A 108360-nucleotide genomic window follows, 5' to 3' on the forward strand; every position below is an offset into this window, starting at 1 on the left:
TACCTTTTTAAATATACAATGGCATTTACACATATAAAGTTTGCATGTGCAAATTTGTGTCCTTTTGGGGGGGACAGGGTGTAAGTCACTCTTCCAGCAAAGCTACCTTTTCTATTGAACCAGGCCTGGCATTGGGCTATCAAGTCCAGTTCTGGTATAGGGACTGGCTGAATCTCTAAGCAGAACAGGGAATGTCTGTCTGAAAGCTACTTCCTTATGAACTCTGCAATTTGCACATGAGCCTACAATTCTTGCATGTGACCCTGACATCCATTTTAGGGTCTTTTGACACTGAAAGCTGGGCATGTCCTAAAACTGGCACATTAAAGATTTATGGAGTAAAAATAATACATAAAAAATTACCAATTCATCAAACAAGTAAAAGGGAATGGGCATCTTTATTTAAAATATGTGAAACAGAAGTGAAGTGGCATGGGCTTTCATAGTTTTAAAGGAATTAACATTCAATATACCAACATAGAAACATGTAAACTTAGTAAGGGACTGAGAAGGGCAGAGCAAGAAAGAAACTAGGAATTGGGGCTGGGGGTTGTACCGAAAGGAAAGTAGATGCTGACTTGGGCCACTTTAGATAAAGAAGAGGAGGTTTATAGAGGAAGCAGGGAGTTTTGGTTGTGATTTTATAGGGTGTTGGGGAAGTTTTTAAAGCAAGAATCAAACAAAAGCAATCAGAAGACTCTGCTAAAGGAGGTCCTTTAAGTGGAAGTACCTGAGATTGCATTTGGGACCATCTGTATGCAGAGCAAGTCCTCTGCCAATGAACAATGGTCCCTTATCCAGTGTAGAAGTAAACGGACTATAAGACTGAGCAGGCCACCTCCTTCTGCCGGCCTCCAGTCTCTTACTTTGGAGTACTGGAATGTCTTAATCCAACCCCCATTAATGTGCTGGTGTGTTCACTTAACCCTTTGACACTCTCTCAGTGCAGGCCTTCAGGTTTCCAACAAAGCTCCTATTCTTCGAGGTGCTCGTAAAATACACACACACCCCAATGCCATTAAAACTCCGGTTGCTGAGATTCCAGGCTGTGCCCTAGCTAGAAATGGGGGAGAGGCTGGGAAGAAATCCCATGAACCTGACCTTGCGCTGACACAAGACACTTCTACAACCCTTATCCAAACGAAACGAACCACTGATTGGATCCTGTGGAACAGCCTCTGGAGGCAGATTAGATTTATTGCCCCTGTTTTTATGGTTACTCAAGGGGTGAAGGTCAGGTCCTCTTCTTTTGATTGCAAAGCAGGAAGTTTGGGCTGTGGTTTTGAAATGGAGGCAAGTCATTTGTTATGCGCCTGTTAAGAACTGGGAGCGGGGGGGGGGTCGCTGAGAAGGATGAGATGGGACAGTTGACGTCATTAAGAAACACAGCGAGAGAGAGTCTTGCTCTTTCTCACAGCCCGAATGAGAGCTAGCCTGTGCATATTTTATGCTTTTTATTTTTAAAAAAATCCTAATGAGTCAACACCTTGCACCAACTCATTCAGCTGGCATCTCTGGGCAGTTGCCAAGGCTCCAATGCCCATTGTGTGGGTTCATGGCCAGTCTCTGACCCACAAAGATGGAGAAGGAGGAACAGCAGCTGCTGCAGGGTCATCTCTGGGGTCATGGTGAGCACCGGATCTCCTCCAGTGGGTCCTTGGCACCACACCCCCTTCTCCCCATCCATCACATAAGACTTTACACGCCATGCATTTAAAGCACACACGCAAAAATCCTGGGAACTGTAGTTTGTTAAGGGTGTTGGGCATTGCAGCTCTGTGCAGAGTAAACTGTAGTTCCCAGGATTTGGGGGGATTGGGAAAATGTGTTTTAAATGCATGCACCTGTAGAGCAGGAATGAAGAAGCAGTAGCCCTCCATTGTTGTTGTTGTAGTTTAGTCGTTTAGTCGTGTCTGACTCTTCGTAACCCCATGGACCAGAGCACTCCTGTCTTCCACTGCCTCCCACAGTTTGGTCAAACTCATGCTCGTACCTTCGAGAACACTGTCCAACCATCTCATTCTCTGTCGTCCCCTTCTCCTTGTGCCCTCCATCTTCCCCAACATCAGGGTCTTTTCTAGGGAGTCTTCTCTTCTCATGAGGTGGCCAAAGTACTGGAGTCTCAGCTTCAGGATCTGTCCTTCCAGTGAGCACTCAGGGCTGATTTCCTTCAGAATGGATAGGTTTGATCTTCTTGCAGTCTATGGGACTCTCAAGAGTCTTCTCCAGCACCATAATTCAAAAGCATCAATTCTTTGGCGATCAGCCTTCTTTATGGTCCAGCTCTCACTTCCATACATCACTACTGGGAAAACCATAGCTTTTACTATACAGACCTTTGTTGGCAAGGTGATGTCTCTGCTTTTTAAGACGCTGTCTAGGTTTAAGATGCAGGCTTCTTTTAATTTTGTGACTGCTGTCACCATCTGCAGTGTGCTAACTGTTCACGGAAACTTCCAAAGGCCATCCCTACTCTCCCTTTCTTAGGGTCTTTCTTTTTAAACCTGGCAGCCCTTCAAACAGAGGACTCTTTCAAATAAAGGCCTAATTTATTTTTCCACTAGTGAGGGAGATGGGCAAAACCCCTAAGCAAAACATAAGACAGTGCAATATTTCTGCCCAGAAGACCCAGTTCAACAGGACTTACTCCCAGGTAAGTGTGTATAGGATTGTGGCCTGAAGCACTGCCTGCTTTCTGCTGAAGTCCTACTCAGCCAGCCTCTGAAGGTTCACCTGCCATCACCCATATCCTTTCAAATAACCATAGCGGCTAGAAACTTGCTCTTTACAGAAGTAAAAAGAGAGAGATGATCAGGGTGCTAAATTCCATTCGCTGTACCTAAATGTGACATATGTTTTCAGGGCAATAGTGGAATACATCAGAATCTCTTGACACTGAACCCAGGCAGATTAATTAATGTTTGGTCAGCTGGTCCTGTGCTTAGGCACGCATGCTGCATGTGGGTGAGTAGCTTCATCTGGTTCAGGGTTGCTAGTGCTGGCTGCCTGGAGTCATGAAGGAACAGTCGTTCCCAGCCCTGTGTTTTGGGTGAGCGTCAGAGTGGATGGTGTTCCCCCAACAAGAGGCTGCTGAGGAGGCAGCAGAAACAACCTCCAAGGAATGTGCCACAGCTGTTGCTGACACTGTGGCGGCGGCAGCAGCAACAGCGTGTGGGTAGGTCTTATAGGTCAGATCTGCTGCCCCTGTGGATCATGCTGCCTAAGGTGGTCACCTGACCTTGTCTCATGGGTGGGCTGGCCCTGCCCATGCCATACAGTTGTACCTCAGCTCCCAAATGTCTTGGGAGTCAAATGTTCCAGCTCCCAAACGAATGAAAACCAGAAGTGAGTATTCCGGTTTTTAAACGTTTTTTTTTTGAAGCTGAATGTCCAGTGCAGCTTCCGACATGTCTGCACAATCAGGAACCAATTGGAAGCCGCGCCTTGGTTTCTGAACTTTTCGGGAGTCGAACGGACATCCAGAATGGATTCCGTTCAACTTCCGAGGTTCTTCTTTAAAAGTTATCCAGCTGAACTTGATTTCTAGATATTTGGATAAGTTCTCCAATTGAACTTGGATTCTATTTATTTTTTTCCAGTTGAACTTGAATCCTGGTCCTCTGTCCTCACAAGACAGTGGGGAAAGCTCTAAAGGCTGCATCCTTAGCCCCATTTTCTGGCAACCCTTGAGGCAACATTTCCCATGGCCCAAAAGTTCAGAAGGGTAACATGAGCCTCAGCAGAGCACAATTCTTGGAGGTGGATGGGAAGGGTGCACAGATGATGACTCATGCGCTGTTTGAATGTTGAACAAAGCGAAGGGGCTGGAATGAGGAGTGGGTTAAAAGCGACAAAAGGGATTATCCCTCAGATGGAAATGCTGGACTGGCCTCCAGATAAAGAGTGAAAAGTAGCCCCGGCTGGGCCAAAAGGAACAGGGCAAAGCCATTGGCCTATGCTAATCAAGGAGCTGAGGCAAATCCTTCAAGACTGGGGTACATCGAGCAAGACGAGTTGACAGGCCAGGGGGCCATTGTGTGGGGTTGTGGGTGGCTCTTTTGCAACTGAAAGTGGCCTTGTTTTGCAGCCAAGGATGATAAGCGTCTCAGGACTTTTCTCTCTCTCTCTCTCTTTTTTAGGTAGGAAATCTGGGGGTCTCTTCATCCATTAGGAGTGAGCTGATTGATGGCAGCAGATGCCGATGCGCTGGCAAGCCAGAGAAGGGCTAATTTCTCAAAACAAAGGCAAGTGGAAGTCAGGGAGCTGCTTTGAGAAGGGCTTCTGGCATGGGAAAAGAATCAAAAGGGAACTCCCTCCACACCAGTTGAGCGGCTGGGCGGAACGAGGGGACAAAGGCAGTGATGGAAATGCCTTGTTGAATAGGCCAAGGCCAGCCAGGGGTCTCAGAAAATAAATGCAAAGGCCTAAAATGAGCCACAACCTCTTCCCCCGCTCCCCAAGGAAGGAAGGGAAGCAGCAAATGGCCCCAGTCAAGCAGAGCTGAACAGGTTGGGGGAAGCAGGCTAGGAAGCAAAAGCATGAAAACATACGGTAATTGGAGGCATGCATGAAAGTGATTGCTCAGGCACACAAATCATCTCGTTTCACCAATTATTTACAAGCTGGGAGTGGATCATGCTCTCACACACACTTTGGATATTTTACCAATTTCACTTGAGCGCTCTGTATGTTTTGGCGGGAGGGGTTTCTATGAGAGCTTATGCTACCGTCAATTAATTTCTTAGGCTTCAAGGTGTTGCAAGACTTTTGCTGCCAGAAACTAACATGGCTATATAAATTGGGCTCAGTTTTTTTAAAAAAACCAAAACGGAAAGGAGGTGTTGAGACTATCTGCATATTTGGCAAACTTAGGGATGCCATATGTCCAGAATTTCCCGGACATAGCCAGTATTCAGCCCTCATAAACAGTGTCTGGGCAGAAATCACGGAAATGTCTGGCAGCTCATGTCGATTTTGATAAATCTCACTAAAAATAGCTCAAAAATTCTTTTCTTTTTTAAGATTTCTCTAAAAAATAGAGATCACAATTTTTACAATTTTCTGGATTTTCACTTTTAGAAATATTGCAACTCTAGACAAACTGAGATCTGAAGGTACAGTGTTAATTCTGTCATGCAATAGCAAGCTATCACTCTGCTTTGAAACTCATTTTTAAAAGAAAAGCCTGGCTAGCTTATCAGAAACCTTTTAAATAAATAAAAGAAATGCCTGAAGTAACTGATATTATCGTTTGAAGTTTTGTTTCTTCTGTTATATTTATTCCAAGACCCATTTATCCTAAACAGAACCCAACAAGGAAGACATGTATGTAAAAAAAAAATATTTTAAAAATGTGATCCCATTAAGATACCAAGATGAAATTAAATTTTGTAACTTAACTTTGAAATTTAAAATAAGTCTATCATGTACTATATCATATTAAAACCCATGAAGTTCTGAAGAGATTTGTATCATTAGTTTTGAAATATCTCAATTCTGGGCTTAGTTTTTAAGGTTTTTATATAGTCTGGCAAGGCCAAAATTGTCAATTTTTTGAAATTTCAAACCCTTATAATTCAAAAATGAGATGAGATAAAAAAAATAGATTTAAACTGAGTTTTGATCATTCAGTAAGTGTACAAAATTTTTAGACAATTGCATGACATGAAGTAAAAAATCAATTAAAACTTGGATCACTTGGTATGAGATAACCCTTGAATTTTGCCCAGAAATGCAACAATGATCAGTGATGTTTTGACACAGGTGAAATAGGTTAAAACTCATACGTCCAAGTTAGTATTCTGACTGCTGTGTTCTAAACAAACTGAAGTTTCCAAATGGTTTTTAAGGCGAGCTCCATACTGCTATAGTCTAACCTAGATATTATGAGAGCATGAATGAACTTTGTATAATATGAATACAGAATATATTGACAGCCCAAATACACCACATTTACTCATTAGTCCCACTGATTTCTCCATAGCTCACAAGGGAGTATAGATAAGATTGCTGTTATGGCTTGTCATTAGAGCGACACTATATATTATGACTCAAGGGCTACCTATAAGGAAGAATCAGAGATGGGGTGGGGGTTTTATAAGGAAGATTTAGGTGCCAAAGGCTCTTGTCATAACTCTGGGCTCTGGCCATTCTTCAGTCATATTACCCACACCCAGCATGAGTAAGAAGATGAGAAGGGCATCACAGTGGAGAATTGGAATGGAGAAAAGATTAAGCTGTCCAACAAAAAAAAACCTCATAATTTTTAAAATTCTGAGCCAGCTGCAAGTTTTGAACAGCAGTAGAGGGGTAAATATCTCTTTAGCTTATGCTGCAAAGCATTTTCTTTCTGCAAAATCCCAATTTGAAATTAAGACAGCAATTACACTCAAAGTGTTTTATTTAAATATGACATTCACAATGCATGAGAAGTGCAAAATTCAGAAGCTACAGGCAGCTTTAATTCATACAAGCTTTTGTACAGTTCCAAAAGAGATCCAGAATAGATCCTTTGTGTGTGTGTTCTAAAAAATGGCTAGCAATTAAGCTAATATAGATAGATCAACTTAAATCAAAGAAATTACTTATTTATATAGTGCATAACTAAAATATTGAATGCAGTAGACTAACACAAATTATAAAGGATAATGCATGAAACCTAAGATTCTTAGTACAGAATTCTGTTTAGAATTATTAAAACCTAATTTTCTCTTAATTGAAGCTATGACATTCTGCAATAACTGAGGACTGTAGGTAGGGTAATTGCCGCTTAAATTGCTCTTAAATTTTAGCTCAATGTTCTATTTCCCTTATAAGGGGAATTTAAATTAGAATAGGTGTAGATATTGACAGACATGTACTATCATTATTATTAAATTTGCTTAACTATGGAATTCCTCACTTCCCAAAGTGAAGTGCAGGCAGCTTTGCAGTTGACAGGGAACTTACACAGCATAAGCCCCACCAAAATGAAGGAGCTGTTCTCTTAATTATTGATGCAGTAGAGCTAGCACAACGGAAATTTCCAATAGATTGGGCTCCTTGTAAGTAGACAGGCAACCAGGTTTCAGGTGGTAGTACTTATTTCCCAGGAACTCAAACCAAAACCATTTCATAAATATATATTCATCCAGTATAGTCGTACCTTGGAAGCTGAACGAAAGCCGTTCCAGAAGTCCGTTCGACTTCCAAAATGTTTGTAAAACCAGGGCACAATGGACGTTCAAGTTCCAAAGAACGTTTGCAAACTGAAACACTCACCTCTGGGCTTGCAGCATTTGGGAGCCAAACGTACGAGTGCCAAGGCGTTTGGCTTCCAAGTTATGACTGTATCTCTAACGTAAATAGCATATGACTGCTTATATTGCACAAAACCTCCCCCCTCCCCGCTCCCAAATTGCAAAACTTTATAACTTTTTGGTTATAATGACCACCGCTCCTCTCTCACTTTCGTATTGCCATCTGCAAATATTTGGGATTTTAACCATCCACCCTTAAAAAGTTTATATCTGACTCTTTTTTTCTCTTTTTTGCTGTATTTTCTGTAGAGAAATTATGTCAGCTGGGTTTTTTTAATGAACTGGTTCCATTCTGGCTCTTTTAGCTGGATGTTCCAATCCTATATTTAAAGCCAGTAAAAGGTTAAAAAAGAAAAAAAGAAAAGAAAAGGTAAAGGACCCCTGGATGGTTACGTCCAGCCAAAGGCGCTCATCTTGCTTCAGGCCAAGAGAGCTGGTGTTTGTCCACAGACAGCTTTCTGGGTCATGTGGCCAGCAGGACTAAACTGCTTCTGGCGCAACAGAAACACAGTAAGCAACGGGAGCTCACCCAGTTGCGGGGATTCGAACTGCAAACCTTCTGATCAGCAAGCCCCAGAGGCTCAGTGGTTTAGACCACAGTGCCACCTGCATCCCACTTTATGCCAGCCACTAGATAGACTTTAAGCCAGCCACTAGATGGAGCGCTAGCTTGTGAAATGCTCATAGTATCAGTTGCTATGATGCTTTAATTTTTAATTTTGTGGAAAGATGGTATTTCTGGTTGATGTGACTTGGGTTGCTAATCCCTATGAAACTGAACAACAATAACCACAACAGCAATTTGAACACAACAATAAACAGTTCCCTTTGAATAGGAATCTCCCCCACTATCAGGGGAGTTTGGAGCAGTTCCCAAAGAACTTAGGGGCCAGAGGAGATCCTGTTGTATTTACAAGATCTTCTACCTCCCCTGGGTTTACAATGAACATGAGAATAAGTTGGGTTGCAGAAGCGTCTGATAGGAAAACTCTGTTGAAATATTAGGTTACATAGCCTTAAGGATCACTCACTTTTTCACTTTCATTCTGTTTCGCTTGGTTTGCAGGCTGGATGGTTTTTTACTTTTTCTTTTTGCAGTTCACTACATTCCAAGAATTATCCACTGCTGCTGGATGGGCATCTGAGTCTGATTCTGCTGATTTCAGTGGAGGAGGTACTCCTAGGTTTTGGGAGCATTTGTTCTGATTGAGTTACATTTGATGTGGACAGTGATTTTCCATTAGGCTGAACAATTAGTGCAATTGTTGCCGCCTCTTCTCCTTTATCCCTCTGCTTCTCCTTCCTCTGAGTTATCTCTGTATTATATGTCAGCCTGTAAATATTATTATTATTATTATTATTATTATTATTATTATTATTATTTATACCCCACCCATCTGGCTGGGTTTCCCATCAGGCCAGGGATCTGTCTTTTGTACTCATAGAATTGTAGAGTTGGAAGGGACCATGAGGGTCATCTAGTCCAACCTCCTGCAATGCAGGAATCTTTTGTCCAGCATGGGGCTCAAACCCACAACCATGAGAGTAAGAGTCTCATGCTCTACCAACTATCATGGGCATACTCTGCAATGCAGTGGTGGGAAGCCTCAGGCCCAGGAGCTAAATGCTTCTCTGTCCCTCTGGACTCTTCCCAGGCTGCCTGAGATGCAGCAATAAATGATGTGTCCCAACCCCAAAGTGTTGGAAAGGATCTCAATTTAGTCCAACCCCACTATTGATGCAGGAAATCCACTGCTGCAGCATCCCTGCTAGGTGGCCTAAGGAAGGTAGGAGAATCCACTACCTTCCAAGGCAGCCTGCTCCACTCTCAAACAGGTCATGCCACCAGGAAGTTATTCTTCCTAGCGCTTAGTCAAAATCCCCTTGATTGTAATCGGAACCCATTGCTTCCTGGTCCTCCTGCCCTCTGGAGCAACAGAAAAGAATTCCACATGTGATATACATGTGACAGCCCTTCAGATAGTTCATATTGCCTCTTAATCATCTCCCCACCTAAACATACTGAACTCCTTTAACCTACAGAATGCCCTGCTTTTGCAAGTGAATGCAATACTAATTTGTTTTCATGGTTTGGTATTTAACGAAACTTAACATGATGTCAAACCTAGATGGAATTTGGAGAAATTATATACATATGGGAAGGGAGTTTCAAGTGATGGAAAGGAATTAACACATTATGGGATTAAAGTGGAGCAAACCCATGAGGAACTTGAAAAGTTAGGAAAAGGAGGTTAGAAAGTCAGTATTGGGATTTGTGGGCTGATGTTACAAGGCTTGATCAACAGGAGAGGCGAATGATAATGGGTGCCTCCAGACTGCCACTATTTTGCAGAAATGTTGGTTTGCGCGATGAAGGTATTTTAAAGTACTCTGTCACCCTAGTGCAACAAATCCATTTTTTAAAAAATCAGCATGCCTTTTTGCAACTAGGAGAGTGACAGGGATATGCATTGAAAAGTGTGGGATGAACAATTAATGGAAAGATGTGTAAACATTCCACAAGCAAATCAGGATGAATATGCATTTGTTATTTTATTCATTTATTAAACTTGTATCCTGCCCTTCATCCCAAAAGAGCCTGTTGCCCTATAGCTAGCCTTCAAAACTGATGTGCAACTAAATCAGCATGTAATGTTATAAGTTCTAGGGGTTAGAGTCTGTGGGTGCAAGTCACCCATAAATCCTAGAATTAGTATAAATTAGGTTTGATTAAACTGTGCCAAACAAAGAACCCCCCTGGATTTAGTTATGCTAACAAGCCAAGCCACCAGCAGAGCTAGATGGATGTGGGTCCCCCATATTTGTCCAATTCCTGTGGTATTACTGCTCATATATTGAATGTTAACAATGCATTCCACAGAAGAGGAGCTCTCTGTTCTGGCACAGCAATCCAAGCACCAGACGTTCAGTTCTCTGCTCATGGCTGTTATTACAGATCAGGTTCTGCTTTCAATCCATGTACCACTTCGGTTCTTTCTCAATGCAGCAGTAAATTGCAGCCTGTCAGGCAGAAATCCAGAGCTGCAAACTGGAAAGTTCACTTCAAATGCTGGGTGAAGGGTGCCCTCTCCTGGAGCACAGAAGGGATAGCATCTCTGTATACTTAGGCACACAGCCAATTAAAAGGTACTTTAAGATTTGCCTTTGCACTGTAATTTCTGTATATATTTGCATGTTACCAAAACTTCAATATAGATGCAAAAAATAAAAGTGACCACCCATTTTCATCTTCATTTTCAAGGCCATCTTTAATACCTTCTCTCTCTCTCTCTTTCATAAAGGTAAAGGGGCCCCTGACCATAATGTCCAGTTGTGGCCGACTCTGGGGTTGCGGCGCTCATCTCGCTTTATTGGCCGAGGGAGCCAGCGTACAGCTTCCGGGTCATGTGGCCAGCATGACTAAGCCACTTCTGGCAAACCAGAGCAGCGCACGGAAACGCCGTTTACCTTCCCGCAGGAGCAGTACCTATTTATCTCCTTGCACTTCATGCGTTTGAACTGCTATGTTGGCAGGAGCAGGGACCGAGCAACGAGAGCTCACCCCATTGCGGGGATTCAAGCCACCGACCTTCTGATCAGCAAGCCCTAGGCTCTGTGGTTTAACCCACAACGCCACCCGCATCCCTCTCTCTTTCATAGTATAACCAAAAATAGCCTCCAAAACAAAGCAGGTGTAGCCTGACCTCGCAGAACCACTGATTAAAACTGACAAACAGGCAGGAATGATGGTGATGCCAGGTTTTGTGTTAGGCAGAGGGGTGCTTGGAAAAGACACTTAGAATAGACCCACTGCTTTGGTGAGTCTGCCATTGCTGCCAGCTGCTCCTGCTCCTCTGCCCTCCTAGCTGCTGCCACCTGCTTGCTTGTCAGACAGATCCAATGAATAAGCAGGGGGTGGTGACCACACCTCTTCCTTCTCACCACTGTTGTTGTTTGCCTGTTGGAAAAGGAGGTGGGTGCAGAAGCAGGTTGCAATGGGGAAGAGAAGAAGTAGCTGTTCCAGGGTGCTCCTGCCAGAGGCCTTCATGCTGGGTCCCTGTGGGCTCTTGGCAAGCACTCAGCCATGTTGACTGCTAATGCTGGCCCTGGTTCTCAGATACACATAAACCATAGAGTCTGCACCTCCCAGTTGCCAGATAAAACAGGAAAGCAAGAGCCAGCCAGCCCTCACCAATGGAGAAAGAGGCTCTGACAGTCACTCTTCCTCCTTCTCACCACTTCTGTAGTTTGCTTGCTCCCTCGCTTTTGGCCAGAGCAAGAGGCAGGTGAACAAGCAGGCTAGGAACCTAGAAAACTGCCTTTTACTGAGTCAGGCCCACTGGTCTATCCAGCTCAGCGTTGTCTGCACTGACTGGCAGTGGCTCTCCAGGGTTTCAGACAGGGAGGAGATGTTGGGGATGAACAAGGGATATTCTGCATGCATGGGTGTAGCCAGAATTTATGTTGGGGAGGGAGGCTTCATGTTAGGGGGGCAGAATCTCAGTTAGTTAAGTATGTTTATTGATTTACCGGTACTTGATTTAGAGGGACAGTTGCCCCTCTGCCGCCCCCCATGGCTACGTCCATGTCTGCATGCAAGACACAGATGCTGTACCCCTGAGCCCCATTACGAAGAGGAAAAGCAGGGCCAGGGAGTTGGGGTCCTGGGCAAGCATCTGGCCAGCCCAGCCCTTGATGCAAGCCCTGAAAGTGAGCATAGAATCATAGAATTGTAGAGTTGGAAGGGACCCTGAGGGTCATCTAGTCTAACCCCCTGGAATGCAGGGATCATACATGACAGATGGCCAGCCATCCTCTGCTTAAAAACCTCCAGGGAAGGAGAGTCCCCAACCTCTCGAGGGAGTCCGTTCCACTGCCAAACAGCTCTTCCTGCCAGAAAGTTCTTCCTGATGTTTAGTCAGACTCTCTTTTCTTTTAACTTGAAGTCATTGGTTCAAGTCCTACCCACCAGAGCAGGAGTAAAGAAATTTGCTCCATCTCCATCTGACAACCCTTGAGATATTTAAGAAGAAGAAGAAGAAGAGTTTGGATTTGATATCCCGCCTTTCACTCCCCTTCAGGAGTCTCAAAGCGGCTAACAATCTCCTTTCCCTTCCTCTCCCACAACAAACACTCTGTGAGGTGAGTGGGGCTGAGAGACTTCAAAGAAGTGTTACTGGCCCAAGGTCACCCAGCAGCTGCATGTGGAGGAGCGGAGACACGAACCCGGTTCCCCAGATTATGTGACTACCGCTCTTAACCACTACACCACACTGGCTCCTGCTCCTCTGCCCTCCTAGCTGCTACTAGTCATATTTAAAGATGACTATCGTATCTTCTTTCTTTCCCAGGCTACACATACATAGCTCTTCAGTGCCGTAGCATGGGTTGCCAGCACCCGGGGTCACACAGAGAGGGATGGAAGGGAGGAAAATGGACGGATTACACATGCACATTCAATGGTTTATGGTGTCTGCCATCACCCAAACTGGAGCTGCAGAGATAAGAAAAGAAGAGTTGATCATGGTCTGGAGAGGTCACTTTCTGGTTCGCATGAAGAAGCTGTTTTCAATGGAGCCCATCAACAGAAGTGCACAGCTGCATTGAGGCAGCACCAGGTGTTGAAATTTTGAACCCCAAGCAATTTTGCACCTGGGGCAACTGCCCCTGTGCCTCCTCCCACACTATGCCACTGCAGCTCCTTCAACCATTCCTCATAAGGCTTGTTTTCCAGATCCTTTATCATCTTGTTTGCCCTCCTCTGCACACATTCCAGCTTGTCAATATCCTTTCTAAATTGTGGGGCCCAGAACTGGACACAGTGCTCCAGTTCAGTGGTGGAGCATCTACTTTGCATGCAAAACGTCTCAGATTCAATCCCCGATATCTCCTGGTGGGGCTCTGCAAACTGGTGTGATAACAATTACTGTTCAATTACTTCAGCCCTCTGAAGTCAGGTTGCTCGGCTGCTGTTGCAAAGCAGACTGACAGGCACAGCTTTATTTTCCGCTGCTAGGATTTCCAAGCAATGAGCAACTGATAACTCCAGGGCAGATCATCCCAAAAGGAAATACCAGTATGTGGAACAACAAATGTCCAAAGAACAATCATGACTACAAGTGAGACTCCATGTGAGGCGAACTGATAAAGGTTACGAGTGTTTAGCTTCCAAAAGCGACTCTGAAAAGCAGATCTGATAGAAAGGAAATGTGTACAGTAGTCAGTGACAGAGAAAGCTTCTATATACTGCATTGCACAGAATCGGAGGGTGCCAGATGAAATTTAAAAGCAATCACTTGAAAGCAAAACAGTAAAATGAAACAGAAGGCCCCTTTCAATCAAGATTTGGAGCAATAAAATAAAACAGAAAGCCCTTTTCAATTTGGTGAAATCTCACTTGTTGCAAGGTACTGATTGATGACAACAGCCTAGGAACTGACAAATAAGGCATGGATGATTCAAGGCTTGGTCCTAGGTTTCTTGGCTTAATGTTTATGCTTTAAACTGGAGCGGGGAACCGTTATCAAGCCAAGGGCCGCATGGTAGGCTACATTCCAGCCACACGAAAGTCAGGGGTTTACATATATGCCCATCTCTTCATTTTCCATCCAGGCAAGCCAGAGGCATTTTCACAAGTTCAGCCAGGCAAAAGCACTTGAGGAAAGCACAGAGCAGGGCTTTCTGGGGCGTGTTATTGGGAGAAGGTTTACTCTGGGAAGAGTCTCAAGGGCCAAACAGAGTCGGAGGGCAGTACTTAGTCCCTGAGCCTGACATTCCCCACCCCCGCCTTAAGTAAGCTCAGAGAGCAAGGAACGGGCGAATACCTCTGCCTGACACTCAGGAGAACTGGATCCAGTCAGGCTGCATCTCTGCAGGTGCAATTGCAAAGTGAGACTACAGAGTCCCATTCAATGTGAAACATAGGGTGGATGGGTGGGTGCCTGGTACAATCCAATACTGCTTTGAAGAGGCAGTGTAGTATTGTGGGCAGATCTGGACTCTAGAAACCTGGGTTCAAATCCTTGCCCAGTGGCTCTGGACCAGTCACTGCTACTTAACCGTCAGTGTCTGCCCAGCGCATGGGAAAGCTATAGATTAGTTTGTGCCAGGAGTGGGGATCGTCATACTCAGGGGCTGAATGTGGCCTTCCAGCCCTCTGTATCTGGCCCTCAAGGAAGTCGCCAGGCCTGACCTCTCACTGTCCCTGCTCCCAGCCCTCCTGGAATGCTGTGACTTGTCTTTGAACTGGAATAATCTCTTGTGCTTGCCTGGACGGAGAGAGATGTGCATCAGAACCTCTGACCTTTGTGTGGCTGTAATGTAGCCAAGAGTACAAAGATTAAAGTCGCTTCTGCTGCCCCACTTTTGCCTTTGGCCACACCCACCGCCAGATATGCAGCCCCTGAAGACTATCTTGGGCAGAAAGGTTTCCCACCTCTGTTTTACATGGACCATTGTGGTGATTTTGGGTATTGGTAATGGTAACCATCTAAATTAGTTACTTCTGCAACAGACAGAAAGCTGCGATTGAATATGTGCTCTAACCTTTAGTGCTAGCCTGGACTTTGACAATAATAGTGTCTAATCTCTCTCTGTTTTCTGCCCAGTTTCTTCCAGTTTGTTTGTGGTTGCTGGGAGTTGCTGCAATACGTTTTTCTCCTCTTTGGCACTGTGTCCTTCTACACATTTGCATGAGAGCAGATCAACTTTGGGAATGTCTTTCCCAGACTTGTATGTTGCTTTTAAATTGTACTGTTGTGCTTTTAGGATCATCTGCTGAAGTCTTGGTGGAGCCAGAGGTCAGAGGTTTATTTAGTATTCTTTCCAGGGTGTTGTGATTGGATTCTACAGTTACAAAGCACCTATAAATGTACAGATCCCACTTCTGACACCATGTGTTGTCTTCAGCTATTTAGGTAAAAATTCACTACCAGCTAAGTTAATGGCTAACAAACTTTATCTCTGTTGAGGGCAGGGGGTTGCATAGAGTAATAACAAATTCCTCCAGCCAGACCATGATCCACACTTACCTTTTGCCCTGTACTTTGTAGGTATAAAGTAAAGGTAAAGGGACCCCTGACCATTAGGTCCAGTCGCGGACAACTCTGAGGTTGCGGCACTCATCTTGCTTTATTGGCCAAGGGAGCTGGCGTACAGCTTCCAGGTCATGTGGCCAGCATGACTAAGCCACTTCTGGCGAACCAGAGCAGCGCACGGAAACGCAGTTTACCTTCCCGCCGGAGCAGTTCCTATTTATCTACTTGCACTTTGACGTGCTTTCAAACTGCTAGGTTGGCAGGAGCAGAGACTGAGCAACAGGAGCTCACCCCGTCGCGGGGATTTGAACCGCCAACCTTCTGATCAGCAAGTCCTAGGCACTGTGGTTTAACCCACAGCGCCACCCGCGTCCCAGTTTCTAGATATAGGTCTTTCTAGGTATAGGTCTGCACTTTTAAGTGCCCTATCCAAGCACTCCCCTCCCTGCTTTCCCCAGGAAAACCCTCTCTTTAATGTTGAATTGGAACACACAGTAATTCAGGTTTCAATGGATTGCCATTTGCTCCGATTCAGCAGTAAAGAATGGGTTTCCATGGGGCATATGCCAGGGCAAAAATAAAAGGCAGAAGCAGAGTATGATGTTTGATGTCTGTTTCAATCAAAGGCTGGGGCTATGGGAGAAACAAGACCATCTGGGAGTGCTAATGCTGCAAACCCCTCCACTGTAGAGTCAGGTTGTATATATGTGTGAATAAACTATAGATAATAAAGACACTACAGTCTCTGGTGCACCTCATTTACAAAAGGAAACACAAACCCTGTATAAGTGCCTGGAACCCCTGGAATTTGCACTACTCAGAGATTGGGGTGGCATGCAACAATATGTTTCCTTTCCCCCTGGAATAGTCCTCACAATACAACTGTAAAGGCAACAGGAAAACCGAGCCATCTAAAGCTAGCTCAGAACAACAGCACAGTAATTAAAATTAGTACACTCTGGAAACCTAGAAAGCTTGGCAAAAACCTGCTTGTCACTTAAAGCCAGGTCCAATATACCTCTCTAGGGAAGGATTTCTACAATGTTGGATTCACCACAGAAATCACTTTGTTAGATGAAGATCAGGTGTTGTTGTGATCTGGTGAACCTGAATCTCCATCTGATCTTTATCTAGGGGTCAGCTCCTACTTTGGAACTTGGGTTGCAGTCTTGAAGACCTTCTGGTCCCCTTGAAAGTCCAATGATTTCTAAACCATCAATTCATACAGAACCTATTTGAAAAGCAAGACACTAGATGTCAGCAATTCCATATCCTTGGCATGTATGTGCACACACACACACACACACACACACACTCAACCAGGAATCCACTGTGTCCTGTTCCCTCCAAGCAACAAATCCCTTCCCCCCATTTCTGAATGCAAAGAATCCGAGAAATAAAGCAGCCGTCTCTACAAAGCAATGTAAGAGCTGCAGCCCAGCATTACGCCTGTTTGTTTCCAGTTTCCACATGCCTAGTGTGTGACTGTCGATGTTACCATCTATGGTAAAAAAAAAGACGAGGGCAGGAAACGGTGGTGAAAACAGCCAACCTCACTGCGGTGTCCCCTCCTTCCCTTCTCAACATGTCCCAGAGCATCATGGCTTTTATGGGCAAGGCTCCCTTGCAAACAAACAGGCTTATTTTTATTTCATTTGTAAGCTGTTCTTGCCTCCTGAGGCTGGTAGTTTAGGACTGAAAGGAATAGCTGGGAATGCAGCCAATGTTCAGAATGAGGAAGGAATGCGGATGTCACGAATGGAATAAAATGCTCTAAATCGGGGTTTTCAGAACTTGTTTGGGAAACATGGTACAGGTGCCTTTCTTCTGCCTGATAGTCCATCTTCTTCTTCTGGAATCCATCACTCCGTCCTTTAGTGGACTCTGTAAGAATCTGAATCCAGATCTACTCAAAGCCTCTGGGTCAAATCCACTACCTGCACACTTTCCCCTTCTCTCTAGAATGCTAATCTAGGGTGAGGAAGGAAACAAAAGTTGTGAGATGAAGGTGAGTGGTGGGAGCTTCAGAGCTGACAAAAGGAAACACACCTTCACACAACACACAGTTAGATTCTGATATTTACTACGACAAGATGTGGAGATGACCACAACAGCTTTGAAAAGTGATTAGACAAATTCACAGAGGGGAAAAACCATCAATGGCTATTAGTCACGATGGCTCCATGATCTGAGCCAGCATATCTCTGAACTCCAGTTGCTGCGGAATAGCAGTGGGAGAAAGCATTTGCCCTCATGTCCTACTTTTGAGTTTTCTAGAAGAATCCACTTGACCACTGTGGTAGCGGGATGCTCAAGAAGATAGGGCTTTGGTTTGATCCAAGCTGCTATGTCTTTGTGAGTGTCTCCTCCAGGAACAGAACTTGCTGCAATGACTTCATGGGGTGAGAGTTGTAGCACAGGTTGTCCATGTTCACTTTGATGAGGAAAGCAGCCCTTCAAAGAATATTTTTGCTGACCACGAATTTATGGGATTGGTGGTGTCTATGTTTGTGTAGCCCCACCCACTTACTTTCAGACACGGAGGTGGTGGCACAACAAGGGCTAGCTGTGATTCTCTCTGTCCTGTTCCTGACCACCCACCTCCCACCATGAGACTTCTAGTGTCCCGTCAGGGCCACACTAAGCAATCAATAGCTAGAGCCCATCCCTGAAGCATTCAGCTTTATGGATGACATAGGCTAAGTGGGGTTGAAAGAAGAAAGGGAGGCATTTCCCAGAACAGAAGTACAGTGGTACCTCGGGTTAAGTACTTAATTCGTTCCGGAGGTCCGTTCTTAACCTGAAACTGTTCTTAACCTGAAGCACAACTTTAGCTAATGGGGCCTCCTGCTGCCACCACGCCGCCAGAGCATGATTTCTGTTCTTATTCTGAAGCAAAGTTCTTAAACTGAAGCACTATTTCTGGCTTAGTGGAGTCTGTAACCTGAAGCGTATGTAACCTGAAGCATATGTAACCCGAAGTACCACTGTAAACCTCAATCTCCTACCAGATTCTACAGTCTTACACAGATCTGATGTCAATGGGACCTGAGTGATTCTACTGAATAAACCTGTTTAGAGGATCAGGTTCTAAACCGATAAAGTGCGTTTTATATTGCTTATCCTCACAATAATCCTGAGAGGATTTTTTAAAAAATATAATGATAAAATAGATTCTGAAAGAGGATGTCTTACCAGAGTTCCCCAAGGAATTAAGTATTTTTGCTTTCAACTTTTGCTTCAAATGTTTCAGCATTTTTAAAGCATGATTTTTATTATCGTTTGCATCAGTTTTATTTCACACCCCAAGCCTGCAAAACACACACAGATGGCCAGCGCGTGCCTGGCTGGCAGAAATCCAACAGGTAAAGCTCTTTCCGTCTCTGAGTCAGGGAAGGCTGCGCCACCTAAATTTCTGCCTACCCTGCTATGCCTACTCCTCCCTTCACCCCTCCCTTGCTTACTGTCCATCATAATTTCAAAGCCCGCCCCTTCCCTCGCGGGAACCTCCCTCTCCAGAAAACCACGCCCCATGTCTTCTCCCGCTCCTTTTCGTTCACCGCGCCTTGTCCAATCGCCAGCCTCCCTCCAGTCCGACCCGAACTAGAGAGGCGTGGCTACTCTTCTCCCCGCCCCCTCCCGCTCCCGCCCCCTCCTTCACTCTGGCCGTCTCTCGCGCCTTCTTCTAGTTGCAGACAAGCGGTCGCGAGCGTATTTCCGGTGAGGCCGGAAGTGGTGCGGGTAGGGTTACTGGGCGTCTCCAGGCGGAAGTGGAGCAGCCGGGGAGAGGCGAGCTGGGCAGAGGTGAGTGGGTGGGAGAGCGAGAGACACACCCTGCGTGGCTGAGCGAGGTAAGGCAGCGGCGGCTGAGGCTCCCGAGGGTAGCCTGTACTTGACTGAGGTGTTTGGGGAGGAGGATAAGGAGGGGACGGGGGTTGAGTGGTCAGTATCATGCACGTCTGAAAGGGTTGGGGGGGGAGGCTGAAGCAACGAGTGTCTGAGGTGCTACTTCGGGGACAGGGAGGAGGGGCGGAGAGTGTTTGCATGGATGGAGTCAAGAATAATCCCAATTACTGCGCTAATTTTCTGGGTAAGGGACAAGGGACGCTTTTCTGCCGCATGCTTGACAGTCAGGTTTATCCTCGCGAGGAACGACCCTGGGATTCAGGTCGCTGTCATCTCTGGTATTTGCCTGTTGTAAAGGGAGTATTTTGAACATGTTAAGTTGCATTGCAGTCATGTGTGTGTTTACTCCGGAGAAACTTGCGTTAGGTGGAGAGGGCTTAACGCTCGGGAGCGCATGGGAATTACAGCCTTAGGAACTGCTGTGTCAAGTGGCCATGGTGACAAGGCGAGCTGTTAAGTTGTTCAGGACTATTATTTGGCTCTGTGTAGCTGGAGGTCTGGTCACCCTTGTAAGGTTTGGGGTTTTGTTTTTGTTTTTTAGTTATTTAAATGTTTCGCCAGGAGTTAAAGGGTCTGGATATTTGGATTTGAAAACCTCTGAAAGCTATGGAAACAGCAGTTATTTTCTAATATGCATTGTGCATTTTGATTTGTCTTTAGAACTTTAGCAAGCCACAGTCAGTTATGACAAATTGTGTAGCGAAGAGTTTCTGTGTGTGTGCGCGCTAGGTTGAGTAAGGATGCTCAATTTCAACACATCCTGTTTGATTTTGGCGGGCTGAACCCTTGGCAGTGAGGAGGGTGATGGCCTACCAGAGACCCTTCTCTGTAATGATCCCGAAACTGCAACTTCCTCTCTATAGAAGTGTGTCATACACTCCCTATTTACAGCTGTAGGCGGTTATTGAGGGTATATCTCTTTTCTGCCTTTGGCAGTTGAATTTTTATTGTTAGTGTTCCCCTATCTGTAGTCTGGCATGTCATATTCAACTGAATTGTTGCACTAGTGGAAAGTAGCACAGCGGCTTATTCTAGTGCAACAGGACTCCCCTGACTTCTACTTTTTAAAAAAAAAATAGAATAATAGAATTGTAGAGTTAGAAGAAGCCACAAGGGTCGTTTAGTCCAACCCCTTGTAGTGCAGGAATTTTCTGCCCAACATGGAACTCTAACCCACCTTTTCACCCTCTTCATATCTGCAGAGGAGAGTTGGGAGAACCTTAGAACAGCCTGTTGGGGTGGAAAAAGAGCACTATGTTGAATTCAACCCATTGTATCTGGTGTCTTGTGTTGTATAGTATCGTACTTAAGGGCAGGTTTGTTTTATTTGTTTTATTGTACTGTGTTATCTTTTTAGACGTAACCCACCCTTGGACCTTACAGTGAAGACTGTGCAATATTAATTATTAGTAGTAGGAAGTATGCTTTTGTGTGTGTGATTCTGAAAAGAGAGAAGTCTATATACTGTCTGAAAAGCACCTTCTAATGGAAAGAGTATAGCTGGAATTCAGGTTAGGAGCCCATATACTAGGTACGGTGGGAAGGTTTGTAACTGTATTGGGGGTTAAAAGGAGCCATAAAATGGTTTGCTGTGCCTGATCCTGAAAGAAGGAAGCAGATTTACAGCAGGAATTAATTTATACTACATAACCAACTGCCAACCAGTTGTGGATAGGCTACAGTAAACATAAATAATTCTTCTGGGTATCTTGTCTGTCATGTCGTGAATTGAAAAGGTGATGGATGAGAGAGCTAGCTGGGCATGAAAATAGCAGGAGGCGGTGGTTTGCAGATGAGTGGTGGAATACAAAAGTGTATTTTGGTTCCATGAAAGATTTGGGTTGGTTTTGGAGGCATAGTGCGAATTGGAGTAAGGTTTTACTGTATCTTGGTAGGAGGAGCTTGGGGATTGAATTGGGAGTCAGTATCTTGTCAGCATAAGCTGACTTTAAGCTGTCAGTTGCACCTTCACAATGTAGTTTCCATGGTATGCTGAAGGTGTGCCTATTTGCCCTGGTCTTTGATGCCTGAGGTAAAATAATTTTGAACCGGCCCTATTCTCCTCGTAGTCATGGGCTTTAACTTTTTAACACCTGTTTTTAAAATGTTATAACCTAATCTAAAAAAACAATGCAGGTATAAATGTGTCTGGCTGGCTGTAGGCTCTGGACAAACACAAAAACATATTTAACTTACGGAATTCATGATAGGGTGGTGGCCACTAGCTTAGATATTTGGGACTGGTTGGCTCAGAAGTTGTGCACTTGGATATCAGGAACTGGGAATAAAGAGGGGAGATATCTCCATGCATTGCTTTTCAACTTCCCAGAGGCATGTGGTTTGATGAAACAAAATGATGGATTAGCCGACCCTTGGTCTAATTCAGCAGGGCAGCTATGCTAAATGTAATTGCTATTGAATTGCCTCCCCCTCCCTTTGGGGCAGGGGCTACATGCCAGCAGATGCATATTTAGTGTCCTCAATCCAAGCTTCAGAATAGATCTGACATTGTAAAATAGAAGCCTTTGCCCTGTGGTCTAAGGAAGCTGCAGACTTCTGCCCATTTCTCTGCAGCACGCTGGCACTAGAGACACTTTGCTTCCCAACTGCTGCGTTTCCCAGTTAGTCAGGAACTCTTGGCCAAGGATCCTCCTCCACTGAGTCATCAGTTGCGTGAGATGCATGCTTCCAAGGGTAAGCACAAATGTGAGAGTGAGAGAGGAGGAAGCTAGTACTGTTTGTTTCTGGTTCTTAACTAGACATAACACAGCCAAGTGAAAACCAGTTGCATAGTTGTATGAGAAGAAATAATGATTCCCAGGTGCACTTATCTACCAAACTTAGTTTAATGTAAAGAGATTTACTTACAGATGTCCTCCATTAAGGCAGGACATAGACCCAGATTGCTTTATGACAACTTCCTGGATTAATATTTGGTAGCAGCCTGTAATTCGTTCAGTCAAAGGCTCTTGTAATGTGTTGGAATGGAAGGTTTTGCTGTTGGTGGATTTGGGCTCTCTCTTCAAAGGAGTTGTTTAGAGGAGTGTGAATTGAACTTTGGACTGGAAAAGCCTGGGTTTAGTTGTCCTGCTGCATAATGAGAGAGACTGAGGGTTTGCTTAATCCTCTTCTTCGGCTTAAGTACAAAAAATGGCGGCCACACCATGGGCCTTTCCTGTAGTGGCACCATCTCATTGGCGCTCCCTTCTCAGGCAGGGGCATCTGCACAACGCTTTCCTAAACTGTAAGAAACATCAGACTTTCTAGAGTAACAGAAATGTTTCATATCGAAACTTGCTTGCAAGATTCTCTTGACTGGTCTCGTAACCTGTATGTAAAAAATTGTGTTTAATCTTGCAGGCACAGCAAGGGCTTATAATTATATACACTGATTTTGCATGATAGAAATGTAAAAATAAGCATGAAGCTCACTGGATGATCCTGTGCTCGTTATTATGTCTCAGACTGGCGTACTTTGCAGGGTTGTTGGAATAAAATGAGAGAGACTTCTGTATGCTATGCTGACTTCTTTGGAGAAGGGATGCAGTACAAGTGCGGTAAAAAAAAAATACAAGTATTGGTGACTCATTTGTGCATCTCTGGTAAAATTCTGTGAGCTCAATTTGCTAGGAACTTTTCCTGCCAACGCCTCCTTGAAATTTGGCCATTTTCTTCCTGCTCCTTATACAGTCAAACCTTGGTTCCTGAAAGGCTCCGTTTTGGAACGTTTCAGCTCCCAGATGCCAAAAACCCAGAAATAAATGCTCCAGTTTTCAAATGTTTTTCGGAAGCCAAACATCCGATGCGGCTTTCGCTTGAGTGCAGGAAGCTGTTGCAGCCAGTCGGAAGCCACGCCTCGGTTGTCGAACGTTTCGGAAGCTAAACGGGCTTCCAGAACAGATTATGTTCGACAACTGAGGTTTGACTGTAGCTTTCTCCGTCAAAAGGGTACATCCCACCATCTTGCTCTTCAAATCTGTAAGACCCTTCTTTTTCCATGGACCCTTGACTCTCTCAAGGGTTTTTAAAGATTTTATCTACAAAGGATTAGGAATGAATGACTGTGTGAATATTGACTTTTACTTAACTGCTTGAGTGACAAATATCTACATTAATAACTATAGTATGTTGTATTTAGAAAGAAATGGCCAACACACTTATCCCCAACTGAAACTAAGGCTAAGTATTTGCAGCTGGAACAAAGTCTGTGCCTGCAAAACCATACATGCTCAGATCATCCCACATTACAGAAATCTCTCTTTCTCTCCCATTGCAAACTTTTTGACTGCAGACTACTGGGGACAGAGAAGTTTCTTACTTTGTAAATAAACATTGCTCTGTATAGCACCATATATACCCATGAAGGTAAATAAATGAGATTTGCTCATGCGATTGTCAGGTCAACAGGATTTGCTCCGGGGAATTTTAGATGCATTCTGATGTGAAATGTGTTCAGTGGGCATTTCAAGCTTCCTGCAAGTATCGGCTAGCATGACTCTGAATCCTGCTGCCAGCTCTAGTAAACATATGGCTTTGGCACAAATGGGAAAAGAGTACTCAAGTTAGGTGCATTAATGCAATTCAGGGGTGGTGCCCTCTTTCTGCATATTGGCTTCGTGTTACACTCCTTTTGTTTCTCCACTGTTGCTGCTCACTGCCTAGCACGGCTTTGGCAATGTGGTTTAGTTTCTCTTTCTGGAACAAAGCATGTCTGGTGGTTTTTGCTTATGCGGTTGATAACGGAAGCAAGGCAAGCTGTAGGGTTGGGCAAGGTGCGTGAGGCCCCATGTCAAGAATTTATACTTGGGAGAAGAGGAGTGTAGTTGTTGCATTTGTGTTTTGGAATGGTAATGAATTCTCATCTGATCTTAAGATGTGGAATACTAGTGAGCATCTTTTGCATGCATCAATTACACACTTGCGATATTAAGCAATGCAGCTTGGAAGATTTTAAAGTGTGACTTCTTAAAAACTATGCTGTGACAGAAAAACCGAATCCAGTTGGCTTTATTCTCCACTACCCCACCTCCCACTGCAAATACAGTACTAAAGTTCTTAAAGGCAACATTACTATACCAGTTTGAGCTACAGCACTTGATGCAACAAAAGCATTCAAAGGCCGAAGTCCTTCCAGGGGTCCTTTACCTTTTACATACATACACACATAATTTTATTTGTATGCCATCGTTCCATAGTTCAAACCATGCTCAGGGTGGCATACAAAATGGAAAAATGACTAATTACAACATAACAAAAGAATTCACAAACATTAAATAAAACAACGCGTGCAACCCCAGGCAACAAAACCCTCTAAACCATACCCCAGCCTCAGAACATATTTGTTTTTCAGGCACTTTTAATGAATCAAGGAGTACTTGAGGGGCATATTAGTATTTGAGTAACACTTGTGTAAGAGCTCCTTGGCAGTAGATGTAGGGGTTGAAATAATTACTCTGTTACAGTGAAGAGACATGTTACGGTAGAATAAAACCAGATATGAATGATATGTTGAACCACTTGATCCATATGCAGTCATGATGTTTAATGTGGCTTGTTTTCTGTTAGCAGTGGGTCTCAATATCTAAAGTTTCAGTAATTAAGGGCTAGCCACAAATTTGGGCATGAAACCATGCTTTGAAGTAAAAACAGTCCTTTGGCAGTTTAGAGGTTAACAACTATATTACATGCTTTGAAGTGTGTTTGCAAACCATAGTTTGCATTGGCTAATCATTGTTGCGTGTGTGCTGACAAAACCACAGCTTAGGTATTTTCCATGGCTTTCTGTTTGCAGGTCTCACTGGACTTCCTATAGATGCCCTTGGAAGACATGGTTTCTTTTTGTACCCTTGGAATTTTAACCATTGTTTGTTTCCTTAATGCTGACTTTCAGTATCCATGCTTTCCCTAAATTTCATGTAGAGATGCTTGGATATGTGCTTCTATGAATTCATCATCTTTCTACAAGAGCATGTAACACTAGCAGTTAAGCTGAGTCCAGGACCAATGCCTTTATAAACAATTCCAAGAATATAAATATTTCCAAGAGTTGTAGTTTGAGAACCGGCTTCAGATGCGTTTGGTCTGCATGTTGCAAAATCTCTTGGAAGACCACAAGGGAGAACTAGGGAAGTCTGACATTCTGGAGGTAGGCATTAGCTTCTTGATGATCAGGAACTTATTTTCTTAGTGGTCCACTTCAAGGAGGCCTCATGTTCCACCGCAGACAGACCTGCAACAGCTTGTCAAATTCCTCTGGGTTAGAAGCCACTCTGCTTCTAAGCTTTCAAGGAGCAAGTAATCCCTATATCTGAAATGCAATCAGAGAGAGGGTAATGGGGCTCTAATCCGATCAGACCCATATGGAATGCAGCAGAACTGCACCTCTGTCTGTTCCATTAACCATTAATCACTTACAAACAAATTCTTCTATTGAAATGTCTATAAAGTCTCAGCATATTCAGACAGCGCAGAGAAAAGATGTTCAGCTGCATTTTGATTTTCGTATTCTCTTCAAATGGATGCATACAAAGAAACAGAACCAATTATTACCCTAATCCCACTCCACCCCCTTCCTGCATTCTTTTATAGAATTATTCATGAAATGGAAAAACTAGGAATGAAGGAGATTTAGCCTGTGGTTGTTAGACTGGAAATTTCTAAGGGTCTGTGTCATAAATCTTAGTGTAATGGATGGGCCGGTTACAGCTAGGGTGGCCTCGTGTGACTTACATCTGTATTCTGTATTCTGCACAGCCTCGCAAACAGATTGACCACTGCATTAAAGTTTATGGGCGAGCAAAAAAGCTTTCACCTACTGAAGCTGACAAGGTACTGGCCTATGAAAATCTTACTAGACTGCCCGCCCACACATAACCTAATTTAGATGCTTGTGGCCTAAAAGAATCAATTTTAGGAACTTCTGTGGCCGACTTACCACAGGCAAACCAGATCAGGCTTTTTTGCAAGCCTGACCTTTTGTTTCGAGTAAGTTTATTTGGAGTTGCCCCATTTCATCCTTCCAGCACTTGCACAAGTAAGTAATTCTGGGATCAAATGATTGGCACAGGTTATGCAGTGAACTTAGGGGCTGAATAGGGGGTCAAATCTGGGTCTCCCCAGTTCAAGTCCAGCACTTAACATCAACCTGTTGATGTCTGGCTGTGGACAAGGTGACTGTTCATGTTGACCCATTTACAGCTGCTTTAGAATTGGCTGCTCTCAACTTTAACCATATAATTCAGCAGATGGAAGCACATATCCCGCCTTTCTGATGATGATGCTATAGAGTAGTGGTGGGGAGCCTGGTGTTGCTGGGCTGTAACTCCCATTTTCCGTGACTTCTTGATGCAGAGTTTGAGTTGGGCTTGCATGACAGCTTGCAATTCCGTCGCTGAAAGTAGTCTAGCATAAAGCAGAAGAAGCAGTGGAAGGTCCCACGTTTTGTTAGATGGGTTATCATCATAAAGTGGAGTAAAATGTTTGTGTGTGTGTGTGTCTCCAGAAGGAGTATGAATGGGTCTGAGATCCTATCACTGCTGGCATGGGCTTTTAAAGATCCACTCATGGTACCTCCGGATTGCTTTTGGGTAAACAGGCTAGAAGGCCTGTTTTCTAGTAAGTTGGTTCTTTGCCTCTTTGAGGCCATCCAAGCATAGGTAAGCTAGTATGAATATCTGGCCAGGCCCATATAAAAGCTACTGAGTTGTGAGCCGAGTTGTCAGAAAAGTCCTACAGCTTTTTCCATAAAAGAGAAGCTACTATGCATATAGGTTGCATCATTTCCAGATGTGGGCAGCTGTAAGCAACTACACACAAGTCAGAACTGCTTTGCAGTTGTTTCCCAACTTCAAAAAACATCTGACTCTCCTTCCAGCATCCGAGAAGTGTGTGTGGTGACAGTTCCAGGCTTAGCTCAGGCCATGGTTGTATCTGACCAAGTACTTGTCTCCACTGAGTGGTACTGGCTTACTGGCGTTTCAGACAGGAGTCTCCCTCACCAATTTCTGGAGGTGCTGGGAATTGGACCTACGACCTTCTGCAAGCAAAGCAGCTGCTCTACCATTGAGCCGTGGCACATCTCCCAGGAGTGCCCAGCTGCCAAAGTTCTGAACAAATCAGAGTAAAACTGTTCCTTCACCTTACCCCTCTTTAGCAAAGCACTTAATTAGGTTCCTTCTGCTGGGTAGAATGGACTGTGGTTGGTATCCTTGTTTTCTGTCCTAGTGTCCAGTAAGTTTGGATGGAAAATCTGGAAGGGTACTTGGGTCTGGATTCAACCCAGTACGCTAGTGGAAGTCAGTGCAAGGATTTCCACTAGTGCAGTAGGGTTTTCCCCCACCAGGTCTGTTTGAGGAGGGGCATTAGGAAAACCACCTAGAACAGCTCCTGGGGAGGAGAGGGGAGATCATTCTATCAGGCAAACAGAAATGTTTGTGTTAATGGAGCAACCTCCTTGGTGCTACTTCACATTCCACCTTTAATCTTCTGACTCCTCCCTCAACAACAGTGATCTGTTGAATTTGTTGATGTCAAAGAGGTATATCTCTGTTCATTCTTGCACTCTGAGAGGCAGCTTGCCCTCTGCTGTGTGAACAAGTGTCGGGATTGCATGCAAACGAGATCTAGTTGAAGGGGAGGGGGTGAGATGGAGCCATTGAGGAGCCGCTATTGCCCCTCTGTAAAGGGGAAGTCAAGAAGAGCAGTCTGTTCCAGGAAGGAAGCTGTCCTCTTCCTCTTTTTTGAGGCCAACGTGTATGGGGAGAAGGATAACATTGCATCGGACTTCATTTGTGTCTTTAGTGGGTCTTTTGATGATTCTTAAAAGTATCTGAGTCATGAGTGTGCGTAAAACAATTTTTCTTTTCTCTCTCTTTCAGCAGAACTTGCAAACAGAAATACAATATTGATATAAACCACGGTTAAGTTTCCAGGCTTTCTAGTCATAATTGACATGCTGTTTGTTTGCTGTGCTCTGTTGGCCTGCCTCTGTCGCTTCCCATGACAGTTATGGACTGCAGCACAGCACAAACTGCTCCACTGACAGCTGCTGTGAAATATGGGTCATCCCTAACCGCAGACACTCTTTCGTTAAGCTGCTGGCTTCTCCACGCTTTGCTTGGGTGTCTTGACTGGACCCTGAAAGGGCAGCTGCACAACCCCCATGAGTACTGCACAGACACACTGCAAAGTTGCTGTACAGCTAATTGCATCCGCCTGGAATTTAAGGTGCAAAGAAGCCTGGAGTATAGCTGAGCAAGTGTTTCCCCCTCCTTTATGTCCTGCGCCACAGCCAGTGATTGCAAAGTGAAATGTTGCCTGGCTTCGTTCTGAGCTCTTAAGGCATATAAGGGAATTCTGCTCTTGGCCTGGGGTGGTGATTCATGCTCCAAATGATGGCTGTGATTCATTGTGCAAATGACCTAAGCGATTAAAAAAAGTAGCTGCCAGTTCCTCCAGGCTTTCCCATCACACTAGGGAGGGAGGCAAGCTTGAAATGGTCTCCCATTTAGAAGGCTACAGACAGACTTTGTGCTTCTGTAACAGGAGGCAGCTAGCAAAACTCGCGTGCCAAAATCCATTCTCCTTCGGCATTTCTTGGAAAACAAGGTCCTGTGCAAAAGCATGAACAGGGATGCCATTGTTCATTATCTTGGGCAGCTGGCTTGTCTTGGCCCGTGTAGTAGGCCTCCTATGCTAATTTGTCCGCCATGGTTGGGACTGGGTGGCTTCGATGGTTTTGCGATTGCTTTAAAATAGTGTCTGCCTCAGGTAAGCTTTATGACTCTGTCCCTCTATTGATTGGAGAAGAGAGGAGCCACTGCAACCCTTGACAAGCCCTTAGGATTTGCCAGAAGTGTTAGGTTTCTCTATGATACTCATTTAGGCCTGCCCTCCCTCCTCTTGGCTCTAAACAGATCCTGTACTGTACATTTAGATGAGAAGAGCGAGGAAGCTTGGGTTGCTTACCTCTTATGTGGGTTTGAAAGCACTCTGTGACTGTCTAACTCACCCTTTGCCAACCAGGTGCTCTCCACACGTTTCAGACCACAACTCTCAGGCCTAATCAGCATGGGAATTGTAGTCAAACACATCTGGAGGGTACCAGTTTTGATAAAAGTGCATCATTACCTGGAAGCCAAGGAGAAGAGAGAATCTAATAGGGAAGACAAAAGCTATTTCACTTGATGCATAATAAACTTATGGGAACTGTTTCATAATGTGATGGACGTTTAGATGCCCCTTAGAAATGGATTGGGGAAGTTCATTGAGGACAGGTTTGCCTTTGGCTGTTAGCTTGGGTAGCTAAATGGGGACATCCAGAGGTAGGGTACCTCTGAATATCAGGTGCAAGGGCTGTTGCTTTTAGGCTCTGCAGGGGTCTTGAAAGGATCAGGCTGTCCGCATCCAGAAACAGGCTGCTGCATTACTTTTCTTCCATTTATATCCCATCCATCTTCTGTCATGGGACCCAGGGTGGCATTCATGTGGTTTCCAGATGGACACCCCATACAGGCACTGACAGACCAGGCCTACTTATCCTCAGCAATGTGGTGGCCTCATGTGCCTTCACATCATATCCTGAATCTAGACCATATCCTGCTCTAGATGAAACTTGGGGTGGTCTTATGTTCACTGTAGCCTTGAGTCTGTATTGCTATCACCAGCCCAGGCCCATGGCCTAGGCTCACCTTGAGCCCTTTTTCCATACTAGAGGGCACAAAAGCACAGCTTGGCTGTGATCTTTCAACCAAGATAGCCAGTGGCTGTTGGAGGTCAGAGAATTGTGTGTCTGCCTGTTGCACAGCTCCTGATAATGTAGGTGTTGTGACACACATGCAGTGTCCAGGGCTCATTAAAATACATCCATACCCCTGGAGTGTCAGTGCACACACAACTCAACTACAACTCAGAGCCTGTGAGATAGCTCAGTCAGTAGAGCATGAGACTCTTAATCTCAGTGGGTTTGAGCACCATGTTGGGCAAAACAATTCTTGCCTTGCAAGGGGTTGGACTAGACAACCCTCTTGGTCCTCTCCAACTTTAAAATTCTATGATTCTTTGATACTGAGTCATGCTTGCAGTTGACCTATTGAAATGAATGGACTCAAGTTAGTCATGATTTCCAGGAGACTATTCTGAGTATGACTTGGTCAGAGATAAATACTGTACTCATTTTGGGGCCACTAGTTACAGTGTAGCACCTGCAATTAAATAAGTGCACCAAAAAAGGTTAAATGAGAAGTTATCTTTGTTTACAGTTGTTGGGTGGTGGACCCAGAGCTTCTGGCCAGGACCTTGTTTGTTTTCAGCAGGGAGTTGTTCCCAAAAAAGGTACAGTAAGCAAGAGTAAGTAAATAGTCTTCAATTGCCATTTCTTCACTTCAGTCTGAGATTGGTACAAGATTGCCCTTTGATTAAATGTATATTAATATTGGCTCCGTCAAGCTTTCCTCTGAATGTATGGTCTAACTTTGCAGGTGCTGAGAGATGACAGAGCTGCACGGTCTTGTGGAGCGATTGGAGAGAGCTGTGGGCCGCTTGGAGATGATGTCCCATGGCCCTGGCACGCAGGGCGGCTGTGGAGATGGCCTTTCCAAAGGTGAGAGGCCCTGACTTGACCAGTGCATTCAGGATGAATTACTTTAACTTCTCCCACTTAGTAGGAAAGTCAGTGCATGCAGCTGACTTTGTGTAAACCAGATTGGGATATGCAAGGAAGAGGAAGTGAATTTCCCTAATTGTCAACCCTCAGCGGCTAAACATTGGCGTCACATTACTCTGGTGTCAGCAATGATACTGGCATTTTACTTAGAGTCCAGCTGCTTCCTTTTAAAAGTGAAAAATCTAATTAGAGCCAAGACTTGGGTGCTAACAGGCAAGGATTTTAATAAACCTAGAGTGCTCTGCCAAAGTTTTGTGCATTGCGGCCGGGAAAGGAGGGGCTGGAGTGGAGGACAGATGCTTACTGCACAACATGACTTGCAAATGTTTCAAACCAAATCCATCTGCTGTCTCTCGGTTCTCATGATTGACTTGCTTGCATTCCTCTACAGACATAGCTGAGTATGTACAGGCTTTTGACACACTCTTGGCGGGTCCAGTAGCGGAATACATGAAGATCAGCAGAGAAATTGGCGGTGATGTCCAAAAACACGTAAGGCTCAGGCTTCCTTCCTATTTGGGGAGAACATTTGCTTGCTGCACTCAAAATTTAGGTTTGGAAAGTAGCTGGCTAATGTTCCATCTGCGCCCCCCCCCCAGAGTTGGAAGTGGTGCAGTAAATGTTTCATCTGTGGTTTGCCCATCCATCCCCCCATAGTCTATGTGTACACATTTGCAGGGAGTTATTTTCGGCAGTGTCTCAAAACCATGCAAGTATTTTTTGCCAGAAACTGTAGTGCACAAGGAGAGTTACGTTCACACCACAGGCTACAATGGCTCTAACAAAAGTCTACAAATTGTCAGTCTATTTAAAAACACCAGCAATGCCCCAAATCACTCTTACTTCTCCGTAAACAACCAATACCAGCAGCTGTTAAAAGGGCAGTTCATCCAACAGGTGGCTACAGTCAGGGCTTTTTTTCACCTGGAACTCACTGGAACTCAGTTCTGGCACCTCTCAGGTGGGCACCATTGCCATTATAAGAGAAAAAGAGAGGTGTTCATGGTGAGTTCCGGCACCTCTCTTTCTAGAAAAGTTGCACTGGCTACAGTGTTGAACTAGGATCACAAAGACTTGGGTTGAAATATCCCCCTTGCCATGAAACACATGGGTTGACTTTGGGCAATCACATTCTCTCTGATGTGCTAAGGATGAACCGGGTTGTGATAGAGGGAGACATGTGCCCCACTCTACACACTTGGAAGAAGGTTAAAACAAAGTAATAAAACTGCCTGAATAAACGGGGGCTGATCAAATTGATTGGCGTTATGGAAGAGTGATTTTGAAGTATCAAGTATACAGTATAGGGAGGGAACTAGAAAATGCACACTCTTATCCATATTCCAGGCGTCCCAAACTCATACAGAAGAAAGTCGGTCTTACTGTGAAGCTGCTGCAGTTGATACTTCAGAGCTTTTGGCTCTTAATATGAAACTGACCATCACATGTGCAGCACAGTCCTCATTGGATACAGCTGGTGCTCTTTTTGTCAGTATATTACCACCCCATTAGCAATATATATGCAACTAATTCATGCGCACCTTTCCCCCCTTTTGCCTCTTGGTATCCTCTTCTCCTCCAAGGCTGACATGGTCCATGCAGGGTTGATGACAGAGAGGGCTCTCCTGGTGACAGCATCTCAGTGCCAGCAACCCACAGCGGTAAGTCTGGGGAAACCCCTTGTATTTCAGCGGTAAAGCTCAAGGGCAGGTGCAGCTGGAAACTAGATTCCTTATTCCAAAGGATATAAAAAGTGGTCTTCTGAGTGGGGATTCCCATCTGCTTTCAGCCTGGGATTGTTGAAAAGGGTTGTGGGCATGGTCAGCTGTGGGGGTGTGGTCAGTCACCACATTTTCGAAGGACCCCCACTTTGTGGTGCATGCTCTGTATTTTCTGTTTTTTCTCTCTCGCACACAGCTCCTTTCCAATAAAAAATTGCTCCATTGACTTGCATGGGAGGAAAAAGCTCACACACACACACAGTGGCTGGTGAGGTGGAAAGAGTCTGCTACTGCCAAAAACTCCTTTACTGTCAGGGAGTGGGCTACTCTCTCCCACTAGACACTTTTGGTAATAATAATAATAATAATAATAATAATAATAATAATAATAATAATAATAATTTATTCATACCCCGCCCATCTGGCTGGGCCTCCCCAGCCACTCTGGGCAGCTTCCATAAAAACCAAAAATACAGTAAAATATCACACGTTAAAAACTTCCCTGAACAGGGCTGCCTTAAGATGTCTTCTGAATGTCAGGTAGTTGTTTATCGCTTTGACATCTGCTGGAAGGGCATTCTACAGGGTGGGCGCCACTACCGAGAAGGCCCTCTGCCTGGTTCCCTGTAGCTTTGCTTCTCGCAATGAGGGAACCCCCAGAAGGCCCTCGGCGCTGGACCTCAGCGTCCGGGCAGAATGATGGGGGTGGAGACGCTCCTTCAGGTATACTGGACCGAGGCCATTTAGGGATTTAAAGGTCAGCACCAACACTTTGAATTGTGCTCGGAAACATACTGGGAGCCAATGTAGGTCTTTCAAGACCGGTGTTATATGGTCTCGGCAGCCGCTCCCAGTCACCAGTCTAGCTGCCACATTCTGGATTAGTTGTAGTTTCCGAGTCACCTTCAAAGGTAGCCCCACGTAGAGTGCATTGCAGTAGTCCAAGCGGGAGATAACCAGAGCATGCACCACTCTGGCGAGACAGTCCGCGGGGAGGTAGGGTCTCAGCCTACGTACCAGATGGAGCTGGTAAACAGCTGCCCTGGACACAGATTTGACCTGTGCCTCCATGGACAGCTGTGACTCCAAAATGACTCCCAGGCTGCGCACCTGGTCCTTCAGGGGCACAGTTACCCCATTCAGGACCAGGGAATCCTCCACACCTGCCCGCCTCCTGTCCCCCAGAAACAGTACTTCTGTCTTGTCAGGATTCAACCTCAATCTGTTAGCCGCCATCCATCCTCCAACCGCCTCCAGACACTCACACAGGACCTTCACCGCCCTCACTGGTTCTGATTTAAAAGAGAGGTAGAGCTGGGTATCATCCGCATACATAATAAAGCTTTCTACCCCATCCCCTTAATTTGCATAGGGCAAGGATGGCTGGCCTGTGTCCTTCCTGATATTGCTGGACTAGAACTCCCATTGTCCTTGACTACTGGCTCCCTTGTTTGCTTGGGCTGATGGGAGTTCGAATCTAACAAGATACGAAGGACCACAGATCAGACACCTCAAGGATAGGAAGAAAGTTGCAGGACCTCCAGATGGCAGGACATAGTGAGACCGTTTGCAGGCAGCATGGCATGGCTTCATGGGTGCTGGGGTATCGCAAGTGCCTGTTCCAAGACAAGGACTCATTTTCCGGGAAGCCAAAATCTATAAATTTAGAGTGAATCCTAAACAGGATTTAGCAAATGGTGGTACCAGGTGTGTACGTTGGTAGGATTATCCCATAACACCTTCCTGTCCAGGAGAAGGAATTAGGGTTTGGTAGGAAAGTAGTACCTTCCTTTCTTGCGTGACTACATGATGTACAGAACCTGGCCTATCTGCTACTTTGTTCCTCCTTCCCCAGAAGTGCCTACTATGGATCAGTCAACTAACTTATATATCACAGTGAAACAATTGCTACCTGGCACTTGCTTATTTTCCTCTTCCTTCCTTGCTCAATTTTCCTCTTGTGTCTTGCCGTTTTGAATTACAAAAAATGCTTGATTGCTTTGACAAAGGCAGTAGGTAAATGTATTTATTTCATTTATATTTTGCTTTTCCTCCAAGGAGCTCAAGGTGGTGTACATGCCTCCCCCCGCCCCCCAAGAAAACCACTTGTGAAATATGCTGGGTGACTTTAGGCCATTCATTCTCTTTGGTGTGAACCAGCCTTGCAGAGTTACTGTGAGGTTAAAATGGGGGGTGGGGACTCTATACACTATCTTGAGCACCTTTGACGAAGATTAGGATCATCTTTCTCCCAGCATCTTTAATACATGGATAATACTGTCACTGGCCTGGTTAGCACAACACTATAACTTAAGTCATGATTTAGCTATGACTTGTTTTTTACAATTAGGATTTGTTTCCCAGCTGCTCTTGCCTTGTGCCTTTATAGCTTTGTGAGTGTTTGGGGTGGAACCATGGTTAAGGAAGGGTGCTAGTTTCACACAGAATGCCAAGCCATAGCTAAAAAGCTAACCAAGGTTCATAGGTCAACAGGAAACCATGGTTCAGCTTATGGTTTGACAGTAAACAAACCATAGTTAAGTTGCTGGGCAGAGTTTGGATCATCAAACAAACCCTGACTTAGCTTTATGTGCAAATCTGTCCACTGACGGGGCAGGCAATCTAAATGACGGCAGAGACCAGCAGGCTTTAAGCAGTTCACACCTTGCTCGGCTTATCTTCTGTAATTTTGTTGTTGCAGAACAACTTCTCAACTGTGCTGAAGCCAATATCCGAGAAGATCCAGGTGGTCCAGAACTTCCGGGAGAAGAACCGTGGCAGCAAACTCTTCAATCACCTCTCAACTGTTAGTGAGAGCATCCCTGCATTAGGCTGGGTCGCCATGGTAAGGGCTCAGGAACTGGTGCTTTTCTGTCAAAACTTGTTCTTCAGTTCTGGTACTCAAAGGGCCAGCAGGCCTCCCTGAAGCTCCTTAAGCTGCTCTTATGTCTGTAGCTTTGTTTTTAAAATATAGCCCTTCTCAATTTCTGTACATGGACACATGCTAGGAGGAAAATATTGCACAGATAGCATGATTTCCCCCCTGATGGTACCATTCTCACATGGGCAGTTTTAGTTGGCAGTGTCAATCTGGTCGAAGAGTCATTCACTTTCCCCAGGGAAACCTGGGAGTTGTAGTTTTGTATGATTTGGCAGGGCTTTCTTAACAGAAGCTTCAACAATCCCTCCAGACTACACTTCCAAGGATTCTTGAGGTGCACTAGATACTGTTGGATTCCCAGCCAGTATAGCCAGAGATTGCGGACAAAGGTAGTTGTGGCCTCGAGGTGATGGAGTACAGGTTCCCCACCCTTGAATTAGGGGAAAGTCATTGCCATTAAAATGATATGGAACTAACAATAAGTTGGTTTTGTGCCCATAAGCTTCTGGTTTCTTTTTGTATTTCCTGAGAGATTACTTGGTCCTTGTCACCTAATTTTCTCTCATCCAGATGCAGTTTTAAGATTTCAAACTGCACTTCCGGCCTTGCCTCTGTTATCTGGGTTTGGGGATGGCGTCTCTGTCCACTACCTCCTGGCAAGCTTGACTTCTGGTCCTTAAACCATTTCACTCAGAGGGTCAGCTTCCAAATAACTCTGGTAGGTTTTGAAAGCTTCTGGGTGAAATGCGAGAACTTTTACTTTCTAATGACGCACTGTCTTCTCATAGGCTCCCAAACCAGGCCCTTACGTGAAGGAAATGACTGATGCCGCCATGTTTTATAGCAACCGGATCCTCAAGGAATACAAAGATGTGTAAGTGTTGCTTGCCTCTTGGGGGGATGGGGAGCCATGGGGTGCTGCCAGCAGCAGAGGATTTTGAGGGAAGGCAGCATTGGATCACCTTCCAATGTTTGCGTCACTTAGTTTCAAAAAATTACTCATCTCCCTCAGATTCCTAACAGCAGGAGGTGGCTAACCATTTTTGGAATGGGAGTGGCATGTTCTTAAACTCGACCACTCAAGGAGGGCTCCACTTTTAAAAGGGAATGCTAAGAAATGAAGACAGTTCATGGAAAATGAGAATGCAAGGGTGTGGAGTTACCGTGAATAGACTACTGAGGTGCAAAGTTTTTGGAATGCTGTTAATGAAAGCATACAGAAGAGCAGGGAGAGAGATGGTGCTGTGACTGCGTAGAAAATGAGGGAACCTGAGTAGTGGGGGGGGGGCAGTGCAGGGTTTCATTCCCAGAAAGCTCTGAATAGTGAGTTTGTGAAAAGTTCCATCTGCAAAGCAGGAGGGTAGGAAATCTATGGCTCCTGTTGCAAGTGGAGTTTCAAATATCCCCCCTTACCTAGACCAATTAGTTTGCCTGGCTCCTCTTTCTCCTAGAGATAAGAAGCATGTGGACTGGGTGAAAGCTTATCTGAGTATCTGGACAGAGCTGCAGGCGTACATTAAGGAGTATCACACCACTGGGCTGACCTGGAGCAAAACGGTGAGTACAGGCTGAACACTAATCTTCAAGGCACCACAGAACTCTTGCATTTATTATTCTTGACATTTCTCTGTTTTCTGTTCCTGTCCCATCCCCTTTTCCAGGGACCTGTTCTAACTGATTCAGGAAATGGATCCCGAGCAGCAGCTCCTTCTCCTGGTGGCCCCCCACCCCCGCCACCTGGCCCCCCACCCCCTCCAGCTCCCACCTCAACAAATTCTGGCTCAGATGACCCTGCAACCCGTTCCGCACTTTTTGCCCAGATCAACCAGGGAGAGGCTATCACTTCCGGTAGGTGAAATTAGTTAATGGAATGGCAAGGTGAGCAAATGGCTGTGCTCTAAGCAAACTCACTTGGGATAGAAATTGCAACCCTTCTACACAAAGCCTTTGTGATCTGCAGGGGTCCTTTCGCTCCAGTATCTGGGGACAAGGTCCAGCATAGTCCCATCTTTTGAACCATACAGATGCATTTGTACCCATGGTCTTGTTGCAGATGGCCCTAGAGGATTTCTTGGTCATCTTGGTTTTTACAAGCTGTTCTTAAAAGTGAATTTGCATAGCTTTTCACTGACGCAGCAGAAATGCATGGCTAATTCTGCTCGTGTGTTTTGATGTATTGAGTGTACAGAATGTTCTGTTGTGTCTAGATTCCAGTTTCCTGCATTCTGATTCATGACGCCCCCTTGAGGAATTCCCCCTCCCCACAAAAAAAAACCCCTTGGGTCATAATTCCCTAAACCAGTTTTGCTTGCTAAACAGGCCGCTCAACTTCAGTGTGCAAAACATGAATTTTGAGAATGTCCTTTCCTTGGAGAAAGCAACGTGACTGTTTTGGATAAGGAGTAGAGGTAGCAGAAGTGGGTCCATAAAATACCTTTGTGGTTAGTGAAGATGAGAGAAATCTGCACCCTGGGAATTGCAGTGGCCAAGAGGGAAACCCAGTGGAAAGGGAAACCCAGCCAGATGGGCAGGGTATAAATAAAAATATATATATTATTATTATTAGAGGACTCCAATGCTGGGCTTGGTGAGGGTTGATGATATGCAGAAGATTTACTTTTATGTATCCTATGGTTCAAGAAACCCAAATATAGTGAGGAAAGCTTTTGTACTGCCTTTCTGGGGAATTGATGGAGTTTAATTTTTGGCATCTCCAGCCCCTGCATGGTAACCTGTACAAATAGTTGAAGCTAATCTCTGATCTCCAGTATATTCTTCCTTAAGCCAACCAATTCCTCTTTTTTTCTTTTCATCAAGTGAAACCAATTACATTGCAGGTAGTTGTGGGGGAGGGCATGCATGGAGGACAGTGCTGTGTGTAAATTGCACATACTGCAATGCAGTAAGCCAATGCAGAGATCTCCCTCTGGCTCTGGAAGCCACTGATTTTGGCTTCTGGATGCAAATGGGGTGCCTGCTGAACCGTCAAGAACGTGAACCTGCTTTTAAAGCTATTTTATTGGATCATTTTAAGCGCAACACCATTCATATGACTGCCAGTGACAGAAGCAAAAATAAGGGGAGGGGAGAAAGGGACATCTCGCATCACATACCACTAGGAGCACTGAGTCTCTGTTTTCACGTACGCTGAGGAAAGACTGCTTTGTTAAGGATAAAATGTCAGGCATGCTCTGCACATATTGTAACCAGCTTTAAACCTTAAAAATGTGATGAGCTGTTTCACTCTTCCATAGCCCTTTTACTGGCTGTCTAGATCAGCAGCAGATGGGAGCGAGAGATTTCCTTCCTAGGGTGGGATGGTTTTTAACGTGGTTAAAACTTGTACCCACCCCTTCCTCTAAATCCAGTGTGTATCATCCTTTTTTATCTTTGGAAGAGCCCTGTGGGGTACGTTAGGCTGAGTGTTAGACAAGAGGAAAACACCTTGACCATGAGGGCATTTGAACCCAGGACTGCCTGGTCAAGAGTCCAGCCCTCCACTTGCTACCACTCCACACAGGCTGTGGTGCCTGTGCCTGCTGTTTAGTAACAAAAGTCTCTAAGAATTAAAGACTTGATGCTATAGCGGGGCAACAGATGGAGGCCAAGAAGCTTTCCATTCTTATAGATCCAGAGAACTGCTGAAAGCCCTTCAGCTAGCCAGAGAGAGAAGAATGGGCAGAACTAGACCATCTTGGCTATGGACCCTGGATTGTGGGGCTCTTTATTGAAAATGACATCCGTAGCGACACAGTTTTGGGGGGAAAGCAGCATATGACACATTACAATATGTTTGTAGTAGTGGATTTTTTCCTGAGGCTTATAGCAATTTTACTTTGAATTTGTTTTGTTTTAATTACATTACATTGGTGTTATAAACCCTGGTTTCTAGACTTCCATGCTGAAATTCATTTTGAGCTTTTTGAGTAAAAGCAGAACTGAAGCCAACCAATTGGTGTCAAGCTAGAAATGGGAACTAAATTTGTCTACAAGGCACAAATGGCTGGTGGTCTGATGCAGGCTGTGGTGGTTTCAGGGGGAAGTTCTTGGTTCGTAAGAAGCGGCTCTTTGGGCCTGGCTCTGACATTGCCCTTGTGGTAGAGAAGCGGCAGAGAAGCTCTGCTTGGGGGTAATGTCAGGTGTACTGAAGCTTTAGAAAGGGTGACTCAAGCATGGGAAAGGCTTGTGCCTGGGGCTGCTGATAAGTGGTGCGGGAAGGAGCTGCACTGTGGTGCTCCCACACTGCAAAGCTGCCACAAGAATGGAAGCGCCTGGGTGGGGAAGAGTAGCTGCTGGCCATGGCTGAGGGGCAGCTCTTAAAGCTGGTGGCATCTTCAAAGTGGACGTTAATGGCAGTTTCCCTCCTAGGCCTGAAGCACGTGTCGGACGAGATGAAGACCCACAAGAACCCAGCGCTGAAGAACCCAGGCGGTCCTATGCGGACGGGACCAAAGCCTTTCATGGCTCCGAAGCCAGCCTGTCCTGTCAGCGCCTCCCAAAAACTGCCTGCAAAGAAGGAGCCTCCTGTGCTGGAGCTGGAAGGCAAGAAATGGAGAGTGGTGAGTTCCGAGGGGCTGGGGCGTTGCAAGGGTCCCACGCAAAAGACTCCCCGCTGCCATGGATAACTTGCGATTTCATATGAGAAGGTGGAAAAATCTGAATTGTATTTTTCATTTCATTTTTCATTATGCATGCATTTTGAAGCAGGCAGCATCTTAGAAGAGGCACATCATCTGCAGTACTTATTAAAGTCTGCTGTCCAGTTAATTCAAGCAGCACCTTTAGTCTTTGTTTTAATAAATTAAAAGAAGGACGGAGGGAAGCTTTGTCCTCTGGCTGTTGGACTCCAGCTTGCAGCAGCCCTAGCTAGCATGGCCAGTGATGAGAATTGGAGTCTGGGCGGCCAGAGGTTCCCCATACCTCACCTGAATAAGAGAGTCTTGTAAGGAGACGCTGGCTCATTGCTGTCCATCAGGCACATCTGTAGGTCATAAGCGTATCCGAGGAGGGAAGGGGCTGGAATGAGCGGCATTTGTTTTCCCCCTTTCTCTTTAGGAGAACCAAGAAAATGCCTCCAACTTGGTGATCAGCGACACAGAGCTGAAGCAGGTGGCCTACGTCTACAAGTGCATGAACAGTACACTCCATATCAAGGGGAAGATCAACTCCATCACACTGGGTAGGTTCTTATCAGCTGGGGCTGGGGCAGGAGGCTTTAAAAAAAGAAGAAACGAACAACTCCTGCCCACCAATCAGCTCATGCCACTCCAAGGGAGGTGGGTGCGATTCTCTGATTCAATTCACTGTTGGCTTCATGCACCAGTTCCCTGCAGGATTTAACACCCCAGGCCTCCCAAGTACATCAGCTGAAAAGCGGGGAGTTAAATCCTGCTGTCAAATAGGGTTCACCACAAGTGTCTTCCTGATAATAAGTGGGGAACTGGTGTGTGCAGCCAAACCCCATGGGATTTCCCTCCCTAGTTTATCACTTTCCCAAAAATTACCCTTGCACTGCAAATGAAGAGTGCTGTTGTTGTGACTTACCTTGGAGCACCCAGTGGATGGGTAGCTAAATCAGGATTTGCTGAAGTATTCTTCAGCCACACTGGAAAAGGTCCTTAATGGTCCTTTCTGTTTTCTTTTCCTCTATTTTGTAGATAACTGCAAGAAGCTGGGTCTGGTGTTTGATGATGTGGTGGGCATTGTTGAGATCATCAACAGTCGGGATATCCAAGTTCAGGTAATTGCACTCCCTCGCCCCCACCCTGTTCTGTTTTCCCTTAACCTCGTAATGGTCCTCACTCTGCCTTGCCTCTTTTGAAGAGCCGGAACTCTTAAACAGATGAGCAAGAAGAAGTAGTCTTTGAGGGGGGATTCAGGGTCTTCAGATTCCCTAACAGAATTAGAAGCCCATCTTGCTCCTCAACCCTTACGCGCACACACATTGCTCCGAACCCAGAAGTGGCCCAATAACGTCACAGAAAGGGGTGGAACAGCGTGTTTGCCAGCTTTTTCAATTGCGATTTCACTTAACTGTGCAGTACCTTGGAACGTAAGTCCCATTTAAATGGGGGAGGGCGTTGCCTGTACAACAATTATCATTGCATTAAAAATGGCAAAGGACAGAATACTAACAGCTAGGATAAATGTTTTAAAATGGCAACCTATAGGATTAAACACAGCTTTAAAAAGTATGGACGAATAAAAAGGTATTCAACTGGTGCTGAAAATATAACAAAGTTAGCACTGGGCAGGCATCTCCATGGAGGGTGTTCCAAGGAAGGGCAATTGCATCCTGTGGAAACCCCAGTCTTGGGTTACTGGGTCCTGCCATCTTGGGAATGAGACAAAAAAGGGTACCTCCAAAGATGATGTTGCATCCAGGCCAGGTTCACGTTGAGAGCAAGTGGCACTTGAAGTACAAGCCACTCAGAGCTTGAAAAGAGAACATATTGAATTTTGTTTCCCTCGCTCATAAGATGCACCATTTATGATTTATTGATAATTGAATGTGTTATTGATGGATCCATTGTCTTCATTGATGTATTATTTATATATGATACTATAAAGAGTACATATAAAGAGTATTGATAATGATGTTTTCAGAACAAGGAGAAGTGAACTCCTGTGTTTCTTTCAGACTTGTAGGGTGGTAGTTGATCTAGCCATGTCTAACATCCTTGCCTTTCTTGCTAGGTGTTGGGTAAAGTGCCAACCATTTCCATCAACAAGACAGACGGTTGTCACGTCTACCTGAGCAAGAACTCATTAGAATGTGAGATTGTCAGTGCCAAGTCCTCAGAGATGAACGTCCTCGTTCCTACAGACAGTGGCGATTTTGTAAGTTTCTTTCTGGTTACTTGGCGTAGAAATCAGATGCTGGGAGAAAGCCACTTTGCTGTGGGTGGTGGTTGTTGCTGACATTGGGAAGAAGCCGTCTTGGGATAGCTCGTGGTCAAAAGTCACCAGGCTGAAGAGCTGTGTTGCCAAAATGATTTTAGCTGCCTTTCAGAAGCCCAGGCTTTAATAAGAGAGGCAGGCTTTCAGTGGTTGGGATCAGTGTACATCTGCACCACACTTTTAGGATTAAGGAGCATGAATCAAGAAGCAAAGCTCTAAGGAGCTTAATATTGGGGTGGAGAACTGGATCCATCTGACAGGCTGAATCCTGCATTCCCTCACCCTCAGCATGCTACTTTGACAGATGGAATGGGCCCTGCCCACCTGTCATAACCTGGTATCACTGTGTCAGATGAATAGTTTCTTCTCTGTAGCATGGCAAGCCCCACTACAAAGATTCCAAGCCCAGCCAAGCTACTGCTGATTAGTGCCAACTTCATGCTCCTCTTGGGTGGGTGGGTGGCTGGCTGCATTGCAGATCCCACCAGGCATCCTAGAGTATTCTTTAAGGGCCCCGGTTGTGCTTTGGCAGCTGCATCTACTTGACATCGCATTTGAAGTCAGGTATGTGGTAGGGGGACATGGCTTTGGAGGCCAAAATTGCACCTGTGCCAGATCTAATTAGCCCCTTAGGCTGGAGATTCCCAGACCTGGCTTAATTTGGTACTTGCTCTGTTTTTTAAGTTGATATATTGAATGGGATGTTAATAGCTTTGTTGCTGAATTAGGCGCCTCTGCAGTTTTCTCATGTCTCCACCCCTGGCATGCAGCTGATTTAGACAAGATATGTAAGTGGAAGGTCTGCATTCAAGACAGTTTTGTCCCTGAATGCCAGTTATTGAGGGGTAGGAGAGGGGAGCAGCCAGGCAGATTAGTACCTTGCTTGTGGGCTTCCAAGAAGCATCCTGCTGGCCGCTCTTGAAAAGCAGGACACTGAGCTAAATGGGCCTTTGGTCAGATCCAGCAAGGCTCTCCCTGTGATGGCAGTAAGCTTTTGTGTTAGAGGTGTGGCTGTACTAAAGGGCAGAGAGCACACAGGGGCTTTGAAAGCTGTACGTCTCTGCAAGTCACTTCCATGTAAATGTTACTGACTCCAATATTTTGTTTCCCCCTAGAATGAGTTCCCAATCCCAGAACAATTCAAGACACAGTGGAATGGGCAGAAGTTAGTCACCACTGTCACGGAGATAGCTGGATAAGTTGACCTGGCGCTCGACATTCACCCCACCACTGCTGTGGGACAAATCTGCTTTTTTTGGGATGATTTATAGATTTTCCTGTACCTTTTCCGCTCTCAATCTGCTTCTGTCTTCTCCCCGAGAGACTTGCCTACCTGCCTTCACTGAAAATACCTCAGGCTAGGATTTGGGGTAGGGTGGCAGAATCATTTGCTTCTATCAATTGATCAGCAGGAAAGTGTGGCGTTTCCCCTTGGTCAGGCAAACCCGCATCACCAATCAACTTCTGTCTGGCCTTTCTTTTTGTGCTCCCTGGAGCCAGTATCTCAAGGACTTGGTTCTAGAGGTTTTTCTCTTCCCCTTTCATTTTAAGCAAAGGAAGACGGTTCCTCTTGGAGTAAAGTGAGTTATCAGGGTATAGAGTCCCCAGTGATATGTGTGTGTGACAGTGTATCTGGAAGGTGTGGGTTGGGGGAAGTACAAGGGAGTTGACTTCATTCTGTTTAATCTAATTGGGGCTGTTCAAAGATTCCAGGAATGGCTTTGCTGGACCAAAAGCTGAAGGACTGGTGCATGTATAGCATTCCTCCCCCACCCCACCTCCCCATTTTCCCCCTTACGTGCTCAGTGTAAAATTCTGTGTTGTGCCATGATGTTGGGGGAGACCTCTCAGTTACAGGTGCCACAAGACTACCATGGGACAGGCTCCCCACTCGCCTCTTCCAGGAGTCTGTCCAGCAGCTAGAAAACTGCTGCTCACCCACTTCCATTCAAGCCCTCCTTTAAAGGGAAAATTGTGCCCAAAGGGTCCCTCTTCTGAGCAACTGAGCGTTGTCCAGGCTTTCCAGGACAGGTTTTTCCTTGGAGCCCATCTCTCTTTTCTAGGGAGTGATGAGTCTTCTTCATTCCAGGTCCAGTATTTAATTATTTGTAAGCACAAGTTCATTCCAATCCTCCATTCGAGCTTATTTACCCTGTAGAGTCTGGAAGACTTTCTCTGGCTGTCCTTCTCTCTGTCGCTCAGCTTCTTCTCCACCGGAAGGCCAGTGTGTGTGTGTTAGCATGGCACTGCAGTGCTTGCGCCGAGACCAAAGGCATGGTACTGTACTGACCCACCAAAGGGAGTTGCCTGCGCACCAGAATCATAAGTGTTTTTGGATAGCATATGCATATCTTATTTCCCTCTTGCCACATTAATGATTCCCTCCCCCCACTAAAATGAAACTTAACAAAAGATATGCAATTTCTTTTTATTTTGAAACTGTCCTGTGACTTGTATTTCTCTCCCGAGGCTTGTGGAAATAAAACCTTTCTTATGTACTTAAAATTATACTGAAGATAGAATAAAGTTAATGCCAAGTTGCTCCTTAACATGGTGATCCTTCCTAAGCTCCGCTTCGTCCAGAAAAGCTGCAAATCTCAGTTTACAGCTTCAGACTCAATGCTGCTCTCTTTCAGCAACATTTCCAGCTTAAGCTTGTCTGAAGAGTCCTTGGGAGTGTTTTCACACTAGTCTCTCAGAGCCCGCTGTGGCTTCACTCAGAATTTCATTGCGGCTAGCGGCAGTGGTGGGCAAATGCATTCATGGAAATGTTTCCTGGCTTTGTTAAAAGCTGTTACCACAGAGGCCACTGACATCTGTTGGGTTGGCAGGAAGGTCTTGAACTAGCCTGACAGCCTCCCTACATCAGCCCCTAGAAAGCCATCTCTCCACTCACCAAGGGATTGTAGTGAAATAATTCAGATGTTTCAAATGAAGGGATTCTGGAATTTAAAAGAATGGAGGAGGAGGCAACACATAAGGGGCAGGAGAGAGTACTGTCTGCATAACCCAACGTAGTATATGTTATGGGTGGGGAAACTGTTGGCTACCCAACTTCCTTCCATCATTCCTAGCAAGCAGAGCTAGCGATCAGGGATGGTGTAGCAGATGTAATCCAGCAACAAGTGAAGGGCTGCAAGTTTGCCAGACTCGCATGTAGACTGCAACTTGGAAGACGCAGCATTGCTTCATCATCCAGCCTCTGCCCAGGTGGGAGTTTGGGGGAGATGACACTTCTGCTTCTTCTAAGTGAGTATCTCTACTGAACTGCAGATCTTGTGTTTTGCACCTACTGCTAGATTACAATTCCCATAATTCCTCATTAGCCATAATGGTTGGGGGGGGGGGTGAAGGAAGTTTTGAAACCAACAACATGGGGAGCAGTAGCTCTTCTATTGCCTTCAAGAGGAATGTTGCTTCATGCTAGGAGTGAGGATGCAATCTTCCTCTACAAAGAAAGCAGTGCTGCTGCTCACTGAATCATCTTAGTTAAACCTTTTTATTGGAATGTGTTGATTTTTTGTTTGTGCTATTGCTTAAAATACAATACAAAGCCAAAGAGCTTGAATCACCATTTCTTAACATCCTGCCATTCACACTGCCCAACAGTATTGTTGCACATATAAGTCACCTGTTTCTCTTATGTACTACAGACCTACTGCCTGCTTTCAGACTTGCAGTCTGGTGAGAGAAACATAAACTAGTGCACCACCCCACCCCCATTTTATCTCTTGTTCTAACAAGAGGTATTAAATATCCCATCCCTGAGATCTGCAAAAGGTTAACTGCAATATCGCATCCTCAGTTTCACACAGTCTTGCACAACATGCTCCACAAGCAAATGTGTTCATTTTGATGGCTGCCTGTCCTAATAAAATCACTAGAGGAGGAAGAAGACAAAGTGATCCTCCCCTCCTGCTGTAGTCAAAACATTTGGGGGGCAGGAAAAGGTTGGCACAGATCCCAGAAAAGGAGGCTGATAAAGCATTGTAACCCACATCAATTTTGCCATCCCAAAACAAATACGAATGACTTTTCACATAGCTGAAAGGACTGTTATATTTCAGTGCCTCTGCAGGGCAAAGCTGATAGAGGTCAGGCTGTGTTGAACACAGGTGCAGAAGACCTACTGAGAGAGTTCAATTAATTGGTGTTAATCCTTATATCAAGCTAGCCCCTACCTAGCAGATTAGTGAGAAGTCTCTTCCTTCCAGCCAAGCGCTATAAAGGAACACACCAAACACTGTCATCTCCAGCAACACAGAAAGGCAGGTTCAGCCTGTGGGTCATCATCAGCTTCACTGCAAGAATGGCAAGATGTTCTTGTAGAACCATTCTTCAGAAAAGTGGAGGTGATCTCCTTCTGCACCCAGGAACACCAGCTTCCCTGCTTGGTCCATTTCCTTCAAACCCAATCGATCCTGAAAGAAGGAACATAGAGTAACAGCTAGAAATCACCATGCAAAACTTAGGCAGCAGGGCATGCAAAGAAGGTGGTTTGGAATCTACTAGTAGATTGCTGGCTGAAAGAGTGTTTGCTTCCAACTATATGTCTTTTGAGTTGTTAGCAAATCTTAGATTTCTAGTAAAAAAAGTAGGCTAAACAAGTCCACTCCTTCCCACTTTGAGGTTTTTTCTTACAATCAAGGGGTATATAAATTTTATTAAATAAAATAAATCAGTATTAAGATCCTGAAGCTGCAATCATAAGCACTGGAGTAAGCCCTATAAATGGAGCTTCTGAGAAAATACAGCAGCAAATGTTTTCACAGCTGCATATATAGAACAATCCTAAACTGGCTTACATCCAGTTTAACTATCAAGGCTTCCTCTGAGCAGATCCTGGACCAATCTAGTTTGAGGGCACCAAGGAAACTACTGGAAAAATGCTAAAACCTACCATTAGAACTAAGCTGCAGTCTAGGGGGAAATTCCACCAAGTTAACTGGCGTGAATTTACACCCCCTGCTTCATTAAGTTAAAGGCAAGCAGCAGTGACAAGAAAAGGGTATAAAGAACCAGGCTGTTAATTTTTATCCTCTAACTCCAAATCGTTCAGGGTAGTAGTATCTGTCCACTTGGCCAGGTGTTTTGTGGCTCACAGCCAGTGTATCAATTGCACTGATTCAAGAGTGTAGGGATGATGCTCTTCAAATATTTCTGCAATTTATACTATCTTAAGTTACACCCACTGATTTCAATGGGTCTACTATTCTGAGTACAACATTGTTGGACCTCACCCAATGTGTTGTCCCATTAACCAGCGCTGCCATTTTAATTAATTCACAAAGGCTTTCAGTCACTTAAAAGGTTGCAGTACTAATCCAACCAAATTCCTTTAACTGGCCCCTGAGAGGAGGCAGTAACTGTTCTTAAATACTGTATGCATTCCTAAAAGCTGTTGAAGTCTTTTTTTAAAAAAGACACACATTTGCCTGTTGTTTTTAGAAGCATGCACTCTGCTCTCTCGTAAAAGCTTGGAAGGTACTTCCAGTGGTCAACATATCTTCAGGTTCGGAAGATTATCTCTGTTCAGTTACACCAACTTAGACTCATTTATCATTTTCCTGTTAACTGTCTCAATTTCAAATTCTGCAAATCTGTGTTTGTAGAACAGTATTTATGCAGCTCTTTAAGCAGACAGCTTTAGAGTGGAATTTACTTGCATGCAACTATGCACACCTGCAGCACAGGAACCCAGAAGAGGGAAGCACCCTAGAGCGTCCTCTTGGCTCCCCATAGCCCAAAGAGGACGGTCTCCTTGTGAACCACAAGCACTCCCCACATAAATAAGAGTGCTCCCCACTTATACACAATTATGGGGTCCCCAGAACACAACCCCCCATGCAAGTGGGGAGTCACCTGTTCTCTCTTCTGCAAGTTATTATCTAGTTACAAAACAAAACTCTTTGTTGCAACAACTGATGGGATGTCACACAGCTGGTTTGGTGTCAAATTCTTGATAGGAATAATAGCAACATTCGGGATAGTTACCTCTGTGTACAGTGAGGTCTCTTGCAAGGGAATGGTCTCTTTGGCCTGACCGCTCCGGTAGTAACCAAACCACTGGGGAAAGAGGAGAGCAACAAAATGAGCCACACGCTGTTGCAATGGCCAGTTCATACCTATATGCACCAGGCCAGCAAAGGCCTGTCCCTTTTGGGCTGCTTGTTCCTCTGCCGCTGCCGCCACCACCAGGTTTGTGGTGTGGTGAACCAGCTTATACTTACTCGTCAATAAGTTTTCCCAGTTTTTTGTGCTGAAATTAGGTGCCTCAGCTTATATTCAGGTCGGCTTATATATACGGTATATCGGGTTTGCAAAATCAGCCCCCTTCCATTTCATCAGATTCTGCATGTGTTTTTCACACATATATATGCGTGCGCACACACACAGAGCTGCCCACCTCAGATGCAGGAGGGTCCACCATGGTATCATTGAGGAACTTCACCATCACAAATTTCTTCAAAGACATCAGGTTTTTCTTATAGGTACTGTTGTTGCTCTAGAAAGAAGATTGGGACACAGAGGGAGGGAAAAGTCAGAGAGAAAAGAAGATTTAAGAGAATCCCAAGCTACCTTGGAATCTGCTTTGCTGATGGCACTGCAGAAAATTCCATGCAAATCCTGACCCAAGTGCGCCCCAACAGTTTAGTCATGCTGGCTACATGACCCGGAAAGCTGTCTGTGGACAAACATCGCTCCCTCGGCCTGAAAGCGAGATGAGCGCCGCACCGCACAATTAGAAACTTCTCCAATAGAAGCCATAGCAGTGAAACGGAAAAATACTCATGAAAGCTGGCCAACATATACTGTAAAACACTTCTAAAAAATGAAGATAACCAAATAAAATTTAAAAACTTTGAGGAAATAAGAGGACACATCTCAGACTGGTTCCAATACCATCAGTTATTTGAAAAATTTAAATCTGACAAACAAAAGGGGTTCCCAACAGAAATTTCCCGATTCGAATCTGATCTTGTAAATTCTAAAAGAAAAACTCTTTCCAAAACTTATCGACTCCTCCTTGACTGGACAGTCAAGGAGGAGGAGGTAACAGTGGCAATGGTGAGGTGGTCCCAGGATTTTGGCCAGTCAATAACCATGGCCCAATGGGAAAATTTATGGAAGATCAATTGGAAATTCACAAATTGTTACACGATTAGAGAGAACTTTCAAAAAATGCAACATCGATGGTATCTAACACCATGGAAACTTTCAAAAATGTATAAAAATGTGTCAAGTAATTGTTGGAGATGCGGTGAATCAGGAACATTCTACCATATGTGGTGGATATGTAGGAAAATACAGGTATTCTGGAAGGCTTATAGTAAATAACAAAACAAGTTAAACGTCAACAGCAACCCTTCCTCTAAGGAAGCATAAACATGTAGCTCACAGGCATTCTTCTATCTGGTCACTGACCAGGTGCAGATCTTACGAGACTCAGCAAAGCTGCTCCATTGTGTGCCTATGGACCATGCCCTGCATATATCTGCTTAATTTTTGCATGTTTTATTCTACTTTTTCTAGCTTTTTTTCTTTCTTTCTTTCTTGAGCCCTTCCAGACCTTCACAATTTCACAATAAACTTCCTTCAGTTTACAGGGGTTGTTTTTGGATTTGATTAGAGGGGTGGGATGAGCAGCCAGACCGGCCAGGCCCAAACCTATCAAACTTACTCGCTCTTGATTGATGTCCGCCAGGAAAAGACTGTGCTTCCGGTATTCCTCTTCATTCAGTGGGTCATGCCAGTACTGGGCTTGGACCAGGCTGTAGTGGAGGGAGAACTGGGAGTTCAAAACACAAGCCAGAGCAAGCCCCAAGCCCATAATAATAATAATAATAATAATAATAATAATAATTTATTTATACCCCGCCCTCCCCAGCCAAGGCCGGGCTCAGAGCGGCTTACAAGCAATAATAAAAACAAGATGAATGATTACAAACTTAAAAACAAAAATAAAACACAACAATTAAAATAATGGAACATTAAAATATTAAAATGTAGCCTCATCGCAGGAGGAGAAGGAAAAGAAGGGGAAAAAAGAGAGAGGGGGGGGGGAGGGAGGGAATCAAACTGGCTCCAAGCCAAAGGCCAGGTGGAACAACTCTGTCTTACAGGCCCTGCGGAAAGAAATCAGATCCTGCAGGGCCCTGGTCTCATGAGGCAGAGCGTTCCACCAGGCTGGAGCCAGAGTTGAAAAGGCCCTGGCTCTGGTCGAAGCCAATCTAACTTCCTTAGGGCCTGGGACCACTAGGGTGTTGTTATTTATGGACCTTGAGGCTCTCCGTGGGGCATACCATACATGCCCCCACCCCATAACATTCGACTTCTGCCAAAGTGAACTCACCGGTTCTGGACCACTGCAGTGTAGGCCCCTAGGTCTAACATCCTTCGGATCCAGTCACAGAGGTGAGAACTCTCCCCGGGACAACGCGGAAAGCCATACACACCTGTGGCAGCAAGATACCAATTTGCAGGCATTCAAGATCTGAACATGACACCAGCCATTTAAGATGGCCCTTAAGTCATGCTTATTACTTTAATAATAATTGTTGTTGTTGGTATTGTTTTATTATTTCTACCCCACTCATCTGGCAGCATTTCCCCAGCCACTCTGGGCAGCTTCCTTCCGGCACGTGCAAAAACATAATAAAATGTCATTTAAAACTTCCCAATACAGGGCTGCCTTCAGATGTCTTCTAAAAGTTGTGTGGTTTTTTTATCTCCCTGACATTGGATGGGAGGGCCCTCTGCCTGGTTCCCTGTAACTTTGCTTCTCTCAGTGAGGGAAACGCCAGAAGACCCTTGGAGGTGGACCTCAGTGAATGATAGGGGTGAAAGACAGGGGTGGAGACGCTGCTTCATGTATACTGGGCCAAGAGCTTTAAAAGTCAGCACCAACACTTTGAATTGTGCTTGGAAATGTACTGGGAGCCAGTGAAGAACCTTTAGGATTGGTGTTATATGGTCCCAGAAGTCATTCCCAGTCTCCAGTCTAATAATAATAATAAATTTTATTTATATCCCACCCTCCCCAGCCGAAGCCTGGCTCAGGGCGGCTAACAACAATAAAACAGTACAACAGTACAACACAACACAAAACTCTAAAATCATTCATTATAAAATTAATTAAAATCAAACCGATGGCAACCATTGGGCCAGAGCTCCGTGAAGATTGCCAAAGGATGGAGTCAGGCTGTGCCCTGACCAAAGGCCTGGTGGAACAGCTCTGTCTTGCAGGCCCTGCGGAAAGATGTCAAGTCCCACAGGGCCCTAGTCTCTTGTGACAGAGCGTTCCACCAGATCAGAGCCACAGCCGAAAAAGCCCTGGCTCTAGTTGAGGCCAGCCTAACCTCTCTGTGGCCTGGGACCTTCAAGGTATTTTTATTTGAAGACCGTAAGTTCCTCTGTGGGACATACCAGGAGAGGCGGTCCCGTAGGTACGAGGGTCCTAAGCTGTATAGGGCTTTAAAGGTTAAAACCAGCACCTTAAACCTGATCCTTTACTCCACCGGGAGCCAGTGCAGCTGGTATAGCTAACTGCCACATTCTGGATTAGTTGTAGTTTTTGGGTCACCTTCAAAGCACATTGCACATTGCAGTAGTCCAAGCAGGAGATAACTAAAGCATGCACCACTCTGGCGAGACAGTCTGCGGGCAGGTAGGGTCTCAGCTGGTGTACCAGGTGGAGCTGTCCTGGACACAGAATTGACCTGTGCCTGCATGGACAGCTGTGAGTCCAAAATGGCTCCCAGGCTGTGCTGCTGTTTCTTCAGGGGTACAATTACTCCATTCAGGACCAAGGAGTCCCCCACACTCGCCCAGCCCATCCCCAAAAAACAGTATTCCGTCTTGTCAGGATTCAACCTCAATCCATTAACTGCCATCCATCCTCCAGCTGGCTCCAGACACTCACAGCAGAACCAGGGACAGCTTTCCCTTCTGTCCCTAGCCTGCCGGAGATCACTGACCAGCGCAATCAAGGCAGTTTCAGTCCCATGAAGGGGACTGAATCCCGACTGGAAGAGATCCATATGGTCCGCATCCTTCAGGCATAACATCCTCTGTTACTATGACATAACTTTCCCCGCCTAAATCTGCATTCTCCCGTCTAGAAAACAAAAGACCACTCAGATGGGCTTACCTTGGTGCTGACCTCCTACAGAAATCAGATTGAACATTGGGGGAGAGGGACATCTCTGCACCACCGCCCTCCTGGAAAGGGGGGGACGACAAAAACAGATTAAGCAGCAACCTCCAAGGCAGAAGACACGTTGTCCAGACAGCTCTTATATGCCAGGGCAGAATGTAGAATTGGCAGGATTATATTGACTTTGATTGAATATTGATTTTGTAATTCAATTTATATACGTTAGATTTTATTATACTTCTTATTAGAATTCAGGTTGGGGAGGTAGGGTGACCTGTCAGATGTTCCCATCATCTCCAGCCAGCATGGCCAATGGCCAGGGGTGGTGGGAGGGGACACTTGATGTCATCTGGGGCCTGCAGTTCCCCATCTTTAAGGTAGTCAGTACTGAGCTGGAGGGGCCAAGGGCCTGGCTCTGTAAAAGGCAGCCGCCTATGTCACAGATAGGTCATTCCATATCAAGTGATTCAACTTTTTTACCTCATCTCATCCAATTTTCTTAATATTTTGTACACTTGTTGAATGATCAAAACTAAGCTTAAATCTAAAATTTCAAATTTTTTTATCTCATCCCGTTTGTGAGTTATGAGGGTTTGAAATTTCAAAAAATTGACAATTTTGGCATTGCACAAAAACCTTAAAAGCTCAGTCCAGAATTGACATACACCAAAATTAAAAACACCAATCTCTTCAGAACTTCGTGGGCTTTAATATGATATGTCACATGAGGGAATTTAAATTTTAAAGTAAGTTAAAGAATTGAACATTTTGAAAAGTGATTTTTTAAAATTAATATGATTTAAACATTCAAAAAAATTCTATTGATTATTTAACATTTCTAAGAGCCTTCTGCATGCAACACACATGATCTACCACTGCATTCTACCAAAAGTCGCCCCCTTTCACCCAAAACTCCTCCCTCATTCTGCAATGCTTGAGACACTTACAGGAACTGCCCTCCCTGTGAGAAGCCCATGGCGTTGTAGCCGCCTCGAAGCTTCGGGTCCTTTGCGAGTTCGTCACACACAAGTTTCACCTGGTCATTCACGTTCATGAAGAAGCTGTTCTCCATGTCCTGAAGAAAACGGAGAACTTGAAGAACAGGAGACAGCCAATGACCTACACATGCCAAAGTGTCACACACTGAGCAGGAGGAAGGCAAGTCCCCACAGGGAGATTGCAGCTCCCTTCCCCAGACAATCAGCCCTCCTGCCTTCTGTTTAAAACGGAAGTCGCTAACTCAGGGATAGGGAACCTGTGGCCCTCCAGAGGTTTGCTATGTATTTATGAAGCCTACAGTATATTAAAAATGCAATGATACAGCAGTCACTAGAGTGGGACAAGTTTGCATATAGATTTCCCTCGCTAATTGTCCAATGTTCCAACAAGTGTCACTCTGCAGCTGAATCTCCTGGTCTCAAAGGAGCCAGGTGTTAGTCCTTCCTAGGCCCAGCCTGCCTGACGGGGCTGAAGACCACCTTGAATTTGGCCCAGGAACAAATCAGTTGTCAATGCAGATCTATGAGCTGAGGATGTAATATGCTGCAGGTTCAGCAAACATGTTGCAGTGTTCTGCATTAACTGTTATTTCTGGACCAAACGCAAGTGGGGTAGATGATAGATGGAGATAGATAGATAGATAGATAGATAGATAGATAGATAGATAGATAAGATATGATAGATATAGATAGAGATGATAGATAGATAGATGATAGATAGATAGATAGATAGATAGACAGACAGACAGACAGACAGACAGATGATAGAGAGAGAGAGAGAGATGATAGAGATAGATGATAGATAGATAGATAGATAGATAGATAGATAGATAGATAGATAGATATAGATATAGATATAGATATAGATATAGATATAGATATAGAGATAGATAGATAGATAGATAGATAGATAGATGATAGATAGATGATAGATAGATAGAGATAGATATAGATAGATGATAGATAGATAGATAGATAGATAGATAGATAGATAGACAGATAGAGTGGTGCCTCGCAAGACAAAATTAATTCGTTCCGCAAGTTTTTTCTTCTTGCGAGTTTTTCGTCTTGCAAAGCACGGTTTCCCATAGGAATGCATTAAAAATCAATTAATGCGTTCCTAAGGAGACCGCTTGCCAGGCTGGCGATGCGGAGAAGGACTCTTCTCCCCACCGCAAGCCTTCAGCACAGGTACGGGAACAGAGGGGAAGGCGCACAGCGCTTCTCCTCTGTTCCCGGGGCTTGCGGTGGGAGGAGGGTTTTTCCTCCCCACCGCCAACATTCAGAACAGCATTCTGAATGTTGGTGGTGGGAAGGAAAACCCTCCTCCCACCGCAAGTCTTCAGGACAGCCTTCCGAATGCTGGCGGCCGGAGGAGGTCTCTCCACCCCACCGCCAGCCTTCGGAGCAGCCTTCCGAAGGCTGCCGGTGGGGCGGAGAGACCTCCTCCCGCCGCCAGCCTTCGGAGCAGCGTTCGGAAGGCTGACGGCGGGAGGAGGTCTCTCCGCCCCACCGCCAGCCTTCGGACAGGTACGGGAACAGAGGGGAAGGTGCGCAGCGCTTCTCCTCTGTTCCCGGGGCTTGCGGTGGGAGGAGGGTTTTTCCTCCCCACCGCCAACATTCAGAACAGCATTCTGAATGTTGGTGGTGGGAAGGAAAACCCTCCTCCCACCGCAAGTCTTCAGGACAGCCTTCCGAATGCTGGCGGCCGGAGGAGGTCTCTCCACCCCACCGCCAGCCTTCGGAGCAGCCTTCCGAAGGCTGCCGGTGGGGCGGAGAGACCTCCTCCCGCCGCCAGCCTTCGGAGCAGCGTTCGGAAGGCTGACGGCGGGAGGAGGTCTCTCCGCCCCACCGCCAGCCTTCGGACAGGTACGGGAACAGAGGGGAAGGTGCGCAGCGCTTCTCCTCTGTTCCCGGGGCTTGCGGTGGGAGGAGGGTTTTTCCTCCCCACCGCCAACATTCAGAACAGCATTCTGAATGTTGGCGGTGGGAAGGAAAACCCTCCTCCCACCGCAAGTCTTCAGGACAGCCATCCGAAGGCTGGCGCGGGGAGAAGGTCTCTCCGCCCCACCGCCAGCCTTCGGAGGAGCCTTCCGAAGCCTGGCGGGGGGAGAAGGGCTCTCCGCCCCACCGCCAGCCTTCGGAGGAGCCTTCCGAAGACTGGCGCGGGGAGAAGGTCTCTCCGCCCCATCGCCAGCCTTCGAAGGAGCCTTCCGAAGCCTGGCGGGGGGAGGAGGGCTCTCCGCCCCACCGCCAGCCTTCGGAGGAGCCTTCCGAAGACTGGCGGGGGGAGGAGGTCTCTCCGCCCCACCGCCAGCCTTCGGAGGAGGTCCGAGGACAGTGGCGAAGACGCGCTGCGCTTCCCCACTGTCCCGGAGATTTCCCTATGGGCTTTTGTCTTGCGAAGGAAGCCCATAGGGAAATTCGTTTTGCGAAGCGCCTCCAAAACGGAAAACCCTTTCGTCTAGCGGGTTTTCCGTCTTGCGAGGCGTTCGTCTTGCGGGGCACCACTATAGATAGATAGATAGATAGATAGATAGATAGATAGATAGATGATAGATAGATGCTAGATGCTAGATAGATAGATGCTAGATGATAGATGCTAGATGATAGATAGACAGATGATAGAGAGAGATAGATGATAGATATAGATAGATTAGATAGATGATAGATAGATAGATAGATAGATAGATAGATAGATAGATGATAGATAGATATAGATGATAGATAGAAATAATGGAGAAGTAAAGAGGGAGAGATGAGGCTGCTGTGCCTCTCCATTGGCTCTGCTGGACAACAACTCCATCAGGCTTCTCCTTCAAGTGTCTAGCAGCCAGCAGCCGTTCCATCAGGATACAAGAGGGAGAGGGAGTTAGGGGGACTACAGGGTTCTATGTCTATGGCAAAAATGGGAGGTGAAACTTTAGCCGAGGTCACCCAGAATATATGCCTAGCTGCTTCCATGGGAAATCGCTTTGTCCAAGTGCTTGTGTGATTGTGTCTGGCCCCACTCACTACTGGGATGCAGCCCCCGACAGCTCTCCACTGGGGAAAGGCAGCCCTCAATGCTTGGAAAAGTAATGCCAGGGTGGAATTCGATTCAGCATCCAAGTTCTGAGCTCTGCGTAGCAAAATCAAAGCCACGCGCGTGTGGGAGAGCTGGGCGGCTCAGCATCAGGACCAAATCCATTTAGAGATCAGAGCTTAGGCACAGACAAGGCTTAGAAGAGGCCTAAGTCAGAGGCCATCATGGCTTCAAGGAGCTCATAAGCAGATCTGCGTCCAAATCCAATTACAACCCGCAGCTTCGGGGTTACTTCATGGGAGTCTGCCCTTCTTACTCCCTTACTTGCTCACACCTGTTTTAAAGGTGTCCATGATGATGCCTTTAGGTTCTCCCCACCCCTACTCAGACATGCACACCCAGTGTGATTGACAAGTCCATTGGGTCAGTGGGGGGATGAGAATCCTGCTCATCAACAGGCAGGTCTCCTAGCCTTTCTCATGAACCAGCAAAGGTATGAGTGGGAAGAATTCAACTGCCCCAGAAGGGTCCTCTATTTAACCCCACTGGATTCATGAGATTACTGCTCCTCACCATACCATCATTTCATCCTCTTTCAGGCAGAAGAGGTGCTGCTTTGTTCTAATGGCTTTTCCCTACAAACACTCCCCCGCCCCTGTCCCTCCTCTAATGCCAGTCTTGGCATCAAGACTGATTGCCCAAATGCACAGATTCTTGTAGGAAGCGGTACGGCAAAGACATACAGTGCTGTCCACAATGGTCTGCACACTGTCCTTTAGAACTGAAGAGTTGGAAGGGATCCAGAGGGTCATCTAATCCAGGGGTAGGCAACCTACGGCCCGTGGGCCAGATGCGGCCCAATCACCTTCTCAATCCAGCCCGCTGACGGTCCAGGAATCAGCGTGTTTTTACATGAGTAGAATGTGTGCTTTTATTTAAAATGCATCTCTGGGTTATTTGTGGGGCATAGGAATTCGTTCATTTTTTTCTCCAAAATATAGTCCAGCCCACTACATAGTCTGAGGGATGGCGGACCAGCCCATGGCTGAAAAAGGTTGCTGACCCCTGATCTAATCCAACCCTCTGCAGTGCAAGAATATGCAGCTGTCTCTTAGAGAGATCGAACCTACAACCTTGGCATTATCCGCACCACACTCTAAGCAACTGAGCTCTCCAGGCTGATAGCTGGGGCTCAAGTGAACAAAGTATGAGGAGCACCATTTTAAACACCATGCCTACTTGAGAAAATTCACAATAAAAATGACACCACCTCAATTAAGTTGCTGCCAATCTTCAAAGACAGAACGTAAATCCCTGGGATTTTCTTCTCCACAATTTTTTTTATGTAACCCATGCTCTCAGGATTGCAGCAGCTGTCACCTGGGATTAAAGAAAAAAAAGCAGATGAGGGGAAAGATTTGGAATCAGAAATTCAGCAACAGGACTGTTGCAGTAGCATTCTTTTTTAGTCTAGAAAAATATAGTTGCAAATTATAACAAACGTAGACCCAGCTCATATGTTGCTGGGGCCCCCAGGGGGCTATAGGGAAGCCCCATAGTCGGCTCCCACCTTAACGCAAGTAAGCAGGGTGGTCAACTATTAAGTTAGTTGTTCAATTATCTTTCCTGAAAAGTCAATGGGATTACATTAAAAGAAAATTCTGCATTTTACAAAAACTGCCACATAAATATCTTCTTGAGATACTGAAGGACAAGGCACGTAATAAACAAAAACACATCTCGGTTGCACACAAACAACACGATTATCATTCCTGACTATCCTGGGCAAGGCATGTTGTTTCTTGTGCGAGGGCTGCTGAACGTCATCCTGGACTACACCTGGGAAGATAACAGTAATGATAAAGTGGGTTTATACAAACGGCGTACATCTTCTCTTGCCAGTAAGTCAGGAGACTGACACCTCCCACGTAGACAAAGGAAAAGGAATATATAATATTTACAATACTCCCCTTTGTGGAATGCTCTCCTCAGGGAGGGTCGCCTGGCACCTTCATTATATATATTTTTATTTTAGGTGCCAAGCAAAAATATTCCCCTTTGGCTGATTAACATTCTGCAGCCTTTTAAATGTGTCTGTGGGAAGTGGGCAGGTTATTGTTTAGCTGTTTTAATCATGTACTTACTTTAACCTGTATTTTATTCTGCGAACCTCCCTAAGATCTTATAATGAGGGGTGGCATATAAATCTAATAAATACAGTGGTACCTCTGGTTAAGAACTTAATTTGTTCCAGAGGTCCGTTCTTAACCTGAAACTGTTCTTAACCTGAGACACCACTTTAGCTAATGGGGCCTCCCACTGCTGCTGTGCCGCCGCCGCACAATTTCTGTTCTCATCCTGAAGCAAAGTTCTTAACCCAAGGTACTAATTCTGGGTTAACAGAGTCTGTAACCTGAAGCTTCTGTAACCCGAAGTACCACTGTAATACTAAAATATAGCAATGGATTTCTGATTTCCTGACCAAACTTCAGCCATTTTGATCCAGATATATACAACAGGCACTTACTTGAACAGCTGTAACCCAAAGCCCCATCCAAAGAAAGGGGTGGGGGAGAAGAGACAAGAGTATGGTTTTAGACACACATAGGAATACTGCACTTCAAAATAAATGCATGCCGAATGTGGCTTTAGACACGGCCCAGAGTTTCCTGTACCCTCGTTAATTGTATGCTCATGACATCAATTTAGATTGTTTGCCATTGAATATTAGTCCCAGCAGAGAAAGGGTATCAGGATTTTTTATTCTCCAAGCACAGGGCTGAGACTTTACAGGAGGCAGGGAACTGAGGACACGTTATCAGGCAGATCAATGGTGTTGTGAGAATTTTGTATGAAGGGAGAGGGTGAATCTATTACTAGGAGGGTAGCCCCTTTTAGAAAGAAAGAAAGAAAGAAAGAAAGAAAGAAAGAAAGAGCAAGCGAGTTTGGTAATCAAGATAAAAGCCCAGATAATATCAGAATGAGGTCTGGATGGATGCAAAATTTCATACTATATCTAACATTTCATGTTATTCCAGTTATATTTCACAATGGGTCTATAACTGCATATACATCATAGTTGAAGCACATTTCTTCTCCAAAGAATCATGGGAACTGTAATTGAAGGGTGCTGGGAATTATAGCTGTGTGAGAGCTAAACTACAAATCCCAGGATTTTGGGGGGGAAAGCCATGCGCTTTAAATGTATTGTCTGTATGCACCCTTAGACCATATAAAGAAATCTGGCCTGATCTCATCAACCTGGGACTCCAAAAGAGCCTGCGGGGAAGAGACAAGATCAGCAGGAAACTGGAGGAGGATCTGGGGCAGGGAAGCTGTACATCTCATCTTCCCCTAAGGAAAAAATATTAATCGCCCAAGCAGCTCTGTCATCAGTTTCCTAGTCATTAGTCCCTCCCTCATTTGTGCTCCATCCCATGGATAACAGATTACAAACCGTTGGGAGTAAAAGTCTGAAACAGAATCATAAGTGCAACAGGAGAGTGCGCATCCAAATTTCAAACCTCACTCACAGTACTGAGTGTGCTTAACATCTTACATGGTGATTTGGATTGAGTAACAACCATAAGACAAGAAGTCTGGAGCCTTGGACTTTTATAAAGCTGAATGATCACACAAATGCAGCCATGCTATAAGCCACTCTTTAATTGAGGCTGAAATCACTGTGAAGAGTCATAGAAGTCTGGAGCCTGTGGCCTTTCAGGAGATACAAATATTCTCTTTCATACTGTGGCTGGAGGGGTGGTCCTGGCCTGGAGCCAGTTCCTCTAACTCTTTACCCTTGGAAAAGAAATATTATCTCAGGGCAATGTGGACAAAACTGTGACTCCTCCAGATGCTGCTGGACACCAACTCCCATCAGCAAGGCTGGTAGTCAAGAAAGATGAAAGTCCACAAATATCAGGAGGTCAGTAACTACCTTGAAAGGAGGCTGGGCAAAAAAGGGCCACCCTCTACTCCCACCCAAAGTGGACTAACAAGTAAGCCTCCTAATGTAGCCCCTCATCACCTCTAAATACCCCTTTTGCAACTGGTCCTCTTTCAAGGTTGGAGTTGGTCATGGGGCCTCCAGTTGCTAACCCCAACTCCAAGACGTCTTGCCATTTCAGGATGCCTTCCCATTTGCAATTTCTCAGCAACTGCTTTAGGGCAGGGTGAGGGTTAGGCAAGAGAATCAAACTGGTCTTAAGGAACAGCGTTAATGCTACCTGCCCTTTCTCACTGTCTTATTCAACAGTAAATGTAACACTTGCAATGTCATTGTCTGGAACTAGATGCTATGTTTTCTATAGCATTCTTCCAATTTTTAAATTCTGGGTTTTTTTAAGTTTCATTTTCTGTTCTGTTAAGTTTCGGTTATTTAATGATGTTGGTCAGCATATTTCTTTGAGAAACAGTGTCCCATGATCCCAGTTACAGAGGCAGGAAGCCCTTTTCATCTCAAGGGCCACATGCCTCCGGGGGAGGAGCAGGGCAAGAGGCAAAAATGGGCACAGCAATCCATTTAATGTTTACCTTTGTTCAGAAGGCTAGTTTCTACACACATCCCTCTCCATCCTCATCCAAACAAGAAAGAGGCGCTATCAAAGTTCAAGGACACATTCCAGCCAAGCAAAAACACTCAAGAAGGGTGCAAACCAGGGCCAGCAAGGGAGGGATATGGGCTGGGGAGAGTCCCAAAGGCCAGACAGAGAGCCCTGGAGGGTCTGGTCCTGGACCTTCAGTTCCCCACCTCTGCTTTAAAACAAATTATAATACATTTTCCTTGACTGAGATGAGCTTTGAATGCCCAGTTCTTTTCATGCCACTCCAATTCAACCCCTTGTATAATCCAATTAAGTGATAAGATCATAAAGGGAAGGATGGCACTTGGCCAGCTTTGAACAAGCTTCACCAGATTTCTTGCCACCTGTCTGTTTATGCATCAAATATTGCTTTTAGACTAAAGCCAGCAGATAGAAAAGGTCACTGTTGGCAGGATAATTACACTGAGGTAGTTGTTAAATATTACTGCTATATTTATAAAAGCTGCTTCCATTTGCACTATTCATGCAGAACCAAGCTTCATTTGTGCGCGTGTGTGTCTTTTTATGGTATGCAATTGGCAGAAGGATAAGCTGTATCAATCTACTTTTCAACTAATGTAGTCTACACATCAATCACAGCAACCGAGGAAAAACTGTTAACACCCAAGAAATGCTAGAAAGATTGTCACTACAGAGAAGTCCTCTCTTAAGGAAAACCACTACAGAGAAATGCATACAAGCCTTGCTTGGTGAAATACTGGATCCATTTCCTGCAAATTGATAACCTAGTAAATCACACAGTAAGGAAAATGTGATTGGCCAGGCTACTGGGGAGTACAAGACTGGGGTCAGCAAGCATGGGTTACAATGAAAAACTGGCCCTCTGGTTTAGATACTAGTCCCTCCAGACCCTTTAGGCTGCTTAATGACAAACAGGAGATAGTGACTTGGAGGAGACTTGTTTTTTAGTTTCACAGTCATAGTGTAACTGTGCTGCTTCTGTTCTCAAAGCACTTCAAACTTATGATTTTCCAGATAAGGAACTGAAGCTACAGGACCATTGGGTAGTTACCACATTACCTTTCTTCTGAAACTGAAACAAGAAAGCCACAGAGTTTCACCCTAAAAGAAACCTTGCAAGGTAACTGAAGTGGTGACACTTTGAAGTAGCAGAACCCAAACTTGAACCCATGTCCAACAGTTTAACAACTAATTAACACTTGCTTTGCTCCATACTATGCACCTGGCTTTTTTTTTCTTCATTTTTTTGCTTGACAAGAGTTAACTGACAGTGCAATCCTATGCAGATCTTCTCAGAAATAATTCCCAGCAAGTTAAATGGGGCTTATTCACAGGTAAGTGAATAGCCTCCTGACAATTAGCAACCTGTTGACAGATACTAAACTACGAACAAGCCCACACTGCTGTTAGTAAGGCTGCGATCCCCACTTACCTACGAGTAAGATCCATTGAATTAAATAGGCCTTACTTCCAAGTAGACATGGCTAGGATTGTGCTACAATTCGTTTTGTTAAAGCACCTCATACTACATGTTATACAGATGTCCCTAGTGCTTTATCACAACGAGGCTGGAACTCCGTGGGAAAGCGTTTACCCAGAACCAGGGTTCGAATTTGTATCCAGCCACAAAGCTAACTAGCCTGGTCACTCTCTTGTAAAACTCTCTCAAGGCTGCTGCGAAAGCAAAAAAAAACCCGGGAGGAACATTTAAAACACCCACTCTCACTCTCGCTCTCTCGACAAAGCATCAGCCGAGACCCTGACTAGATCCCGCTCACTCACCCATGCCATGCCAGATGACCAGCGGCACCGGCCCCGCCGAACTCCCGGGACTCAGCAAGCAAAATCCGCCCAGCAGCTGGAGCAGCAAAACTTTCTGCAGCCTGGCCAACGCCATCTTGGATCTGTCATATGACACAAATCCTCCCCCCCCCCCCGCAGCCGAGGAAAATATGCCATGTGCACAGAGAGGAGGCGGGCCTGGACCAGCCTTCTCGCCTCTTCAGAAAGGAGCAGCTCTGGGAACGGGAGATTGGAGGACTTGGGTTGGAGGGGCAGCCAATTAAATAACAAAACGAAAATCTCATTCAGGTTGTTTTTTTAATAAAAAATTGGTAAATATTTAATAAAAAATTGGTAAATATTTAATAAATATTTTATTAATTTCCCAATATAACAAAAATAAAACATCAATACAAATTCAATATCAAACAAAAAATTGACTCCCCCCCTATGTCCCTTCCTTGGTTCCAGTGTTTATCAACATACCGCATGTCCAATGTAAATAAAATAAAAACCATTAAAATTACTTATTGTTCATTCATAATCTAATTACAAGTAGTGCTAGAACCCTGCCAATATATTAAACTGTGTACATTGCTTCTGTATATATGCAATAAAGTCCTTCCATTCTTCCTTAAATTCGTTGTCATCTCTTTTTCTTAGTTTCATTGTCATTTTTGCCATTTCAGCACGTTCCATTAATTTAACTTGCCAATCGTCTTTAGTTGGGACACCTTCTGTCCAGTGTTGTGCAAGCAGTACTTGTGCAGCTGCAGTCGCATACATAAATAAGTTCTTTTGTAATCTAGGTATATCTACTCCTGTAATAGTAGGGATGCTTCTCGTTTTTTGACAAAAGGTGTGTTTTTTTTTTTAATCATTTCATTATAAATTGTTTCCCAATAGTTTTTTATTTTTACTATTTTACATTCCCACCACATATGAAAAACCTCCCTTCCGTTGTTTTACATTTCCAACACTTATTTTCTTTAACTTATACATTTCTGCTAATTTGACTGGAGTTATATGAAAATGATTTATAGATGGTATCTAATTTTCTTCAGCCGCAACACATGCTGTAAATTTAATCCCACTCTTCCATAGTTTTCCCCATTCCTCCATCTGAATATTGTGTCCCACATCTTGTGCCCATTTAATCATGACTGATTTAACCCCTTTATCTTTCATTTCACGGTCTAGCAACAGATTGTACATTTTTGATATTAATTTCTAATCATAAAATATTCAGTTTCATGCTTCAGCCAGTCTTCACACTTACTGCATTTATACCGCACCTTTTTCTCAAAGTTGCTGTACACTGCCCCCCCATTTAATCCCCACAACAACCCTTTACAGTAGGCTAGACTGCTAGAGGTTGTGACTGGCCCAAGGTCACCCAGTGAGGTTCATGGCTGAGTTGGGATTTGAACCCTGGCTTCCTAGGTCCGAATCCAGCGCTCTAACCACTATACCACACTATTGGCATAAGAGGGAGGTGTCAGAATGCAGAGGAGGAAGGCAGGGCTCCTGCATTCTATAGTTGTATAAATGAGATTATTTCAGCAGGTGCAAATTGCCATGCAAGCTGTGCAAGACTACCAATAGTTAGTAGCCGCAATGGGTATTTTCTGTCTTTGCTGTTGGACACAGTGTGCCACTGAATACCACTTGCTTCCCACACAGGTGGGGAAAACACGGTTGCAATCAGGTCTTGCTTGTGGGCTTTCTAAGAGACATCTGGCCACTATAGTAACAGCATTGACCACATGAGTCTTTGGCCTGATACAACAAGACTCTTCTATTCTTGTAAGTACAGTAATATATCCATTGAGTACAATGGGACTTGTAAATACACCTAGGATTCTGCTTCAGAGGTGAAAGCAGGTTTCAAATAACAGATGAGGAAAGAGTGGCCCCTCACATGCTGTTGGGCCCCAGCATCCCCACCCATTAGCCATGCTGCAGCAGCTGATGTGAGTTGGGAGTCAAAACAGTACCTGGAAGACTGTAAATTTCCCCACCTATTTTAAACTGGCAGACATGCCTGACCATTGTGCCTGTTTGCAACAAACAGAACAAGCTTTCCACTGTCAGATTTGCAGTGCAACTCTATAAATGTATACTTCAAAATAAGCCCCTTGATTTCAGACATATGGTAAAGGTAAAGGGACCCCTGACCATTAGGTCCAGTCGTAACCAACTCTGGGGTTGCAGCGCTCATCTCACTTTATTGGCCGAGGGAGCCGGCGTTTGTCTGCAGACAGCTTCCGGGTCATATGGCCAGCATGACTAAGCCGCTTCTGGCGAACCAGAGCAGCGCACGGAAACGCCGTTTACCTTCCTGCTGGAGCGGTACCTATTTATCTACTTGCACTTTGTGCTTTCGAACTGCTAGGTTGGCAGGAGCTGGGACCGAGCAACAGGATCTCACCCCGTCGCAGGGATTCGAACTGCTGACCTTCTGATCGGCAAGTCCTAGGCTCTGTGGTTTAACCCAACATTGCTACCTGCATCCCTTGGACTTGTCAATTTTATTATTTAGGAGAGACCAGATAACTTTCCTCTTAAACGAGCCTTTGGTGCAAGATGACATCTTTCTGTCCCACCTGTTTTGAGAAATATATTATGCCCTGATGTCCACCTCTCACTCTCCTCAATACTGAAAGATACAAAGACTGGAAAGTAAATACATGGGGCAGAAGGAGGATCGTTTAAACTCTAAGCTTAAAGTTTGGAAGGGAGAAGACAGCTGAGTTTGAGCCTTATGGAAGAATCACCTTGTACTCTTGCTTAGCTTTTTCTGGATATCTTCATTGCTGGAGAGTCCTAGGAGGCAGTCACTGCCTGAGGTCCAGCAATCCTGGTAACTATGCATGGCTGTTCATGTTCTCTACTTTTTAAAGTATGGCTGGGTACATCTAGGTTAGACCTAGATTGTAGAATCATCCTCTTACCCCCTTCTCCTACAAGCAGAATCCTCATAGTTGCTAATGCAGTAAAATAACACTAGCATTTGTTTAGTACTGTAGATGCAGTTAAGTCTCCAATCCTATGCACACTTACCTGGAAGCGAGTTCTATTAAACTCAGTGGACCTTACTTTTGAGTAGACATGTAGGATTGCACTGAGAACCACTACAGTCCTTAAAACTAAGGATTATAAAGAGGCCAATATATTCTCTTCCTCCCCTCCACCCAACTGCAAATTGTACATTTGGACACAAGTATTATAATCTGGTTATGGATGCTATAACAATGGAGAAACATGGCAAATTAGATGCACATTTTTATTTTTATATATTTAAGGCTTTTAAACCCACCGCCCACACAGTGTCCAGTTTCCTTCAAGATCCTCTTCCGCTGCATGGCAGTGGTCATCCATCAGTCCAGTTTGAGTGAGGCCAGGCTCCAGTCAGGGATCAGAAAGAACCTAAGCACCAGCTGCTGGTGCTGGGGGGGGAGGAGCAAGAAGCTGTTCACTTTTTACTGGCCTTTATGGCAGACTTTGTTATTTTAGCTGCCCCACTAGCCTTCTTCTCCACAGACTTAATTACACCCACGGCCACTGTCTGCCTCATGTCCCGAACAGCAAAACGACCTGCCAGAGAGAAGAGATCTCATTAGGGCACAGGAAGTTCAACACAGTTTCTGGAATCCTTTTACCTATGGCCAACAGGTTTGAACTGCCATGGCTTAACTGCAGTTGCCAAGTTTGAGATTTGTAGCTTCACTCACAGAATTACCAGCTCCTAGTATTCCTTAGGAAGAAGGACTGATTATTAAACTAGTTTTTAAAGCTGTCACATAGATGTAGCTATAAATGGCTGTAGAATGCAAAACTGCAAGTTAGAAGAGTGCACCATTAGCAAGCAGCAGCCTTCCTAAAAGCCAGAAATAAATGCCTAACGGAAGATGGGGGTAACCTTTGGTCTGCCAGATGTTGCTGCACTACAACTCCCTTCAGTCCTAGGAAGCATGGCCAGGGATTATGGAAGTTGTAGTTCATCAACATCTGGAGGGGTAAAGGTTACCTACCCTTGGCCTACCCACTCATATCATACAATAGCCACTAATATTTAGCATGTGGCACATTTAATAGGAGGATACAGTTAAAGATCATCATTCACTGCCAAGCTTCAAAGGAGGACCTGATGCATCACAACTGACCACAGAATGATTCATTATTTGTTCATTTGGATGATTTATGTGCACTGTTTTCAAGTTCAGTCTATTCAAAACAGCTACTGAGGCAGACAGGAGAGGCCTGAAAGAAGACTCCTAAACAGACCCAGAAGGTCCTACAGAGGCAGTTATTCTTAGCAGAAGAATACCCTTACATGAGCAACGCACATCAAGTACAAACCTACTCAAAACTTCCTGTTATAGCAAACTCTCAAACCACATTCTGCACCCACTCCCACAATTCAGTCTCACATCCTCAGTCAAGGGCAAGATGTACTGGGTACAGACTTAGCTACCCAAAAATCTAATTTTTCAGTCCATTTTAAAAAAATCCAAGTTGCTAGCCCTCATGGCTGTTGTGGTATGTGCACATGCACAATGCCCCTTAGTGCCAGAGGAAAACAGGAACATACCACTGGCCCATCAAGCTCAGTACCATCTGCCCTGACAAGCCACGGTTCTCCAGGGTATCAGCCAGTGAGTTTCTCTTCCAGTCTTACCTGGAGATGCCTGGGATTGAATCTGTGACCTGCATGCAAAGCAGAAGCTCTGCCACTGAGCAATGGCCCTTCCCCAGCTCAGGGCCTAGGCATAGCTGAATGACCCAAGTGATGAAAAAGCCCTTGCACAACCTAGACCCTCACCCTTCCACATAATGAGAAAAACCAAAATGATGCCCATGATGGTTCCCGAGATCAAGCAGCAGGCTTTCATCTGTGGGTTTTTGATACATTTGGAATTCATTTTGAATCGAGATAGTGGACTGAACCTTTCTAAGCTACACCAATTTCAAAACTGCCCTGATGTTTTAGTTTTTTAGAATTCCTAGCCAATCCCAGATATGAGGCCACAAGTCTCTGATAAATGTGCTGCAAACTTACCAAGAGGTGGGTATTCAGAGAAGCTCTCCACACACATGGGCTTGCCAGGGATCATATGAACAATGGCCGCATCGCCAGTCTTCAGGGATTTGGGGTCATCCTCCAGCTTCTTGCCAGACCTGCGGTCAATCTTCTCCTTCAGCTCAGCAAACTTACAGGAGATATGGGCTGTGTGGCAGTCCAGGACTGGGGCATAGCCTGCTGAGATCTGGCCCGGGTGGTTCAAGATGATCACCTACAACATCAAGGTCAAGGAGGAAGAACATGTAGGACTTCTGGAAACATTCACTCTACCTGTCCAGCAGCCTTTCCCCAACTGGGTGCCCTTCAGATGTTTTGGACTACAACTCCCATCAGCCCTGGGAACATGGGAGATAGCCTTTTTGGTGGCTGCTCCTAAACTATGGAACTCCCTCCCTGGTGAAGCTAGATTGGCACCCTCCTTGCTCTCCTTCTGCTGGCAGGTAATTTTTTTTTTGCTCCAATAGGCTTTTAGGAATTGACTGCTTTTTATGAAAGAGCTGGTGAGGTACTGGTTTTTACTGTAATTATTTGTAAGGTTTTAAATAAATTGTATGTATGTATATAGCTTTTTGTTCTATCAGTGTTTACTTTTTTAATGATTGCTTTCCCCCTTTTTTGCAGTTCTTATTTTTACTTATTTTAAGGCACCTTGAGTCCTGTTCTATGATGATGATGCTACACAGCAGAGGCAGGAAACTGCCCACTTGACATTGGATGATTGTTCAACTTCAACAGATTCCTCTTGCTGTTTATGCAGTATTCCACAAGCTTTGTTTTCTTCTCTGAATGCCATGCCACCTGGGGCAACTCCATGTTTCTGACCAGGACAGTAATAATAGTTCAGGATTCAGAATACTTGTAATGCAAAGGGCTTGATCTCAATGGTGACTGGAGCCCATGGGGAATGGAATGGCATTATGAGTTACTGTATCAGCCATGTTGATCCTTGATTCTGGCCCTGATTTTAAGGTACTTAACCTGGGCAGGCTGGAAATGAGAATTGAGCATCCAATGAAGCTTGGCCTTTTTACACCTGATCTGGGAGGGTGGGGCCTCAGGCTGCTGAGGTGGGATTGAGGAGGGAGTTGTTGCTCTTATTGCTAGGTTGTTGTTGTTTTTGTATTGTTTGCTGTGATGTATGGGAATTGTTCGGTTTCGTTTTGAATTTTTGAATTTACTACTGATGTCTACTTTTGTTATGTTGTAGTTATGTGTTTATTCATTATGTAAGCCACCTTGAGCATGGCTTGAACTGTGGAAAGGCAGCATATGTTTGTATGTATGTATGATTGATTGACAGGTAGTAAGTTGGCCTGTGCAGGTGTGGGGAGATAAAGGCCTGGCCCACCAGGCCAAAAAGGTCCCCCACCCCTGCTTTATGGAGTTACAAGGATGTGCAACCAAGCATTATGGGAAGGGCTGCAGCTCAGTGGAAGAGCATCTGCAGACAGAAAGTCCCCAGTTCAATCCCCAGCAAGGTCTCTAGGTAGAACTGGGAGGGAAACCAGGCCCAAATCATGGAGACCTGCTGCCAGTCAGTGTAGACAATACCAAGCTAAATGGACCAATAAGTGACTAAATATGGAAGCTTCCTCTATCTCCCAAGACCCCTCTGGCCCTGCCCACCCCTCACCTGGGCTGAGAAGCTGCCTGTCTCCATGGGGGGGTCGTTCTTGCTGTCCCCGGCCACGTTACCACGACGGATGTCTTTCACCGATACGTTCTTGACGTTGAAGCCCACATTGTCTCCTGGCAGGGCCTCCGCCAGCGCCTCGTGGTGCATTTCCACAGACTTCACCTCTGTGGTGATGTTGGTGGGGGCAAAGGTGACCACCATGCCGGCCTTCAGGAACCCTGTTTCCACCCTGCCCACCGGGACAGTGCCAATGCCTAAGGGTAAAGCAACAGGGTTACCCACTGAGCTGCACAGCTAATGGCCTGACAGAGTTACTCCAAGCTCTGCCTCATAGAACAACAGCCATCCCCAGTCGAGTAGTGAAAAATATGGCCTAGTCAGCCTCAGACAACCCACTAGGCTTCCATATGTAAAGTAGTACTATTTAACACTTAAGAATTGGTGGCCGAGTTTGTGTTTCTCCTCTTCCCCCTTGTGTGCCATGGCTTTTAGACTGCAATTCTTCAGTTGATTCTATGTAAGCTGCTCCAGGAGCCTTTTTGGCAGAAATGCAGGCTACAAATGCAGACCAGCAAGGACTTGGAATTCTTCCTGAAAGCTGGAATATTTGCCTTCATTGAATCACTGCACTGTGCATAACTATTGAAGCGCAGGTCAATATCCTTTTACATTATTATCCCACTTGTACAATAATGCATACCACCAATCTTGTAAACATCCTGCAGAGGAAGTCGAAGGGGCTTGTTAACAGGACGGGAAGGAGGGATAATAGAATCCAGAGCTTCCAGCAAAGTGGTGCCAGAGGCATTGCCTTCCTTCCGGGTGATGCTCCAGCCCTTGAACCAAGGCATCTGCCAACAGAGATGAAGAGCATGTGCAGTTTTGAGCATGCCTGCAAATATTTGTGACAGCCTGAAGTCACATCATGCAATTCTACAGCTGGAGACCTCTTGGTCTTTGGAAGGGGGCATGTTCTCCTGTCTCTCTCCTGGGAATGTGTTTCCAGTTTTTAGGAGGGGGTAGGAACAAGCTTGGCAAGTCTAGGCTTAATCCCTGGGATCTTCAATTGGGAGCTTACCAAAGACTTCCTTCATGGTACTCTGGAGAACTACTGCCAATCTATGTTAGCCAAAGTGGGTCAGGTGGGCAAACAGCCTAACTCAGTATGAACAGGGCTATGTGTCTTCTGAAATTCCACTGGATGTGGAATTCAGCTTACCAAAAGCCTCAGATTTATTTTCAAAGGAGGGGGAAAATGAACTTTCTAGTTCTTATGACTGCAGAGGTATGTTTGAAAGTGGGCATAAGATGTCTGCTTAAATCTCCAATGCCAGAATAGATGCTTAAGTAAGATTTTTAGACATGGGATAAAGAAAGGATGAGGTCTTACGCCCTCCAGATACTTGACTCCAAGTCCCATCAACCCCAGCAAATACAGTCAGGAATGATGGGCGTTGTAGTCCAACAGCATCTGGAGGACCACAGGTTTGTGCTGGAGAAATACTACTGACCTCATCAATCTAAACTTCCCAACTGAGTAGGTTTGAGGAAAGGGGAAGAAAAATACTGTAGGCTACTCACATTACTGCTGGGCTCCAACATGTTGTCTCCATGCCACCCAGAGATGGGCACAAAGGCTACAGTGGCTGGGTTGTAGCCAATCTTCTTGATGTAGGCACTCACTTCCTTGGAAATCTCCTGGTAGCGCTTGCTGCTGTAAGGAGGCTCTGTAGAGTCCATCTTGTTCACCCCAATGATGAGCTGCTTCACCCCCAAAGTATAGGCCAAAAGGGCATGCTCACGGGTCTGCCCACTCTTGGAGATGCCAGCTTCAAACTCACCCATGCCAGCAGCCACAATCAGCACTGCACAGTCAGCCTGGGGAGACCAAGAGACAGCTCTGGAATACTGTCTGGTGTCTAGGGACTCCCAAGGAGTCAGGGTAGAATCTAGGGCACAGTTAGGGCAAACTAATATGGCAGGCGTAAGTCATTTACATTCATCTAGAAACTATTAGTGCCATGAAATTGGATACAAATCTCTAATGGAGTTTCAAGAGTCCTCAGCAAACTACAACCCATGAGGTTGTGTTAGGGGAAAGGTTTGATTTCCAGACTTTTTATCATCTTGGTAGCCCTCCTCTGCACACGTTCCAGTTTGCCAATATACTTCTCAAACTGTGGCACCCAGAGCTGGCCACAGTACTCCAGATATGGTTTGACCAAGCCTTGATCAAGGCTTTAAAAAAAAAATGTAAGTTACATTTTACTTTGCACGGTTTTGCAAAGAAAAAAGAAGCAGCCATAACTAATGGCACACGTTTCCTCTCCATGGGCATGGAAGGCTGCAACCTTACCTGAGAGGTCCCAGTGATCATGTTTTTTATGAAGTCCCTGTGGCCGGGAGCGTCAATGATGGTAATGTAGAATTTGCTGGTTTCAAACTTCCACAGGGAGATGTCGATGGTGATCCCTCGCTCCCGCTCAGCTTTCAGCTTGTCCAGCACCCAGGCATATTTGAAAGAGCCTTTCCCCATCTGTAAGGAAGAGAGAAAACTACTTTTAGCAACCAAACTATACATGATGCAAAATGCATCATCAGGAAGTCCAACTTACTTTGTTTTTTTAATTAACTGCATGCACAGATGGCGATGGGGTCGGGGGAAGCTATAATTAGGACTGCAGTGCATTGTATTGTTTCGCTCCGACCTGAATACCTTCCACCAACCGGTCTCCTCTAATCATATTCAAGAGCACTTCCAGGACCGATATAAATAACAAAGGGGATATAGGGCAACCTTGTCTTGTTCCTTTCTCAATTCTAAACTCTTCTGTCACCACATTGTTGACTATCAATTTTGCTTTTTGCTCTGAGTAAATTGCCTCTATCCCATTGTGAAACCCCCGCCCCACTCCCATTCCTTCCAAATTTTTCTTCATAAACTTCCAAGAGATGTTGTCAAAGGCCTTCTCCGCGTCTATGAAAATTAACACAGCTTTTGTATTGATATTTGTTTGCAGAAGTTCCAAAATGTCAATAATATTCCTTGTGTTATGGATTACTTCATTAAGGACTTTTTTGAGTCTTCTTGCTAAGATGTCTGCAAATATTTTGTAATCCACGTTTAAGAGGGAGATGGGGCGGTAATTCCTAAGTTGCGTCTTTTCAGATTCTAATTTGGGTATCAATGTGATGAAAGCTTCTTTCCACGACTCCGGTGCCTTCCTCCCCTCCATAATTTCATTGCAAACCTCCATTAATGGATACATCAAATAGTCTTTCAATGTCTTATAATATTTGGAGGTAAGCCCATCTGGCCCTGGAGACTTGCCCAGTTGCATGTTCTGAATGGCCTCCTCAATTTCAATACAAACTGAAAGCATTTGCAGATGACCTAGTTTTGACCCTACAGGAGCCAGAGCCTAGTACTAAAAGGGTATTGCAATTGATTCATGAGTTTGGTCGAGTGGCGGGATTTAAACTTAACAAGCAAAAAGCTAAGGTTTTGGAAAAAAACTTGACTCCTTTAGAGTCAGAAAGGTTTCAGAAAGAGACAGAATTAAATGTGGTCAAAAAAGTAAGATACCTAGGGGTAAACATAACAGCGAAGAACAGGAATCTATTTAAAGACAATTATGAAAAATGCTGGTCTGAAATTAAAAGAGATCTAGATGTATGGTCAAGACTGAAACTTTCCTTGTCAGGATGTATTGCTGTTATTAAGATGAATGTATTGCCAAAAATGTTGTTTTTGTTTCAAACTTTGCAGATAGTGGATAAAATGGAGTGTTTTGGGAGGTGGCAGCGAGATATTTCTAAATTTGTCTGGCAGGGCAAAAAGCCCAGAATCAAGTTTAAGATATTAACTGATGCTAAAGAAAGAGGGGGCTTTGCCCTGCCAGACTTAAAGCTGTACTATGAATCAGCAGCTTTCTGCTGGTTGAAAGATTGGCTACTTCTTGAAAACACTGATGTTTTAGATTTGGAAGGATTCAATAATGCGTTTGGTTGGCATGCATATCTGTGGTATGACAGGGTTAAAATACACAAGGCTTTCAAGAATCATGTTGTCAGAAAAGCAGTGTTTAATGTCTGGTCAAAATATAAGGACTTATTGGAAAATAAGACCCCAAGGTGGCTATCACCAATGGAGGCTAAGGCCCCGAAAAGACTCAATATGGAGGCCAAATGGCCGAAATATTGGGAAATAATAGAAAAAGATGGAGACAACTGGAAGTTGCAGAGTATGGAGAAACTAAAGGGAAAATGTGAGATTGGTTACATTATGCTCAGATCAAAGAAGCTTTTAAGTCAGATAAAAAATTAGGATTCCAGGTGGAAAAATCAAAATTAGAAACAGAACTGTTAGAACCCAGCTCTAAGATACTTTCAAGAATGTATAACTTGCTGCTAAAGTGGAATACACAGGATGAAATGGTCAAATCAGCTATGATAAAATGGGCATAGGACATTGGGTACAACATCATGTTTGCTGACTGGGAAAAGTTATGGACCACAGGTTTAAGATTTACGGCATGTAATGCCTTGAAAGAAAATATTATGAAAATGATATATAGGTGGTACATGACTCCAGTCAAGCTCGCAAAGATATACCATTTGCCTGACAATAAATGTTGGAAGTGTAAAGAAGCTGAAGGAACATTCTTTCACCTCTGGTGGACTTGCCCTAGAGTGAAGGCTTTCTGGGAAATGATATATAATGAGATGAAAAAGGTATTCAAGTATACCTTCCCTAAGAAACCAGAGGCCTTTCTCTTGGGCATTGTCGGCCAGAGTGTGCAAAAGAAAGATCGAATCTTTTTTATGTATGCTACAACAGCAGCAAGGATACTCATTGCTAAATGCTGGAAAACTCAAGATTTGCCCACACTGGAAGAGTGGCAGATGCAACTGATGGACTACATGGAACTGGCTGAGATGACTGGCAGAATCCGAGACCTGGGAGAAGAACTGGTGGAGGAGGACTGGAAGAAATTTAAGGACTATTTACAAAAACATTGTAAATTGTATGAATGCTAAGAAAGATGTAAGATTTGTAATAACATGGCCCCAATAAATTAGTAATAAGGAATACAAATTTGAATGTAATTGAAAGAAAAGACAAATTTTGGATAAAGAATATTTAACAATTAAGTCTTAACAAAAGAGTTGTTAAATTTCAAAATTTGAGATTTTAATAGTAGAAAATTTTATTATATAAACTAAATTAAGTTAATAATTTGCTGTCAAAATTTATGAGTTTAGAAAGCAGGAACAAGAGGTGCGAGGAAGTCCAAGGAAGTGTATGAAATGTGGATATTGGAAAATGTTATGTTATTATGTGTTCTCTATTGTTAAACAAAAACCAAATAAACATTATTTAAAAAATAATAATAATTAGGACTGCAGTGCAGCACATAGGGAGATTTAATCTTTTCATTCTCTACCACATTCCTTATTAAAATGGCATACCTACTCACTGCTGTAGGATCTGTTTCTTTCTGGAATTAATAGCATTCGAGGGGGATTTTCAAAATGATTGTAACAGGGTTAGAAAGGGTTAACTCTTCTCCATGGTCACATACCAATAATAGCCTCTTAAGTGAATTTAAATAGTTTGTTAAAAGAAAACAAAACCCTGATGTGCTTGCTGCTATGCATTTAACATCTAAGCCAGCTTTCTCCTGAATCTTGTGCAGTTGCAGGAGGTAGATGTAGCTGTGTGTAAGAGAATGTTAATATATTGCTACCGGCCACCCCAAACTCAGCCAAGCGGTAGCAAGATTTCAGGGGTCTTGGCACTTAACCAGGGTTTGTGTTCCTTTGGAATGTGGCATGGCAGAGCCTGTAGTATCTTTAAGATACAGTATATAGTTTTATGTACACATACATACACCTTAGCCTTGAAGATGGATGCTACATTAAGTTAAGTCAGCATCTTAAAAATAAATGCACACTATTTCCAAAACACTCCAGCAGGGTGAGAAGATGACAGACAAGGGGAGATAGGATTCCTGGAGCAGCCAGTGATTAATTAAAAATTAAAAAAAGTAGTAGCAGTGCCAGAGGTTCAAAGCTACCCCAATATTACCCAATAATACCCCTAATTGTGCAATCACAATCAAGGAAGTAGGAATGCCCTCTGCATGTACCTAGAGGCACTGTCTTTCATTCTAGGCCTGAGCCCTAGCATGAACTCACCTCAGCTGCCTCCTTCTCAAATTTCTCTATGGTACGCTTGTCTATGCCTCCACATTTGTAGATGAGGTGGCCTGTGGTGGTCGACTTGCCAGAGTCCACATGCCCAATAACCACTATGTTGATGTGGGTCTTCTCTTTGCCCATGGTGACGAGGCTGGGGGAGCCTGTAAGGATTGGAAGCAAGAGGACAAAGCCCAGATGTACCTGGAAGAGGGGGGAAAGTCTACAAACATGGTTCAAACTGCAGCTACACAACAACATTTGCAGGCCGCCAGCTGCAAAAAAAGGACTCTGGAGTCCAAATTATGCCTCCAAATTTAACATCAAAGTTTTTCTACTAAGCCTGCATGCTTCGCCCCAGCATATTTTTTTGGGGGGGCAGTAAGTAGAAGACAGTGGCCCCAATCAGAGGCTGCTAATTTAAGATACCCATGCCCATCTGATATGGCAAAAAAAACCCTATCCAGGCTTGAATTCTGGTGCATGCACCAAAGTTACTGGAGTGAGACCCATTTAGACCACTGTAAAGATGTGCAGTGAACACACACACACACACACACAGCCAAGACAAAGCCTTGGATCGGAGAAAAGACCAGAAGGGAACAGAATAAGCAAGATGGTCAGAGACCCCCACCAGCAACTGGCACCTTCACTGGTCCAGTTTGACAGCCCTATATTCTGCATTATGGATTCAGAAGTAAGTCCTATTCAGAAATCCTATCCAGTTCAATGGGCATAAAGTAGGTGGGTTATGAGTCTACAATTTTAAGAACTAGGGAGTAAATCCTATTGAGCACAGTAAGTATGTATAGGATTGCAATGTTCAATCCCAAAGAAATTCACCCAAATAGCCACAGTTGGGGTGGGCAGGGAGCCAGATAGGACAGGTCTCCTGCACCTTTAACAGGTATGTAGAATTGAGAATCTCTCCTCCTCCGCAGGTGTGCCTGGGATAACAAGCTGCTAAATTCGCTCCCCCACACAGATATTAAAGGCACAGAAGCACAGCCCCTTCACCCAGCCACCCTAGTCGCAATTTCACGAATTGAGCCCTGGATGCACGCTTCCGAGTACACCTCACCTCTCCCGACCCGAAAACCAAACGCCCCCTAACGGAAGCCGAAGCGACTTCGAAGTCAAACCAGACATCAGCGGGGGAGACACACACACACCCGGCCAAGCATCGGTTTTATCGGGGGGTCTTTGAAAAGAAACAACCCCCCCCTTTCCAGCCTGCGTGTAAACGGATCAATTCGAATGAACCTCGCAAAAGACACCCAGCCCTTCCCACGAGCAGGTGCCAGCCTCGGCACGTGCAGAAGTGAGCCCCCCATCTTTGCAACGCACAAGTCACTCGCGAATAAAACGGGTTGAGAAACCCCGCCGAGTCCTCCCGCACAAACCCCGCGTCACCTTTCTCCACGTGTGAATCCCGAAGGCCCAATATGCACGCAGTGCTTTGGGCCGCGGCTTTTAAGTCCTCAAAGGCGGGGCCGAGTTTGGGCAGAACCCAAAAATCCCTCCCCCCATCGCTTCTTTTCAGCCATCACAATGGATCGATGGGAGGGCTGGGTTGACGTGAAACAGAAGTTTTTAAAGGTGGAGGGACCAAACGAGAGAAGTAAGGTGACACTGGTGTCTCGCTTTACTGCGGAATTTGATTCTTTTTACAAACTCTTACTTTCCTGGAACAATGAGGGCTGGAGAGTTAAAATGATAAAATAATAAAATCAGACATTCCCTTCAGCTTTAGCGGTGGATATGTTTCTCTACAGGGAAAAGGGTGCTATATGCGGCCACAATGCAGTGCAAAAACACGTTTTTGAGGCAGTGGCAAGGCCAGAGCTCCAACTCCCATCCGCTCCAGCTGGCATAGCTTGTAGTGTAGCAATATCTGGAGGGCCACAGGTTGCCCAGCTCTACAGTAAACCTGCATGCGTTCATGCTGCTCCTGCTAGAGGGGGGGGTGTGGTTCTCATTGGATTCTTCCATTTTAGCTGCCAACAGAATATATTTATTTTTGATGGATCAATCTCAATTTCCTGAAGAAATGCTCCACAGAATGTAAAGCAATTTTCCATTGTTTAGGCTGTATAATACATTCAAATTCCTTAATTCACACATCTCGTAAGATCCATTCAGTTTGTATGAACAATGGCTACAGGTTCAACTTTCTTTAAGGATCCAGATATTTCCTCCAATGATTTAGGAGATGTCACTCATTGTCCCTTTTAATCTAACACCCAGGACCCAAGGTTTGACTAGCCACACCCATTTGTTATAGATGAGAACCAATAATTGCTCTAGGTTGATCAGTTTCCAGTAGAGTAGCTTTGTGGCACTTTAAAGCTTCACAAATTTATTATGAACAGTTCACAAAAACTAATGCCATAATGCATTTGTTGGACTTTTAGGTCCCACAAGACTCATTGTTAGTTTTGCTAGATTGGTTAGTCCCTCTTCCTGTAGAAAAATAATTAGGAAATGAACACTTTATCCTGAGTTCACACACACACACACACACACACCTTGCTCTTTAGGCAAAAAAGCTCTCAGAGTAACATAACACATGAGGTAAAAGGAATTGAGATGGAGGAGGAAAAGCAAGTTCAAAGACAAATTATTCAACTTATAGAGAGTAGTTCATAACATAGTTCAAAGACAGAAGGTTTGGTGTAGCTGAGCATACATATGTTTACCCAGAAGTAAGCTTAGTCTGCATTTAATGGGCCTTACTCCCAAGTAAGGTTATTTTATTTCTGTATCAAAATATTTAGAGACCCCACTTTAATAAAAATACATAAATAAGGTATGCAGCATACAAAACAAGATAAAACATCAAACATTAAAAACTTCCTATGAAAAACTAGCTCCAGTAAACTCAGTGGCAAAGGATTGCTAAGAGGTTTAGCTATCTATATGGAAACCATCTAAAAATTTTACCACTAAAGACCAACTAAACAGACATGAATGAATCAACAAGCTTTTGAGTTTATCATAATTATTTATCAGCAAATAAAAATGTTGGTTTTGTTTTGTTTTGTTGCAGAGATACAACATAGTATTTCTGGGCATGATGGAAAAGCATCTGATGAGATATACCACTGCAAGGCTGAAGCCCTGTACCCATTTACTTAAACGTGAACCAAACTAGTTCATTTTGTAAATGGACTAACAAGGAGTGGAATCAGTTCCTTTGGGGACATGTTGAACTTGAAATAGTTCCTTTTTAAAATGAACTTTCCAAGCTCCAAGCAGCCCTCCTGTCTGATCAGGAATGTTTGCTCCCTAACATTCTGAGGGTTTGGGTTTGACCGTTGGAAGTGGGCAGTTGGTGATCTCTGGGGTAAACAAGGCTCCTTAGGAAACTCTGTGGGGTTGGGGAATTGCAAAGGCAGGTCCCTACTAGTGAATATAGGCTAGGGGGATTTAAATATAGTAAAAACAAAGAAGCCCAACGTCCTGATCAACTTCCCTACAAACCAAGAGTAAGTTCATTTAACACGAAACAGCTCCATCTTTATATTTGCTAGCCTTTTAGTGTCTCTTCACTTACTTGTCAACCATTATTTCAGTAATTTATTGATATCTACTATGCTTTTATGGTCCACACACTTGTTGGTCTGTTTATATACTACAGTGGTACCTTGGGTTAAGTACTTAATTCGTTCCGGAGATCCGTTCTTAACCTGAAACTGTTCTTAACCTGAAGCACCACTTTAGCTAATGGGGCCTCCTGCTGCTGCTGCGCCGCCGGAGCACAATTTCTGTTCTCATCCTGAAGACAAGTTCTTAACCTGAAGCACTATTTCTGGGTTAGCGGAGTCTGTAACCTGAAGCGTATGTAACCTGAGGTACCACTGTATTCTCTTTTGTATGCTCGATGTTATTGCAGGAAAACTCACTTTTGAAAAGTCTGTCCTTGTCTCCTTCCTCTCACGCCAGTCTCCCTGCCAGGCCTGCCAAATGTGCTGCTACTCCAACCACAGACTAAGCAAAATATTTCCTTAGCACCCACCCCTTGCTGCACAATGTGAGATTCCTCAGGTAGTTTTAGGGCAGCCTGCCCCAAGGTATTTTGGACTACAGCTCCCATCACCCTCAACCTTTCACTGTGACGGCTGGGGCTGATGGGAGTTGGAGTCTAACACATCTGGAGGGCATCTGGTTGGGGAAGACTGGCTGCTAATCTTTCAACATGGCTTCCAGAGCGGTCTGTGAAACTAGGCCCGGTTCTCCTTCCCATTCTCAGCAGCATGCCTGTCAGGAATGGCGAGAAGATGGAGAAGAGGTCTCAGAATAAGAACAGAGGGAGGACATGCACAGAGACCAGCGATAGGGAGGTGCCTGGCTACAAAACCCCATTGCTATCAGCAGGAGAGTCCAAAGAGCCTGCAGATGGGAATCTGCAAAGTCCCAAGGTGCCCCAAATCCCTGAAACTGTGGAGCATCCTGGGACACCAGCCCCCTGGTCCAGACGGAGGGCAGACAGGCTCAAGCAGGAGCCGGCAGGTAGGTTATTATCTTGCTTATTTTATGCTCATTTTACTACTGGTGCCACTTTTGTATTAAACATTTTAGATCAGCCTTCTTTGACCTGGTTCCCTCCAGATGTTTTGGACTACAACTCCCAACAGCTCCAGCCAGCACAAGGACATTGACTCCAGTCTTCCCTGCCCAGTGTGTATATTTGTAAAACATGCACAAAACCTCCAGATATTAAAAATACATCATTAATCTCACAAGAAAAGTAATTTCATGTGGCAGCTGTTCCTGGAACCCCCCCACTATCTTGGGAATGTAATCATCATCATCATCCTTAGCAAGCAAACTAAATACAATTATGATCCGAAATGTTTTTTTGTTCTAGCAGGTGATGGGTGGGTGTCCAAAGATGCAGAGGCTTTGTCTGCAGTGGCTGTGGGAGGCAGAGAAGGAAACCACCAAACCCTGCAGGCAGAGAGCAACACACTGGTTCAAAAGAAGGCAAAGCCTCTGTCCCTGGAGGAGCCAGACAGAGCCCAGGCAGCAGATGTGCTTGAGAACTTCCTCAGTCATTTTCTCACCTATCTGCATGATTGCCCAGACAGGCCTTACTTCAGGGACACCAGGGAACTCGTTCCAGGCAGCAGCTATGAGTATGAAAAGGTAATGTATAACAAATGCCAGGTAAGCAGCCTTATCCAAACTTGGGCAACCTCTCAGTTGTTGTTGGGATGCAACCCCCAACATTCCTAGTCAGCTTGGCCAGTGGTCAAGGATGATGGAAGCTGAAGTCCAGCAACGTCAGGGGACCCAAGTTGTAGAATAGGGCTGGGGAATCTGTGGTCCTCCAGATGTTGCTGGACTCCAGTTGCCATCAGACTCAGCCAGGCGACCAATGATCAGGGATGATGGGAGTTGTAGTTCAGCAACATCTGGGGTACCAAAAGTTCCCCACTCCTAGTAGAAATGGCTTTACATGCTGTCCTGACTCATTTGGAGAAGCAAGGGAACTACGTGAGACTGTTATTTGCAGACTTTAGTTCTGCATTTAATACTATTCTTCCGCATAGATTGGTGTCCAAATTATTAGACCTGGGACTTCCACCGTGTTTGTGCAGGTGGATATTAGATTTTCTATCAAACCATTCCCAAAGGGTCAGGTTGGGTTCCCATGTCTCTGTGGATCTCATCACGAACACGGGGACGCCGCAGGGGTGCATGTTGAGCCTGCTTTTATATACGCTCTATACAGCTGACTGTGCCCCCAACTACCCCAGTAATAACTTACTCCTTAACTTAAAGAAAACAAAAGAGATCATTGTGGACTTTAGGAAATGTAAATTGAATATTCAGCCACTTATTATTGAAGGAAGAATTAATCTCAAGGAAGCTGCCATGTGTCTCCTTGCTGCTCTGCTGCTGCAACCGCCACTAACCTGCCCCACCCCCTACAATGCAATTGGGCACACCTCCCATCATCTCAAACCACGGATCATACTGGCTGAGGCTGATGGGAACTGAAGTCCAACAACAGCTAGAAGGGAAGACCTCAGAGTCAGTGTGACAGGTGAGGCAGGGTTGGTTCTGTGCCTCAAGCCCTCTCCTTCCTTCTTTGTTGTCTTCAACGATGCTGTTGGTTTGCCTGCAGGTCTTGCATCCGGGCGAGTTTGAGGTGATGCTAAGCATCCTTGTCCCACAGGACGTCCAGTACACTGAAGTGGAGGGCTATGGTGGCCTCTTTTACACCCTGGCTCTCTTGAGAAAGTCTCGCAGCTTCCCAGCAATGCTCCTTCTGGAGGATGGGAAGACCATCTCCCCACGGAACATCATGGAGGAATTCCGGAAAGATGTCGACCAGTTTCTTAAAGCTTCTTATTCAGGTGTGGTTGCCAAACAGGGATTTGGGGTGAGGGTAGGAGGAAAGGATGAATAGTCAACATCGGAGTGGGGGTTTGTTTACAGACCTGAACCACTTTATACTGCGCCCAGGCACCACACATTCCTGGGAGGCTTGTAAACATTGCCAGCCACAGTTTGCTGAACTATGCAGGCACCCCAAGCAACTCCCTGTGGTGCCTGGGATACCCAACAGACATCAAAAGCATATGACTTTCCCCCCAAAAAATCCTATGAACTGTAGTTTCTACCTCACAGAGTTATAATCACCAGCAAACCCATTTTCTGTAAACTGCTTAGAGAATTATTTATGTTTAAATTAAGTAGTTTATAAATCCTGATAAATAAATTCATAAATTTGCTGCACACATGTACAGCAAATGGTGTACTGCATTTTTGGCTTGCATTTTTGGCTAGCGTTGCAGGCTGTTTGACCCCCTGAGCTGCCTCAGTTGTTCACCTAGCTGTCCATCTGGTCTCTCAGTGCCTTTTCCAGGTTGGCAGATGAGGCTGGAGAAGAAGAAGTCAAACTGTCCAGCAGTTCAGCTTGTAATGCTGGACAACCAAGGCGCCAAGTTCATGTCCTTGAACCTCATCCCTGCTCTGGAGATGACTGGCCAATGGCCATGCATGAAGAAGGCGAAGGAGCTGATCAAGGGGAAAGAACTGCTTCACTTGATGAGGGTGTTTTATTTCATAGCTGAACAATCCCCCGGGAGGCACAACAAAGGTAACACACCCCTCTTACCTCTGCCAGCCAACCTGGTGCCATCAAAGGGTTGTTAGGGGTAAAATTCAGGCTGGAGATAGAGGCAAAGGTTCCAGTTTCCCAGGAAACTCTTCCAATACGTAGGCTCAGCTAACGTTTCACCTAGATTCCCACTTACACACAAACACTCATGTGCCCATTAAGGATTTTATTTTTGTAGAAAATAACTAAACACGTCACATGTCAGCAAAGCATGAAACTTTTTGAATTTCCCCCAGAAATGGTAAATCTGAATTGTGTGGATGCTGTAAAAAATGTGCATGCATAAAGAGCATTGATCCCACACAACAAGCCCCCACCTGGAATTAAGCCTGGTCTGTGTTTAGCCCAGCTGATCTTGGAGCCCTGCTTGGTGGAAATTGGGGGCAAGACAGCCAAGGAAGGGGCTAGGTGCAAGGAGGAATGCAGCAGCCATAGGAGCCAACTCCAGGGGACTGAGGTCCCTTTGCCCCCCCCCCCAAAAAAAAATATTTGAGGGGGACATTTGAGGGCATTGCCATTCAAATGGTGTGTGTGCACCACGTCTTGTGATTGGGGCTTACCTGGGACCCCACAATATTCAAGTTGGCACCCCTCCTCCACACCCTGCATAATTTAATCCACCTCTTTCATATAACATGTCTCCTGCCCCTAATTTTTTAAAAAAGCTGTACACCAGCAAACGTTTCCTTGTAAGGAGGTGTCTCCAGCTTCTTGATAATATTGATTACTGACACAGAGTGGTGCGTGTCTATGTCCTATATATTTCAGAGACCTGGAGAATTTCATTCTCTCATGTTGAAAAAGAGATTTTGAACCTCAACAGCAGGTCCCAATCGTATCACAAGACGAAGTGCTGCAGGTATGTGTGCCTGGCAACATTGTTAGGGTTTGTGATTAATGAGGGCAGCACTTAGTTTCTGACATAGCTGCTGTGGGGGGAGGGGCATTGTGTATGCATGACTTCATGCACATGATACCCCTGCCAACCCTGCCAGGCCAACTCAGACCGCCACCCCCCTTCCCTGCCAGCCGTCTTGCCTGTGTGAAAGGGGTGTGCGGGACAAAGATGCTTCACCCTGCTACATCCCTGGCAATCCTCAAAAGGATATGGCAGGATAAAGCATCTTTATCCTGGCGCATCCTTTTCAGGATCGCTGTGGATTTTGGGAGGGAGCTGCCTTCTGGAAAATATTGGGGGGCTGCCCCCTGCCCCCCAGTAGATGGCATCCCTGGCTTCCGAAATGAGATGGGCGGCTGTACCAGCATTCCACAAATGGGGAGCCACTGCAGAAAAGGCCTGTTCTCCTGTTGCCACCTACTGGTGGAGTGGGCCCACAAAGAAGCCTCTGTTCCTCTGTCTCAGCCTCCTCCCTCATGTCATCCTCCTGTTCCCCCCCCCCCCCTTCCTTGTATGTCTCAGCCTGACGTTCTATTTCTGAGCTCACAGAAGACTTGAGACTCATAACAGAAAGCCTGCTCTTTGGCAGGTGTCTTGGCTGAGATCTTGCAGTGCAGAAAGGAGTGTTGGACCAGGAGTGGCAATGTTTGGCATGGAGTGTCTTTGCAAACGGAAAGCTTATGTGCTGCATGTAGGGATGAGTGCTTTCATGTGTGTGTTAGAGAGAAATTATTCCCTGCTGTTGGGTTACAAGAGAGCTAGAGAGATATAGTGTACAGACATGTTCCAAGGCATAGTAGTCATATATTAGGGAAGAGCAAAGAGTAAAGGGAAGAGCAACTGCTCCACCATCACTTTCTCCACCACCTTGCCCCCCTGAAGTTTTCTCTTTTCTATAGTTCCCCTCAGCAGATATCCTCCATGTGTGCTCATGTGTGGATGACGGACTGTATGGCCAGAGAGATATACCTCATGCCACAAGCCCTATCGTCAAGTGACTACCCAAGTTTCATAAATGATAACCATGGTTCATTGTACACAGAGAGATGGGGGGGGTGGACATTGTCTGGGGAAAAGCTCTAAGAAAAGATCTGAATGAGTCAGGCTAATGACTGGGAGGTGTCTGTTCTAGGAAAGACTGCTTGAAGATGCTGGAGGACCTTGTGAATGCTCTCAAGATGGAATACCCTCAAATGTTGGGTCACCTGAGTTCCTACCACAGTCGGACGTCCTTTCTGCACACCCTGTGGGAGTGGAAGGCCGATAAAGACTGGAAGCCTTCTGAAGTCTCTCAGTGTTTCGAGAGAGTCTTGACCAATTTCATCCACAAGGTGGCCACTGCTCACCTGACCCACTTCTTCCTACCCAAATGCAACCTGTTTGGGGCAAAGTTCTTCCCGCCCACAAAGCTGAAATTCTTATGGGCGCAGCTGAAAGAGAAGGAAAGAACTATGAAGTCATTCACTGTGTCCCGCAAGAGACGTTGTTCTGTGATTGTAAATCCTGATATGACTTGGCCTCTCATTATTACCCTTGGCCTGATAGTTCTAGTGTCAGTTGTTCTCCCACAAACTGCAACTTAAAAATGTAGGGTTATCAGCTTCCACTGTTTGGCTTTCCGAACTGAGAGAAAATGTGCTTTAGGATATCTTTGTTAATGGCAATTCATAGTCATCTCATCCTGACCCAGATAGCAACATTTTGATGTAATCCACAGCAGTGCTTTGGAGGCAGTGTTTTACAGGATGGAATTTGTGTGGGGAAAATGTGTCACTGGGCTGGAAAATCCACATGGAGTTTAGGTAAGACAAGAGAACTGTGAGCAGGATAGCAGATGATTGTCAGCTCCTCCTCTTGGTCCTCCTTGCAAAATCTGTGGGGATCTTTCTCTTACACGTTTTCCCATGGAAGGGTGTTTGTTTGTTTGTTTGTTTGTTTGTTTGTTTTGCATCTCAAGCACTCCTGACTTTCATCAGAGATAGATTATATGGTGACAGTGGTAGCACATGCAATGATCCTCAATATTCCTGTTATGCATTTATCCCTTGATGATTTGACCATATGAGGAAGACAAAATATGTGAGTATATGGTGAGATAATATACCAGAGGAATGTAAATAGAAAGCCTTATTCCAAGTATAAGACAGGCCAATCCCATTACCACTTTTGAACAGATCTCTGTATTCTGTTTAATTAGGAAATGTTGATTTGTGGGTTGGTGCTCTGTCCTGAAAATGAATTTCTCTGTGTGTTTATGCCCATAACAGCTAGTTAAAGCTACATCTGTGGCTCCAAGTTGCTTGGTCCTCTCAGTCACAATATACAGGATTTGATAATGTACTGATTTGCCATTCAGCCATTCCCAATCTGGTGCCCTCCAGATGTTTGGACTGCAACACAATCCCATTAGTCCCAGGCAACACAGGCATATTTCCATCAGCCTCAGCATCATGCATGCCAGGGCTGATGGGAGTTATAGTCTAAAACATCTGCAGGGCATCAGGTTGGGGAAGGAAGGCTGGTACAGTATCACCACCTTTTGCTTGCCTGGGTATTACTTCAGCTAGAAATGGGCTGCCTAGTTTGGTTTGGAGAGATCTCTGAGTTAATGAGTGGGATGAAAATAGTTTGTGTTTTGTTTCCTTCCTCATTGTTTTGTTTATTGGTGAGCTGTGTTGGTGTTCTGAGGGATGGACTTTGTTTATTTAAAACCAGAGAAAAATATAATAAATAGATTTCCTAAAGTTTATTTATGTGTTTGTCTTATTTATTACCTTTTTATCTGGCACAAGCAAATCCAGGAAGCTTCACGGTGGAGTGAAGATTTGAACCCAAGTCTCTTTGGTCTTAGTGTCAGTGTACCACACTGGCTGTCTATTCCCTCATTGCACAGCTAAAATTCATCGAGAGGGGGAGAATGCCTTTTAAATCAGAGGATGCTGCAGCTAGACTGCTGACAAGACACCTGCTTATTTCAACTTAGTACTCCAATAGTGCATCCTCTTAACTGGCTTCTCAGAGTTTCCTGTGAAACAGCGTTTTTAAATCACTATGAAAATTGTAGCTCTAGGAGGGGACTAGAGGTCTCCTAACAACTCTCAGCACTAGTAACAACCTACAGCTCCCAGAATTCTTTGCGGGAAGCCATGTTTGTTTAAAGTGGTATGATACTGCTTTTAATGTATGGTGTGAATGTGGCCTTAGTTGAAAACAATCCTTAGTCTATTACAGCCAAAAACCACAGAGTTTTGTGTAGTGTGGTCACATGTTAGACTTTACAGGGGACAGTCTTCTGTTTAAAGGACTTCTCAGGTTGAAAGGCTGTTCAGTCATAAGGATAAATTGTTCAGTTTAACAATAAATAACCCTAACAAGGGAGAGCTGAAGTTCCCCATCCACAGCTAGCAGCACGTCAACAGCACACTGAGCAGATACAAAGGTTGCCTGGTTGCTGAGATTCCTGCATTGCAGGGCATTGGACTCTACAATTCTACGATTCTATGACAATCTTCTCTTCAGCATTTCTGCTGTAAGTATAGTAATGATGTCTAAATTTCCACCTGCACATATAAAGTACTGAAAGCAAATCTTATTGAAATATGTTTGCATCTGCACATATAAAACAGCAGATGCAATTTTCATGCAAATCCGTGTCATGCTTTTTTGGCGATCTGTAAGCGACCGCCCGCGACGAGCGGCAGATTAACGCAGCGTAGTTATCCAGTGATGGGGATAGCGTGCAGTTCCTCCCTCCAGCCTCCAGAGGGCAGCAACGTCCCCTTCAAGCAAGCCTTCTAGCTCCCCTTCTCTGTGGCAGTCTAGCGCAGCTTTGGCGTTTAAGATCCCGTTCCGGGTCTATCGCGTTCTCTTCCACGCCTCCAAGATGGCGGTGAGTAGCTTGTGTTTGAGGAGTTGCGCGAAGGGACCACTTGAATCCGCCGCCATCCTTCCGCGTCCGAGTCCTTCTGGGCAGGAATTTACTCAGACGCGGCGGGGAAGGGCTGGGGGCTTTCCGTGGGGCCGTTTTGGGAAGCGGCGAGAGTCTCGCCGGGCGGGGAGGGAGGGCTGTAGGAATAGCTGGCCCTGTGGTTAGACCAGGCTAAGGAGTCGAGCTTCCTCCTTTGGAGAGGCCTTAAACGTGGGTCTGGAGATACTGTGGTCCTCCAGGCCCTCTTATCTCTGACCCCACTGGGAAAGTTGACTGGGCCTGATGGGGTGTTTCATTCCCATCCTCCATTCCGCACTCAGTTCTCTTTGGGGTGCGCGCTCCGGGAAATCAGTGAATTCCCCAAACTTCACTTTATTTGGGGGTGCATTTTCTTACCCAAGATGATATGTGGTTGCCAGCTCTCCCTTCTGTTTCTTCTTCCGCCCCCCTCAACTTGCGTTCTTTGAGAACAGCATGATAACACATGAAAAGCAGCCAGTGCAATTTGCCCTGTTGCTTTTGTCTCCATGCTTGAAAAAGCTTCGCTTGCTGAATTCTGCAGATGTAGTTCTCTCTCTTAAGGCTGAAGGGTTTTTGGGATAGAATACCTCATGCAAGAAAAGTTCATTGCACACAGAAAGTTGGTATGTTGTTAGAAAGGCTAGTTTAGAATATTTCTACCTAGCATGCTAGAAGTCTAGGGAAAGGGAATGTAATTGCTATCTTGTTGTTTTTGTTGTGCTTTTTCTGGGCAAAGTAGTTTACAAACAACAAAAATGGCAGGTATAAAAAGTCAATATTACTAAAAACAGGGCTAAAACAAATTCATGATGTTAAAAACAAACCAGGACCTGTTGGGTTGTCTGCATGTCTGGTTCTTGTTGTGTTTACCTTCGTGTATTGGTCACTAGCCTCACTATATTTTAAAGATACTGTAAGTTGCAGTTACCCCTTGTAAAGTATCACTCAGTATTGTATTTACCTCTTGCTGGGTTTGGTTTATAGCCATGCTTATGAACAACCTATTAAAACTCTACTTAGGGTAGCTACCAACAGGTTTTTACAGAAACACCTCAAACTTTGAAACAGACATCCAGAATTAGGAACCATCTTAACAATTACTGTGTTTCTCATGGTGCTGCTTATTCTACTCTATAAGGTGCTCATGCGATAGCGGTGGTACATATATTGATGCTGAGGTATTGGAAGGCTTCCAGTAGGAAAGAAAAGGCTTTGGGATAGGATTTTTCAAGAGCCTGTACTAATCACATTTTGTTGGCTAGTAGGCTAGTTTTCTTTTTCTTGAAGCTTGCCTACTAGAGCAGAGTAAGGGGACTGGGCAGACAAAGGAGTTTGATGGTAATTTGGCCCTTTTCCTCAAGTGGATGGGCAGTGTCAACAGTATTGATAAGCCATAACAATTGGAGAGGGTAGGGTCCAGTTCAGGAATCTTTCTAAATTGCAATAATGAGAGATGAATATGGAGAATACCACAAAGAGGGGTAGAGTAGCCACTTGAAGGCCTTTTAGGGTCCAGGGCAAGGATGGGGAACCTTTGGCTCTCTGGCTGTTGCAACTCCCATCATTCCTGACCATTGGCCATGCAGGCTGAGAGTGGTGGGAGTTGGAGTCTAACATAATGTGGGGTGGGGCACACATTCGCCACCCCAGTCTAGGGTTTCATGCTAAATTGTCAACATGGGGACAGAAGATATGCTTGTAAACATTAAGCCTTTTATGAAAACTTGTCCCAGCCCAATACGTTGCTCCTTGTGTTATGCCGTGTGAGTTGGGTATAGGGAAAAGCTGTCGCTGGTTTAACTGCTTTCTTTCCCCCACCATTGCACAGCAACAAGACAAGGGTGAGAAGGAGAACCCCATGCGGGAGCTGCGCATCCGCAAACTCTGCCTGAACATCTGTGTTGGGGAAAGTGGAGACAGGCTCACCCGGGCAGCCAAAGTGCTGGAGCAGCTCACAGGCCAGACTCCTGTTTTCTCCAAAGGTAAGCTTTTTTGGAAGACTGTTACTGAAGTTTCTAGAGGAAGAAGGCTGAAATTTTATTCATACCATTTTATTTTTATTTTTTGAAAAACAAAGGAAGGATCAGCTTCTGTGCAGAATGTATAGCAGTGTTTCCAAAACTATTTAAGACCATCAGTGGTCTGGAAACTTCATTTGCTTCCCCTTGCCCAGACTTCTCTTTTTGTTATGTGGGTGGGCACCCTGGTCCAGCTTAACGCATGCACAGCATGGTGACTAGGGCAAAAGAATAGGGATAGGTGATTGCCCCAGGGCAGGAAGTCAGGGAATGGATTGGCCCACCTCACAGTTCTCTGTACACCAAATTGGATTGATTTTGAACTGGAATCCACATTTCATGCTTTCTGTTCTGTAGTGTCCAGGTCTTTGTCCTTTGCAGACTTCCCTTTAACTATGAATGCTAGAAACCTTTAAAAAAGAGAACTGGATTCTTAAGTTAGCCTATCAGTAGTACCAAAAGTAGATTTTAGCTCAGGCCTCTCTGCCTAGTGCTCTCTAGAAGTTTGAGCGGCAGCTTCCAGCAGCCTCACTAAGCACAGCTAGTGGCTAAGTGTAATGGAACTTGTCCAAAAACATATGGTGAGTACTAGGTTGGGAGAAGTTTAAGCCATTGACTGGGGCTGCTTACAGCTGGTGTTTTTGTTGGGGAGTTGCCACTCAAACCCATTTCCTGATCATGCCTTCCCCTCTATGTGCTTGCAGTCACATGGCCTGTCAACAAGTTTTCTGTATAGCTTGTTTGCAGATGTGGACCTGCTGTTTGGAAGTTGTAATCTTAAACTTGGAGCTGGGTGTTTGGTGGACATTTCTGACCTTCATATTTTTGTTCTCCTTGAATATGGCATGTCATACCTGTCCTTTTGCTGACCCTTTGAGCAAACTTAAGAAAAGTTGTGTTTCTTCTTCAGCTCGATACACAGTCAGGTCCTTTGGGATTAGGAGAAATGAGAAGATAGCCGTTCACTGCACTGTACGCGGAGCCAAAGCTGAGGAGATCTTGGAGAAAGGGTTGAAGGTGAAGTGCTGTCCTTGCTGTATTTGGATGCTTTCTTAAGAGAACTTGGCACATGCAAGTCGGAAAATGTCAAAGTTTAAAGCTGATGTCAATGTTTCAGGTGCGAGAATACGAGCTGAGGAAGAATAACTTCTCTGACACCGGCAACTTTGGCTTTGGAATCCAGGAGCACATTGATCTGGGAATTAAATACGATCCTAGTATTGGTATCTACGGCTTGGACTTCTATGTGGTTTGTATACTTAGCTTACTCTTTTGCATTCTTAGGCTGTAATCCAGAGGTCATGTCTGTAGAGTTGTTTTGTCGGTCTTGCTAACTCTGAGCCTAGGTGCCACTGCAGTGGTAGCTGCCATTTCCTGCATGGTTGGACACACAAGAGAGGGGCTGTTACCCTAAAACAAATCTGGGGAGCCTGAACTTAAGCTGTAGCAAGTGCACTTGGTGCATGCATGCAAGCAAATATTTATTGATAAAAGTAAACAGCTGCAAACACCTATTCTGCACCAGCTAGAGCTTGTGGACCAGAACATGCCATGATATTTTATTGTTCCAGTCTGTATCTAGTTAACATTTGTATCTATGGACACCTGAGTTACGTATGAGGTTAGGTAGGCCCAAAACATGTGGTGTGATGTGTGTGGGCTCTCTTCCTACTTTCTGCCCCTGTGTTATAACAACTGGTAACAGCTGTAGAAAGGGAACAGTGTGGTTTGACCAATTGACACATCTTACTTTCTCTGCAAACTTTGCCTTTGGATATGCTCATGTTGAAATTCCCACTTTGTCAAGCTTATTGGATGAGAAGTGTCTCCTTTCTCAACCTATTTTAGCTGACAGGGCAGCTGTGAGAATTGAATAGGACCAGATTGTAAAAGCATCAACTGAAAAGCTAGAATGACTGCTGCTGTTCTTTACTGCTGCTGTTCTTTACTTCTGCAGCCATACAGAATCGTTTTTTGAATAGTTTACTGTGTGTTCCTGGGGCGAGAGTGACACATATGTCCAGTGAAGCACTGCCCACACTGCTCTTAAGATAATTTTAATTGGCTTGCTGGAAGTTCCCTTGTTACGCTTACTGTTTTAAAAATAGGTTGCTGCTTTTTAAAATTTATTTCCCAGATTCATTTTCTCCAGATTTTTTTTTACAAAAATTAAACACAGAAAGTTAAAAATATATAAAATATAATAGTTTAAAAGTAATTAAACTAAACTGGAATCAAAAGGATGTTGTCAGTTTTCTGCTCTGTTTTTTGACAGTCAGTTTTGGGGTAAGTCTATTTGGGGGGGCCACGCAGGCAGAAAAGTGGCTTTACAAGGAACACATTAAATATCTGTTCATGTAACATTATGTCTATAGATTCTTTAAAAGGAGCATAGGAGTTAGTCCTAAGCAAGTGTTGCTCATGATGGCTTTGCTTATCTCATTAATGTTGGAAAGTGGGGTATAGCATTTTAATCTGCAGACCTACATCTGAGGTAGGTTAGTCTAGGAGAGTGACTTGCATCAGATCGCCCAGCTCTTCCTTGTTACCCAGGTCCTGCATCCAAATTCAACACTAGCAGCTGCTGCAGTGTGTTTACTCTGTGAGAAGCTGTGAACCCCCTTCTTGGGTGCTATGGATAACTTGGGTGCTTTTCTTAAATTTCTTTCTTGAACACTATGAAAGATGGAAGTCTGTCTGAAAAGGCTTTCTAAAGGTAGGACTTCAGGACTCAACAAGGCTTGTGTTTCTGCTGCAGGTTTTGGGCAGGCCAGGCTTCAGCATTGCTGACAAGAAGCACCGAACTGGTAGCATTGGGGCCAAGCACCGAATCAGTAAGGAGGAAGCCATGCGTTGGTTCCAGCAGAAGGTAGGTTTTTCTGCATTTTAAGCTGCGAACAAACTTGCAAAACATGTTTAGTCCACTTTGTTGACCTCTTTGTGTTAGACCAATATATCTAAAAGAAACTATCCCTGCCCTCCCCTCCCTCAAGTGTACAGTGATGCCAAAATCAATTGGAGGCTTAACAGTACAATCTAGTGCAATCAACAGTTTCTGACCTTAGCATCTTTAGGATAGGGTTTACAGTTAGCTTGGCCGATGTCAAACGGTCAGCGAGAGCAGAGGTATGTTGAACTTTGCTACCTGGCCAAGCTCAAGGTTCTTGTGTTAATTCACAAAGCCCTGAATAACTTTGGCCCAAAATACTGTAAGGGCAATTATGATATCTTATGCTCCACCTGGATCACTGAGGTCATTTGATGGAGCACTTCTTAGTGTTTTTAACACTCCTGCAGCCCAATCAGCCTTCACTAGGGACCAAGCCTTTAGTGTGGCAGACACTGCCCTGTGGAACTCCCTACCAGTAAAGGTTTGGCAATAATCGCTCCTGCCTTCTTTTAGATGTCTCCTAAAAAGGATGTTGTTTAGACAGGCCTTTGAAATGTGAATTTGTCCATTTTGCAATTTATTTGTTTTTATTGTAATTTTTGTATGGTGTAAATAGCCTTGTATTTTTATGGAAGAGCTGTTTATAAGTATTTAAATAAAATAATTGTGCTCAGTTCTTACCTTCCACTTCTAAAAGAATCCCAGTACATAAGTCTTCAGCAGTTCTGGTAATTTGGAACAGTTTTGGAGAGCTGCATTGAATTGTTGGTGTTTGTCTACATTAGTCTATTGGAGCTCCATTTAACAAATGTAAAAGATGTGTGTGACCTGTGCATTCTGCAGCAAGGTTGGCTGGAGATTTCGGGGGTGGGGAGCAATTCCTACAGTTCTTCACAGTATTGGGAAATGTTGTGAGCAGCATCTCAAAAGTATTTGGAATATGCTTCCACATGGCAAGATCATTACTTACAATGTGTAAGCTTCTCTTTTATAGCACTCTTCCTGCTTAAATGGCTTGTAAATATACTCTTTCCTTTCAGACAATCAGAAATTGGTTCTTTTTCTGTGCCACAAAAAATCACTAATGTGCAGGCTGGTGCAATATTTATAATCTGCTAACTTCTGAGTTTGTTTCCCAGTGCATCAAATCACTTTGCCATAGACATGATGAGGGAGAAATTTCCTGGTGGTGGCTGTGCTTTAAAAACTATTCTTTCTTGCACAATTATTTTGATAATCCTTTTCTTCTCTTGCAGTATGACGGCATCATCCTTCCTGGTAAATGAAAATTTTCCAGTATAAAAAAGTCAATAAATTTTTCCACCATTTAACTTGCTGCTGTGTATTTTGTGGTCATTTATCCTTTGCTGAGCCACTATATCTGTTTGTCCTTTCCATGTTTTGTCTCAGGAGCTATTGTCTGCCTAATCCGGAGGAATGGCAAAAGCTGCTATAGGAGGACGACTGTGTAGACATACAACATGATTTCAAACAGTTCCTGAAGCCTATCATGTGGCAGGGTGGGGGTAGATGGAAAACAGGACAGAGACACTCCACAAGTAGAGAGGGTGGGGTGAAAGTGGCAATATTTCTGATTCTGCTTTCTCTTTCACTCTTACAAAAATAGCTTGGAGGTGTTGCCTGTGGTTGGCTTGGCCGTGAAGAGCCTAGTTTCCCCAGCCTAGGCCACTGGCCATCAAAGACACAAGTGATCCCAGTAGCCGTCTCCTCATTGCTAACAATACATGTCCTTTCTCTATTTTGGAAGATCTTGTACCTCCTTAGATAATTGTATGCATGATAATCCATTTCCTGTACTAGGAAAATGCTCTACATTATTTTGACATCCCGGCCACCACTTTTATCTTAACATTTTTCTTCTAAGGAACCAAAGTGGCATATAGAGGGCTCCTATCCTCTTGCGTCCAAGCACTGACAGTAGACCTAGACCTAGTTAGCTTCAGCATGGCTGCTGCATCACATGTCTTCAGATCATGCTCTGTCTGACATTAGTAACAAATTGAATTCTGTAAAAACTTCAGTTCGTATTCTCTGGGTGGAGTGGAGCAGAATCTTTGCTCAGACTGCCTTTTAGCATATTCTAATCCCCTTTCTCTAGTTCTGATCTGTATTCAATATTTGATAGACAGCTGGAGTACTGTGGGTTATTTTTTTTAGTTTTGGGTGGGTTGTAAAAAAAAACCCATTGGCCTTCTTGGCTGGGACGTTTCCTGAGATCAAAGTAGTAGCGCTCCTTGAAAAGCACAAGGCACAAGTGAGAGCATGAAGGAGAATTAAATATATGCTGAGTCTTCACAAGATGTGCCATCCAGACACACAAAATGAGTGACTTCCTTCTCCCCAAATGGAGCTAGCTCAAAGTCTAATGAGAAATAATTGCTCTGACCTAAGAGCCAAATGGGTAGATGAGAGGAAGGGCCCATGGAGGATGGCTTTTAGCATGTTGTGTGTGCACTTAGTGGGGAAAGCTGAAGGCTTGCTGTAATAACACCGGAATACAGTGGTACCTCGGGTTAAGAACTTAATTCGTTCTGGAGGTCTGTTAACCTGAAACTGTTCTTAACCTGAAGCACCACTTCAGCTAATGGGGCCTCCTGCTGCTGCGCCGCCACCACACTATTTCTGTTCTCATTCTGAAGCAAAGCAAGGTAATATCTCTGGGTTAGCGGAGTCTGTAACCTAAAGCGTATGTAACCCGAGGTACCACTGTATACCACCTCTTGGTCAAGGTGGGGATAAACAAAAGTGAGCTGGCATGGCAGATTTAATCTTTTATGGTAATTGAAGGGGCTGTAGCTGAATGGCGGAGTGCCTAACTATGGACACAGAATGCCCAAGCTGAGTGTTGAACTCTCCAACTAAATGCATCATAGGAAAATGGCTCTGGAAAGACCTATTATTTTTTTGCAGGCCAAATGTTGGCACCAAAATTACACAGTGCAGGAATTTCCACCTATTTGAACTGCAAGTAGCAATGGGAGCTGATCCAGATAAGGATTGCCAAGGGGAGGGATGTTTTCCTTCCCGTTTCTGTTGCTACCTGTAGAAATTTTAAAAAGAAATCCACATATTTCCTGTTGTTGCCTCCTTACTTAGTAGATACTATTGGGTTAGATGGACCTGGTATAAAACAGCCTCATAATTGGCACGAGGCAGGCCTGTGTGAAAACAGGAAAATCTTGTGCCTTCCTCTGTAATGGTTGCACTTTTTCTTGGGAGGCTTATACTGCCTTGTACAAAAGGCTGTCACCACAATTGTACAATGCCCTGTGTTTGATTCAGCTCAGTACAAACACTTCCAAGCACACGTGCCCTCTTTGCCCAGGGTGGTGGGGGAAAGTGCTGTCAACCACCCTGCAATTAACTCAGCTTCATTTGCCTCTCATAATTATTCTGTCCCCTAGCAACGTACTTCCTTGAGGCATAGTGTGAAAGAGAAATTATTAATGTAAAAGGTTTGATGAGAAACCCTTTTGTTCTTATGGGTGGTACTCCGGGGATGGGGAGGCTGTAAAACTGTAAGGGCCTGAATGGGCAGGTATGGGAGTGCAGGATTTGCAGCCTAAATCCCTTCCTTGAAAACGTCAAGAGAGTCATTGGTTGACAGAACACACTGGATGCCATTTCAAAGTTCCTCCACACCACATAGACGACACAACACAAATTTGTAAAGTGTGCTTCAGATTTTTAATTTAGACCTCAAAAATCCTTTATCTCAGTGACGCGGTTCATTCAAGGTAGGCCTTAAGGGTCACACCTTTCTTTTAAAAAACTGATGGTGATATTTGGGGGTAGAAGCTGAGGGACGGGGAGTTGTATTTCAGCTCAAATGACGTCTTCAGGTTTCACTGTTGAGGCACCAAAAATTGTGCTTTAAAAGTGTTATTAAAGTAAAACCATGAGAAGGAGGTGCTGTATTCAGCCCTGTTACTTATTTTTCTGTGAGGTAAGCTATAGTACATGGGTAACTAATTTGTGGCCCTCCAGATGCTCTTGCACCCCATCAGCCCCAACAATCAAGGATGGGGGTTGTCCAATAACACCTGGAGGGCTGCAGGTTAGCCTCCCCTGCTGCAGTAAGACAGTGCTAATTCTCTAAAGCAAGTTTGGGGGACCTTTGGCCTTGGAAGTGTTGCTGAACTACAATTCCCATCAGCCTCAGCAAGCATGGCCAGTGGCCAGGGATGATGAGGTTTGTATTTCTGCAACATACAGAGGACCAGGAACTGCCCACACCTGCTCTACAGGTAGAATATTTATCTCCTGGAAGCTGGCAAAACCAAGGCGTAAATGCGATTTTTAAAGAAGTATTTCAACACTCTTGTGAACCCCCTGATCATGCCAGCTGAGGCCAGTTCTGACTGTTTCCTCCATTCCATCCAACCATCCTCTCACCCTTAAATGCTGACCGTTGCTGAGGCAGCTGAGCTGGCTCTGGAGCCCCTGGTGCTTGAGTGCGGAAGGGCGATGGTGCAGCAGGAGACCCCCACGGTGCCTTCGGAAAGTTCTCCTTCCTCTGTCCATTCGTTCAGGTCCGGATTGTAGGCGTGGATGCTCTTCTGATACTTTTTCCCACTCTCATTCCAACCGCCGACAACCAAGATCTGCCCACCGAGGGTGGCCACTCCCGCCATGCTCAAGCCGGTGGGCAGGGGGGCCATGTGGCTCCACTGGTTCGTGGAAGGGTTGTAGCACTCCACCGGGATGACGTCCACCCTCTCCCCCCGGGGACCCAACTGGCTGCCGCCCAGGACGTAGGCACGGTCTGCTAAGGTGGCAGCGCAGTGCCAGCCTCGAGGGCTGCTCAGCCATGCCCCGTCTCGCCATGAATCTGTGGCGGGGTCATAGCTGCAGACGGTACGGGAGTAGGCGTTGTTGACGTAGCCGCCCGTCACCAGGATCTTGCCATCAATGACCACGCTGGCATGGCAGCAGCGGGGCAAGTCCATGTTGGCTTTGGCTTGCCATGTGTTGGCTGAAGGGATGTAGCATTCAAGAGAGACTAGGGTCCCCTTGGCATTACGTCCCCCGATGGCATAGAGGTTCCCATTGAATGCGCTGAGGCTGAAGTGAGTTCTTCTGTGCGACATGCTGGCCAAGTGCAGCCAGGTGCCGAAACGGGGATCGTACCTGCAGAGGGGAAGAGAGTTTGTCATTGTCGCCATTGAGCGTGATGGCTATGCTCTGCCTCCATAGCTGGAAGCAGTAATGCCCCTGAATACCACTGATGGGAACTGCAGGAGGAGAGAGTGCTCTTGTGCTTGGGGCCTGCTTGGGGGTTTCCCACAGGCATCTGCTTGGCCACTGTGATAAGAGGATGCTGTACTTAATGGACCATTGGGCTGATCCAGCAGGCTCCACAGGTGTTGCTGTGTTGGCTTCTTATGTGTGGTTGAAGCAGGGGATCTGAGTTTGCCTAGTGAGGCTGTCAGGGTAACAGTTTGCGGTCTCACTCCTCAGATGGAGCCCCTAGGAAACCCGAGACCAGTTAACTTAAGGGGTCACAGGTTCTACATTTTCTAAATACAGTCATACCTCGGGTTACAGACGCTTCAGGTGGTGCTTTTTCGGGTTGCGCATTGCGCCAAACCTGGAAGTACCAGAACGGGTTACTTCCGGGTTTTGGCGCATGCGCAGACGCGCCAAATTGCAATCCGCGCGTGCGCAGACGCAGCACTGCGGGTTGCGAACGTGCCTCCCGCACGGATCACATTCGCAACCTGAGCATCCACTGTAAATAAACGCAGCAGGGCCATAAGACCACTAAGCCCAGAGTCATAGAGAACATTCAATTTCTCTAGGTGCCCCTGGGGGGAAAGACCTACTGCCTCAAAACACATCTAAAGTTCCTCTGCCTGTTGTGCCCCTTAATTTTTTGGCTCAAACGGATGTGTATTATAACGTCTCTCTCACCCATGAAATAATGTTTTGTGACATGCCTTAGGCTTCTGTCTTCAATAAAAACCAGGGTTAGAAATAAGTACCTTCCCCTGTCCATAGGAGCATAATATAAGAAGAGCCTGGCTGCTGAATCAGCCCAAATGTCAGTTCAGCAGCCTGTTCCAGTGGCCAACCAGATGCCTATGGAGAAAATGTAAGCAGGACCTGAGTGCACCAGCAACTCTCCCCACTTGTGATTCAGAGGCACCTTCCCTCCAATACTGGAGGCAGCATGCAGCCCTAGCAGCCCAGGATAGCTGGGGGAGTTTATACATCAGGTGTGGGGAACCTCAGCCCCAGGGGCCACGTACAGCCCACTGGATCTCTCTACGTGGCCCATGGGACTCTCCCCAGGCCACACCTCTCACCTGCCCCACTTCATACTGTCTTTGGACTTTTTTCTGGCTGGAATGTGTCTTTGAGCTTTGACAATGCCTCTTGCTTGCCCAGACGGAGGATAGAAAAGGCTGGGTGTACAGTAACTAGTTTACTGTACAAAGGTAAAATTACATTTGTTGCTCTACCTACTTGTGCCTCTGGCAGGTGACCCCAGTATATCCAGGGCTGGGAAACTGCTGGCCTCTTCAGATGTTGTTGGACTACAGCTCCCCAAACCATTGTCCATGATGGCTGGGGATAAGAGGAATTGGAGTTGGGCCATGGATACCGCAACATGGATTTAGAAGATTTCAGGCATGAGGAAGACCCCTGCTTGGGAACCCTGTAGACAGTGTCAATCAAGGTGCAACCTCCCCATTACCTGCACAGGTTGTTAACTGCATGCTTTGCCTGGTTCCGGGCATCAGTTTGATCCTCTCCGCCAGCCACGTAGAGGAATCCATCCATCACCACAACACATTGGTTAAAACATTTGGTAGGCATCTCTGTTAGCTTATTCCAGTTTCCTTCTTGATCTCTGTAGCTTACATCTTTGCTAAGAGCTTTCTCAGCCGAGCACGGGCGGCCCCCAACCATGAGCAACACTTTACGGCTTCCTCGAATCTTGGTCCTTCTGGACTGGAGGTCATTTTGCTGATAAGGTAACAAGTGGTAATTCATAGCGTCTACCAGGAGCTTGTGGCATTCTGGGTTCTGCATCATGCATGGCACAGGCTGGATGTAGTTGATCAAGTCGTGAGCCGGGATCGTGCCAAATCGGACATTGTTCAGGAGGTCGGCGGCGTGTTTGATCCGCTTGGGATCAAACTCGATCCATTTCATGACGATCTGAAAGACCACCACCTCATTGGGGAACTGAAGGTTGTCGTCCATCAGCAGCTCGTTGAGCTGATCAAATGTGAGTTTCATGAACTGTTCAGTGTCGGAGAACTCCAGGAAGCATTCCCGGATGAACTTCCTTGCAGCATCCTTCGCCTGGCTGAGATTGTAGGTGTCTGCCAGGTTGGCGATGTACATCCAGTTTTCCACATTCATCTCCTGGATGAGGAAGTCGGTGCACATGTTGAGCAGAGCATACATCCTCAGGCGGCTGGCTATGGAAATGGTGCTCCCAATGGTGTACAGAGAAAGGTTCAGCTTTCCAGTGTAGGTGTAGGCAATGGCCGTAGCCAAGCCTAAGGAGGAGGCATCTTTGAGGTCCACTTGTTGAAGGTTTGGGTCTTTTTTCAGCAGGCTTCTGAAAAACTCGCTGCAGGAAGACATGACCAACTTGTGAACGCTGAAGGATTTTGTTTTTGTGACAATAGTGAGGTCACAGAGGAAACGCTCCTGGTGCATGAGGCTCATCTCCTCCAGAACACTGGTTCCGTGGCTAGGATTTGTGACTTCTGTGGCAGTGCAGAGGAAGCCACCTGAACCATTTTCAAACAAGCCGTCCAGCTGCTGATGGTGGTCAATGTCAAGAGAAGAGTCCTCTACCATGGTAACACTTGTAGACGTCTCTGTCTTCAACGGCTTGCTCTTCTTTGGGGCTTTCTTCTTGGGTGCCATTGGAGCGGAAGCGTGGCCTGTAAGGCGTATTAAGGAGAACACTGCTTTGTAAAGGAATATCATGGGTAAAGGAATATCATTGGCCTCCTGCACAAAATGGATGGAGGAATTTGAAAGAGACAAGAGTGGGGAACCTGTGGCCCTCCAGATGTTGCTGAACTACAATTCCTATCAGCCCCAGGATGGATGGCCAGTTGCCAGAGGCAATGGGAGCTGTAGTTCAGCAACATCTGGAGGGCTAAAAGTTCCCTATGCCTCTACTATCAACTGCAATTGCATTTAGATGTGGTCCTAATCTAGGAGCCAAATGCATTCTACCCCCTACCCCCATTTCTCTAAGGCCCTTGGGACTGTCTCAAGCCCACAACCCATTCTTAGCCACACCCTCTCTCCCCAGGCCACACCTCTCACCTGCCCTACTTCATACTCTCCTTGCGTATTTTTGCCTAACTGGAATTAATGGGCGTAGCCAGGGGGCGGGCGGGGAGCTCCATGGGTATAGCCAGCATTTTTGTTAGGGGGGCAGGCCTTTTCTTAAGGAGGGACAGTACCTCAGTGTGCTATGTATTTTCATTGATTTAGAGGGCAGCTGCCCCCCTTGGCTATGCCTATGGGGAGGTCCCCCCCAGATCAAGTAAAACAATAGAAATACTTAACTTCCTGACTAATCACGTCAGTTCTGCCATCTCCCAACAAAAGTCCTCCCCCCCCAAAAAAAAAACCTGGCTACGCCCATGCTGGAATTTCTTTGACTTCTGTGAATGCCTCTTACTTATTTGGATGGGGGCTAGAGGAGGGGTTTGTGGATGTATGGATAAACTAGCCTATTTTACAGAGCTAAAATTAACATTTATTGCTCTGACCACTTTTGCCTCTGCTCACACCCCCCACTGGTATTTTATTTGTTGCATTTATATCCCACCTTTCCCTCCAAGGATCTCAAGGTGACATACACAGTCCTCCCCCCTCCTTTTATCCTCACAACAACCCTGTGAGGTTGGTTAGGCTGAGAGGCAGTGACTGACCCAGAGTCACCCAGGGGGCTTCATGGCCAAGGGAGATCGAAACCTGGTAGTCTGACACTCTAACCAAGATTTGTGGCCCCCTAGAAAGTTGCCAGGAAGCGAACATGGCCTTTGGGCTGAAAAGGCTGATTCCTGGATCAGACAATACTGAGCTGGTTGGACCATTGGTTTGACTGGGTAGAAAGCAGCCTCCTGTGTTCCTGTAAAGTAAAGGTAAACGGACCCCTGACTGTTAGGTCCAGTTGCGGACGACTCTGGGGTTGCGGCACTCATCTTGCTTTACTGGGCGAGGGAGCTGGCGTACAGCTTCCGGGTCATGTGGCCAGCATGACTAAGCCGCTTCTGGCGAACCAGAGCAGCGCACGGAAACACTGTTTACCTTCCCGCTGGAATGGTACCTATTTATCTACTTGCACTTTGATGTGCTTTTGAACTGCTAGGTTGGCAGGAACAGGAACCGAGCAACGGGAGCTCACCCTGTCGTGGGGATTCGAACCACGACCTTCCGATCGGCAAGCCCTAGGCTCCGTGGTTTAACTCACAGCGCCACCTGCATCCAGTATTATAATACTGTAATAATACTGGGCCAGTATTATTACTGTCCTAGTACAAAGCTGGCAGGGTGGGCCTGAGGCTTTAAAATAGTAGCTTGGCCCAGGTCAACCAAGGGAGCTCATAGCTGTGGTGTGATTTGAACCAGGGAGTTGCTCCCTCACTACTCAAGCTTCCAGCTACTTAGCTACTCCAGCTCTGTACAGTTCTTTTTGCAGAAACCCATTGTGGGAGAATAGAGTATACGATTTAGGCTGTTGCCTGTAACTGAAAGCATAGGCTGTGTCTCTGAGCAAGACAGGCACCTTATCTTCCACAACACAGAGAAAAGGCTGGTGTACCCTTCTGTAATAATTCCTTCCATCAAGGCCTGCCACGTGTGGACTTCATGACTTGGGACATGCTGCATGACTGCCTTTGATATCTGAACTGAGCGTGCATACAGATTCTGACCCTCCACAGGCAGGACGGCTTATTGCTAATGTTTCTCAGCTGTTTCTGTCCACCTTCCCTTCCCTCTGCTGGGGGCGGGGAGAGCAGGGAAGGAGATCTGAGCTCCTGGGTGACAAACCTGTTTGTTACAGGCCAGAAATAGCCAAAGTGCCTCTCTGTCTTGCATCTCTCAGAGCTGGACGTAAAGATCAAATTTCTGGAGGGTTAAGCAATTGGCAATTCTTAGAACAGGATGGGGAGGAAGCAAAGTCCTAGGCTAGGGTTGCCAACTTTTTTACCAGCCTTTGTAGCTGTGCCTTTAATAGGAACTTGATCTGCGGACATTTGTAAGCGTTAAGGATCTAGATGGAGTAGCACACCCTCTGAAAGATCAGGCTTTCAGTCTAACAGTGTTTCTGGACCCAGCTTTGCCTCTGGGGGGCAGGTTGTTGCTGTGGCCACAGAGTGTGCTTTGTGCATCTGTGACTAAGGTGCTACGTAGCTGCAACCCTTCTTGCAGAAGGCAGATCAAGCCACAATTACACATGCTTTGATTAAAAGTAGGTTGGACCATTGCAACATCCTCTGCTGACTCTGAAGACTGTTGGACAACTATACTCTGCTACTGCCACAGACTCCTTATTGACAGACTCTGTATCTATTTAGTAAAGGTAAAGGTGGCTCTCAGTGTATTTTTGAAGCCCAGTTCTAAGTACGCAGCTTGGGTCTGTGAAGGACCCCTCCCCTTGCTCCCTCCGCAGGACTCTGCTCACCAGTGAAGACTTTCTGAAGAGGTCCATGTGATGTGCAATTGGAGAGTACACAGAATGGGACCTTCCCAGAGGTGTGCTTAGGCTCTGGAAATTCTTCCCTGTCTCTTCCCTCCCAGTCTTTAGAAAAATGTTCCAAGCAGAATTATTTAGATATGCTTTCCATGCCGTCTGTTTCCCAGATTTGTATTTATGATGCTACTGGTTCCCCCTTCCCCCCACACTTTTCCTAGTGGGGTTGCTTGTTCCTAAATTGATTTTGTTTTGTGATGGTTGTATTTTGGTCTTAGGACAAAAATGGTGTGCAAAATCTGTAAAGGCAATGCGAGTTCAAAACTGGGATGTACTAGTGTACCGCAAGCAGGGTCTGAGACTGCAATGCTAAGGCACTTTCCAGGGAGTAAGCCCCTTGAGAGCCAGTGTGGTGTAGTGGTTAAGAGTGGTAGTCTCGTAATCTGGGGAACCGGGTTCGAGTCTCCGCTCCTCCACATGCAACTGCTGGGTGACCTTGGGCCAGTCACACTTCTCTGAAGTCTTTCAGCCCCACTCACCTCACAGAGTGTTTGTTGTGGGGGAGGAAGGGAAAGGAGAATGTTAGCCGCTTTGAGACTCCTTAAAGGAAGTGAAAGGCGGGATATCAAATCCAAACTCTTCTTCTTCTTGAACTCAATAGGCTGTTGTTGTTTTTTTTAAAAAAACCACTTCTGAGTAGATCAATCTACAATTGCACTGTAATGTGTGTTTTGAAAAATATATGGTACAATCTGATATGCACATAGGAAAGCTACCTTATACTGAATCAGACCATTGGTCTATCTAGCTCAACGTTATCTATACTGACTGGTAGTGGCTCTCCACAGTTTCAGACAAGGGACACTCTCAGCCTTACCTGGAGATGCCAGGGACTGAACCTGGGACCTTCTCCATTGAAAGCAGATGCTCTACCACTGAGCTACATCCCTTCTACTTAAAAGTAAATTGAGTTCAGCGGTATTTACTCCCAGGTAAGTAGGCCAAGGATTCCAGCTTGAGCCATTACATTGGATGCCTCCACTACTCTGTGTCCATTGAGCAGCAACTGGGAGGAATAGGAATTCACTTTTTCCTGATGAGGTCCTGCATTACAGGTGTACATCTGGCCGGTGATGGATAAAACACTGCGGACCAGGTGGTTCCTTGATCTGATCCAGCAGGACTGCTCTTATGTGCTTATATCATAGAACATTGATTACATTCATGGAGGTGGTGCAATCGAGCCCTAAGGTATTAGCTGTGGCAGCTGAAGAGAACCTCCCCATCTAGATATAGAGAACCTGAAGAGAACCTCCCCCATCTACCTATTAATGAATAGCAGCTGCTGGGGTGGGGGGCAAATGACAGGTGAGGATTCTTGCTTCCATGTTTTGCTTGTCAGCATTTGTCTGGCCAGTGTAAGAAACAGGAATCTGACCTAGATGGATCCTTGCTTTGATCCAGCAGAGCTCTTATTAGCGTTCTAAAATGGATCCATATTTTTAGTGGGAGTGAGTGAAATGTGTGCCTCCAATATAAGCCAAAAAACAAGCTAACTGTGATCCAGATAACAAAACACTGTAATGGAATAACTATTAAAAACAGCAACAGCAGCATCAACTATGTGAATTTCATTGTAGGCTTATCTATGGGGCTACTAGCTGACATACCATTCACTGCTGCACAAACCATATGGCTTGCCTAAGCATTTGTGTGGAGATGGGTGCTGATTCCTGCCTTGGAGGAAATGCTTATATGAGCCATCATTCTCGTTTCCCAGGGATTCCCCCTTTCCTTTCCAACTCTCTATTGAAGTTTCTAGCCAAAACAACAAATGCACTCTTGAATTACACTGCAGAATACAGGCTTGGATCCAGACTAACCAAGTGGCACTTTGGTCTCTCTTAAATCAATATGAAAAGTTTAAGTCAATGGGACCTAAATGTGATTGACTTGCAGACATAAACTGCAATCCTGTGCCCCTTAACTGGAGAATAAACCTGCTGAACTCAATGAGACTTACTTCTGAGTATAGGAACATGCTGTTAATCTGGATCCAGCACATCCAACTCAATTTGCCAGTGTAAATCCCTATCAATAGCAGAATTATGTGCAAAGTTACTACTTTGTTGACTAACTATCATATACACACAACACACAGTACAAAACCTATTGCACCACAATGTTTGGAATCTGGATCTTTATTCTGTTCATGTTTTAATAAAATAATAATTAGCATTTCTCTCCTGCTTTGAGTTTTCAGAGCACTCTAGGTACCCGTCTCAGGACATCCTCAACTGTTCTATATCTATATTCCTTCTCTGCTGCCTTTTTGGACATTACCTTTGTTGACCATTTTTAAGCCCCACCGGCAGATTAGATCAGGGTTAGAATAATCTGTTTTATGTGTTGCAGTCCTCCCTCCCTCTGCTTAGAATCCCTCGCTCATGGCCACCAACATGTGTTAAATTTATAAAGCGAGAGTGCACACTCAGTATCTCTTAACAGTTAAGGCATAAGTAATCAGTGTCAGATGATACTGAGCATGCTAAATGATACGTTTACTTAGAACATAAAGAAGTGTCTTGCTAGATCAGGCCAAAGACTACTGAGTCCAGCATTCTTTGCAAGAATCCTAAGAACCAGAAATTGTCCATTAAGAGACTTCCCCTCCAATCTATTTTTTTCTGCCCACCTCTAGCTTAGCTAAAATACTGCTATGGCCGTTCTGGGTCATGTTTACTTTTTGGAGTGATGACTTTGTGTCGATAAATAGCTTGAGTTTGTATTTTGTTTCCCCACCCTGAAATCATGAAAAATTGTAGGTTTTAGACAACGGAAATCTAAGCCTTCTCCTGTTGTTTTTTCCACATTCCAGTCACTCACACAGCTAATGTTTCTTTCTCTTAAGAAGGACTCGCTTTGTTCCATCTGCACCCAACTTTTTAAGAGCTCAAGCGACCCGTAAACCACTCTGCAAATATTAAAGTAGAAATGGGCACGCTGGTTGGTTCAGGACAGACAGACAGACAGAAGGGCCTTTGCTCCCTACCTTGGCGTCAAGAGGCTGATCCAGTGGAGGGTATAGCAACCAATGTCTGTACGCTGCACAAGCCAAGAGGCACTCGGGAACCCAGGCAGACGTCCAAAATGTAGCAGCTACCCTGTCCCTCCTCCTCCTTTCCCAATTCAGCCTGGCCAGCTGACGACCCTTATCAACTCGCCAGTTGCATCCAGCTTGATGGGAGTGACGCACTACTGCCATACAAGTATGTGGTAAAAAAAAGAAAAAAGACATGGGACTCCAAATGAATGTTTGGGCTCCAAGTGGGTCTGAGGTTGAAGACTATTGCATTCAGTGGTCTTAGGCAAGCCAACATTCTCTGTCTTAGCTGCTATTTGTTATGTGGGGATGATGATGATGATTATAATTAAAATAATAAATAATAATAGATGGATGTCAACCAATAACAACTGACCTATCACCTTTTGCTGTGCACACACTAAAGGTAAAGGTAAGGGACCCCTTAAAGCACATAGCTCCCACCACAAAAAATACTAGGAACTGCAGTTTACCTCTCACAGAACTACAATTCCCAGCACCCCTTAACAAACTACACCTCCTAGAACTCTTTGGAGAAAGTCATGTCGGGTGTGTACATAGCCTTGGTCTGCTGGAAGGATTGATTATGCATGCTTGAACCACATATTCAGGAAAATGACATGGTGGGAAGAATTCTGGTGCCAGATTTTGGGGAGCCCTTGGCACTGTGCTGCTGATGCCCTCGAGTACACACATCCACTTAGCAGGGAAGAACGGGCACATGCCTTGGGCAGGTGGGCTGAATGCTGTTGCACTCATGTCCAGTTTGCAGGCTTTCCACAGACAGTGGGTCAGCCATAGTGAAAACAAGATGCTGGACTAGTTGAGCCTTTGGCCTGATCCTGCAGGTTCATCTTATGTTCTTAGGCAGCAGTGGCACCGCACATCATCATCTCTTTAAAAAGCAAGCGGCTCATCCTGGGAAAAGAAATAGAAGACCCTGCTTCTCATAATTGTATCATGAACAAAGAAGTGTCCCACTGGATCAGACCACAGATTCATCACCACATCTTGTGATGGTGAGTTCTGTAAATTAATTTTGCATCATATGACGAACTAAGAAGTAAAATCAGGGATGAGGAACCTACCTATAGCCCTCCATATGTTTTAGATTTGTCTGTCTTATAAAGTAAAAAGATAAAGGACCCCTGGACAGTTAAGTCCGGTCAAAGGCGACTGGGGTTGCGGCGCTCATTTTGTTTTCAGGCTGAGGCAACAGACAGCTTTCCGGGTCATGTAGCCAGCATGACTAAACCACTTCTGGTGCAACAGAACACCGTGATGGAAACCAGAGTGCATGAAAACGCCATTTACCTTCCTGCCTCAGTGGTACCTATTTACGGTATCTACTTGCACTGGCGTGCTTTTGAACTGCTAGGTTGGCAAGAGCTGGGACAGAGCAACAGGAGCTCACCCCATCATGGGGATTCGAATCGCCAACCTTTCACTCAGCAAGCTCAAGAGGCTCAGTGGTTTAGACCACAGCAGCACCTGTGTCCCTGACCTGCTTGGGGTTGATGGAGGGTATTAGGTTGGGGAAAGCTGAAATAAGAGGCAAATCAAGAATGATTTCTCCATTGTTGGATTCTCCCATCAGCCATAGCATACCCTCCAACATTTCTCCAATGAAAATAGGGACACCCCATTCGGGCCATTCCATAATGATAATTTTACTATTTATACCCCACATATCTTACTGAGTTGCCCCAGCACTCTGGACAGCTTCCAACTAATAATAAACAAACAAACAAACAAACAAACAAACAAACAAACCATTATAAAAACTTCCCTATAAAGGATTGCCTTCAGACA

General features: G+C 45.1%; 6 protein-coding genes across 27 annotated transcripts; 3 read left to right on the top strand and 3 right to left on the bottom strand.

The window, feature by feature from the left end:
* Window positions 1-18985: 18985 nt before the first annotated feature.
* CAP1 (cyclase associated actin cytoskeleton regulatory protein 1) lies at window positions 18986-44953 on the top strand. 3 transcript variants are annotated; one of them, XM_083751788.1, is made up of 13 exons: window positions 18986-19138; window positions 30718-30839; window positions 31294-31394; window positions 32486-32563; window positions 35325-35468; window positions 36293-36378; window positions 36956-37061; window positions 37166-37352; window positions 39873-40063; window positions 40560-40683; window positions 41162-41244; window positions 42201-42344; window positions 43520-44953. In XM_083751788.1, exons 2-13 carry the CDS (start codon window positions 30728-30730, stop codon window positions 43601-43603), a joined length of 1440 nt encoding a protein of 479 aa, XP_083607914.1. In that variant the 5' UTR covers window positions 18986-19138; window positions 30718-30727; the 3' UTR covers window positions 43604-44953. The 3 variants fall into 3 exon arrangements, with proteins under 3 accessions (XP_083607914.1, XP_083607915.1, XP_083607916.1); XM_083751789.1 differs by having other exon boundaries at window positions 19061-19185; XM_083751790.1 differs by lacking the exon at window positions 18986-19138 and adding an exon at window positions 19188-19215.
* A 931-nt stretch (window positions 44954-45884) lies between these two features.
* On the bottom strand, window positions 45885-63089 carry PPT1 (palmitoyl-protein thioesterase 1). Its single transcript, XM_083751888.1, has 9 exons — window positions 62934-63089; window positions 57854-57963; window positions 53508-53635; window positions 52555-52625; window positions 50758-50860; window positions 50086-50176; window positions 48811-48909; window positions 48399-48470; window positions 45885-46825 (listed from the first exon to the last, which is right to left on the bottom strand). The coding sequence occupies exons 1-9, from the start codon at window positions 63046-63048 to the stop codon at window positions 46703-46705; spliced, it is 912 nt and encodes a 303-aa protein (XP_083608014.1). The 5' UTR covers window positions 63049-63089; the 3' UTR covers window positions 45885-46702.
* A 3116-nt stretch (window positions 63090-66205) lies between these two features.
* LOC310850352 (elongation factor 1-alpha 1-like) lies at window positions 66206-77314 on the bottom strand. 5 transcript variants are annotated; one of them, XM_083751771.1, is made up of 8 exons: window positions 77270-77314; window positions 75857-76060; window positions 72012-72191; window positions 71237-71533; window positions 70356-70506; window positions 69653-69909; window positions 67996-68230; window positions 66206-66530 (listed from the first exon to the last, which is right to left on the bottom strand). In XM_083751771.1, exons 2-8 carry the CDS (start codon window positions 75998-76000, stop codon window positions 66409-66411), a joined length of 1386 nt encoding a protein of 461 aa, XP_083607897.1. In that variant the 5' UTR covers window positions 76001-76060; window positions 77270-77314; the 3' UTR covers window positions 66206-66408. The 5 variants fall into 5 exon arrangements, with proteins under 5 accessions (XP_083607897.1, XP_083607899.1, XP_083607896.1 ...); XM_083751773.1 differs by having other exon boundaries at window positions 75857-76020; window positions 77204-77271; XM_083751770.1 differs by lacking the exon at window positions 77270-77314 and adding an exon at window positions 76938-77253 and having other exon boundaries at window positions 75857-76020.
* Window positions 77315-79154: 1840 nt separating this feature from the next.
* LOC310850349 (cyclic GMP-AMP synthase-like) lies at window positions 79155-86635 on the top strand. 13 transcript variants are annotated; one of them, XM_083751759.1, is made up of 7 exons: window positions 79155-79202; window positions 80109-80368; window positions 80727-81004; window positions 81990-82221; window positions 82722-82967; window positions 83757-83847; window positions 85019-86635. In XM_083751759.1, the coding sequence occupies exons 2-7, from the start codon at window positions 80113-80115 to the stop codon at window positions 85467-85469; spliced, it is 1554 nt and encodes a 517-aa protein (XP_083607885.1). In that variant the 5' UTR covers window positions 79155-79202; window positions 80109-80112; the 3' UTR covers window positions 85470-86635. The 13 variants fall into 13 exon arrangements, with proteins under 13 accessions (XP_083607885.1, XP_083607890.1, XP_083607883.1 ...); XM_083751764.1 differs by having other exon boundaries at window positions 80112-80368; window positions 80730-81004; XM_083751763.1 differs by having other exon boundaries at window positions 79161-79202; window positions 80730-81004.
* A 104-nt stretch (window positions 86636-86739) lies between these two features.
* On the top strand, window positions 86740-94074 carry RPL11 (ribosomal protein L11). Of its 2 annotated transcripts, none has more exons than XM_083751947.1 (6): window positions 86740-87775; window positions 89664-89817; window positions 90764-90870; window positions 90971-91102; window positions 92612-92722; window positions 94000-94074. In XM_083751947.1, exons 1-6 carry the CDS (start codon window positions 87770-87772, stop codon window positions 94027-94029), a joined length of 540 nt encoding a protein of 179 aa, XP_083608073.1. In that variant the 5' UTR covers window positions 86740-87769; the 3' UTR covers window positions 94030-94074. The 2 variants fall into 2 exon arrangements, with proteins under 2 accessions (XP_083608073.1, XP_083608072.1); XM_083751946.1 differs by having other exon boundaries at window positions 87755-88724; window positions 88871-89817.
* A 2354-nt stretch (window positions 94075-96428) lies between these two features.
* Window positions 96429-106662, bottom strand: LOC310850338 (kelch-like protein 31). 3 transcript variants are annotated; one of them, XM_083751736.1, is made up of 3 exons: window positions 106498-106662; window positions 99465-100671; window positions 96429-97894 (listed from the first exon to the last, which is right to left on the bottom strand). In XM_083751736.1, exons 2-3 carry the CDS (start codon window positions 100652-100654, stop codon window positions 97162-97164), a joined length of 1923 nt encoding a protein of 640 aa, XP_083607862.1. In that variant the 5' UTR covers window positions 100655-100671; window positions 106498-106662; the 3' UTR covers window positions 96429-97161. The 3 variants fall into 3 exon arrangements, with proteins under 3 accessions (XP_083607862.1, XP_083607863.1, XP_083607864.1); XM_083751737.1 differs by having other exon boundaries at window positions 99465-100695; window positions 106465-106642; XM_083751738.1 differs by having other exon boundaries at window positions 99465-100695; window positions 106448-106642.
* Window positions 106663-108360: the final 1698 nt, after the last annotated feature.

Source organism: Podarcis gaigeae (assembly GCF_964106915.1).
Source record: "Podarcis gaigeae genome assembly, chromosome: 8".
NCBI lineage: Eukaryota > Metazoa > Chordata > Lepidosauria > Squamata > Lacertidae > Podarcis > Podarcis gaigeae.

Bases quoted from the DNA above. Each gene is read 5' to 3' on its own strand.
- CAP1 (XM_083751788.1), top strand. From the start codon at position 30,728: ATGACAGAGCTGCACGGTCTTGTGGAGCGATTGGAGAGAGCTGTGGGC. The intron at 35,469-36,292 runs GTAAGGGCTCAG...GTCTTCTCATAG, and splicing joins CATTAGGCTGGGTCGCCATG to GCTCCCAAACCAGGCCCTTA. The intron at 41,245-42,200 runs GTAATTGCACTC...CTTTCTTGCTAG, and splicing joins GTCGGGATATCCAAGTTCAG to GTGTTGGGTAAAGTGCCAAC.
- PPT1 (XM_083751888.1), bottom strand. From the start codon at position 63,048: ATGGCGTTGGCCAGGCTGCAGAAAGTTTTGCTGCTCCAGCTGCTGGGC. The intron at 53,636-57,853 runs GTGGTGTCATTT...CGTTTTCTTCAG, and splicing joins TTGGCAGCAACTTAATTGAG to GACATGGAGAACAGCTTCTT. The intron at 50,861-52,554 runs GTAAGCCCATCT...TTGCTGCCACAG, and splicing joins TGTAGGAGGTCAGCACCAAG to GTGTGTATGGCTTTCCGCGT.
- LOC310850352 (XM_083751769.1), bottom strand. From the start codon at position 76,117: ATGTTGTTGTGTAGCTGCAGTTTGAACCATGTTTGTAGACTTTCCCCC. The intron at 69,910-70,355 runs GTATGCATTATT...CTTTACCCTTAG, and splicing joins GGATGTTTACAAGATTGGTG to GCATTGGCACTGTCCCGGTG. The intron at 66,531-67,995 runs GTAAGTTTGCAG...TCTCTCTGGCAG, and splicing joins CTCTGAATACCCACCTCTTG to GTCGTTTTGCTGTTCGGGAC.
- LOC310850349 (XM_083751759.1), top strand. From the start codon at position 80,113: ATGCCTGTCAGGAATGGCGAGAAGATGGAGAAGAGGTCTCAGAATAAG. The intron at 82,968-83,756 runs GTAACACACCCC...TATATATTTCAG, and splicing joins CCCCGGGAGGCACAACAAAG to AGACCTGGAGAATTTCATTC. The intron at 83,848-85,018 runs GTATGTGTGCCT...TGTCTGTTCTAG, and splicing joins CACAAGACGAAGTGCTGCAG to GAAAGACTGCTTGAAGATGC.
- RPL11 (XM_083751946.1), top strand. From the start codon at position 89,592: ATGCCGTGTGAGTTGGGTATAGGGAAAAGCTGTCGCTGGTTTAACTGC. The intron at 89,818-90,763 runs GTAAGCTTTTTT...TTTCTTCTTCAG, and splicing joins GACTCCTGTTTTCTCCAAAG to CTCGATACACAGTCAGGTCC. The intron at 91,103-92,611 runs GTTTGTATACTT...TTTCTGCTGCAG, and splicing joins ACGGCTTGGACTTCTATGTG to GTTTTGGGCAGGCCAGGCTT.
- LOC310850338 (XM_083751736.1), bottom strand. From the start codon at position 100,654: ATGGCACCCAAGAAGAAAGCCCCAAAGAAGAGCAAGCCGTTGAAGACA. The intron at 97,895-99,464 runs GTAATGGGGAGG...TCCCCTCTGCAG, and splicing joins GCAGTTAACAACCTGTGCAG to GTACGATCCCCGTTTCGGCA.